At 37.5% G+C, this 115856-nt stretch overlaps 13 protein-coding genes, 3 long non-coding RNA genes, 1 other non-coding gene and 3 pseudogenes across 24 annotated transcripts; 6 read left to right on the forward strand and 14 right to left on the reverse strand.

Annotated features, from left to right (window-relative positions):
• The first annotated feature begins 1686 nt into the window (after nt 1-1686).
• On the forward strand, nt 1687-4570 carry LOC104750279 (uricase). 4 transcript variants are annotated; one of them, XM_010472054.3, is made up of 9 exons: nt 1687-1921; nt 2081-2289; nt 2571-2696; nt 2887-2962; nt 3042-3151; nt 3663-3754; nt 3834-4007; nt 4101-4194; nt 4309-4570. In XM_010472054.3, the coding sequence occupies exons 2-9, from the start codon at nt 2083-2085 to the stop codon at nt 4390-4392; spliced, it is 963 nt and encodes a 320-aa protein (XP_010470356.1). In that variant the 5' UTR covers nt 1687-1921; nt 2081-2082; the 3' UTR covers nt 4393-4570. The 4 variants fall into 4 exon arrangements, with proteins under 4 accessions (XP_010470356.1, XP_010470358.1, XP_010470357.1 ...); XM_010472056.3 differs by having other exon boundaries at nt 1698-1921; nt 2604-2696; XM_010472055.3 differs by having other exon boundaries at nt 1722-1921; nt 2068-2289.
• A 370-nt stretch (nt 4571-4940) lies between these two features.
• Nucleotides 4941-5522, reverse strand: LOC147925413 (uncharacterized). The gene is made up of 2 exons (XR_015584375.1): nt 5384-5522; nt 4941-5133 (listed from the first exon to the last, which is right to left on the reverse strand). It is a non-coding gene; the product is annotated as an uncharacterized LOC147925413 (long non-coding RNA).
• A 2090-nt stretch (nt 5523-7612) lies between these two features.
• LOC109129670 (kinesin-like protein KIN-14S) lies at nt 7613-8758 on the forward strand. The gene is made up of 5 exons (XM_087490488.1): nt 7613-7768; nt 7908-7991; nt 8165-8238; nt 8382-8478; nt 8578-8758. Exons 1-5 carry the CDS (start codon nt 7759-7761, stop codon nt 8604-8606), a joined length of 294 nt encoding a protein of 97 aa, XP_087346614.1. The 5' UTR covers nt 7613-7758; the 3' UTR covers nt 8607-8758.
• A 6282-nt stretch (nt 8759-15040) lies between these two features.
• Nucleotides 15041-24368, forward strand: LOC104750277 (myosin-11). The gene is made up of 37 exons (XM_087493309.1): nt 15041-15645; nt 16181-16309; nt 16397-16540; nt 16614-16759; nt 16843-16999; nt 17105-17163; nt 17251-17410; nt 17487-17636; nt 17716-17852; nt 17924-18070; nt 18149-18250; nt 18332-18389; nt 18480-18581; nt 18661-18698; nt 18769-18895; nt 18998-19168; nt 19261-19392; nt 19507-19616; nt 19709-19769; nt 19868-20045; nt 20200-20405; nt 20506-20625; nt 20786-20884; nt 20974-21195; nt 21424-21563; nt 21719-21830; nt 21929-21976; nt 22079-22333; nt 22456-22611; nt 22701-22895; nt 22982-23125; nt 23208-23278; nt 23374-23530; nt 23625-23681; nt 23759-23839; nt 23954-24036; nt 24123-24368. The coding sequence occupies exons 1-37, from the start codon at nt 15643-15645 to the stop codon at nt 24244-24246; spliced, it is 4581 nt and encodes a 1526-aa protein (XP_087349435.1). The 5' UTR covers nt 15041-15642; the 3' UTR covers nt 24247-24368.
• A 421-nt stretch (nt 24369-24789) lies between these two features.
• On the forward strand, nt 24790-25632 carry LOC104750275 (NDR1/HIN1-like protein 6 pseudogene; annotated as a pseudogene).
• A 16-nt stretch (nt 25633-25648) lies between these two features.
• Nucleotides 25649-26905, reverse strand: LOC104750276 (uncharacterized). 4 transcript variants are annotated; one of them, XM_019237592.2, is made up of 4 exons: nt 26650-26905; nt 26185-26319; nt 25932-26076; nt 25649-25835 (listed from the first exon to the last, which is right to left on the reverse strand). In XM_019237592.2, the coding sequence occupies exons 1-3, from the start codon at nt 26884-26886 to the stop codon at nt 25933-25935; spliced, it is 516 nt and encodes a 171-aa protein (XP_019093137.2). In that variant the 5' UTR covers nt 26887-26905; the 3' UTR covers nt 25649-25835; nt 25932. The 4 variants fall into 4 exon arrangements, with proteins under 4 accessions (XP_019093137.2, XP_010470349.1, XP_087349437.1 ...); XM_010472047.3 differs by having other exon boundaries at nt 26632-26880; XM_087493311.1 differs by having other exon boundaries at nt 25649-26076.
• Nucleotides 26906-44527: 17622 nt separating this feature from the next.
• On the reverse strand, nt 44528-45208 carry LOC147925414 (uncharacterized). Its single transcript, XR_015584008.1, has 2 exons — nt 45035-45208; nt 44528-44940 (listed from the first exon to the last, which is right to left on the reverse strand). It is a non-coding gene; the product is annotated as an uncharacterized LOC147925414 (long non-coding RNA).
• Nucleotides 45209-48049: 2841 nt separating this feature from the next.
• LOC104750274 (uncharacterized) lies at nt 48050-49496 on the reverse strand. The gene has a single exon (XM_010472045.3). The coding sequence runs from the start codon at nt 48641-48643 to the stop codon at nt 48254-48256; it is 390 nt and encodes a 129-aa protein (XP_010470347.2). The 5' UTR covers nt 48644-49496; the 3' UTR covers nt 48050-48253.
• A 357-nt stretch (nt 49497-49853) lies between these two features.
• Nucleotides 49854-53428, reverse strand: LOC104750273 (FLUCTUATING-LIGHT-ACCLIMATION protein 1, chloroplastic). Its single transcript, XM_010472044.3, has 6 exons — nt 51790-53428; nt 51346-51448; nt 50788-50843; nt 50455-50619; nt 50169-50282; nt 49854-50084 (listed from the first exon to the last, which is right to left on the reverse strand). Exons 1-6 carry the CDS (start codon nt 52420-52422, stop codon nt 49992-49994), a joined length of 1164 nt encoding a protein of 387 aa, XP_010470346.1. The 5' UTR covers nt 52423-53428; the 3' UTR covers nt 49854-49991.
• A 5818-nt stretch (nt 53429-59246) lies between these two features.
• On the reverse strand, nt 59247-59729 carry LOC109129476 (uncharacterized). Its single transcript, XM_019237741.2, has one exon. The coding sequence runs from the start codon at nt 59687-59689 to the stop codon at nt 59315-59317; it is 375 nt and encodes a 124-aa protein (XP_019093286.1). The 5' UTR covers nt 59690-59729; the 3' UTR covers nt 59247-59314.
• A 1103-nt stretch (nt 59730-60832) lies between these two features.
• On the reverse strand, nt 60833-61183 carry LOC109129475 (uncharacterized). The gene has a single exon (XM_019237739.2). It carries the CDS (start codon nt 61172-61174, stop codon nt 60833-60835), a length of 342 nt encoding a protein of 113 aa, XP_019093284.1. The 5' UTR covers nt 61175-61183.
• Nucleotides 61184-62512: 1329 nt separating this feature from the next.
• Nucleotides 62513-62624, reverse strand: LOC109129569 (uncharacterized; annotated as a pseudogene).
• A 2016-nt stretch (nt 62625-64640) lies between these two features.
• Nucleotides 64641-66009, reverse strand: LOC104750272 (uncharacterized). Of its 2 annotated transcripts, none has more exons than XR_015583830.1 (4): nt 65682-66009; nt 65381-65576; nt 64911-65089; nt 64641-64834 (listed from the first exon to the last, which is right to left on the reverse strand). It is a non-coding gene; the product is annotated as an uncharacterized LOC104750272 (long non-coding RNA). The 2 variants fall into 2 exon arrangements; XR_015583829.1 differs by having other exon boundaries at nt 65381-65508; nt 65682-65935.
• Nucleotides 66010-66972: 963 nt separating this feature from the next.
• On the reverse strand, nt 66973-67337 carry LOC109129568 (uncharacterized; annotated as a pseudogene).
• Nucleotides 67338-71896: 4559 nt separating this feature from the next.
• Nucleotides 71897-72413, reverse strand: LOC109129416 (uncharacterized). Its single transcript, XM_019237638.2, has one exon. The coding sequence runs from the start codon at nt 72369-72371 to the stop codon at nt 72030-72032; it is 342 nt and encodes a 113-aa protein (XP_019093183.2). The 5' UTR covers nt 72372-72413; the 3' UTR covers nt 71897-72029.
• Nucleotides 72414-73343: 930 nt separating this feature from the next.
• LOC104753540 (FLUCTUATING-LIGHT-ACCLIMATION protein 1, chloroplastic-like) lies at nt 73344-75753 on the reverse strand. Its single transcript, XM_087492619.1, has 7 exons — nt 75210-75753; nt 74880-74986; nt 74434-74532; nt 74129-74188; nt 73828-73992; nt 73526-73639; nt 73344-73436 (listed from the first exon to the last, which is right to left on the reverse strand). Exons 1-7 carry the CDS (start codon nt 75751-75753, stop codon nt 73344-73346), a joined length of 1182 nt encoding a protein of 393 aa, XP_087348745.1.
• Nucleotides 75754-83483: 7730 nt separating this feature from the next.
• LOC147925415 (uncharacterized) lies at nt 83484-84949 on the reverse strand. Its single transcript, XM_087492620.1, has 5 exons — nt 84681-84949; nt 84500-84606; nt 84214-84416; nt 83850-83987; nt 83484-83561 (listed from the first exon to the last, which is right to left on the reverse strand). The coding sequence occupies exons 1-5, from the start codon at nt 84947-84949 to the stop codon at nt 83484-83486; spliced, it is 795 nt and encodes a 264-aa protein (XP_087348746.1).
• Nucleotides 84950-87960: 3011 nt separating this feature from the next.
• On the forward strand, nt 87961-88918 carry LOC104750271 (uncharacterized). Its single transcript, XM_010472043.2, has one exon. It carries the CDS (start codon nt 88007-88009, stop codon nt 88832-88834), a length of 828 nt encoding a protein of 275 aa, XP_010470345.2. The 5' UTR covers nt 87961-88006; the 3' UTR covers nt 88835-88918.
• A 143-nt stretch (nt 88919-89061) lies between these two features.
• On the reverse strand, nt 89062-96098 carry LOC104750270 (5'-3' exoribonuclease 4). The gene is made up of 22 exons (XM_010472042.2): nt 95479-96098; nt 94693-94795; nt 94540-94616; nt 94263-94454; nt 93994-94113; nt 93815-93877; nt 93599-93733; nt 93319-93483; nt 93060-93137; nt 92769-92855; nt 92413-92493; nt 92211-92306; nt 91945-92015; nt 91590-91718; nt 91433-91509; nt 91300-91340; nt 91114-91188; nt 90725-90876; nt 90534-90638; nt 90370-90445; nt 90091-90173; nt 89062-90005 (listed from the first exon to the last, which is right to left on the reverse strand). Exons 1-22 carry the CDS (start codon nt 95689-95691, stop codon nt 89369-89371), a joined length of 2856 nt encoding a protein of 951 aa, XP_010470344.2. The 5' UTR covers nt 95692-96098; the 3' UTR covers nt 89062-89368.
• A 13432-nt stretch (nt 96099-109530) lies between these two features.
• On the forward strand, nt 109531-109637 carry LOC147925416 (small nucleolar RNA R71). The gene has a single exon (XR_015585522.1). It is a non-coding gene; the product is annotated as a small nucleolar RNA R71 (small nucleolar RNA).
• The last annotated feature ends 6219 nt before the right edge of the window (nt 109638-115856 follow it).

Consider the following 115856-nt stretch of genomic DNA (forward strand, 5'->3'; position numbering starts at 1 on the left):
AGTATAGACTAGATTTTGAATCTACACTATGCATAGGTTTATTAAATATATTTTGATGAAAATTATATATGATTGATGACAGTAATAAAATATTATTTTATAACAAATTAAATTAGTATTATCATTTTTATTGTTAAAAATGTGGTAATTTTCATTGTTACTTTTACCGCCTGGTTCTTTGTTATACTTTTTTTCTTCTTCTTTCTCGTCAACTTTTTACATTTTTCCACTGAAAAACATTTTTTTTAAGACTACCACACAATTTGTTAACCCATCAAACTCTAAGAACAAAATTATTTATTTTCTCATAAAATTTGTGAAATTCATGAAGAGCAGCATAGTCAACACATGCATACAATTATTGATAATTTTATCCATATGCTTATTTTGTTTTAGATCTACACGTTTAGAATCTTCTCCAACCAAAATCCTTATTTGGTTTATAATATTTTAAAAACATAATAAAATATACTAATAATAATTTATTTAATATGAATCATATGATATATAGAAATATGAGTACACTATAAGAACATATTAATTATAAATAAATAATATCAATTATATTATATCATCAAATAATATCAACTGTATCATATTCTCAAATAACCGTAATCGTATATAACCATAACCGCTTGAACCGGAACCGTATTTAAACGTAACGGTTTAACCGTTTATTAAACAGTTATAGTTAAGGTTAAACAAAATTTCTAACCACAACGATGGTTAATAAACCATAATCGTGACAACCATAACTCTGGTCATGCCTATGTATAGCTAATAAAACATGTGTGTTTGTCGTCCATCTTTCTTCTTTAAATTTCAAAACTTGACTCAAACATCAAATCAAGGTCTTGCGATGTCAATCTTTCTTCCTTAGACCCAAAAATAAAAAATTAATGAAAGAATATCAACTCATCTATAAAATCATACACAAAATATGTTTTATAACTCATAAGAAATAAAAAGCACAAACGTAGATAAATAAGATAATTTATGTTTTACATCAATATCTATAGTATCTTAAATTTTTAAAAGGTTTCGAAATATAAAATTTGAACCTTTTAAAAAGTTTCAATATTTATAATATTTTAAGCTTTTAAAATTTAAAATTATAATATTTAAAAACTTTTTAAAATCTAAGAACTTTTAAAAGTTTCAATATTTATAATATTAAAACTTTTTAAATTTTTAAATATTATAATATATTTTTTTGAAACTTTTTAAAGTTTTAATTTGATTAAATAAAAAATTGGATCAAACCGAATATACTTTTAAACTTGGACGCCTGATAAATCAAGCTTTCCTGCTCATTCGTTGTTGGAAGCATATTAATCTTATTTATATTGGTTCTTAACCATTGCCTAAAATTTTTCTAGCAGTTGTGGGATATTGTGCATAGTTCTTTTATTTTCATAAATTTAAAAAGTTTTGGAAATTTAAAAAATGTTAATGAATGACATGTCAAATCCTGATTGCTTGTTTAAATTAATTCTTAATATAAAAAATTCTGGAGATTTTAAAATATGTTAATTAGTGAAGTGTCTAATCAATTAGAGGTTTAAAATCGTATGTGGACGCCTTATAGCTCATGCTTTTTGTTTATTAGTATAGATAGGTGGAGTTAACCAAAAAAAGCCAAACCATCACAAAGTAATTAACGGATTAAGAAAACCAAATCAAACCGGAAATAAGTTGAATTAAAATTTGTAAACCGAGATGACCAAAACTAAACTCTCTCACGCAATCTTCTTCTTCGATCTAACGTCAATACTCAATCGAATCCGTCATCATCATCGATCTCACCTCTAACGCATCTCAGATCTCTCATCTTCGATCACTCACAGTCTCAAAGATAATCTCTCTCAGTCCTTTCTTCGTCGCGATCGACACTCAAGCTTCCACGGAAGAGTAAAGAGAGGTTAGAGAAACGATTTGGTTACTTTTCGTTTGAATCGGAAGTGATTTATAATTCGATTTCTGGGTTTTGAATCGTCTACTAAGTTAGATTAGTAAAGCTTTGATCCGCTTTGAAGAGTTGAAAAAAATGAATTCTTTTTGATGAAGCTTACTGTTACAGGAATGGCACAAGAAGCAGATGGGATCAGATTGGAGCAGAAACATGGGAAGGCTCGAGTGAGAGTTGGGAGAGTTTGGCGAGATGGTCATGATGGATCTCATCACTTTGTTGAGTGGAACGTTAGTATCAGTCTTCTCTCTCACTGTCTCTCTTCTTACTACCGTGATGATAACTCCGATATTGTCGCCACTGATACCATGAAAAACACTGTAAGTCTTAAAAAAAAGATTGAAACTTTTCAATTGTGGCTGTGCTTAGTATTGTATTGTAGATCATAGATTGATTTGTGAAATACAACTTTTGTTGGCTCTTGAGGATAAAGTGTTGTTCATGGTTCTGATGTTGTATTACATGTTATTTCCTATTTTAGTCACTAGTGAACTTTCTCTGGCTTGCTTAGTCTTGGATTGTTGGTTCTAGATTCTGGTGGTTAGGATTTGTTTCACTAACTTTGTTCTTATTCTGCTGATTTCTAAAATTCACGTCCAAGTGGTTTTGGCCAATCTTCTATGTTGGGATGAAGGTTTATGTGAAAGCCAAGGAATGTGAAGATCGACTCTCGGTGGAAGAATTTTCCATACTTATTGGTAAACACTTTTGCTCATTTTATCCACAGGTATGACAATATGTATCTGGATACACAACACTATCACCATATATTTTATTGGATATTTTCACCTTGCTGATTACCCTTAAAGATGTACTGCTTCTTATGCGTCTTGCAATACTGTAATTTTATGTTTTTTTTTTCATTTTGTTGTCTTTTTTCTTTTTATTGTTAACATCTTTCTTTGTTGCTTTACCAGGTTTATACTGCTATCGTAAATATCATTGAGAAACCCTGGGAGCGTGTATCCATCGGTGGTAAACCACATTTACATGGTGAGTTTTGTGATTTTTTTTTTCTGGAACCAATTTCGCTGTAGTTTGATGACTTTCTCAATCAATCAATTTGTTGAAGGTTTCAAGCTTGGATCAGAGACTCATACTGTGGAGGCACGAGTAGAAAAGTCTGGTGCACTAAACTTAAATTCTGGTATTGCAGGATTAGCTCTACTGAAGACAACCCAGGTATACAACATCTTTCTGCAGATATATGTTGTTAAAAAGGTGTAGAATTTTCTATGTTTTCACTGTTATATTTTTTGATAATGGCGAGTGTGTTCCATGGTATTTTGACCAGCATTTTCCAGTTTGATCTGTTGTCGCTAGGATACATCTGTGTCTCGGGGATTAAGTAGTTTGCAAAATATAATGTCAGTACTGGAGTTTTGGATAATACATGTGCTGTGCTTCTCTTCTATTCTATTAAAATATCTGCCAGTTAACATAAAAAGGGAAAATACTATGTTGAGTAGAAGTCTACTCCTCTAACTTAGGGACTTTATGCAGAGAAAATACAAAGAAGAATGATCTGAAAAATGAGTGAAATTCTAGAATTGATGTTATTATTGTCAGTCTATTTTGTAAGATACAAGCAAATTTTGCGCTTAAGACTAGTATGTTGACACTAATGGATGTCAATAAGTCTAGTCCTGATGATTTGATTGTTCACTAAAACCGCTTTAACGCATAATAACAGTCAGGATTTGAGAGGTTTGTCAGAGACAAATACACCATTCTGCCTGAAACACGAGAGAGAATGCTGGCGACAGAGGTGAATGCATCGTGGAGGTAGGAGTTAATTAGCGATGCAACATCTTTCTTATTTGTGATTGATTCTTGAAACCGACATACCTGTTAATGGTGGCAGGTACTCGTACGATTCAGTTGCAAGCATCCCAACAAAAGGACTCTACTTCAGCGAGAACTTCATGGATGTAAAGAAAGTTCTGATGGAGACATTCTTTGGTCCTCCAGAAACTGGTGTGTATAGCCCTTCTGTCCAACGCACTCTCTATCTTATGGGAAGCGCTGTACTCAGAAGGTATCAGCATATTCTGTGTATTTTCTCTTTGTTTTGTTTTCTGTTGTGATTATATGATTCTTACCATGATTAACTTCCTATTAACATGAACAGGTTCACTGATGTATCATCGATTCACCTGAAAATGCCAAATATACACTTTCTACCTGTAAACCTTTCAACCAAGGAAAACCCTTCAATGGTGAAGGTATGAATGTCTCTGTGATCTTACCTTTTATGATGAAACCATTGTAAATTACTCTCCATAATAATAAATTTATATGCCCAAACACATTTGGTTTCTAATAATTTATTTTTGCAGTTTAAAGATGATGTGTACCTGCCAACCGATGAACCTCATGGATCTATAGAAGCGACCGTAAGCCGCGTAACCTCGAAACTGTAAGGTTTAGGACAATACAAGGACAATCTAAAGACTATTTCACAAGTAAGAGAGGGCCACATTGTGTTGTATTTTGTAAAATTATGGTTTCAGCTAAGTTTTACTTGTGTGTGTTCGTACAACAGAACCTCTTCGTCTACTCTTTTTTTTTTTAATCGTTTTACAAAGGTTTTAATCGTTATATCTTATTTGGATTTTCGCGGAATCCGTTTTCTACTTAAAGGGATTTAAAAACGCGAACGTTAGTAACATTTCTACCATATTATAATCAATTTTCGAAGGTTTCTGTGACTTTGGGTGTGTTTCGCAAAACGATACATTACAAGACCCTCACGATTTTTAACGTTTTCAGCGAAGGCCTTCGATGGCCTTACCGTCGTCAACTAGGAAATTAATTTACCCTCTATAACACAATGAAGCGTTATTTACGGTTGATTTAAATCAGTAGAATAATAAAACAGTTTTTGTTTCATTGGATTTGTTAGTCAACAAAGTTGAAAAACAAACAACAATAGGAAATTCGTCTTATAAAGTTGAAAAAAAAAACACAGTTGAACGCGCAAACGCACAACGATAAGAGAGCATTTTATTTTTGTAATCACTTATTGCAACAACATTGAACATTATTAGGAGAAACAATAAAACATGCTCCATTTCTGAACCCTCTTGCTTGACAAGCAGGTTGACATTCATGACTTCCAAACTTGAACCGCACACATGGAATACCAATGCAGTTTCCAGGGTCTGCACGTATACAAACAACAAGTGATCACTGTAACTATATATATGCCATAAGCCATATACTGTATAAGTGTTCAATAAAATAACAAACTTTTTTTAAAAAAACATGCATATATTATACACACATGAATATGTATATGGCTAATGGCTATTCTATATATTTTTCCAAGAAATGTTACTCAACTATTGGTTTAAAATGATCAATCGTAGTTATATAAAAGCATAAATGCTATTTTTGTAAGAGAAAACATACCTCCGAAGGCAGAAACGTCATTTTTCGACATCGAAATTGCCAATATTACTACAAGAAAGTAGTATGAAACAATAGTTTTTGTGATACTCATTATTTTTTTTAGAAGAATTATTGGTATTTGAGAAATATATGTGTTATATGTTTTAGCTTTTTCACAGAAAGCTCTACTTATATGAGGAGTGAGGACTCTTTAGTTCTTTAAAAGTCTCAAAATAAACTAAAAAATATTAGACTAAATGTAAACTTAAATTAATTTTCCTAAACAAAACGATAGTGGTTAATCAAATATTTAAGGTGCCTCTAATTTAGGAACCTAACAAAATTAATGTGATTAGTAAATCAAATGACGCTTTAACTTTGGAAAACTATTATAGAATAATATCTGATTACCAAATTGTTCCTAAATTTTAGTCATGTATCGGAAATCTCATTAATTTCTATATGCTAAACTAACAAAATCCAAAAATATCATTTACTTATAAAGATATCATATATTTGTCAAATATCCTTTCGGAAGTTTTCACATAATTGTTAGTATTCTAATTGATTTCGAAAACAGAAATATCACTAATCACTAAAAAAAACTAACATAACCCAAAAATATTTCCTTATATAATTAGAATTCAATATTAATACAAGATCAGATTCAATAATTGATTGAAGTAATTACCATAAAATCCAAAATATGGTAGTAATTGATTGAAAATCCGAAATATGGTAGAAATCGTAGTATGATACAAAATCGAAATATGGTAATCCTAGTATGATACAATACAACATTGTTCTCTTTTAAGTTTTAACTAGGATTTATACCATATTTCGGATTTTATGGTAATTACTTATATTACCATAAAAGAGAAGAATGTTGTACTTTAAACTGAAATTTGGAATTAAAATAATTTCTCAAAAAAATTTATATTCTATATTCACGGAAATATTCAAATATTCAAATTCCTCTCATTTTGTAAACAGAATTATTTTTCCTCCAATTAATCTAAAGATATTTTGAAGATTTGGGTAAAATATTCTTATCTCATCTTTGTTTGATCAAAATTTTAAAACAATTTGAATCAATACCTAGTACATATAATAAATATATGGGTAAATTTCATACTTTAGCCATATAGTAAGTTTTTTAACCAGTTTAACCATATAGTTATTCAAGATTTAAACACTAACTAGGATTTAACTCGTGGTAAACCACAAGACAATTATTTAATTTTATTTATAATGATATTTGATTTTAGCGGTATTTAATTTAGTAATAAAATTATATAATTTTAATTTTAATATTTTTTATATTTAGTGATACAATCATTCTTAAAGTATTATAATTTTATCAGGATAAAACACAAAAATTATGAATTATAAATGTTTGTGTAATGTATAATTAATCAGAATAATTAACTGTTTTATTTATTTAAAATAATACTATTATTTTTTTGTTTGATATATAATTATTTAATTTAACTGATTATTTATTTTTCAGTGTATACAGTTTAATGATTGATTTTTCTATTTTTTTTATTTTGGAACACATATATAGAAAAGAAATTTGCTATTAATAAGAAATTTAAGTAGAATTAATTAGTTTCTATAAAAAAATTGATTTTGTCAATTTACCATATTTTACTTGTTGCTTTTAGTGCAATTTTGTAGGGACTAAAATTTTAAATAAGCAAAATTAAAAGGGTAGAACCCAAAATGTACTTCAAAATGTGTATATAGATTGAATTTTCAGTTTAGGAAATTTATTAATGTTAATATAATTATTGAGATTGTAAACTTTTGTTATAGAAAATCTATGGTATATCATTTAAATTTGAGAGATTTTAGCATCCATAAAAATAGTTTTGGAGATTTAATGAGTTAGAACTTTAATGGGTAGAGTTGTTTTTGGAAAAATCGGAATGTATAGATGTTGTTAAGATTTTAAGACAATAAATGCAACAAATGTTGGTCAATTTAAGAAAGTTTAGTATTTGAGTTTCTTTGCAATGTTATTTATGGAATTTCTTTAGGGTTTAATGTTGTAAAATAAAAAATTAAATAATTAAAATTTCAAGGGCATAAACCAAAATGTATTACAAAAATGTTAATATAGATGATTCTAATTTAATTATTTATATATTAGTTAAGGGAGTTTGCAATTTTTAGGGATGATGATTCATTCTATTCAGTTTTTCCTAATCATTCATTTTTTAGTGTAGATATGATTATAGACGTTAGAAAGCTTATTTAGATCCAACGCTCGCATTCATATAAATTCAAATTCTCCCCAATTTTACCTACACACTCTCCTTCTCTCTCTAATTCTTTCTCAATCTCTCTCTCTCTTTGATTCAGAATTTAGGGTTCTTTAGGGCTTATCCGCCATGGAAGGAGGTACTACAATTACTATGATGTATGTTTATGTAGTCGATCGTAATGGTGACTTATGCTTACAGATTCATGATTGATCTGTGTTTTTTGTTTGATTCGTTTTCTTTGATGGTTTCACTGATCAGTTTATGGTTTATTCCAGATCAACATCAAGAAATTGGCAACGATGGTGCTTTGTCATGTGAATCGAAGGAGTTTTCTACTAACAATCACAACTCTGACGCTGGTAACTTAGTTTTGTTGCGATTGCGAAATTGTGAATTAGGTTTTGGGGTCGCTGACTTATCCCGTGAATCTGCTGAAACTTTGTTTGCTACGTAGACTAAGTATATAGTATGTATCTTGAGATTCACGTGCGTCTTTGACTCTGATATGACGTTACTGATTTGGATGAAACAGTGGAAGAAAGTGAGAATTCAGTAGTGTCTCCTGCCAATCGACCAACGGTTATCGACTTCAGTGACAAAATTAAGGTACTCTACTTTCTTTCTCCTCTTCTTGAATAAACACTACGACAGACAGTTTATTGTGAATTTTGCATTAGTAAGATTGAAATATGATTTTGCTTCTGCTAGTGTTTTATGTTAACCTTTTTTTTTTTAATATCATGTCTTAGGTCTTGAAGGAGGAACATGCTTTGCTATTGAACCAAATGAAAGAGATCAAGAATTCCTTTTTTGAAAATGAAGTGTCTCGGGCTCTCCAGCTTTTGAGTCAGTACCTTATTGTCTTTATATACCTTGTTGTCTTAATGCAAAACTTGTTTGCTTTGGTTGTAACCTGATATGCGTTAACGTTTTTTATTATGGCAGTTGCTAAGGTTGGAACTCTGGAAAAATAGTACTTCGAAGAGTCATCAGAAAAGGAAGGAATTATACAATGAAGTGATTGAACTCAAGGGAAATATCAGTGACTTATAAAATAGTAATAAACAAGATGTTTGACCCCTAAACATATGGTATGGAGCAGATGTTTTGCTCCGAGAGCTTTTTCTTCAACTCATCATGTATAATTTTTTTCTTTTCATAATAATATTCATAATATGATGATTTCGTAATAATTTTTGGCGAGATATAAGAGGTATGTTACCGTTTTAATTTGGACCTTTAGGTACTAGGAAATACAAGCCTACAAGTTTCTATGTAATACACGCACATAATTTTGATAGAAATTTCAGATTATTTATCAACAAAAGCTATTTACAGAGAGGAATGAAAGAACATGATGAGCCTTGGAAGATTTGAATTAAGCTATTGCAGGAAGAAGAATTACCTTTTTTTTAACAAAAAAAAAAGACCTGTAAAACGATGCTAAAAGAGACCTATATGACTATATATATTAGTGGTCGGCCAAAGTAAACTAGAACAGAGAGATACAATTTATTAGAATTAATAGAATATGTGGCCTTTTAATTCAAAGTTAATTAGCACATGACACATGTTTTCTTGTATACCACTTTGAGATCTTGTCCAATTGTTTGATATACGTAAGTAGCATTCTTTGCTATGAATGATGTGCATTCGGGTACCCGTTCGGGTTCGGGTTGGATATTTCAGATTTTCGGTAAAGGGGTTCTAGACCCATTTAGGTATTTTTAGTATTCGGGTCGGGTTCGGGTAAACACCCATCGGGTTCGGATCGGGTTTGGGTACCCGAATTCAATCTGAAATTAAGTAAACCAATCTCAATTTCATTCAATAATCAGGAATTAGTGGCTTGATGAAACTGAAACATATTAATATATAAATACTAGAGGTTTTAGAATTAATTAAAGATATTAAAGTGGCAAAATGGTTAGAATGCACCCTTTAAATGCTTTAGGTCATGGGTTCAAATCTCACTAATTACTATTTTGCACTATATTTATACATGTTCGGATTAATTCGGGTACCCGTTCGGATATCAGATAATACCCGACTGGATTCGTGTACCCGATCTCAATAAATCCTAGACCCATTCAGGTATTTTAAAATTTCGGATACAGATTCGGATCGGGTTTTTCAGATCGGGTTTGGGGTCGGATTTTCGGGTTCGGATATTTTGCCGAAACATATGTATTGTATTGATAGCTTGGTAGAAGTATTTATACAAGAGAGATTCTGCACATAAGTAATATACGAAAAGCCTAAATACTAAGTATATTACAACAATATGTAGTGATCCCTATCTCTATAATTTCCAATACACCATTTCCAAATAATAACTCTTTTAAATTCTAACCATCAACTTCAATATGCTCAACCCTATAAAATAATAGACCAATTATTGGGACAGACTGATTATAAATCGGATTGAAGACATATAGAAATGAAAGAGATTCTGGTATCATATTAGAATATTATATTTTTTGGACAAAGATTTGTTTTCATTCATCAACCGAAAATGAGTTCATACAAACCATAGAAATAAAGGGAAAGTTGCTTAACACAAAGTAAGAGCAACAACAAGGGGAAAGCAAATACTACACAAAGGTAGCAAAGGTAACTCGACGAAGGATCCATGAAGACTTGGGAACCAAGACTAGAAAGCCAGATGGTGCAAGGGACAACACGGTTTGTCGAGAATTCATGCAGGCACAAAGCATTGGACAAAGTAATGGTCACTGTCAACAGGCTAAGTGACGTTGATGAGGGTTCCAAGGCCGAGATTTCTGCTAGCACGGGAAGCAAAGGGTTGATCTGCATAACGACAAGGAAGAGCCAAAGAGGGTGGATATGGTTCTACGATTTGGTAGGGTTTAGTTGAAGAGGTATCGGTAACCCCCACGCCATGGAGTAGGGATCATAATACTGTTACTCTTTAGTCTTTGAATTAAGCTCTCCCTGAGAAAGATAGTTTTTTCATGAAACAATTTGTTAGGCAGGGGAGATGGAGAGCGAGGGTTGAAGAAGCTTCGGTAATCGCCTTTCCTTGGTAAGGGGATCATAATGCCGATCTTTCTTAACCTGAGCTTCATGCTTATTGGCGATTGATGGTAGGTACCGTCCATAAAGATGCAAGTTAGAACTTGATTGGGTTTAGGGAACAGGTGAGTCGGAGCAGGGTACCTGAAAAAGTTTTGGTAACCCCAACGTCTATGAGATGGGGTCATAATGTCGTTATTTTTCAAGCTAATCCAACCATGATGAATAACCCTAGGTGAGTCTAAAGGCAAGGTTCTTATATAGTTTTTGTACCAACAAAGCAACAATGAGCGATCCTGTTCTATTTGGAGTCTTCGGACAATTAGAATCATGACTCGACACAAAGGGAAGCTAATGAAGGAGAACAAGTAAGAGTTTGGATCAAACCTGGGCTTTAAGAGAAGTAAAACTGTATCACACCTTTTATAAATGGGCCTCAATAGGGTTCTAACTGGGCCTAAATCCAGCTGGTGAGAGGAGGAGGTCAAACGGGGAACACCAATAGAGATTAGGTTTGTGCCGGCGTTAACCCTCATCGTTGTCGTGACCGGAGCAAGCATCGGTCGGAACCTCTTGGGTAAAAAGCTTTCCGAGAGCTCACAAATGAGTCCGGAGAGGTCTGATTGGAGCGCATTGAGAGGGGTGGGGACCAGAACCGGTGATAAGATCCAGAGAGGAAAGGCTTCAAGGAAGACCAAGAGGGAGCCAGTTTCTTTAGATCTGAGCAAAACGGGTAGATCTACGTCAAAAACGGAAGTTGAAGCACAGTTGGTTAAAGGGGGTTCTCTTGGTTTCAGGTTCGATGGAGAAAGGATGGGACGAGTTTGGAGCGAGGTAGAGTTCGTCGGGAAGCACCTCTCTCCTCTCGTCGAAGAGATTAAGCCGCCGTCAAACTTAGGTATACAAGTGATGGGACGAAACAATTGAGAAAATGGCCACGAACAAGATGAAACAAGAAGCTTTGGGAAACAGAAGACAGTAGAGAGGCAAGAGTCCCGACGCCGGCAAGCAAAGGCTTTGCGGCGTCGGAGAGGGTGATATTAGGAGGGGTCTCGATAGTCGGGACAAAGAGAGAACTATGTTTTTACAAAGAATGATTAAGGCTTAGGAGTTCATATTAGAATATAAGTTTCTAATTCATCTCTTCCAGCTCATACTGGTTGATAAATGGAGGAAACAATTCAGTTTTATTTTTTCCGTATTTCTTGGCCAAGTCGGCGAGATTTAGCGGTGTCGACGCTCTCAGAGCAATAACATATCTGCTCCAAGGCCAATCAACAACATTATTTATAGATAACGGAGCACAGAGAAAACAAAACAAGTAAATTGTATATATAAAAGAACATTATTAAAATGTATATTGACCGTGCTTAGCCGACATCAATATCAACTACATTATTAAATTTTGTAAAATTTAGGGTTTATTAGCATGTGTTTGAAAATTAATTGTCAAAAACATACATACACTATTTATAATAGAAAAAAGAGGTTGTTGTGAAATAGATGGTGGTAGAGATAAAATTCTGAATGGGACCCAAAAAAAGAAAGAACATTACTAAAAGGTCCTAGTGAATAGTTTTAAGAAAAAAAAGAGGGGAGAGTGAGAGGGAGAAAGCGGATAAATAGGAGAGAGAAGAAGTTGATTTGATTTTATTTTTTTATTTTTTATTTGAAAAATTTCTTCTTTCTTATATGCTCCTAACAATCTAAAACAAAAATGCTGGTTAATTAAAATTTATTTTTAAATTTTTTAAAGATAGATAAAAATCTATGTTTTGTTATTTGTAATTTGATATGCAGCTTGTTTGATGATTTTATTTGAAAATGTTAAATATGTTTTCCAAATTTTTTATCTCGTACACCTTATTAAGTGTACAGATGTCTGTACACATTATTAAGAGTACAGATGTGTGTACATTTTCTTAATAGTATAGATATTTGTACACATTATTAAGTGTACAAATGTAATTTGTTTAATTCTTTGGATTCTAGATGTCTATACAAATGTTTGTACTGCAATGGTTTTATAAAAATTACATATGTACACTTAATAATGTGTACAAACATCTTTACTTTTAATAATGTGTACACACATCTGTACTTTTAATAATGTGTACGGATACAAAAGATATATATAATATATTTAAAATTATTAAACAAAATTTATATCAAATTTTAAAGAAAAATATAGATTTTTTTGTATTTAAAAAGTTTTCTAAAAAATTACATTAACAATTATTTGAAAAAATCAAGAAATGAAGAGAAAAAGAGAAGTACAATGGCATAAATGTAATTAAGAAGATTGCTTAATGGCAAAAAAGACTGAAAAATAGACAAATAGTGATAAAAGTGGTTTTTTCTAATTATAAATAGTGAATGTATCTTATTCGTAATTATGTTTGAAAAATATATCATTTTGCCAAATATCTCTAAAATTTATGACAGAACTTTTGGATCAAATAAACATACCTTTTTTTATTCGCTTAATGGGAAAATTCCCAAAAAAAAACACCAACTATTTAATATTTGCCAGAAAAAAACATGATTTTTTTTTGGTTACCAAAAAAATACATAGAATATTTTTTAGTGATGAAAAATACACGAACTATTATCTTTTTCCAATTTCTCCTCGTCTCCGTTACGGCCGGTAACGACATTGTGACGACTTTACTATTTTTTAAAAAAAAATCCAGAAAAAAACACAAACTATTTATTTTTGCCAGAAAAATACATGAACTTTTTTTTCTTTGCCTGAAAAATACATAGTTTTCCATTTCTTATTTTTCCATTAACAATGTTATTAATCATAACTCATAATTTTCTCTACTCTCTTCAACTTCATACAAGTATGAAGTTTACACTACTATTTAGGATAAATAAATTCAAAAACAAAAATACACAATTAGATTAATCAACATTTAAACTATAAAATTTCATGAGATCTCCATCTTTGTAAATCAAATGAAAGACATTCCTCATCTTCACCTGCTGAAAACCATCCTATCTCAGGCACATATGGAGTAGGTGCCAACAACAATGATCAGATATTTGTTAACTTTATCTCAGACGCAGATAGAGTATGAAAGGTATACAAAGGTATACAAATGTGGAAATCTCAAAATTTTTAAAGTCCGTATAAATCCAAAAACAACACCAATTGAGAAATTTGGAGTCGATTAATTTAATTATGTATTTTTTTTTTTTGGATTTAGTTATCCTAAATAATAGTGAAAACTTGTATGAAGTTCAAGAGAACAGAGAAAATTATGAGTTTTAATCTCTAAAATTGTTAATGGAAAAATAAGAAATGGAAAATTATGTATTTTTTAGCAAAGAAAAAAAGTTCATGTATTTTTCTGGCAAAAATAAATAGTTTGTGTTTTTTTCTGGTTCGTATATTTTTTATCAACTAAATTGGAAAAATTGAAAAAATATAATAGTTCGTGTATTTTTTATCAACTAAAAAATATTCTCCGTATTTTTCTGGCAACGAAAAATGTTCATATTTTTTTCTAGCAAATATTAAATAGTTGGTGTTTTTTTTGGGAATTTGCGTAATTGGTGTTAAAAGTGATGTCTAGTACTAGTCGTTGTGAAGTCCAGAGTCCCAACTCCCAAGTAATAATTGAGTGGCATCATGTATCCAAAGTGATCCATATAATATATAAACGATGCCGCAGTATTCAAGTTTCTGTCTTTTCTCTTTCTAGTCCTTGTTCTATACATGTATCTAAGACTAATTAAGACTTAACTGATAAAATGAAAGATAGGGAGCAGCTCATAAAGAGATGATGAGCTGAAAAGTAAGAAGACGTATACTATACCTGAGGTTGAATGAAAATGCATCGATTGCTGTGTCATACCATATTCTCATTCTCAATCTCAATTTGCAATTTTATATGCCAAATTACTTGGATTTCTGGTATGACACAGTTGCTCACTGCTTTTTCTATACATGTATCTAAGCCTAATTAAGACTTAAATGAAAGATAGGGAGCAGCTCATAAAGAGATGAGCTGAAAAAGTAAGAAGATACTTGAGGTTGAATGAAGAGGTGATCATGTTTTTAGGTCTGAATTGGGGAGTGAGAGAAGACAGACCTAAGCTAGAGACAAATAATGAGAGATGGCAGAGAGCTGGAAACAGAGCTTAGATTGAAGAGGAAAGTTCAACATGCAAGATCAAGTTATATAAACTTGACCATCTCTAATAATTAGGCCCCCTATCTACGTGCAGACATTACAATCATCAATTAGAAGAAAAAAACCTCTCTCGCTTTTGGGCTCTTGGAACTGGGCTTTTCTCTCCACAGTCCAATAAGGTTGATACTTCCTTCTTCTTTTTTTCTCTTTTTTTTTTTTTTTTTAATAAAGATTTTGATTTATTTTCTTCTTTGTTAAATAATTATTGCAATTTTCATTTCTCATTTTCTGATTTAAAACTATATATTTTTATTTTTAATCAATAGATTTTCTCTTTCTAAAATATAAATTATGTTTAATTTCACTAACCAAGTTTTTAACTAAACAAAATCTTTTTTTGATTGAGATATTTTAGAAAAAACGTAGAGAAAGAAAAGGAGGAGAGAGAGAGAGAGAGAGAGAGAGAGTGTGAGAGAGAAGCGACTCGATTTCGGGCCACGAATTGGCGCGAATTCGTAGGGGAAGAAACACAGAACTCGGCGAAGAAGAAGAAGAAGAAGAAGACTATGGCACTCTCTGAATTTTTCATTCACTATTCTCTCTTCCCGTTTTTTCGTTTTTTCCCCTCTTTCGATTTTTTTACTGATTCGATTTCAGATTTTAGCTGATCCGATTGAGAGCGGTGTTGAGTTGTAATTTCGATGTGTTTCCCCTAGGGATTGTCAATAATTTGTTTAGCTTCCTTGTGTACCAAGTCACTTTCCCCAGATAATCTCCCTCATGGATTAGGGTTTTTTTTATTCAGCCGAGCATTGGATTCGAAGACTCCAAAATGGTACGTGGTTTGATTCTTTCTGTTTTATAGTCGTTTATTTTATGCAACATCCGTATTAATTACAAGGAATCAAAATCCAAGTTTTCAGTTTTTGATCACTAGCATCATAGGCTTGAACAATGAGATGAGACACCCAACACATGATTCACTGACCCTGGCCTTAGATTTTTCTGTTTTAACTTATTTTCAGATAGGTTATCATTGATATTCCATCCAACAGATCTAGACATTGATGTATCTATTAGTAGCATTTAGGCTTGAAATATGAAAGACATGGCAAAGTCGAGTGGAAGAAGAACAATGAGATGAAAAAACCAGTATAAACACACAGTTCACCGACCCTGACCTTAGATTTTGTGTTTCAGGAAACTTTAGATTTTCAGGTAGCGTGTACTCTTTAGCACTTTTCCCTGTTAACATACATTATAGGATGATACCTTACACCAAAAGCAGTGTACTGATCTTCGTAGTGGTTCAGTTACTTCATGTTGTGGATCAATTATCACAATGCTACTTTCTTCCTGGTATACTGCAGGGAACTCCAGTTAACATTATTGTAGGCTCTCATGTCTGGATTGAAGAGCCAGATGTGGCTTGGATTGATGGGCTGGTCGAAAAGATCAATGGACAAGATGTCGAGGTTCTGGCAACAAATGGAAAGAAGGCGAGTTTAAACATATTTGATTTTCCATTTAATTGAAGCCTATTGGTAGTAGACTGCAGCTGTGTTTCTAATTATTTGTATGTATAGATAACTGCAAAGTTGTCAAAGATATACCCAAAGGACATGGAAGCACCTGCAGGTGGAGTTGATGACATGACAAAGCTATCTTACCTGCATGAGCCTGGTGTTCTTCAGAACTTAAAGATCAGATATGAACTTAACGAGATTTATGTTAGTACCTATACTATTCTTTGCTTTTTGTACCATAAGGCTGTGCTTTTCTTGACAGTCATTTTCTTGACAGACATACACCGGAAATATCCTTATTGCTATTAATCCATTTCAACGGCTGCCGCACATTTATGATGCTCATATGATGCAACAATACAAAGGAGCTCCATTTGGAGAATTAAGTCCTCATGTTTTTGCAGTTGCTGATGTTGCATACAGGTTTTCTTAATTTTTCAGCTTTGAACCTTTATCATATACTTGTCATTTATGTTATCAGCTGAGACACGAATATATACATTCAGGGCAATGATCAACGAGGGCAAAAGCAATTCCATTCTGGTAAGTGGTGAGAGTGGAGCAGGAAAAACTGAAACCACGAAGATGCTTATGAGGTACCTTGCATATCTTGGAGGCCGTGCTGTTACAGAAGGACGGACAGTTGAACAACAAGTTCTTGAAGTATGGTTTTAAATTAGTGTGGACTGTTTTAGATTCTTCTTTTACCTACCTGAGTAAATTATCTTTCACACACCGTGATAATATGCCTGTAACTTCTATTTGCAGTCAAATCCTGTCCTTGAGGCCTTTGGTAACGCCAAAACTGTCAGGAACAACAATTCGAGGTGATGTAATGCATAATTGTGGGGTTTAACATAAGTTGCATGGCCTATCATAGTTTTTGAGCTGATATTTATTTTGTTTTCTCACAGTCGGTTTGGTAAATTTGTTGAAATCCAATTTGATAAGCAAGGAAGAATATCTGGAGCTGCTGTAAGGACGTATCTTCTAGAGAGGTCTCGTGTCTGTCAGATTTCTGATCCTGAGCGCAACTACCACTGTTTTTATCTTTTGTGTGCTGCACCACAGGAGGTAAATTCACCTGGAACTCTTTGTTAATTCTGAATTGTCATTAAAAACTCTTGGTATAACATAATAGAACTAGCAGGAGATCGAAAAGTACAAGTTGGGTCACCCAAAGACGTTTCATTACCTGAACCAGTCGAAATGCTTCGAACTTGTTGGTATAAGTGATGCTCATGATTATATTGCGACAAGAAGAGCAATGGATATTGTCGGGATGAGCGAAAAGGAACAGGTAGGCTTGTGTATGAAAGTGGTCTTCTGATGCATGTTTAAATGTATTTTGATTTGTCACCCTCTTTATAAATCAACAGGAAGCAATTTTCAGAGTGGTTGCTGCAATTCTTCACATTGGAAACATCGAATTTACCAAGGGAAAGGAAGTGGATTCATCAGTTCCCAAAGACGACAAGGCGAAGTTTCATCTTAACACAGTGGCAGAGCTTCTCATGTAAACCTTTCTTCCTGAGAAGATTTGGTGTGTGTTCTCCGTACATGCACTAACTAAAAGTCTCGTTTTAGGTGTGATGTAAAGGCACTTGAAGATGCACTGTGTAAACGTGTTATGGTCACACCTGAGGAAGTTATCAAGAGAAGTCTAGATCCACAGAGTGCGTTAATCAGCAGGGATGGTCTAGCTAAGACTATTTATTCTCGGTTGTTTGATTGGTAAGTGGCTGCTTTAACACTACAAGCATTGGTAATTTACAGGTTTGATTTTAAATGAATGTCTCTAGTTATTTGCAGGTTGGTAGAAAAGATCAATGTCTCAATTGGCCAAGATGCGAATTCTAGATCACTCATTGGGGTCCTTGATATTTATGGGTTCGAGAGCTTTAAAACAAATAGGTAAGGATTTTCTACGCAGGTTCAGAACTAGGTATTCCACTACATTTTTTGTGTTCCCCTGCTAATAGTGATCTGCTGCAGTTTCGAACAGTTCTGTATTAATTTCACAAATGAGAAGTTGCAGCAACATTTCAATCAGGTAATATCTTGATTATAGTTGGAAACCATTTCCCCTTGAGATTCACTGATTAGGCTTTTGAGTTTTACAAGTTTCTGTTGCTGTTTTCAGCACGTTTTCAAGATGGAACAAGAAGAATACACAAAAGAAGCAATAAATTGGAGCTACATTGAATTTGTGGACAATCAAGATGTTCTTGATCTTATTGAAAAGGTCATTGCTGATCCATATAACAATTTTGTGGACTCGGAAATAACAATGTAATCTAAATATCTTATTGATCTGTCTGCAGAAGCCTGGTGGAATTGTGGCACTCCTTGATGAAGCATGGTAATATTATCATCAACTTGAGTTATGTTCATTATATCATTTTCTAACAAAATGTCTCGTGGTCCTTCAGTATGTTTCCGAAATCAACCCATGAAACATTTGCGAACAAGCTTTATCAGACTTTTAAGACCCACAAGAGGTTCATCAAGCCAAAACTCTCTCGAACAGATTTTGCTGTTGCTCATTACGCTGGAGAAGTAGGTTCCTTTTCCTTAAAAGATAATTTAACGTTGTACAACAAAAGCTACTATCTTATACGTTTCTTATTAGTACTTCTCCTTTGTGTAATTTCATTTCAGGTCCAGTATCAGTCTGATCTATTTCTGGACAAAAACAAGGATTATGTGATCGCTGAACATCAAGAGTTGTTGGGTGCTTCGAAGTGTCCTTTTGTTGTGGGCCTCTTCCCTCCACTCCCGGAAGAAACATCTAAATCTTCAAAGTTTTCGTCCATTGGCTCTCGCTTTAAGGTAAATAGGCTTTATTCTCTGAGAGTACACTAGTGTCGAGGTTGTTTTCACACAAATGTAAGAAATAAGTTGTGATTTCCCAATTGATGCAGCTGCAACTCCAGCAACTGATGGAAACATTAAACTCTACCGAGCCTCACTACATCAGATGTGTGAAGCCCAATAACCTATTGAAGCCTGCCGTATTTGAGAATGTCAATATCATGCAGCAACTCCGGTGTGGTGTAAGTACAGATGGATAATATTTCCAACTGTGATGTTATTCTAGACATGTATAGTATTAGTGTATTACATATATATATTTACCACACATATATTGTTGGTTTGTATTCTTATAGGGTGTTTTGGAAGCAATCAGAATCAGTTGTGCGGGGTATCCCACTCGTAAACCTTTCTTTGAGTTCATTAACCGTTTTGGACTTCTATGTCCTGGAGCTCTAGAAGGGAAGTAAGTGAAACATTCCGCTCTGTCAATCCAATTGTAACAGTTATCTTGGAGCTTAAATCAATGTATACCATTCTGACTTGTCCTCTGTACAGCTACGATGAGAAGGCTGCATCAAAAAAGATCTTGGATAATATTGGACTCCAAGGATACCAGGTATTGATTCTGCAAGTGTCTTTACTTCGTTCAATAATTATCTAGAACTCCTGGTGCCATAGAATATTGTTAATGATTTTAAACGTTTGGTAATGCAGATTGGTAAAACTAAGATTTTTTTAAGGGCGGGGCAGATGGCTGAACTCGATGCTAGAAGAACTCTGGTTCTTAGTGCTGCTGCCAAAAAAATTCAAAGACGAATACGGACTCATCAGGCCCGAAAACGATTCATTTTACTAAGAGAAGCCACCATATCTCTCCAAGCTTTATGTAGAGGTAAACCATCTGATTCATCTTATACTCTCTTGTTCCTTATCTTGCGTACTTTGTCTCTTCTTCAGAATTTAGAAACGAAAAATCTTCTCATACTTCATGAATGGTATTCTAAATATAAGTTGACTTATAAGTTTTTTCTTTGCCAAAATTATAGGAAGGCTATCGTCCAAAGTTTACGAAAACTTGAGAAGACAAGCTGCTGCTGTGAAGATTCAGAAGAATGCTCGGAGATTACATACTAGAAAATCATACAAAAACCTCCATGTAGCAGCGCTTGCTGTACAGACAGGTCTAAGAGCAATGAGTGCTTATAACCAATTCCGATTCAGGAAGCAAACAAAGAACTCTACAACTATTCAGGTTTGTATTTTTGTGGGAATTATACATCGGTCAGCTTGTCTAATTGTCGAATTAGCTTGTATTGGCTGTTTTTTATTGACATCCTGTTATTAATTTGCAGGCTCAGTGGCGTTGTCACAGGGCAACCATGTACTACAAGAAGCTTAAGAAAGGAGTGATCCTGTCGCAGACACTATGGAGAGGCAAACTTGCAAGGAGAGAACTTCGAAAACTCAAAATGGTATGTGAATGTACTTTGTTCTTTTAGGGACTTTGAAGATGAAATAGATTTTTTGCATTTTTCTTTTTCTAATGGTTTGGGCTGTAGGTAAGCAGCTTATCATGTATGTGATCTTCTAGTTAATTATTCCAAACACACTCAACACTCTTTTTATCTTCAGGCTTCAAGGGAAACAGGCGCATTGAAAGAGGCAAAGGATATGCTTGAAAAGAAAGTCGAAGAACTCACATATCGTGCGCAGTTGGAGAAACGCTCAAGGGTATTTGATACAGAAAAGCAATCTATATCGTAAAATATATTTGTTTTCGGTAAGATGATTATAATGGAAATTGTGGAATGGTTTCGCAGGTTGACCTGGAAGAAGAAAAGAATCAGGAGATAAAGAAACTGCAGAGTTCATTAGAGGAAATGCGAAAGAAAGTGGAAGAAACAAATGTGCTTCTTGTAAAGGAACGTGAAGCTGCTAAAAAGGCCATTGAAGAAGCACCACCTGTTGTAACAGAAACGCAAGTCTTAGTTGAAGATACCCAGAAGATTGAAGCATTGACAGAAGAAGTAGAAGGTCTAAAGGTAATATATACTACCTCCTTGTCCTAACTTAAATTCCACTGGGCCAAATAATGAAGCTAGTTTGATAACTGAATTCTTTATATACTGCATGCAATGGCAATCAGATGGTTTATCCCTTCCCTTGGTTATGTTGTTGGTATTAACATGCCTGAAGTCGACTCCTAGTGTATTAGAAGCATAGTTACAGATGACTCTATTTAGCATCAGTAACTATTTGTGTTCCAACAGGCTAATCTTGAACAAGAGAAAGAAAGGGCCGATGATGCAGCAAGGAAATTTGATGAAGCTCAAGAGTCTAGTGAAGAAAGAAAGAAAAAATTGGAAGAAACAGAGAAAAAAGCTCAGCAGCTCCAAGAATCAGTGACAAGGTAAGACGATAAAATCATTATTCATAAATTTCTTCCCCCTATTAGTAGTAAGAACTAAATAAAAGTATAGATCTGGTCCCATATATTAACATAACCTATAGATTTATGTAAACTCATGACTCCGGTACACTGAAAGTTGTAATTATGATGATCAGGCTGGAGGAAAAATGCAACAATTTAGAATCAGAGAATAAAGTGTTACGACAACAAGCTGTGTCCATTGCACCAAATAAGTTTCTCTCTGGCCGGTCCAGGTCGATTTTACAGGTAGGGATAGTACATTAATAAAAACTATAGACCTTTATTTTTTCTTGTTTTTCTGTCTGAAGTTAATGGCTTCCCATCTGTTCATGATAACAAAACAGAGAGGTTCAGAGAGTGGTCATCTATCAGTTGATGCGAGGCCAAGTTTGGTAAGTACATCCATATGCCTGAGAAATAGAGACTTGGATGTTTTTGTGGGATTCTTTTAATCTTCTCATTCATCTACTTGGGTTTCATTTAATTTGAACCAGGATCTGCATAGCCATTCAATAAACCGTAGGGATCCCTCTGAAGTGGACGATAAGCCACAGAAATCACTAAACGAGAAGCAGCAAGAAAACCAAGAGCTACTTATCCGCTGCATCGTTCAACATTTGGGTTTCCAAGGGAACCGACCTGTTACAGCATGTATTATATACAAATGCTTATTGCAATGGCGGTCATTTGAAGTTGAAAGAACTAGTGTCTTTGATAGGATCATTCAGACAATAGGACAAGCTATTGAGGTTCGTTTGAGCTACTTTACTTTTTAGGGACACAAAAATAAAAGTTATGGATCTTGGATTCAGTTGACTTGGTAGTGATCGCAAATGTTTTGGAATAAATTTGCATTTTTTTTCTCATTCAGACGCAAGATAACAACAACGTACTAGCATATTGGTTATCCAATGCCTCGACATTGCTTTTACTCCTCCAACGCACACTTAAAGCTAGTGGGGCAGCAGGATTGGCTCCACAGCGCCGCCGCTCATCTTCTGCGACTCTCTTTGGAAGGATGACTCAGGTATATGTGTGTAGCCTACTAATATATATACTTCATCACATCAAGAATGCATCACAAGTTTTAACATGTCAATGTCAATCTTTCTCTAGAGCTTTCGTGGCACACCCCAAGGTGTGAATCTTGCCATGATAAACGGTGGAGTGGATACCTTAAGGCAAGTTGAGGCGAAATACCCAGCTCTACTCTTCAAGCAGCAGCTAACAGCTTATGTTGAAAAGATATACGGAATGATTCGTGATAACTTGAAGAAAGAGATCTCTCCACTCCTTGGATTGTGTATTCAGGTATATATGGCAATGTGGCTACAAATACAAGAAATGGTGTTTTCTTTTGCTGAATTTAAATATTTTCTGTCGCGTACATAAAATAGGCACCAAGAACATCGAGGGCGAGTTTGGTGAAAGGAGCATCTCGTTCCGTTGGCAACACTGCAGCTCAGCAAGCATTGATCGCCCACTGGCAAGGAATTGTAAAGAGCCTTACAAACTTCCTGAACACTCTGAAGTCGAACCATGTGAGTCTCTATCCTAGCCATTTCAAAATAAAGATCTGAGAGATTCCATGACTTAAACTCATGTCATGGACTCATTTTCCAGGTTCCTCCATTCTTGGTCCGAAAGGTGTTTACGCAGATATTCTCATTCATCAATGTTCAACTGTTTAACAGGTTTTGCTGTTGATTACCATCTCATTCTCATTTGATGTCTTACACATTACCCTTTTTTGTATATTAATAAAGAAATTCCCATATCGTCCTTGCAGCCTTTTGTTAAGACGGGAGTGTTGTTCATTTAGCAATGGGGAATACGTAAAAGCAGGATTGGCTGAATTGGAGCACTGGTGTTACAAGGCAACAGATGAGTATGCGGGTTCTTCTTGGGATGAGCTGAAGCATATCAGACAGGCCATCGGGTTTCTGGTACCTCTTTCATGATATGCTGTAAACTTTAGATCAGTCAGTCTCTGTGGGGGTAATCAAAAATGAAGTAATTAATGTTGTAATAAAAATGCAGGTCATACACCAAAAACCTAAGAAAACCTTGGACGAGATAAGTCATGATCTGTGTCCGGTAAGTGGATGAGTTGTTTGATATTAGGAAGAAATTAAGTACGGATGTTGAAGAAATAGAGTTAAAATTGCTTGCAGGTGCTCAGCATACAACAGCTATACCGAATAAGTACCATGTACTGGGACGACAAGTATGGAACTCATAGCGTATCACCAGACGTATGTTTTCAAATCTGCTTTGATCGATATATGTATATATATGTGATAGGTGATACCAAATTGTTTAGTAATCTTTTTGGTGTATATATATATATATATATATATATGTGATAGGTGATAGCAAATATGAGGGTACTAATGACAGAAGACTCAAACAATGCTGTTAGTAACTCTTTTCTATTGGATGACGATTCCAGGTGAGTAATCTCATTTATTCAACCAGAATATGTTAATCTGTTTGTATGAATATTAAATAATGGAATTTGTATTTGTTTGTTGGTAGTATTCCTTTCTCCGTTGATGATTTGTCGAAATCAATGGAGCGGATAGAGATCGGAGATGTAGAACCGCCACCGCTCATCCGGGAGAATTCTGGGTTTAGCTTTCTGTTGCCATGTTCTGAGTGATAAAATGAATTGGTTCAATAAGTTTACACCATCACTGTGTAGCTGTGATAATTCTTCTCTTTTGAATAGAGGTGTCAATAAGTTCAACTTTCAGATTATTTATATAATACAAACTTTTTAAAGGAGGTCTAACCTGGCCCTTGGACTACTGTACTCGTAGGTTTGTGCCAAACTAATTCTAAGATATATTGTTGTTAGAAAAAAACTAGTCGAATGCACCGCCACACAGTAATCTTTTGATGATCAGATTAGATCATACATGCATGTACAGTGTATATGTGTCATCATCATCATTCCTAACTAAACCAATATAGTATACCGAATACTTTTGGTTTTGTATTTATCGAATTAAATACTACAAGACTACCGTAACTGTTGAACAACCTCTAGTCTCTTTAAATATGTCGTCTCCAATAAAAATTCAACGTTATAGGTGAAGAAGGTAAGATGTTGGTAAAAGTCATGCATGGAAACAACTTCACAACACATAAATTTGAATATAAAATGGTATATTGGTGCATTAGTTTTACTAAATACAAAGAGTTGTAGAGCAATGGGAGATCAACAGAAAATTCATCCGGTTCTTCAAATGGAAGCTAACAAGACGACGAAGACAACAGCACCAGCAGCTCCAAGAAAGACAGAGCTGCTTCCGATTCAACGGCCTATTACGCCTCCTGCGGCTGCGATGCGTAGTAAGAAGGGAAATCTGTGCTGCAAAATATTCTGTTGGGTGTTAAGCCTTCTAGTCATTGCATTGATCGCGTTAGCAATAGCGGTTGCGGTTGTATACTTTGTCTTCCACCCTAAACTACCTCGTTACGGGGTAAACAGTTTACGAGTTACCAGCCTCGGGATCAACTTAGACCTCTCTCTCTCCGCGGAGTTTAGAGTCCAGATCACAGCTCGTAATCCCAACAAAAGAATCGGGATTTATTACGAAAAAGGAGGACATATCGGTGTGTGGTACGACAAGACAAAGCTCTGTGAGGGGCCTATACCGAGGTTTTATCAAGGGCATCGCAATGTGACTAAACTAAATGTGGCTCTAACAGGAAGAGCGCAAGCCGGGAACACTGTCTTGTCGGCATTGCAGCAGCAGCAACAGACAGGGCGTGTGCCGTTAGATCTTAAAGTGGATGCACCTGTTGCTGTAAAACTCGGGAAATTGAAGATGAAGAAGATTCGGATACTAGGGAATTGTAAGCTTGTTGTTGATAGTTTATCAACAAATAATAATATCAACATCAAGGCTAGTGATTGCAGTTTTAAAGTCAAACTTTGAGATGTTCTTAGTACTAGGCTTTTTTACTGTTTACTGGTGTCGCTGTATTCATCATTTTAGTTTGCATTTGATTAATATTTTGAATTTCTGGTTTTAAGCTATAATAAGATCCAAAAATAGTAAACGTTGTGTAAGATTATTAAACTCCCAAAATTATTTAAAATAACAAAACAAGTTAGTAACACAAAACAAACAGACGAAAAATACATAGCTTTTCTAATTGTCACGTACGGGTTTCTCGGGTCGGGTTTGGGTAAGAACCGTTCGGGCAGAGGAGTTTAGGATCCATGAGATAAATGTAACCCTATCATTGAAAACAGACATAACATATACGTATAATAACAGTGAAACACTTCAAGGGGTGTGTGTTATAGTGCCAAAAGAAAGATTCGATTTCGACCTCAGAGCTTACTAGCTTGCCTGCCAAACAAAGAATGACGACCTTCTGCTATAACCTCTCCGGTCCTCTGGTTTCTCACTACAACAAGTGTTCCTTTATAACGTCCTCTCTCGCCTAACAATCTCGACGTTACCTCCAACTCCTCCTGAACATATCTCATTTCCATTTCAAAATCATCCAATTCTAATCCAATTCTATGACACCTTTCAGAAACGGTCAAATAAACAAAAAAAAGGGAGTTGAGGAGACATACACCGAGCTTAGAAAGGAATGCAATAGACATGTCAACACAAACACAAGGAGGTAAGCCTTCGATTTGTACAAGCGCTCCACCAACTTCATCCACAAGATTCGCAGTCGCACCATTAGCTAGATTCCTGTCAGTATCCTGCCTTCATCAAAACTTTAAGTTGATCAACAATTGAGTTTCTCTGCCAATATACAATTACAAGGAGATCTTATTCTTCTCCTTGATTCTAAACAAAAATCTCCAAGAACACACAAATGGCTCAGCGGAGAAACAAACCAATATGGATCATCATACTCATACACTACTACTATAAAGAGTATAATAAACCCAATTCTCATCTTGAAACTTCAAATTATCCATTTCCTAAAACCCTATGACGCTATAACTTATCTTACAGCCATCGCACAAAAAAACGTAATGGATAGAGAGAGAGAGAGAGAGGAAGACGACCGTCAAACGAAGGGGGACCTTGAAAGAGCAGGAAATGAAACCTGGGTCGACCCGGTTGACTCGGATTCCTCTGAGACTAAAAACCTCGTAGAAGCTTCTTCCTTCCCGTGAGAACTCCTCTTCCAGTCGCTCTGCCTCACCGCCGTCGTTAACCTCATCGCTCGGTTGCAAATACTCGAGAATTTTTTTCTCCATCGTCGTCCTCGATTCTAATTTCTTCCACTTGCAATTTTCTTTTTTAACATAAAGAAACATATACTTTTGTTTGGGCCTTAGGCCCAATATATAATCACTTATACGACGTCCTTAATAGTGGTTTCGTTGTAAAGAAGAATTATGTACATACATTAATTCAGTTTCAAATATCGAATTAGGCTCACGTTCAGCTAATTCGTTGCTGGTGTCGATGGTTAAGGGCGGATCTAGATTAGCTTAAATAGTTTTAAGGAATTTATTTAACTGCCTCCAATAAAAAAAATATCTCTTGTCCCTTTTACATTGGTATTTTCCGATTAACTCACTCATCCACCTCAATCAAAATAAACAAATGAACATCACGAAAAAAGTTGATAACTTATTAGATTGACTTCTCGTTGACTTCTCTCTCTGGTTCGGTTCCCAATGCAGAATCACTGGTTTTCTAATGGCCGTGCTTCCGCTCTGAATCCGCCGCTTCCCACCGCTGGTGGTAACCTCAACCCCCCTTCTATTCCTCCGGACCCTCCGGACCCACCCTCCTCTTGTTTCCTGTCCCATTTCCCTTCCCTTTCCCCTTCTGTTACCCCCACTGCAAAACTCACGCCCCAAATTGCTCAATCTGTTGTGCCTGGTGTTAAGAGTGATGTTTGTGTTAATGGCACTGCCTCTAGTACTACTGATGTTGAGATGCATCAGGCTGAACCCCCTGCCTCAGATCTCAGTCCACCCTCTAGATCTGCAGCTACTATTCCTGTTACCACTACTGTTCCGGAAACCATTTCTGGTTCTGAAAACTTCACTGTATTACATCTTAAATCAACCTCACCCATCCTCACCAATAAAGCTTCCACCTCAAACCCCGTTAGATCTAATCTTTCCCCCCACTAAATCCGTTAACCCTCAACCCATAAACCCTCCCCCTTCCTCGACTCCTAACCCTAATTCGACTAATACTATGGCTCATGGACTCTATGCTCCTAGCAGGAATTCTACCACTACTAAAGTCACAAATAAGGACAATACGACGCTAGCTGAACGACTGAAGCAATCAACTAACAGATCTCTGAAAAGGCTTGCTCATGTTTCCATTGCAGACTCTGGTCGTCCATGTATTCACATCCCTAATGCAGTGTTCGAGAGAGGCGCCGCTTTGCATAAGGATTTTGTCATTTGCTTCTTCAATGGTAGCCCCCCTTCGTACCATTAGATCCAAAGTGTCCTGAATCACATATGGGGAAAAGGACAACGCCTTGAGATTCATGTGAACCATTTGTCTCGTTCAATGCTTGTTAGAATTCCAAATGACTATATTAGGCAGAAAGTACTCGAAAAATGTATTTGGTATATAGGGGATTCTATGTTTCATACCACTCCTTGGGCTCCTCATTACTCTTCTGCGTCTGCTACACTTGACTCCATCCCCATCTGGATCCATATGCTTGACATCCCTCTGGACCTGCGCTCTACAGAAGGAATTAGTCTTATAGCTGGACTAGTAGGTGACCCGAAAGAAACAGATGACTTCACACTAAATTTGGTCAGTTTAAAAGTCTCTCACGCAAAGGTTATTGTGGATCTCACGAAGCCTCTACCTGAAGTGGTGGAATATACAAAAGACAATGGTTTGGTGGTTGAAGTCAAGGTGATTTACCCATGGCTTCCTGATAACTCTCTAATTTACATGTTTTAAACATCCTTTTTGTCCATATTTTGCATTGTTTTTACCCTAACCTTAGAATTATTAGGTCATTTACTATAGGAATCCACATTTAGGGTGTTGCATTCTTGCATTTTCATATTTTGGATGAAAACAGGTGCTTAAGAGACGAAAATGGGGTGAAACAAGGTCAAATCCGAGCATGTGTCCGAAGGAGCTATGGAGCAGGAAGAACAGCCCGAACACTAACCCGATCAAGGAGGATCTAAAAACAAAATGAACAATCCGAGAGCCTACCTAAAGAGCAACCGAGCTCATCCTCGTGCACCCCATCGAGCAGACTCTCGGGCAGGACTGGGAAGCTAGGGTTAATGGGTTTCCATATATAAACCCCCCCTCTTCTTCCACTCGCCCTAGCACGTCGCAAATCCTCAGAACGGAGAGCGAGAGCTTCTGGGAGAGAAACTGAGCGACTCAAAACTCTTTCTACTCTTTGTTAGGATTTAATTTCATTTCTTTTTGCATTTTTGATTCTATACTCTTCTACTCTACTCTATTTTTAATATAATGCAATTTTCTTTTATCTATGCTTTTGTGTTCTCTGCAATGAGATTTGAGTAGTGAAACAATGTTTGATATAAGATTGGAATCACTCCAACTTAAGATCACACAAGGATCAAGAGATTCCAAGCTTATCTTGCGGAAGGTGGAATTCACGAGCTGGCTCTGAAGCACTCTCTCGTGAATCAAGGGGTGGTACGATGGATAGATGGGTGATTGACTCACTCAATCAGTGGGCTAATCGACTTGCTCGATCAATGAAGGAATGAAGGATGTTGAATCACTCAACAAACTTAATCCGCAGGATTCTGAAGCACTTAGTGAATCACTCACAAAAAACTAAAGAACAAAGCAATACAAAGACTCAAACTTTGTAAAGAAGAAAACGTTTCTATTACTTTTAAAATTATCAAGGGTAATTTACAATGAACGAACTAATGAGCATATATAGGCTCAGCTACACGTTCTAGTATTCTAAAACAAGAAATAAATCGCAACAATTAATGAAAATATGATCGTTGGACCATTAAGTGTAGAATCAGTCCAAATAAGGCAAGAAGATGTGCCTTGTATCTCGTTAACTTGGGGAGGAAGTGGTGACGTCTTGGAAGCTTCTTAGGCACTTGTGGAAACTCGAATATGCACAAAAATAAAATAGGAAGTAGTCGTTGTGCATTGATGACAATTGGGTCCGAAAAAGGCAAGTAATAATATAATTGAATCCGCTTGATCCAATGGCTATTATTGCGTGTGAATATCCTCCAAATATTCTCTAGTGGATGTAAAGGCTCTCCTGGGTCCCATATGTAGATTTGAGGGACGTCCAAGTAAAGGCAAATGGAAGTTTCCTTTTCTGGCTCCAAGTATATCAACGAACATGATTCAAAGAGTGGTTTGGACTTGGGTCTTCTCATGGGTTGTTCTCCATGGGCTGGGGACTTGTGGTGAATCAAATAGGGGTGTGGGCTTCCTCTAAAGCTGGTCCAAGTGTCAAAAGGCCGAAACTCTTCATAGCTTGCAATGATGTATGATTCATCTGCGAGTAGTTCAAGTCCATCAGCGAGTAGTTCAGCATGTCTGTCAGCGAGTAGTTCAGCAGGTCCAGCGAGTAGTCCAACAAGTACTTCAGCTATGACTTCTTGTGTCATCTTTGAATCATATGAATGGTAAATGATTCCTTCATGACTTGGTGCTGCCTCATTAAAAACCTTTCTAGGTAAACCCAATGGGAAAAACCCTAGACAAGGGAAAAGAGTGCAACATTCATATCCCAACAATGAGGTGATTTGACATGATGATGCTTGATCCCTCTTGAACCATTGGACTTCTTAGGGTTAATTTGATGATGAATAATTAACCCTTCTCTTTGTGCTTGATCAGAACTCCATTTGGAAAAAGATTCTCCAAGATGCTCTTCGTGGACCGGTTTGGTGTGTGGATCGGTTGTTTGCCATGCTCCCGGTTTGGTTTTGTTCTGATGTCCGCATCAAAGTTTCTAGGGATGGGATAGACGATTTTGTGTTCTTGATCGGTTGGGATGTCTTAGCTTGGTTGTTTATGTTTTATAAATTCCCTTCTAGATTGATGTTCTTAATGTTATCAACAGACCGAGAGGTTGATATTAGATCTAAGGCGTTTTACCACCGAGAGGTGTAGATGGAATGCTTGAATCAATCAATGCTAGAGATTTACTCACTTAACCTAAGAGATTAGATGAGTAAGGGGTTTATTGACAATAATGAATCGGTTTGTATTGTCTGCTTGGTCATGTTTCTCCAACGAGAGTTGGGTAGAGAAGTGATTAAGGTTGATTGTTTCTATCACGAGAGTGTTTTAACAAGATTTTAGAGATTCATTGTCTAGGGAATATTTGCTTGAGGCATGTAGGACATCCATATTGGTCAGGAACACTTAGGAGTCGATTACCCCATCCTTAGGAGCTTTCATATTTAGATTGTTTACATTTTTATTCATCACTCGATCCCTTACCCGAACAGGCACATGATCACCTGCATCGAGTATACCTTCGAGCTGTTCTTGTTTATCTTGTTTACTCGATCACCCCACCCGATCCTGTACTCGAATGCTTGCATCGAGTGCTTAGGTCGTGTGGTTCTTGTTCGTTTGCTTTCTTTTGTTTATTTTAGGATTGTTAGATCAAACCCAACTATTGCTTGGCTTGACTTGCATAGTTCTGATCATATCTTATCTGCTAGCATAACAACCATTTGGATTGATAACCCTTTGTACTAAAACTGCATAGGGAATTGATACCCTGGGTGAAAATCATGTTATCACTTCCCCCATCGTGTTCTCACTGTAAGGAACTGGGCCATATTGCAAAGAATTGTCTTCAGCTTCCTCCCCAGCAAGGAAACTGATGCGGACATCAGAACTAAACCAAACCGGGAGCATGGCGAACCAACCAATCCACACACCAAACCGGTCCACGAAGAGCATCTTGGAGAATCTTTTCCCAAATGGAGTTCTGATCAAGCACAAAGATAAGGGTTAATTATTCATCATCAAATTAACCCTAAGAAGTCCAATGGTTCAAGAGGGATCAAGCATCATCATTTCAAATCACCTCATTGTTGGGATATGACTGTTGCACTCTTTTTCCCTTGTCTAGGGTTTTTCCCACTGGGTTTACCTATAAAGGTTTTTAATGAGGCAACACCAAGTCATCAAGGAATCATTTACCATTCATCTGATTCAAAGATGACACAAGAAGTCATAGCAGAAGTACTTGTTGGACTACTCGCTGGACCTGCTGAACTACTCGCTAACAGACATGTTGAACTAATCGCTGATGGACTTGAACTACTCGCAGATGAATCAGACATCATTGCAAGCTATGAAGAGTTTCGGCCTTTTGACACTTGTACCAGCTTTAGAGGAAGCCCACACCCCTATTTGATTCACCACAAATCTCCAGCCCATGGAGAACAACCCATGAGAAGACCCAAGTCAAAACCACCCTTTGAATCATGTTCGTTGATATACTTGGAGCCAGATAAGGAACCTTCCATTTGCCTTTACTTGGACGTGCCTCAAATCTACATATGGGACCCAGGAGAGCCTTTACATCCACTAGAGAATATTTGGAGGATATTCACACGCAATAATAGCCATTGGATCAGGCGGATTCAATTCTAATATTACTTGCCTTTTTCGGACTCAATTGTCATCAATGCACAATGACTACTTCCTATTTTATTTTTGTGCATATTCGAGTTTCCACAAGTGCCTAAGAAGCTTCCAAGACGTCACCACTTCCTCTCCAAGTTAACGAGATACAAGGCACATCTTCTTGCCTTATTTGGACTGATTCTACACTTAATGGTCCAACGATCATATTTTCATTAATTGTTGCGATTTATTTCTTGTTTTAGAACACTAGAATGTGTAGCTGAGCCTATATATGCTCATTAGTTCGTTCATTGTAAATTACCCTTAATCATTTTAAAAGTAATAGAAACGTTTTCTTCTTTACAAAGTTTGAGTCATTGTATTGCTTTGTTCTTTAGTTCTTTGTGAGTGATTCACTTAGTGCTTCAGAATCCTGCGGATTAAGTTTGTTGAGTGATTCAACATCCTTCATTCGTTCATTGATCGAGCGAGTCGATTATCCCACTGATTGAGTGAGTCAATCACCCATCTATCCATCGTACCACCCCTTGATTCACGAGAGAGTGCTTCAGAGCCAGCTCGTGAATTCCACCTTCCGCAAGATAAGCTTGGAATCTCTTGATCCTTGTGTGATCTTAAGTTGGAGTGATTCCAATCTTATATCATCTGGTATCAGAGCTTCAAAAGTTCCTATCCCCAAGGTTGTATCTCTTCAACCTATATCATTTTAATTTTTATTATTTATTTATTTTTATAAAACCTAAAACCAAATAAAAATTTTGTTTCTTGCTTTGTTCTTGTTTATTTGCTTCAGTTTCATAAAAAAAAAAAACAATTATTTGCTTTAGTCAATTATTATTTTCCTATTTATTTAAAGAAAAAAAAGCCATAAAAAAAATTCATATCTTTGTTACCTTACTTAATTTTTGAATTATTCTATTATATAAAACCACAAAAAAAAATTGATTTTCATATTTGTTATTTGAATTTTTCGGATTTATTAAAAAAAAAAATTCTATTATTCCTTATTTGTTGATTTACTTTTGATACATCTTTCTTTTGTTTGTGCAAGATTCTTCTATCACGAACACCAGAGCCAACATGGAGTCTATTGAGTTTTATTCGGATGAAGAAATCGAAGGAGAAGAGCCCTATCAAGTCACATTGGATGAGGAAGACAACTATGAAGCTATCTTGTGGCAACGAGATAGTAGTTCAGCTTCTGATTCAAGGGATGAACCAGATCGTGAAGCACCAGACCCAGAACCACCCGAATCATACATCACTAATAAAGGCTATTCTAAATCATGGATCAAATTTAAAGATGATTTTTATAGAAATGGTTGAAAATCTCCACTGACCCCAATCATGTCTTTTTCAGGAAATGATAAACACTTCAAGAAGAGAGAAGACATGGAGTATGATAGAGGAACAACGAAGGGCTACCATTATCAATGTCCTAAAAGGCAAAAACAGAATTCCAACCATCACATCTTGTCATACCAAGTGCCTACATCCTCATGTCAAGTAAAACTGAGAGACAAGTACTTTCGTACAAACTCACAAGTGGTACAAGAAGTGACTCAAAGAGGATCAATTCGGCTTAAACCACCTCCAAGTGGTAGACGTGATCCCCTAGCTGAGAGAGATGCAAGGGCCAGTAAGCTAAGAGGAGCCGAGCTCGAACATGGCACTAGAAAAGACCCATTGCTATCAAATCCCAACCAGACCTACAAGACAAATTTCAGGTTATCTCTAAACAATGGTTATGAATATTTTGGACCTGAGAGTTTTGAGTTTGCAGGACACAAAAGAGATTATCCACAATTGGAACTTAACATGGACATGTACTTTAAGTACTATGCCATTCCCAAAGAAGAGAGGCTCAAATATTGTCTTGAACAATTCATGGGAAGCGCAAGACTTTGGTGGAACCAAGAAGAAAAATTTAGGCGAAGGTTTAAGGAGCCAATACTCAAAACATGGGGACAACTAAAGTTGCTTATTAGGGAGAGATATGTACCTCAAATTCTGTCCGAGCCTAGTCAAAACACTTAACCTTCAGAGGAACCAAGCCGAGAGAAAACTACACACCACCGTGTTAGTTCCAGTCAAAACGCAGATCAAAATTCCAACAAGGTAAGTTACACGAATACTGAGCTTAAATTTTATCAGAAACTAGACCACGTGATGCACTTGCTTTCATCCAAAAGGTATGAGAAAGGTGCAGGTGAAAAAGGAGAATCGAAACCCATACCTTCACTTGAACCGCGAGACAAACTTAAGCAAGGTAAGTCCTCTAATTTTTCAAAGTCAAGTGAATCGACATGCTATAGATGTCATAAGAGAGGTCATTTTGCTGCAACATGTCCTCAAAGACAAGTAGAATATGTCACATCGCTAGAATTAAAACTGAATGCATCTAGTTCAAATGATTGTTTATCAACATCAAATTTAGAAACTTCCAGTTCTAGATTAATACGCTTGTCTTTGCCAAGGGGTATTGATGCAGGTCAATGTCATAGCATGGATGACAGATCTAAAGAGGTAGACTACAAGGTATCAACTTCAAAGGCAGTTGATGATGACACAAGTCTTGAGACAGAACTTTCCGAAACAACATCAACACAAGTTTGCCAAAATAAGGTGCATGAGAAAGCAACTCCTAAAGCATGTGTGAAAGCACAACCATCTTCAACACCATTTGATCCTGCTTCAAAGATCACTCTCATTAAGTCAAAGTTGATGTCAAGCACTCTACATGGTACTCTAGTAAGTAAAACATACAATCTTATTCGATATTGGAATAATTTAACAATTGATTGTAGCTTCAAACACTTTGTCATAAATGATCCAACTTCAAGTATATTGTACTAGATTTTATCCTTAAGTGTCAAGCAAGATACAAGTACCATAGACGTGTATAATGGCGAGCGAGATACCACATCCAAAAGGGGCTTAAATGTGGAGCAAACGGAAAAACTAGCAAGGCGTGATAACATGCGACCAAACCAAGAGCTAAAAACGTGTCTACAAGCCGCTAAAGAAGATGAGGTTGACACCAACATCTTGTTGCAAGAAGAACCACCAGATCGATCATTAAATCAACCAACATTGTTGATTTTGAATGATACACTCATCGATGAACTATGTCAAGTAAGTAACCCATTATTTCAATTTATTTCTATTAATTTGAATGATGTGATTATAAACTTGTTAGGACCTAAATAGTGTGAGAAAAACATAGGTTATTTAAATAAACCTATGGAACCAATTTCTTGTACAATAATTGATACACTTTGCAATATACTTAGTGCTACACTTTGTAGAAAAGAAATGGTTCAAACGAAAAATATTTTACATGACTATATTGATCCCATGACTGTAAAACGCACTTGTTCTTCACCAAAAGTGTCAACAACATTGTAGGTACAAAAGAGGATCATAAAGGCGATTTACCGGAGATGAAGAGACCCATGAATATTCTAAATCAAAACCGGGGTAAACCAGCGCCATTGGTGGCCACACCATTCCTTAAGGAGACTAGAAGAGCCCAAAAATCTTTCTTAATTAAAGAAGAACCACCAGATCTCAAAGATCAAGCGCAGATCCAAGGAGGAGCTAAGCACGCTACACAATCAACCATGATACCAGATCAAAAATGTGGCATGATCCTATCTTTCCTGCTCAAAGGATAGCAACTTGATGCACCACGCATCACAAAACCAAAACCATACCAAGGTAAGACCCTAAACTCCCGAAATCGAATGAAAGCTAACTTGCTTTCTCTTAGTGCAGACAGTTTCGAGGACGAAACTTTTTCAAGGGAGAGGGTATGATGCGGACATCAGAACTAAACCAAACCGGGAGCATGGCGAACCAACCAGTCCACACACCAAACCGGTCCACAAAGAGCATCTTGGAGGATCTTTTCCCAAATGGAGTTCTGATCAAGCACAAAGAGAAGGGTTAATTATTCATCATCAAATTAACCATAAGAAGTCCAATGGTTCAAGAGGGATCAAGCATCATCATGTCAAATCACCTCATTGTTGGGATATGACTGTTGCACTCTTTTTCCCTTGTCTAGGGTTTTTCCCACTGGGTTTACCCAGAAAGGTTTTTAATGAGGCAACACCAAGTCATCAAGGAATCATTTACCATTCATCTGATTCAAAGATGACACAAGAAGTCATAGCTGAAGTACTTGTTGGACTACTCTCTGGACCTGCTGAACTACTCGCTGACAGACATGCTGAACTACTCGCAGATGAATCAGACATCATTGCAAGCTATGAAGAGTTTCGGCCTTTTGACACTTGGACCAACTTTAGAGGAAGCCCACACCCCTATTTGATTCACCACAAGTCCCCAGCCCATGGAGAACAACCCATGAGAAGACCCAAGTCCAAACCACCCTTTGAATCATGTTCGTTGATATACTTGGAGCCAGATAAGGAAACTTCCATTTGCCTTTACTTGGACGTGCCTCAAATCTACATATGGGACCCATGAGAGCATTACATCCACTAGAGAATATTTGGAGGATATTCACACGCAATAATAGCCATTGGATCAGGCGGATTCAATTCTATTATTACTTGCCTTTTTCGGACCCAATTGTCATCAATGCACAACGACTACTTCCTATTTTATTTTTGTGCATATTCGAGTTTTCACAAGTGCCTAAGAAGCTTCCAAAACGTCACCACTTCCTCCCCAAGTTAAAGAGATACATGGCACATCTTCTTGCCTTATTTGGACTGATTCTACACTTAATGATCCAATGATCATATTTTCATTAATTGTTGCAATTTATTTCTTATTTTAGAACACTAGAACGTGTAGCTGAGCCTATATATGCTCATTAGTTCGTACATTGCAAATTACCCTTGATCATTTTAAAAGTAATAGAAACGTTCACTTCTTTACAAAGTTTGAGTCTTTGTATTGCTTTGTTCTTTAGTTCTTTGTGAGTGATTCACTTAGTGCTTCAGAATCTTGCGGATTAAGTTTGTTGAGTGATTCAACATCCTTCATTCGTTCATTGATCGAGCGAGTCAATTATCCCACTGATTGAGTGAGTCAATCACCCATCTATCCATCGTACCACCCCTTGATTCACGAGAGAGTGCTTCAGAGCCAGCTCGTGAATTCCACCTTCCGCAAGATAAGCTTGGAATCTCTTGATCCTTGTGTGATCTTAAGTTGGAGTGATTCCAATCTTATATCAGAAACTCTGAGGAAACTGACCCTAGCTTGACAAGCAAAGCTGAGAAGAGTTCAGTTAGTGCAAAAATTAAAGGAAAAGGTAAGATGACTGACCCTCTTACCACTTCAAAAAGAGCTCTTTGGTGATAAATGAGGAAGGTAATACTGCTGGTGCCTTAAAACAGCAACCCACCAAGTTAATCCCCCCTTCTTCTTCTATTGTCCCCATCTCTAACCACTTCTCATCTCTTTCCCCTTAACTACCCGTCTCTCCCCCAACAATAAATGACCCGCCTTTACACCCTATCCCCACAAATTCCACCCACTCCTCCAACTCGAAAGCTACCCAACCTGTTCCACAAAAAGCTGCCCCACCTCCTTTGTCATCTTCTATAAAGTGCCATGAACATCTCACTACAAACTTAAATCTACAACCTTCTTTCCAGCCATATATTTTGGGCCTTCCTGCTAACATCACCCAAACTGGGCTCCCATATTCTTACTCTCCCCCATCAGAAAAATGCCAAACACATTCCTTGAAACGATCCCGGTCCCACCCCTCACTTCTCCAGTCCCCTCCTTCTCTAACTTGCCCCACCCCTGTTTTGTCACCTACCACTTCTGCTTCTCCCATTGCTGAGATGCTGCTGGACATCGCTTCTCCTTTTATGGGGGAGCTCCCTGCCCAAAATTAATGGATATAAAACAATTTTTTTGGAATATCCGAGGTCTAAATGATCCGGATAAGCATAGACCCTTTTGTAATTGGCTAAGTATTAATCAGCCTCTTTTTGGAGCAATTTTGGAAACTCATATTAAGGATCGTAACTTGAACCTACTAATGGCAAAGCTTTGCCCAGGATGGAAATTTACCTCGAATCACCTGTCGGATGATGATGGCCGTATAGTTCTATTTTGGAAGGACCCTGCTACTGTGAAAGTCCTGCATCAGTCAAAGCAAACACTCACATGTGAGGTTAATGTTGCAAGCAAGTTCAACTTTGTCTTCACAGCGGTTTATGCGTCAAATATCAGAGAAGATCGGACTAACCTGTGGGTGGAGTTAATACAAATTCAACAGTATTTCTCCTTATCCTCTTGTCCATGGCTTGTAGGTGGAGATTTCAACCAGATCACCCATTTTGCTGAGCACTCCTCTTCAAATGTCAACTCACTCTCCCCACCAATGACTGAATTCAAGGACTGTCTAACACATTTGGACCTCTTTGACATGCGGTTCCAGAGTCTTCTTTACACTTGGAGTAACAATCAGCCAGCCTCACCAGTAGCAAAGAAATTGGACCGTGTTCTTGTGAATGATCATTGGCTCAACTTGTTTCCGGATAGCATCTCTACTTTTCTCCCTCCTTTGCCCTCAGACCACTCCCCTAGGCTTGTCAACCTAGCATACACCCTTCACCGTGCTGGAACCAAGCCTTTCAAATTCTTTAACTAGCTTACTAAACATCCAAAGTTCCATCAGACAGTGGAGGAAGCGTGGATTCAGGCCGGAAGCTTTGCTTTCACCCTTACAGATTTTTGCTGGAAGCAAAAGGCCATTAAAGGAGAACTAAAGTCACTAAATCGAGAGAATTTTTCACAAATCCAAGAGAAAGTGAGTGAGACTAACCGTTTGTTACTAGATGTGCAGGTACAAGTGCTTCGGGACCCGTCTTCTTTGAACTTCCAGCTTGAAAAGGAGATTCATGCTAAGTGGACTTTCCTCAGAGGCATTGAAGAATCCTATTTCAAGCAAAAATCAAGGGTGAACTGGTTAAAGGAGGGTGACTTAAATACCTCTTATTTTCACAAAATGTGTCGGATGAGAGCAAGCTATAACATGATAAAGTCCTTCTACCTTGACTCAGGGGATATACTAACGGACCCTGTTGATATGAGCACTCATGCCATCGCTCATTTCCAGGCTATCTTAGCACCCACAACTCTGCCACCCTTCTCTCATCTCACTGCTCTAGCCTGGTTGCGATCGATAAACCCATTTAGATGTAATGAAGTGCAGACTCGCTCCATGCTTGTAATACCATCAGTGGATGAGATCATATCAGTGCTCTTTAAGCTAAATCCAAACAAAGCGCCTGGCCCTGATGGCCTAACTTCAGGATTCTATAAAGCAGCATGGGAGTCAATTGGTGCTGAAGTTACTATGTCTCTTAGTCACTTTTTCAGTTCCTCATTTTTACCGTCTTCGACGAATGCTACTATTCTTGCATTGGTTCCAAAACGGCGAGGAGCTTCGAAGATCATTGACTATCGTCCCATTTCTTGCCTGAATACTCTTTATAAAGTGATATCCAAGATTCTCGTCAAAAGACTCAAACCTCTTCTCCCAGAACTGATCCTCCCTAACCAAACAGCCTTTGTCCAGGATCGTCTTTTGTTGGAAAATACCATTCTTGCGGGTGAAATCGTAAACGGCTATCATAAGGCACAAGGACCAAAGTGAATTGTCCTAAAGGTAGACATAGCAAAGGCGTTTGATACCCTCTCATGGGACTTCCTTTTCACCTGCCTTCAAGGTCTGGATATATCTGATCAGTTTCTTCGGTGGCTTAAGGCATGTATCTGCACTACAAATTTCACGATAGGATACAATGGATCAGTTCATGGATATTTTAAAGGGAAAAGAGGACTCAGGCAAGGTGACCCACTCTCTCCTTACCTTTTTGTGATTGCAATGAACACACTTTCTCTAATGTTGAATGAAGCTGTTGAGTCTGGTAAGATTGGATATCATTATCTCTGTGATGTGGCCAAGCTTACACACCTTTGCTTTGCTGATGATCTGCTCATATTCCTGGATGGGTCGCTATCTTCAGTGCAAAATGTTCTGCAAGTATTGAAGGATTTTGAGGAGCTATCTGGTCTTGCAATTAGTGTCCAAAAATCATCCTTTTTTACTGGAGGAATGTCCGATACCGAAATCAACCTTATCGCCACCACTACTGGACTTAACCATGGTTGTCTCCCTGTGAGGTATCTTGGTGTTCCCCTGTGCACAAAGAAACTCTCTCTTCAGGATTGTGAACCTCTATTGCAATAGGTAAAAGGAAAAGTTAATAATTGGTCACTTGCTTCTTATCAACACTGTCATTGCTTGTCTATTTAACTTATGGTGCTCCACGTTTGTACTTCCAAAGGCCTGCGTTAGAAAGATAAATTCCATATGTAGTTCTTTTCTTTGGAAGGGTACACCAGAAGGTCACCACTCGGCTAGGGTATCATGGGATAAAGTCACTAAGCCGAAGAATCAAGGAGGACTAGGAGTAAGGGATCTAACTTACTGGAATAGAGCCTGCACGATCAGGCTGATTTGGTTACTCTTCTTTCAGTCGGGATCGGTTTGAGTAGTGTGGTTCAAGTCTCATTTCCTTCGTGGCTCACTGAACAACTTCTGGACTATCAAGCCAAGAGCTAGTTACTCTTGGCTGGCAAACAAGTTGGTAAAAATTAGAGAGGTAGCTTATGACTGGATAAAGTTAAGAGTTGGGAATGGTGTTACCTGCAGGTTCTGGTCGGATAATTGGTCACCTTTTGGACAAATGCAACGGTTTCTCTTGAACCCTTCACACTCATGATGTTCACATATTTTATCTTGGCTTACCTTAGTTTATTTACACATTTTGCATGTTTTACTAGCTTGTTAGGTCATCATTGAGTAGTTTTAGGGCTGTTTATGCATTAGAGTAGATTTGCACTGCATTTGCATTGTTTCTTGCACAAATAGATGATTTAGGACCCAATGGAGAATGGATAAGTGCTGAGGGAGATTGAAGCCATCAAGAGAAGCAAACAAAGGAGCTAGAGCAGAAGAGAATCAAGGTCCGAAAGTTCACTCGACCACCACACTCGACCAGACACTTGATCGTGTGCTGAGAGGGACTCGACCGACTGAAAGGAGCAGAAGAAGACCTGACTCGACCATGCACTCAACCGAGCACCTGGGCGAGTCAACCGAGCCGCCTCTCTATTTTGTCCTGTAGCCATTTTAGGGCTTCCCTACTTTTCTATTTATACCCTTTCTACTCTATGGCCGCTGACAAGCCACTTTACAGAGGAAAAATATCAGAAAACCTAGTTTAAGCTTTTTCTTTAGATTTCCATACCTTGTTGCTTCTGTAACTTTTTGTGTATTGAGAATCTAAGTTTATTTCTTTGCACAAAGTTGTAGATCTTCATCTTATCTTTCTAATCATGCAAGTTGCATTGATTTCTGGGTTTATGATTTTGTTCATCATGTGTTGTTCATCTGAGTACTGTGTTAGGATCTTAGGGATGGATTAGGCTGGATGAGAGTTATGGTAGTTTAGACTGATCAAGCTTGATTGTTTAAATATCTCTTCTAGATTAGGCATGCTCTATGCTGTTCTTATATCTGAGAGGGTAAGAACAGATCCTAGGTTGATTAGCATCATACCAATGTTTAAGCTTCTGGGTAATACTTATGTTGCTAGAGATTACCGTTCCTATCCCAAGAGATTGGTTGTGTAGGAAGGTTTTTGACATGTGATGATCTGGACTTTATGCCTGCGTTTATATGCAATAGCTAGTGAGAACTAGATCTAGGAGTATATAAGTTTGATTGTTATTGTCATGAGAATGGATTAATAAGTGTTGGAAGATCATTGTCTAGAGATAGCTCACTGTTGATTGAGGTTTGTTGGTCAGTTTAGATTAGTATAGCTCAAGTCCAGCCCATGAATTCATCCCTAGGACCTTCTGTGTTTATTGATTTCTCTATTTGATTACTGTTATCCTTTTTTTGTTTGATTTACTTGCAACCTGCTCTGTTTAATTGTTAAGTTTTGTTTCTGTTCTTCGTAGCTTCCCACTCGACCCAGTACTCGATTGAGTGCCTGCTCGAGTCCGTTTTCCAGTTCTTGCTTTATGTCCTGCATCTTTCTAGTTTCATTCCTATTTCATTGCATATCTTAGCTTCAATTATTATCTTGCATATAAACCGTCATCTTAGTAGTTTTACATTCTGCATTTACATTTCCGTCATCAAACTGTTACACCAAAACCATTTTCTTATTTGGCTTAACTTAGATAAGTGTTTACATCTTGACTGCTTGCATCATACTCATTATGGATTGACATCTCTTATACTGCAACTGCATAAGAGTAATTGAAACCTCTTGCATTCCACCTGATCATATATCTTTGGTTTTAGCTTGTGTATGTTGTCTGATTGCATCATTCATACATTCATAAGTATTCCAAACTCACAAAAAGATATGTTTCAACTCACGATTGGGAATCCCAAGGAATGCCACCCTTGCCCAACTCTTCTCGTCTAGTCAATGGGCCTTGCCTCATGCTAGATCTGATGAACAGGTTTCTCTTCAGGCGTACCTTACCACTGTTAACCTCACTAAAAACGAAGACACTTACGAATGGGAGATTGTCGGTGCCACTACAAAGCGTTTCTCCACTGGCCTTGTTTATGATCAACTGCGAGATCACTCACCCACTTTCCCTTGGTGTAAAGTGGTATGGATCTCAGGTGGTATCCCAAAGCACTGCTTTCTCACCTGGCTTCTACTACTTGATTGATGCCCTACTCGCGATAGATTACTAAACTGGGGTCTCCAAACTGATTCAAGTTGTCTCCTTTGTAACCTTTTCCCAGAAAGTCGTAACCATCTCTTTTACCACTACTCCTTCACTTGGACTGTATGGAGCTCGATTGCAACCAGATGTCAAATCTACCCACAACAAACTTGAGACTCAACCATTAATCAGATGCAAACCCCACGAGGCCCAAAGGAGCACCGTCGCTTGACTCTCCTTGCCTGGCAGTGCACTTCCTACTTGATTTGGACTGAGCGGAACAATCGTCTGCATCGACAGAACTTCAGAACCACCCACCAACTCCAGCGCCTTATTGATTCCACTATCCGGAATAGGATTGATTCCTTCAGGGATTCTAATCCTACTATGGCTGCCTTGATGCTCCAACACTGGTTCTCAACATCCTAGGGCGATTGAGTGACTCGTACTATTCCATCGACTAGGTTAAGCTACTTCTAGGTTCAAGTCTACGATCATTTGTTTATGTTGTTTTTTGCTTACTGGGCCTAGGCCTGTTAAAAAACACTAAAGTTAGCTGGACTTTTGTAATTTTTTCTTCTTTCAGTTTTTAAATAGAAAGCCATTTTACAAAAAAAAAAAAAAAAAAAAAAAATCACGTATTTTTTCTCCCTTTAATTTAGCTAAATTTGTTACAACTTTAAATCCAAATATAAATAATTAATACAGTAAAAACTAAATATCATATTTTATTATTATTATTATTATTATTTAAAGAGAGAAGTAAAGTGTGTGCTCTGATGGCCACAAAAAGTGCGATTAGAGCAGTTACTCAATTTCTTCTCCGATTTGTCCTCGCCACTCCGGCAACGGTTATTAATCCCCTTAAATATTTCACATGAGATGTGGGTTTCATGGTTCTCTTTCTTCGCGTTCCGGCAGTTATCTCCACGAAGCGATCCACAAACCTTTGTGCGCTAAAATCTCTTCTAACCCCCCAGATTTGGATCTATAAAGGTCTTGGGGGTCACCACAAAATCCATCACTAATTCCTTGCAATTTTTCTATTTTCTTTTTTTCAATTCGACCATACTTAATCCTTCTCATCATAGCGGATAACATTCGGCGCGCTTTTCAAGACATAAATTTGGGAGCTGAAGATGCCCCAATTGTTCTTTCTCTAGAAGTTGTTCTCCCTCAATTGTTTTATAATCTTTTATAATATATAAGAGATTATAAAAATAATTTTGACATTGGATTTTACTTATTTTGGTTTGTTTAATTTATTTATTCATTGCTAGGCATATAAAATAAATTTTATTTACTGATTTTTAAATCATTACGGGAAAAAGCATAAATGAATTTAGAAAATACCTTGTATTTAAAAAAAATCATTAATTATTTTAATTTTCTGAATTTGAATGTTAATGAAATTTTAATAAATAATTTTGAAATTAATCGTTAGATAATATTTTTTTATTTCTTAAAATTTTTATTTATTTATTTAATAAAAAATAGAAATTTTGTTGTTAATCCATCAGTAATAACGAAGATTTTTTAGAATCTCCGTTTCCGACGAATCCATCATTTTGTTGTCGGTTAAAGAAATTTCTTACGGCAAACCGACGGATATGCCTGTCAGTTTTGAGCTGTTTTTTTGGACCCTTTTAATAATTTCACCTTTACAAACATGAATACCTAAGATAATGTCTTCAAATGTAAAGGCAGAGTTAAAACTCAAAACCAACAAGGCAATGAATGAAGGGATAACACTTAGAGAGTATGATAGGGGATAAAACTCATAGAATGAGAGAGCCGCTTCTCTAAACCAATGAAATCAAAGAGGCAATCTCATATTCGCACCTTATAGCCACCCGCAAAAACCAACATACACAAGTATAGGTATGCTTCTTCAAATGGAACGGGCTCCGGAGAAAGAGCAAGCTATGCTCTTTTGCAACTTTGAAATTCTTATTACCTTCTGAAATCATGTCCAAAAACTATATCGAAAGCCATATATAAATTTTATATCAGCCCCAATAAAAATATTTAGAAGCAGACCAACATGCACAAGCGTTGGTGTTTGAACTTTACCTCCATATGTATTAGTGAAACTTCTTCCCTCTCAATAAGACTTCCACTGGTATTCTTTATAAAAATATATTCAACGAATGCTTCAAAGTAGTCAATTCGTCTTGGTGATGACAAAATACTCTCAGTAGCGAGCAACATTTCAATGAAAGGTTTAGACCATCTTTAGTGGGAGATTTTCTTCCAAATATTCTCATTAAAAAAAAAATAAAAAGAAGAGAGAAGAAAAAAGAAAAAGAATCGATACTTCAGGAAGAAACTTGAGAAACGGTATTTCTCACAACAAATGAGACAGATGTCATTTATTATGTAGTTTAAATATTAAAAAAATAAATAAAAAATTAAATTTGTTAAAAAAGTAATTTTTATTTATTTTTTTGAGAAATGATCACCGTTACTCGAGTACAGATGTCCTTAGACGGTTGGACGTCTTCAAACTCATTAAATACTACTCCAACAAAACAAAAAAAGAGGAGCAAATATGACGCAAAGTGACTCAAAAACTTTGTTATCTCACTTGTCCGTCTCAATCTTTGTGCACAACGTGTACAATCAGCCACTCTTTTAGCCTTTATACCAAAAAATAAAACTACAAGACTTGTTGGAATGCATCTTTATTTTGGTTTTTTTCTTTTCACTAACATGTGGTCTCAACTACTTACTTTCTATTTAAAGTTTAGATATAGAACTTTATTTTGTAACTAAGCAGACTAGGTATTTTACCTCCGTGATATCGTGAACCAATTCATTTTAATAAATTATTTATTCCAAGATTTTTTCAATATATATATTTATTAAGTTTTTTTTGACAACTATATTTATTAAGTTATTTAATAATAAATATTTTAAAAATTTCTTATATATTAATTGAGAAATGTATTTTTACATTTGATTAACAGAAATTTCATGTTGACCTGTCGTTTTCAATGAGCTTTTCAGTCCATTTAATTAGTGGGTTACCCTTTGACTACAATATTTACCGATTTTGTCATTGGTATAACTTACACATATCTCACTGAATTATTTTGAGAAAATTTACAATCAAAATATGCATAGATACAAATCTTTACGATTAAATAAATAATAATTAATGCTATAAACATATGATAGATATATGTACTTTTAAAACATTATTTAATGTACTTAAAACACATATTTTATGTAGTTCTGTTTTTTTATTTCAATATTATATAATTATTAGTTGCCTACAATTATACATTTGAAGCATTTTCTTATGTTTATTCCCACATAATTATATATTTAAATATATTTATTTCTGTAAATGTTTATATGATGACATATGACATCACCATATACTGTTAAGTGTTAATTTAAAAGAAATATAAAATTATTTATTTGATAATTTTAAACTCTATGTTTTGGTTTTAGATTTCATTGTTTTATCAATTTAAATTTCTTTCATTTTTGTTTTAAATGCTAAAAACATGAGTAAATATTATAAACATTATATATTTCAAAAATATTAAAAATAATAATTGAGGACCACTCTTAAAATGACATAATGCTAAATCATTCCAATTAAATATTTGAATTCATTTAATTATTATTATTTATTTTTTAACATAACTCAAACATATTTATATAAATGAACATGTTTACATATTTATATTTCCAAAATCAATAATAAATCAAAATTTATCAAAATAATAACCTTATTTCTTTTAGACATATTACTATTCAGTCAATCAATAAGAAGATTACCAATCAATCTCAAATTATATTATAACTAAATAGAAACTTATCACACATTTTATTTATAACTCACTTATAATATACATTAATAAAAATGAATATATCTAGTTTCATAGAGGGGGAATTGTTAATGAATATATAATACAAACTACTATTGTTTTATATAAAAAACATATTTTATATTAAAAAATCCTAAAGTCGTAAAACATTTTGACAATTATATATATAGTTAATCCATTCTTGAATGTACTTACTACTTTATTTTTCTCTGCACAAGATGATGGTTACTTATCTATTTTTTTGTAAAATAAAATATAATTATGAGTGGAAAAAATAAATAAATATTTATAATAAAGAGATGAGACAAACTAAATGACTTTATTAAAAATTTAAAACTTTAATTTTGGAAAAAATTCCATAAACCTTTAGTTCAATAATCCTTTACAAAAATTCATTCTTATAAAAATATATGTTTAGTAGTTTTTAAAAAATACTTGCAAATGGATCCATTGAAATATTAATATAAATAAATGAAAACAATGTTTTCTATTTAACTTAAACAAAAATAGATTGCAATTATGTAACATATGCGAATGTTTTCTATTTAACTTAAACAAAAATAGATTGCAATTATGTAACATATGCGAACCAACTTTGTGGTTTCGGTAAATTTTCGTCATTATTTGGTTAGAAACTTCCTTTGAAAGAGGTAAGTGCATGACCATAGCTTATCTAAGCTTGAGATTCTCTGATTTTGTGTTCTATGAATTGTGTGATAAATTTCTTTGCTTCTTTCCGTTATTTCGTGGTTCTTGTGGCCTTGTAAGACTTATGTGTGAACCTTGGTTGAGCTTGGTGCGGCTAGAGGAGGAGATTTGACTTGGAGCTTTGAGAAAATGATGCTTGGCGGGTGACAATCCACACCAATATGAGGACGGATTGAGGACTCTAGCGAATGTCGATCGACTTAAACTAGGGTTTTCATGATGCCTAAGTAGGTGTCAGTCACATTTTTTGGTTATATTGGCATTTTTCGTGTTAGAATATGGAATCAACAATTGACAAAGGAAAGCTGTCCTCAAATGTAATAAGACTTCGTTATGAAAGGTGACTATGACAAGTGTCTTGTTTCCACATGTAGTTTTGGTTTAAAAATGTGGTTTTAACCAAAATGAATCTAACACACTAATAGCCACATAGAAACTATTATTTTGATTCATTCCACTCGGTACCTGTGACGAAAACAAAAACCAATAATTTTGGAGATGGATTCAATAACAAGACCAACAAAAGATGCTAATCCAATTTAAAAAAAAAAAAACTCAGAAATGCAAAACGATTTTCCGAAGAAATTACAATGTTATCTTTAAACAATCAACAAATTGTTTAAAAGTTCGAATTAATTCAAAATCAAAAACACATTACATAAACCACCAAATTATATTTAATAAATAAAAAAAAAAAAATCAAATCAGGACCCAAATAAAATTCTCATCATCAACATCAACATCACTTGCCTTGTTGTTGTTCAGATTCATGATGAACAGCTTTCATAATCAACCCGTCGTTGTGCACAACCATAACTACCGGCGAGTTTCCGATTCCTCTCGCCATCGCCGTCAGTATCTCCGCAACCAAATCCCTAAACTTCTCCGGAACCAGATCTTCACCAAACCTCTCGAATATCGCGTTGTACACGTGATCCGTCTCTTCCCCGGACGCGACTTCGGATTCAACAGCCACCACGTGGTTCAGACCTTTCCGGAGCTCCGATGGAGACAATGTTCCGCTTTCGTCTAGATCTAGAATCCGGAAATAGTCGTCGGTGATTGATTCGAATGGTTTTGTATCGGAGATGAATCCGATGAGAGTTTTGCTCGTCAATACCGTTTCGATCATCCTTGCCTTGAGATCTGAATTTTGAAAAAAGTCTTTTTTTTTTTTTTTTTTTCTTTTGTTGTGAAATTTGAAGTTTTTTGTTTTTCCTTATTGGTTTGGGTTAAATGGTGGTCTTGGTTCGATAACGTAATAAATATGTTGCGTGCATGTTTCTTGCCTCGGAGAATATACATGTCCGGCTTGGTGCAAATATAAGCTACCTTTTTAGAAAGTACTTATCGAGTTTATTTAATTGTCTCCTTTTTTTTTTTTATGATTGGATATGTAAATGCTTTAGATGGTGTAATTACGACATGTCCTCACATTTACAGATTTGTTTGCATATCCCCTATTTGTTTTTGGAGATGATTTTGGCCAGGTTCTTTTCATGGTCGCTGCTTTGGCGATCAGCGACATAAAAATACACGTAACTAGATATGCAAGCTTGTGGAGACCAACAACAACAATTTTATAAAGTAGTCGCAGCTACTCTTTTTTATAAGTTTTACTGTCGTTCTATTTTTCAGCGACACCGGTAACACCGGAGAAAAGCCATGTTCGGGAGAGGGTCGCAGCAACAGCGACTGGAGACAGAATTTTTGTCTTTATTTCTCCTTCATCTGCTCTTCATCTGCTTTTAATCTCCCTTTAATTTCTGTCGCGCAATTTGATTTTGAAGATTTTGGAATCGCTGGAATAAACAGCGACACCGTCGCTAGATTTTAAAAGCCACCAAGAGATTTTCAGATCTGTAACTTATGTCTTTTTCTCCGGCGTAAAAGTCTTATATTTTTGTTGGTATTTTCTAAATTATAATTATAATCCTTAAAATACTCATAATTACAAAACTAGCATGTAAGGAAAAGAAAAAAAAAAAAAATTCAGTCGCCAGCTGCTGTCGCTGCGACATGCTTCCGAACAAGGCCAAAATAGTCGCTGCGACACCTTTTTTAATCTCCACCGTTTTTCTTGTTTGTTTTAACGTGTAATTTTGAGTCGCTTAAATGTATCGCAGCGACTACGAACCGAACATGACCTTTATATGTTGAGTATTATTATGAATTCTTTAAGACTTTAACCAATAGATTATGTGGGATGTATTTTGTTTCATCTCATTATAGTTAAAAATAGGAAAAATAGCAGTCTAAATGTGACAAATATATAGATTTGGCTTAGGTAGATTATAGTCTTTATACAAGATGTTTAGATTTGACTTTACAAAAGCCGAGAGTGATTATGAACTCTGTCGCTTAGATTCTTAATTGCCTTCATTGCCTGTTTCTGTAACCGGTCATAGATGGTGTGTTTACACTTTACAGAGAGTAACATCTAACAAGAGATTGGTTCTATTTGGTTTTACGAGGAAATTTTACAAAGGCCTCAAAAGTGGGTAATCTTCAAGTAGTTCCCTTTCTGACAAAGCGTCAGCCTCGTTCTGCGGTGTCCACAGTACTTCTACTGCCTGCAACATTTTGGTTTTACATCTTTCATTCATTACTAAACCTTTCCCATGAGTAAGACAACTTACGGATACAAAATCTCTTACCATCATTTTGTTTCTTGGTATCGACCCGAGTTTCTGTAAGGCTTCCTTCAGATCTATAGTTCCATTAATTGGCGGCAGTTTATGTATACCCTCTGCAGCCACCAAGATGGTTACCTGAACATGTTACAAAACTTCCGGTCAAACAATTACCAAACCAAAGTGCAACAACCTAAAATATTGTAAGAAAACACATGCACTATCTTTTTGGGGAATAGCCTTCTAGACTCGGTTTCACTGTGTTTCCCTATCCCACTAAATGTTCAACTCAGAGTTTGAATAAGTTTACCACAATATATTCATTGCTGAAACCGCTAGCTTTCCGAATCTTTGAGCTTTGTCTCTTTATGCTATTCACGTTTACAAGTGTCTCTTCATCAAATTTTCCCCGTTCTTCAATTGAGAGTTGATTAAATCGCTTTTCTCCCTTTTCTATACTCGGCTTCACATCCACCTGAAAGTACATGATACAGACAAAGTGGTTAGGACTTAGGTTCTCTTTTGAATCTATGACTGATCACTGAATGATCCTAGAATTACTAGCCCATGTAATGAATGAACCAGGATAATATGGTGAATACAAGAGCATGCACATCACTCCGGAAAGACTCAGTAGACTTACTGATGAATAACAGGAGATGCAATAGTCAGGGTGCCTCAGCAACGCCAGCGTTGCCTCTGTAAAACACAGAAAACCGAGTTGCATGAAATACAGCAGAACCACACAGATTACAAGTGAAAAGAGAAGCATCAATGATGCAAAACCAAGCAGGTTAGAACGATTCGTAATTCCTAAAACTATCTTAACTGAGAACACAATACTGAACCTGAATCCTGAAATAAAGGTTTCGCCGTTTTGGTATGCAAGCAATATGTTATTCAGGTCAGTATATCACAAAACCAAAAAATAATAAATTCCAAATATTTTGCTAAAGCCAAATTAGCTTTAAACGAGCTATTTCTAATTGATGAATCTATCTCCTAGGTTTTCATTTCATCAGAGTTCAAGAACAAATTCGGCAGCAATACACAAAAACAAGATAGCGCCACAAGTAAATAAGATTAAAGCTGCGAAAAAAACACCTACAAAATCTGCATTCTAGAAACAAAAGGAAACGTCTTAAACATTGTTCACATATAATGGAGTAAAACAGACAAGATAAATCGCAGAATAAGTTACCGGTTAAAACATAGCTCAGACCCTCTGGTGTGGATGTATCTGCACTTTCAGCAAGACGATTAAAATCTTGTTGTAGTGTCCTCCCCAAACCCAACAACCCCACCTAAGACAGAAGCAAATCCTCAATCTCATCTTCTTACCGTATGTGGCTATAGCAACAAATAACATTCATATATTTTATAACAAAGAAATTAAAACTTATAGTTCTATAGGAGCACATTCTCATTCTCATGATTTCTTACCATATGGTTAGCTATACCAATGAATAAATAGCATTCAGAGAATATAACAAAGGTATGGAGACATAGTAACTTCTATAGTTCTATAAGAGCACATTCTCAATCTACCTCATAGTTCAGCTATACCAACGAATAAATAGCATTCATAGAAGAATATACAAGAGCTATAGAGAGAAATCGTAACTTCTAAGGATAAATGATTCACCTGTAGCTTAATGACGCTAGTTTTCTGAGTATCAGTTAAAATGCTATCATCCTGTGACCGATCTGAGAGAAACCCAGAGACCAAAACAAACGCAGCGAAACCAACCAGAATCAAAGAAAAGCTCGAAAACCCACCAAACCCAAAACCAACCGCCGGACCCATAAAACCCCCACCGAACGGTGACGGACCATAGTACGGAGCGGTCCGAGCGGAATACGAAAAGCTCGGATTCGATGTTCTCGGCACAGAATACGATTGCGAAGAAGAGCTCCGAGACCTCGAGGAGAAAGAGTTACCACCAATTCTACCACCAGACGCAGCTAAAGCCGTATTAGGATCATAGAACAAAAGCAAACCAAGCAAAACCGCAGCTATAGCTGGTTTCTTCAAAGAATCTAAAGCTTTCTTGACCTGAACCACGATCTGTTCAAACGGATTCGAACCGGATCTCGAATCTGAGTCCGAACTCGTCGACTGTTTGTATTTGACGGAGATTTGGAAACGAATCGAGTTTGATCTCCGTTGAGGTTTGGAGTAGAGAAGAACACTGCTGCGATTACGAGGCTTTTGCATGTATGATGATGGAAGAGGTTGATTCCATTGAAGCGGAGTTAATTCAAGTAAGGTCGCCATGATCGAATTGAAGGATGATGGTGGAAATCGATCGCTAGGGTTTATGTGGTGAACATTTGGGGGAAGAAGACGATAAAAAAAAAAAAGACACTGTGGAGAAAATATATATTTGGAGGGAGATTTTTTTTCCTGTGATTGTTTAGGATAAAGTAGTAAATTAGAGATTATGGTTGTTTTTGCTTGGAGTCGGTTATGCCTCAAACCGGTTTACAAGTATCGACATTTGAAGTGAGTCAAATATATAATTTTCGTGTGGAAAGAAAAACAAATTTTGGACTTTGGCACTTATTTTGATAGAAAGAAAACAAAACTGAATCGGTGGTTACCAGTCGGATCATCAGTAACACCAAAAGTTTAATAATCGTAGCACTCCAACAGCAAATTTTAGATACTTTATTCTGACATGATAACTGGACAGGCTTAGGTCCACTAATTGAGGTTATTGGAGATGGTGGACCTCGAATTACCAGCATTGGTAACTTAGCACGAGTTTATAAGGCTGCATCGAATGGTCAGTGGCTTCTTCCAAGAGGCAGAAACTCTCGTGTTCAACTCCTGCGAAGCTGTCTAGAGGATCACACCTCACCATCAGCGGCAGAAGGAAATGACAACTTCAGTTGGAGACTTGCCTCAGACCAGTCGCAAGGTACTTTCTCTTCGTCGAGAACTTGGAATCATCTTCATCCTTCAGGCCCTAAAGTCAACTGGCACTCACATATTTGGTTCAAGGAAAGGATACCAAAAATGGCTTTTCTGATTTGGCTTACAGTGTCTGACAGACTCACTACAAGGGACCGCATGAGCCGTTGGAACTTGCAGGTACCGACTTCTTGCCTTCTCTGTCTTACAAGGGACGAGTCAAGGGGCCACCTGTTCTTCCAGTGCTCCTACTCCAAAGCTCTATGGCTTGATTTCTTTACTCACCTTGGCCACCGTCCTCAACAACTTTCTTAGGTTCTCTCACTTGGATTAAAAATCCTACCACAAATAGGAAACTTAATGTAATATGCAAGCTATTGTTCCAAGCCTTACTTTATACAATATGGATGGAAGAGGAATGCAAGGATACACAAGACAACAAGAACATCCTCTCATCGAATCACTGAAGGGATATTCAGGATACATATCTCCACCATTGGTTTACAAAATTCCAACCAGGCTAATCCAGCAATCTCTTTCTTTTGTACAATGTCGTACTTTACTTATTTCTGCAGCTCGGACTGATGTAATGATACTCTTCTTATATATACATATATATATATATATCAATGGTATCGATTTAAAAAAAAAAAATTAGAGAACTATAATTGTGATATTTTATGGTAAAAGATGGGTGCCCGAGAAAGATTAGAGTAATAATCTTTTACCGATAATGATTCAAGATCTGATAGATCTATTTAAATGTGTATTATAAATCTCAAGATTGGAAGAGTTTTTTTTTTTTTTTTTTTTTTGAACAAACGGATGATTTTATTCATTCAAATAAAAACATTACAAGGAGGGGATAAAGTATCCAAAATTTAAGAGGTTAGAAATATAGACTTTCCCCAAAGTCATAAGCATAAACAAAGATAAAGAAAGCATAAAGCAAGAATCCATGATAGTTATGAAACAAGTGCTAAAGAGCAGTTGAAGACATGCGGGATCAAGGTTGCAAAATTGGACATTGTCGATGAAGTCGAGAAATGACAAGTAGGTCAGGGTCAAAAGATATTGTGCTGTTGGTAGAAGAAACAAAGCCAAAGAACTCATCGGAGTGAGGAGCACTAGCAGAAGCAGTGCCATGGCAGGGATTTGGGGGGATAAGGTGGTGCTAGAAGTAGGTGGCTAGAATTGTCGTGGGGGGGGGGGGTGCTTGATGGTATAGAAAAATCTAAGACCATAATCACAGCCTCGGTAATTTGAATCAGAACTAAAACACCAAGGGACTTCAAAAACTTAGGAGATGAAAGGTTCACAATTGAAGCTAATACCAGGATACGCAAGTAAAAAGTGTGGAGCCGTAACATAATAGGTGGATCCTATCTGCCATGAAAATGGTGATCAAGAATTCAACACAGATTATATAGTCGATGAGACACTGATAGATAAAAAAAACAGACCTTGGCTTCGGACGAGAGGATGGTTGAAGGGTACTAGGAGCAGTAAGGCTCACCAATGAAGCTACTAACAGGTGGAAAACAAAAGTGTAACGCCGCAACAAAACAGGTGGATCCTCTCTGCCATGAATATCGTGATCAAGAATTCCACACAAAGTTTTTAATCGGCAAGACACGGACAAGGAAACAACAGACCTGAGCTTCAGAAAAGAGGATGGTTGTTGGGATTTAAGTAAACCTTGATAAATCCAGTTTTGGGATCCAGCAGACAATTTCACAAGCTGAGAAAATACCATAGTTCAAACAAACCCTTTTTACATCCAAAACAACTTAGCTAAATGGGTTCTCTGATGCAGTCTTTGAACATAGAGGATAGCCAAAGAAGCTAGGCAAAGTCGATAGAATAACAAGGGGTTAGAAAGAGAGAACTTGTGCTTTTGGAGGTTGGGCAAGATCTTTTGTAAAGCTATCAGGCCGATATCATATTTAGTGCTCATCCACCAAAGTGAGGTTGATGTGAATGACCGCGATAATTGATGCGCACAGCGGCTGACCGGGGAGATTGAAAAGAACTTCTGCCTCTCCGGTGAAAGCAAATACAGATCTGTCAAGCTCAGGGGGTGACTTGCATTCAAAGCGGTAGTCCAGTAACGGAGAAAAATCACTTCTCTGAAGGTTTTCTCACCAACCGCCGCCTCCGTCTCTGCCTGCCAAGGCTCGGGTGATGTTGGGATAGAAAGTATTGTAGAGACAATTACCATTCCAGATCGATAACTAGAAAGACAAGGGGACTTGATGTCCACTGGCAGTGAGGCTGAGTCGGGGTTACAGAGAGAGGAGTTTGTCAATCTCCTCTGACCTCTGTATTCGGTGTTGCGCGAGCCTATGACTGGATCTGATTGCTTAAAGCGGGTTTTCGTAGATTGAAAAAGGAGACTCAAAAGGGGAAAAATAGATTGAGCAAGAAAATTAAGGAAGCAAAGAAAGCAAAAAACGGAAGCTAAAGTCGAGATACCTCGACGCCGGCGAGCAAGAGCCCCACCGGCGTCGGAGAATTTTGGGGGTAGCGGCGCCTCGATATTCGAGCTTGGGAGAGAAAGTTTAGGGTTAATTGGCTGTTCTTCAATCTTGCCTCAAGACTGAAAGAGTAGGCGCAAAAAGCTTGTCATCTTTTGTCGTCTTCAAGGTCAGAATAGTGAGCAAAGGATATCAAAGAAGGTGGCTCAAGGAAATCACCTCCATGCTCTTTATTAGATTAAACAATGGAGATAAATTAAAAATGACATAAAAAGTCCCTTGTGTAGAACTATCTCAAAGAAGTAAGCAACAACTCTATCAGCATCGGAAAAAATGTTCACAATTGGTGCCTTCGTAATGGTGTACGAGAGAGTTTCTTCTAAGAGATGATCAAAATAAATTGAACAATATTTGGGTGAACCTCTTCATTCACCTCTTTAAAAATAAAAAAAAAATAAAATCTGTATACATTATTATAAAATTAAAAACTTAAACCGTTCTTTTATAAACTCAAACCGATATATTATTTCATTCTAATTATAAAACTTAAACCCTAACCATCTTATTTATAAACTCAAACTTATATATAATTTCATTCTAATTGTAAAATCTAAACCCTAACCATCTCATTTGCAAACCCAAACCGACATATAATTTCGTTCTAGTTATAAAAATCTAAACCCTAACCATCTCATTTGTGAACCCAAACCGACATATAATTTCATTCTAATTGTAAAATCTAAACCCTAACCATCTCATTTGTAAAACCAAACCGACATATAATTTCGTTCTAATTGTAGAGTCTAAACCCTAACCACCTCATTTGTAAACGCAAACCGACATATAATTTTGTTCTAATTGTAAAATCTAAACTCTAACCACCTCATTTGTAAACCCAAACCGACATACAGTTTCGTTTTAATTGTAAAACCTAAACCCTAATTCTCATTTATAAACTCAAACCGATATATAACCTTGTTTAACTATAATCTTTAAGCCAAACCAATATTTAATTTTCCTTAAATAAAAGTATACAGAATTTGTTTCCTTAATTTGTTTTGTTTTTTAATTTAATGACTTATTTTTTAAAATAAAATATTAGATAGAATATTCTGATTGGTTGAGAGGGAAGGGAGTGAACCTAAGTATTTTCTAAATAAATTAAATGGTACATTTTACAAGGAAATGTAAGAGAAAATACACACACACATATATATATATATATATATATATATATTATTGATATTTATCTCTTCTTTTTCCTCCACCTCATTACTACTTATTTTCATTTCTAACAAATTAATCTAAATCATCAAAGTAACATAAAATATAAAGTTAATAAATCAATTAATTAACTCATTTTTGTAATTTTTTATTATTATTAAAAACAATAATTTACAATAATTTAAACTAAAATATAAACCAAAAACAAAACGAAAAAAATAAATACAACCAAAAAAATATATCAAATTAAAATATGAATGGATATTACATAAATATAAAAGGACTAGATTTTTCATTTTTCTATCATAACATATGATAATTATGTAAATATTTGTAAAAGACTAAAAATAGGGGAAAAGTAGAGTTATCATATATTCAATGGAACAACTATTACTTTCAAAATTTACAATTATTAGGATAAAGAAAATAAAAAAATTTTAAAAAAACAAACACAAAAATTTAAAGGTTTTTAAATCAAGAGGTTATTCAATTCTTGGTGTTACATTATAATTTCATGTTTTAAAAGTTGAGGTATATTATTATGTTTAATTATATTATAATATAATTGAAACGACTTGTCCCGTTCTTTTTTAAATAATAAATAATAATAAAATAATAATAATAAATAAATAAACTACAACTAATGGTCTCATAGCCACTAGCCACCTAACCACAATCACAAACAATAGCGGAATAACAAATACCAATATCCAATAATACTCAATAATAGAATAACCAATATCCAACATAACCATTCCAATGTCAAACAACATGAAACAAAGAACCGGCAACCTAGCAAGTTCTAAAGACCCAACTCTAGCAACCTAACTATGCCAGACAACAACCAATCGAGTCCCTAGAACATCCTCCTCTTCATTGCCTTGATTCCACGATCACACTTTGCCTTTACCTGCACCACAAACACAAATTAAGATGCATGAGTATTTGATAAACACTCAGTGAGACAATCCTCTCATCTACTGGGCTATACACACAAGCAACAGTGATTCCAAAGTTCCAAACAATCAACAAGCAAGTCATACAAACAAGGAAAACAAACATCATCTCGCTGGAAGGGAGGTGTCGACCGACACCAGCCGAGTGTCGACCGACACTGGCCTTGGTGTCGACCGACACTACCCCACAGTGTCGATCGATGCCTGATTTGCTGGTGTCAACCGACACCACTTGGTGTCGATCGACACTCCCTCTGCAACCGCGATCCGCTCGAAGCCGAGAGTCGAATCTCGCTCCCAACCTCCTCCAAATCGCTCAATACTCAAAACCCAAGCCATATACGTCCATAGGAACCGGTAGCAACCCATTCCAGCAAGAAAAACACACAAAACAACAACAAACAAGCAAGAACAAGAAATCAAAGACTTAGACTAGCCATGGTCATGCACTCACCTCTTTGCAGGAAAATTTAGACCAACAACAACAAATCCTACACTCCCAGCAACCTTCTAACACGTTCCTAGCCCTGGATCTTCACTCCCACAACAAGATCTCACCAAAAACACCTTGAAATCTCACAAACCCTCACAAGAACCTTTAGAAACTGTTTTCTCCTCTTTCTCTCTCAAAAACAACAAACGGCGACACAAAATACTCTCAAAACCCTTATGTCATCGAAATCCCACTTAAGTAACCCGGTTCAATGGTTTCCCAAAACCAAACCAAACCAAATCGACGATTAAATCAATTGTGAAAATTAAAAAATTGTATAAAATAGATATCGCTTAATAAAATAAATGTAACATCTATATAGATTTATATTTTTAATATTGAATAAATATGATTATATTCAACAGTTTTCACATTAATAACAAAAAAATATAAATCTAGTAGAAGATTAAGGGTGTTGGTTTAATTCTAACATGACTTTATGTCTTTTTTTCATTTTGAAAGTTTTAATATAGTGTACATTTTCGTCCAACAGTAATAAGTCAAAATTCAGGTTGACGACCTATTTCTCTCATAACACTATACATTATCAAGTAATAAGTAATATAGAGCTCAAACTTTGACTCAAATTAGATGTCTCCGTAAGAATATTTTTTAACATGTATATCTCTTTTAATCCATAGTTCAAAATATATTTCTCCATAGAATAAGAATTTTCATCTAATTACCTACAAACATTGGTTTTGTAACTTTTGTTTAGTACTGTTCTGTTTTTAACTAACTAACAAAGCACTAAACTAAAGTAAACCTAATCTAAAACCGAATCAAATTAATTAAGTAATTAATTAAACATTTTAAAAAGGAAGCACTACGGTTTTCTTTTTCCGTCGGCTTTCTCTCTTTTGATGTGATGGGGAACAATGGTTGAGATCAAAGTTTGGGTTCTACGATAGTTTTCATAAGAAAATTGTTTGTGTATTCATGTCTACTAAAGGATAACTAAACAACTGTTAAAAAAAGATAAAACTTCTCAAATACTATTATAATATCATTGTATTTTTTTTTGGGAGTTGAACATGTTGAATTAGCTAAATTCTTATAAAAGTTTTGAAAAGTAAAAAGCTATAGATTATAAAATCTAAACTCTATTTTGGAGTAGGAGGAGATGCACCAGCACCCGCAATTCTTGAACATTTTTCTTTTAGCATAGGAGGAAAAAACGGATTAAATGGAATTTTTGGCATGCAATTGGCTTCCGCATCCAAGAATGCTTTGCAACAAGCAAGACCTATGTTACCAAATTTTCCAGTGAATATCGATTGAGCAATCTCTGTAACGCATCCAGGAATATCCATCACTACTGACCAACATTTTGTTATATCAAGTAATCCTGACACACCTGGAATTGGTTGAAATGGAAATGGAAAAGGAAACAGAGCTGGAAACTGTGGTAGTTGAGCATTTACCGAGACCACAACGCATATGGCTGCCAGAAGAAAAACAACATTTTTGATAGACATGATGAGATATTGCACTAGGGAACAAAAAATACCCTTCAGATATGTTTCTTTATCAAGCTTGGTTTTGATGGATGAACGATAATACAGCAGATGTTTATTTATATGGGAAGAAATAAAGTTACCGTATTAATTAGGTTGACGAAACGTCTTTGAATTTTAACTACAATTGATATTAGATTTAATTTAGCCGTTCATAGTGTACTTTTTTTTTTTTGTCAACCATTGGGCCACAACTGGCCGGCCCATTAGCCAAATTCCTACATTCGTAGGAAGCGGGACTCGATCCCTGGTGTGATTGTGCCTTCTACAAATGGACTTACCTCCTGCCACTGCACTAAAATCACTTCACTGGTGTGATAGTGTACTTAAGTTGATAAATTTTATGTTTTAACGTGTATCGCCAAATATATGTTTAATGTTTAATGCTCCATACGTTTTTCAATGATGAACGATCTTTGCTTATTATATGGAATGAAACGACTCATGTATTAGATCTTGCGTAGCCGTTTTCTAAATTTAGCAACCAATAAACCGCTTATTCAGATTTGGTTTCAAAAAGTTCCACACACTTGATGAACTTTTGGAAGTTTTCACTAGGGGGTGAGATTTTCTTGCCCATATGTTGTTAGCATTAGTATCAAAGGTGAACTATTAATTGATTCTAAGTCTAGTACACTGGGAAGTATAGCTTCCTATTGATAGAATCATAGAACAGACTCCTTCGTACCCATGTTTGCAACTGAAATTGTAAATGCCTTTACGGCTCAGCTTGGGTGGGCTTATGATACATTTCAGTTCAGCTAGACGGCTTTAACTATCTGGCTTGTTCCCTTACTTAAACCATTCACATTAAAACTAAGACCTGTTGGCAGTTTTAGTTGTGGCTGTGAATTGAGTTTTTTTTTTTTTAGAAGTGTTCTTTAGTGGCTTCAAAATAACTTTCACGCAGCTTAGATAATGAGGCTTGACAAAATCGTAGAGTATGATTTTGTACTCTTCATTCTTGAAGAGTGACTGAATATATCATTTAATAATTTAAAAAAAACATCGTTATATTGCATATAATATCATATAATCAATTTGATTGTTCAACTAAAACTAAAACGAATAAATGGTTTAAAACATAAAACTATTTTAATAATTCTACTTTGTGGTAGGAGGAACAGCGCCGACAATTCTTGAGCATTGTTCCTTCAATATAGGAGGGAAAAATGGATTAATCGGAAATTTTGGGATGCAATTGGCTTCGACTCCTAAAAATGTTTTGCAGCAAGCTGGACCTATGCTACCAAACTTTCCAGTAATTATCGATTGAGAAATCTCAGCAATGCATCCAGGAATATCCATCAACGTTGACCAACATTTTGTTCTATCAGAAAATCCTGGTATACCAGGACTCGGTTGGAATAGAAATGGTAGCTGAGCATTTACCGAAACAACAATGCATGCAACCGCTACAAGAAAAATCACGTTTTTGATAGCCATGATCAAGGAAATAGGAAGATTCAAATATAATATTGGTAAAAATGATTCTTTCTCGAGTATGTTTTTGAATGATGAACAATACTAACCTCCTTACTTATATTTATAGGGGAAGAAATGAGCATTGGTACTATGGTTTTGAAACGTTAGCGGGCTTTTATTAGGTAATTTAATTAGCATTTTCGTTTTTATCTCCAGTTTAATTAGCAGATTCTAAAACTTAAGTAGAGTCCAAATCCCCTCTACTATACGACATTATGACATTAATTAGAAAGTATTGAGAATTGACCATATATATGTGATTTGATTTGGGGAGATGAAATACAACCGAAGGCCCTTATTCAAACCGGAATAGCTAAGAATTAATCTATTAAAACCGGTTCATAATCTTTCATTTTGAACTTTAATTTGGTCGTGTTGGCTTTACCTTTAAGTTGGAGTACTGAATCCATGTTATTTGTTTCCAGGGTTTTATGCTTGTAAAGTTGGAGTCGTACAAAGAAAGTACTTTCTATCTTTTTCCTTCGAAAAAAGATTTTGAAGTTTATTATAATAAGTAAGAGTGTTTTCTTAATTTCCTTGCTTCGGTATTAATTCCTTTCAAGGTTTCAACGAATTACATGAATACAAGGGAGTTTTGCATCCTTCAAGGTGTCTCTCACGCTTCTTAACTAGTAGAAATTAAAGGCTTCAAAAGTGGGTAATCTTCAAGTAGTTCCTTTTCTGACAAAACATCATTCTCGTCTTGTGGTGTCCACAGTATTTCTACTGCCTGCAACGTTTATACATACAAAAATCATTCATATATTAACAAGACTAAACCGTTCCCACATGATTGATGCTAATTACAGATACAAAGTCTGTCTCTTACCATAATATTGCTACTCGGAATTGATCCGAGTTTCTCCAAGGCTTCCTTCAGATCAGCAATTCCCTTTATTGTCTGGAGTTCACGTGGATACTGTGCTGCCACCAAGATGGCAAGATGGTTACCTGAACATGTACAACGCTGAATGTTAAACAGTTATTTAAACTCTAAAGTACAATAACCTAATGTATGTACCCACCCACGAAAACACATACTTGTTAAACAAGTCAAAAGTCTGATCGAGCTTCATTATTAATATACTCATGCTTTTCAAGACCCGGTGAATAACTAAAATCACTACACTATCCCACTAAACGTTCTAACTTTGGTGTGTTTCTGTAAGTTTACCACTATTATGGATACAATATCCCACATTAGAAGTTGAGTATGATCTTAACTGGTATATATAAGATATGGCCTTTCCACTCATAGCCAATTGGTTTTGAGTTGGAAGCCCATAATCTAATATGGTATCAGAGCCCGGTCCGCACATGCTCAACCCAATCCACAATCGGCCCTGCCTAATAGTTGGCCCGCCGATTCATGCCCAAACATACCGAGATTGATGCTTAGAAGAACCATCATCTCGAGGGGGCATATTAGGGATACAATATCCCACATTGGAAGTTGAGTAGGATCTTAACTGGTATATATAAGATATGAGCCTCTCCACTTATAGTCAATTGGTTTTGAGTTGGAAGCCTTGAGTTGGAAGCCCACAATCTAATATATACCAGTTAAGATCCTACTCAACTTTCAATGTGGGATATTGAAACGACCCGACCCTTTTTTTTAAAAATACTATATATATAATTAAGCATCCATACTACTTAATTAAATCAACCCAAACTACAAAACATCATTTAAACCAGCCATAACCATTCTTACACAGCGGAAACGTACAAACTATACCAAACCAACATATCCTTAATACAATAACATTCCTAACCATTCTATCCAACAACCTATCATAACTCTCACCAAGGTTCCAACACATAACCATAAATAACCAACAACACACAAATGAGACCCTACATCATCCTCCTCCTCATCGCCTTGATTCCACGTTCACACTTGCCTTTACCTGCACCGCAAACACAAATTGAGATGCATGAGTATTTAATAAACACTCAGTGAGGCCATCCTCCCATCTACTGGGCTATACACACAAGCAACTGAGATTCTATTATTAAAGCCAACAACCAAAACACAAACAACACAACAAACCAGGAAAACAAGACTCGGTCAAGTCTGGTGTGGACCGACACTAAGTCGGTGTCGACCGACGCTAACGCGTCACTGGTGTCGACCGACACTAGGTTGGTGTCGACCAACACTCAACCAACATGGTGTCGATCGACATTTCTAAAGGATTTATGAAAACAATTTCAAATTCTAAATCATTGCAAGATAAAATTTATACTAAACTCCATGTTCGATGAGATATGGTACACTTGAACGGTGCTATTCATGTCAACTGAAGGATAACTGAAACAACGGTTAAAAAAAAAACTTCTCAAATGCTATAATAGTATCGTTGTATATTTTTTTTTTTGGAGTTGAACATGTTGAATTAGCTTAACTATTAAATTTTTTTTTTGTAAAATAAAAAAATTGACAGATTATAAAATTCTAAACCATGGTGGGAGGAAGCCCAAATAGCCGTAAGGGTTGGGCCCGGTTTGACGGAACCTTTGCATACTCCGGAAATGATAATTCGTTGTCAAGTTGATGGTTCGTGGAAATCTACAGAACCATGTTTAGGTTTAGGTTGGTGGTGTGGTGATGGTGAGAATCAAACTTTAGTTTTGGGTGCCAGATGTCAACGCCGCAGTGCGTCCCCACTTCATTCGGAGTTGGAAGTATTATTATGGGCGATGGAGTGTATCATTTCCAGAGGCATTGATTGTCAGAGGTTCGAGACGGATTCTGCAGAGTTATTATCAATGGTGCAAGCCCCGTAGGAGTGGCCGACCTTCTCTACACTTCTTGACGAGTTCCGGGTGCTTAGTGCTTCCTTGCCTTTTTTCACCCTCTCCAAAATCCCACGAACGTCCAATGCGAAGGCTGGTTGTTTAGCTCGTTCTTCTAGATTGCTATTGTCGGAAACGAATTATGTAAACATCTTCCCTCCAGTTTGGGCAACAATTCTAGGAGCACTACAAGAAAACATGCAAATAACGATTGCACTATTAGTCACTATTTAGTCGCTAATCGGTGTGTTACGACTAAATAGCGACCAAAACCAGTAGTCGTAAATCGAGAGTCGCTAAAATAAATAGTCGTAAAATTAGTCGCCAAATAGCGACTACATTACGACTATTTTGCATAGTCGTAAAATTAGTCACCAAATAGCGACTACATTACGACTATTTTGCATAGTCGTAAACGTAGTCTTAATATAGTCACTAAATTTAACGACTGAGCTACGACTATTTTACGACTACGCAAAATAGTCATAATGTAGTGACTAATTAACGAGTGATTGACAATTATGTATTTAAACAATATTGTATTTATACAGCATTATATATATACTATTTTAATATATATATATATATATATATTAAAATAACTGTTTGTTTTTGGAATGAATTGATATTAAAAATAAAAAATACTATATTTATTATTATGAAACCATGATATAACAAAAAAATGTATTACAAAATCAAACTAAAAACATAATTAAAAATATCAAGGGTTAATGGCTGAGCTTGAAACGAGGGAAATGGAGCTTGCTTTGCTTTCCCCATATAGGAAGTCTTTTGCTTTTGTGATGAATGTTAAAGATTGACCTGAAGCAAACAAACGGCAGAGTCTCCTTTAATTACTTAATTACTTCCAAAACCAACAAAAGCATGTCTCTTTTACCTTCTCAGCGTACTCTTTGGCATACTGCTCAGCTCTCTTGAAGATAAGCTTACGGGTCTCAACACTCTTCTTCTTGGCAGCAACAGTTTCCTCTTTCTTGGCCAGAGCCCATTCCTCTTGCCTCTTGATCTTTTTCAAGACAGACTCTGGAACCACTACCTTGGTTTCAGCCATTTCTCCTACAAATACAAGGCAAATAAAACTAAACAAAACAATACATAAAAAAAAGAGGCACCTTTGAGCAATACAGGTGGAAATTGAAGCAAGGCAGGAACATCTATGACAAATGATTGAAAACCAACGGAAGAGAAGATCATGAAACTCAACGATATCATACAATAGGTTAGATTTCATCGACAAAATCAAAGTGAGTTTCTACAAACTACAATAGAACTGGGAAACGATTGGGTTTAACACGATCTCACAAACATCAGAACAAAGAAATGTATAATGAACCAAAGAAGACTTACAATTAGAAACGAAAGAAAACGAAACGAAGAGAGAACGAGAATAAGAACAACAACCCAACAACACCTCCATTAGAAATCTTCACATCACCAACCAACTCACACAGCTCCCCATCGTTTCTCACCGCAAGCTGAAAGTGAAGTGATACAATCATAGTCTTCTTATTATCCATCTCTGTGTTTCTTGTCAATTCCATAACTTACACAGATATAATTTACAAACAAAAAAAAAAAAAAAACCCCGTTCAAATTAGGGTTTTATGAATTTGAAAATCAAAATAACTGTGAGAGAAGGGCTAATTACCTCGGCGGCTAACTAAATCCAAGCAACGACACCAACACGTTCGGCGTACTCGTCCTTCTTACGAAATCGAGCTAATCGGCCAATGGGGAACAGGAGACCAGCTGTACTGCTTTTCAGTTGTCGCCTTCTTAGAAAGGCCAGATCCAATCATCGCCAATCTCGAACCCACCAGCAACATGCTCGCTCATAGTCGGAATTTCAAAGTGTGAATTTCAAAGAGAGAGAGAGATGAATTACGGCAGAAGAAGAAGCACAAATCTTTATAAATCTTTGAAGAGGGAAAGAGTAAGGCTTTGAAGAATTGTAGGCCCATATTTCATTTTCCTCCAATTGGCCTCAAATTTCATTTCCCCTCTATATTATAAATCTTTCAATGTAAATTTTAGATTATTTAATTCTGAAGTATGAGTATAAAGTTCAAGATTTAGAGTTTATAATGGTTTGGGATTTAAGTTTTAGAAATATGGAACTAGAAAATTTAGTTTTAATATATATATATATAATTTAAATTTATAAGTTAGTAGGTTTTTTTAAAATTACTTTTCGTAAAAAAATATGTAAACGGTTTTAAATATTGGTTTTATGGTTTATAGATTAATTTTTATGATCCAGAATTCAAAATTCAAGATTTAGAGTTTATGATTTAGGTTTTGGAGTTTGGTTAATGCTTTGGGGTATAGGGTTTAGGGTTAAGATTTAAGATTTGGGATATATTTTCTTATAAGTTCTAAAGTTTGGTTTACGTATATATAATAATGTTTATGTTTTGGTTGTATGGTTTATGAATTAATATCTAAGATTAAAAATTCAAAGTTTAAAATTTAGAGTTTATGATTTAAGTTTTGGAGTTTGGTTAAGGGTTTGAGGCTAAATTTTAATTTTTTTAAATTTTCCTAAATAGCGACTGATATGCGACTTTTTAGCGATCTTTACCCTGAATCACATATTAGTCACTAAATTGACGACTATTTAGTGACTACTTGTTCCGGTATGCGATATAGTCATAAAATAGTTGCTAAACTGGTGACTATTTTTTCTGATATGCAATATAGTCATAAAATAGTCGCTAAATTACGACTAATATACCGACTACTATATGTAGTCATAAAAAGGCGACTAATGTACGACCAAATATTTATGGTCGTAAAATAGTCGCCCAATAGTCGTTAGATATTCGCCAAAAATAACGACTACATATGTAGTCGCCAACTTTAGTCGTAAAAACCATGTTTTTTTGTAGTGGAGTTCTATTTTAATTAATGTTAGGTTGAAAAAAAAAAAATTCTAAACTCTATTTTGGAGTAGGAGGGGCTGCACCATCACTAGCAGTTCTTAAACATTGTTCTTTTAGCATAGGAGGAAAAACTGATTAAATGGAATTTTCGGCATGCAATTGGCTTCCGCATCCAAAAATGCTTTGCAACAAGCAGGACCTATGTTACTGAACTTTCCAGTGAATATCGATTGAGCAATCTCTGTAGCGCATCCAGGAATATCCATCACTACTGACCAACATTTTGTTATATAAGGTAATCCTGGAATTGGTTGAAATGGAAATGGGAAAGGAAACGGAGCCGGAAACTGTGGTATTTGAGCATTTACGGAGACCACAACGCATATGGCTGCAAGAAGAAAAACAACATTTTTGATAGACATGATGAGATATTGCACTAGGGAATAAAACTTCTAATATGTATCTTTATCAAGCTTGGTTTTGATGGATGAACGATAGTACAGCCGTTGTTTATTTATATGGGAGAAAATATAGCTATGGTATCAATTATGTTGAAGAAACGTCTTTAAACTTCAATTATTGTTGATATTAGATTTAATTTACCCGTTCATAGTATACTTATTAAGTTGATTACGTTTAACATGTATAGCCAAATAAATGTTTAACTAGGAAAAATAAATGAAAAAATAAACTGACACGAAAAACAAGGATGTTGTTTTATATTCACAGTAGCTAGATGATATAAGAAACATTAAAAGTTAAAACAAAGCAAAATAAATCCCTAAACGTTGAGATAATGAGACTTGTCCTCCTCCTCCGAGGGTTTGAGATGATGATCAAGACGAAGAATTCCTTGGAAAAGAAGAGTATTGAGAAGGATCGAGGCCGCTACGAAAACACAAGCGATCCAAAAAGGTCGCTGGTAACTTAAATACACAACCAAAAATAATACAAAATCGGCGTAGATAACCTGTTGAACATGGACACCAACTGGCGGACAAGAGAGTAGCACGGCGGCCAATAACCCAGCCACCAACGAGAATTCATAGATACACAATTCTATGGTGTGACCGTAGTATGACATGCCGCACACTGATACCATCCCAATTCCGACTAAGTGAGACCAATCACCCGAGTTCTGTGTTTTCGGATCTGGAACTGGAACGTAAAAGACCTCACCACGATACATGCTGAATACAAAAACGGTGCTGCAAAGATTATAATCACCAGCTCCAGTTCTTCTTTCCATGAAGACCACGATGAACACAACAACGGCCACAAGAGTTCGATGGCGAGCTTAACCAAACCACAAATGCTAACGTTGCTATCGACGATATATCCATCGCTTTTTCGGACAGTTCATTCCTTCTATTATCATGATCGACTCACTCATCTTTTTAAAAACTTAAACGCCTTAGATTTTGCTCAACTCTGGATCCAAAAAACTCCGAATTATTTAAGCGACTAGGGCATGTTCTTTGTTTGATCGCTATCCCAGCGACTGTGACTAAAAATTAAAGCAGGAAGAGCTGAACGGACAACATAATTTTATAAGAAATCAATCGCTGATAGTTTTAGAGATTATAAACATGTATTAATTTTGTTATCGCTGGTTATTGTGGCGACTCCTCCGTCGCTGCATCACGCCTGTACTTTTTATAGCGAGAACTCCATATTTTCCAGTGACACCTTCATTAATGTCCTTTGTTTTCAACAAACTGATATCATGGAGTCTGGTTTGCGAATGCTTCGCCTAAATTTGCTTTCTTAACTTGGTTGGCAGTTCAAAATAGATTATCGACAGGGGACCGCCGGCAGAAATGAACCCATCACACCATCCTAACTACCTTTTCTATGGTGAAGAGGAGACAAGGATCCATCTTTTCTTCACCTGCCACTACGCTGCAGAAGTCTGGTTCACTCTTACGGTAAGACTGCTTGGAGCAGATTTCTCTCTGAAATAGTCTCACCTCCTCGCTGTCATCAACAACACCCGTTGTGACTGTATCCGTCTCTTCACCATACGGTACACTTTCCAAGCCACTATCTATCAGCTATGGCATGAACGTAACAAACAGAGTCATTGAGAACCTCCCCTCCCAGCTCTACGTTTGGTCAAGCTCATAGATACAAATGTCTACAATCGATTTACATCCATAAAAAAAAAAGTCAATTTTACATATGATAAGGGGTTTCCTGTAACGAGCGTCTTTGGGTAACCTGATGGTACCGGGGCATCGGACACGCTATGCACGCGGTACGTGCGGCGGTCCAAGAATAGTACGTCTACGAGGGATGATTGTACCGTTCACAGGGAACGATGGTCCCGATGAACGATGTACCGTCCACGAAGAACGACAGACTAGTTAGTCCATGGGAATCCAAATGTACCAAGAAATAGAAATGGAAAGTTCGAGACTACTGAAATGACAGTTGTGAACAGATGTTTGAATTGGAGAAAAGGAATCCAAATGAAAAGGAAATAGTGAAGTGACCAGTGAGAGTAGACACTGAAGTAAGATTTGGACAAGGACTGTCGGAACCACGGACTGTTGGATGGTACAAAAGTTATTGGTGAACGATGGACCAGGCTGATAGGCCAACAATAATGCGGTTATGACTATGGGCCGATGGATGGCCCTGAACTCGGAATCCTTGTGAAGGAATTAGACCGACTCACGATTATGGAAGCTCGAGAAAAATGGAAACTTGCGGAAAAGGCAATCCATGTGGGATAAGGATAGTTGAGAAAGAATAAGGAACTTAGGGCGTGATAAGGCTTATCATTGTGGGGAAGTCCAAGGCGGTGTAGTCGACCCTCTAAAAAGATTGACAACCCTAAGGCTCTTGAGAGAGCACCACATTAGAAATCCGTTAGCCGCCGCTAGAGAGAGAGAGATCCATCGAGCATAGACCAAGTTTCCTAAGAGCCATGGTCGATAATCCGAGAGTCATAGTCGAGATAGAGATTGGTAAGTGACCCTCCAACCTATTCCATCGATAGTATTAACGGTTTATCATCGGATGGTAACGATGACCAATGTGTCTGTGTGGTATCACGGGTTCAGATTAGGGATTGAACGAGTGGGATGAGAGATAGCTGAGAATTAGCACCAAGGATCGAAAAACAAAGGTGAGTGTGTGAATGTGGCTGAGTTCTATGGTCGTTCTCTTGACCTGCGGTTTCTTTAGTCTTGTTTGCTTGCTTGTCATGGTTAATGGTTTTTATTGCAATAATTTGATGGTTGGTCTCAGCGATTTGGACCACTATTCTATGTGTTTATTTTACTTGCATGACTTGATTGGAATATACCCTATTTCAGATTTGAGATTATTGAACTGAGCCTAGTGAGACGGGATGACCGCTCCACTAAGCAAATTAGTTTTCCTACGCCTCCTTTTTGGATGGAGGAAAGGAAAGATCCAAGGATCTAAACCTATGTGGCTGACTAGCGTGCGTGACAAAGGCAAAAGAAGGAAAAGGATGATGGTTTTGGGTAGTTTGATTTCTAGTCTAGTATTTTAAAACGATGTAATAGCTTATTGGCATGAATTTCGTTGTACTAGAACCTCATCTTGAAATTTGAATTGCACATTTATGCTTATTTGTGGCATGCTTTACTTAACCAAATGCGCATAGTGTCGAATGAACAAGTGAAAAATTAATTGCCTTAAGTTAGGACAAAGTTTAATTTGGTAAGGTATTTTAGGGTCGGGGCGTTACACTGCCCCTTTGGTTTGCCACACGACAACCTTATGTCTTATCGGATAAATATCTGCTCAAGTAGCTCTACGTATTTCTATAACAGTCCGCAGCAATTGTAAAACAGTCATTTGAGTTTGAATTAATTTTACATTCAATTTCAAAAAATACTGTCCTTAGTTGTCGTATTGTTTTGACAGCTCCTACGTCTATTGTCGTTTTGCACAATGGTTGTCGCTAACCGAGCGATCAACAAAAGAACATGCCATCTATATATGAAAGACAGGATTTACATTTTTCCTTTCTTATTTCCCTTTCTTTAAAAGTATTTACATTTCTTTTTCATTGTTATTTTCTTTTTCCTTTAAAATGAAAAATTATAAATTTTGAAAACTACACCATATTTTTGTGTTTGTGAAAACTACATTAAATATAAGTAAAATGACTAAATTAACTGAATTACAAATAATTAATACTTTGATATATAAATTATATTTTTTAATAATTATACAAAGATAAATAAACACGCAAAAAAACTTCTCGGCAAGAACATAAATCTTTCTCATATAATATTGTTTTTGTTGTCAAATCTTGAAAAGAATGAGAGATATATATTGGTTAACATGATTCTTGGCCATTATGCATGTAATCACGTAACTGGTATCCTCATGAATCAAACCTAAATAACTGGTAGAACTCTGGAAGTACTTTCAAAAGCACCCTTATCAACTAATGCTAAGATGGTGCATCAATGCCTATGTGTAAAGTCAATAGAGACTTGTATGCATCAACGCTGAGTTTAAACTTCTCTTGCGCTGCCGCCTGCGATTTCAACCACATTACCGAAAAAACAATTTTGTCAAGAACGCATAAAAAACAATTTTTTTAAACTACGATCAGTTTAAAAGAAAAGTTGAATTATATTATACCAATAATAAAAAATTTCCAGTATTGTTTTTTCTTATTTTAATATTTTATTTATTATTATTTATTATTTAATCTTTCTATTAATTATAAGTAACATAAATACTGTATGCACTAAATAAGTATTTTAAAGTAAAAAAAATGTGTTTAGGTGAATATTTAGGTGGCAGAATAAGAAGAGAAAAAAACTAACTTTATAGATATAGCTCTTCGATGTTTTTGATATTGATGAACAATCTTTGCTTATTGTATGGAATGAAACGGATCTCATGTGGTATTAGATCTTGTGTAGCTGTCTCGAGCATACAACATTAGGGAAAAAAAGTAACTAAAATATGATTGCTCCCCTCGTAGTAGAGTATGATTTTGTAGTCTTGAAGAGTGACTAAAATATCGTTATATTGCATACAAAATCATAACATCCAACTTTATTGATCAACTAAAACTAAAACGAACAAATGGTTTAAAGCATAACTATTTTAAAATTCTACTTTGTGGTAGGAGGAACTGCACCAGCAATTCTTGAGCATTGTTCCTTCAACATAGGAGGGAAAAATGGCTTAACCGGAATTTTTGGGATGCAATTAGCTTCGACTTCCAAAAATGCCTTGCAGCAAGCTGGACCTATGCTACCAAACTTTCCGGTGATTATGGATAGAGAAATCTCAGCAATGCATCCAGGAATATCCATCAACGTTGACCAACATTTTGTTATATCAGGAAATCCTGGTATACGAGAACTCGGTTGGAATGGAAATGGTAGCTGAGCATTTACCGAAACCACAATACATACAGTCGCTACAGCAAAAATCACGTTTTTGATAGCCATGATGAAGGAAATAGGAAGATTGAAATATAATATTGGTACAAATGACTCTTTCTCGAGTATGTTTCTGAATGATCAATACTAACCTCCTTTAGTTATATTTATATGGGAAGAAACGAGCATTGGTATTAGTTATCGTCTTGAAACGTTTGCGGACTTTTTATTAGGTAATTTAATTAACAGTTTCGTTTTTATCTCAAGTTTAATTAGCAGATTCTAAAACTGAAATAGAGTCCAAATCCCCTCTCTATGATACGACATTAATTTTTCACCAAAAAAAAAAATGATACGACATTAATTAATATTGAGTATTGACCATATGTATGTGATTTGATTTGAATGAGGGAGATGAAATATAACCGAAGTCCTTGAGTCTATCCGGATTAGGAGTAATCTTTCTTGTATTTTGAGCTTTAACTCGTGTTGGCTTTTACCTTTAAGTAGGAGTCGTGATCTCCATGTTATCTGTTTCCAGGGGGTTCTATGCTTGTAAGTTGGAGTTGTATAAAATACCGTCTTTCTTTTTCTTTGAAAAAAGATTTTGAAGAAGTTTATTAAACCGGTTTTGCTATCAGTGATGGATCGAAACCGGTTGATAATAATGTGGAGACAAATTAAAATGCAAAACTCGAAAGAAAAAACGAAAAGAAAAGAGGTACTCTATGGATTTTGATAAAATAAAAAATAAAAACTAACCGAAACTACACAAACGCAATAAAATAAGATTGAAATTGGATAACTAGAAAAATAAACTGATTTAAACTTCAAAATTCAAATTCCATTCATACCAATAATAGGATCAAACCAATCCGGTTTATTAGTTGAATTGAACAAAATCCGGTATTAAGTAAATAAATGTTGGTTTAATCATATTTAAACCGGTTTTGGCCGTGAATAATAAGGAATCAAAGTATCAACCCAATTAAGCTCTAGATATATCGCACGGTTTGCTGATGATACTAAACCGGTTCGGATTTAGAAAGGCCGTAAAAGTGGGTAATCTTCAAGTAGTTCTCTTTCTGACAAAACGTCCTTGTCGTTCTGTGGTGTCCAAAGTACTTCTACTGCCTGCAGCATTTTGTTTCACATCTTTAATTTACAAGACTAAACCATTCTCATGATTAAGCAAGTTACGGATACAAGTATGATTCTCTTACCAATATTTTGTTACTCGGTATCAACCCGAGTTTATGTAAGGCTTCCTTCAAATCTCCACTTCCCTTTATTGTCTCCAGTTTAAGTGTACCCTCTGTAGCGACCAATATGGTTACCTGATCATGAAACAAAACACTTCCTGTTAAAGAATTATTAAACACATAAAAGCACAATAACCTAATATTACTTTGGAGCGAGTGTGTTTTGCAAATTATATAACTGCTTTCGCCATTTTTACGAGGTTTAATTATAACTGTCTTGCTACCCTGTCCCACTAGACTTTGGAGTTTTTGTATAAGTTTACCACAATATATTCATTGTTCAAACCGCTAGCTCTATGAATCTTTGAGCTTCGTATCTTTTTGCTATTCACGTTAACAAGCGTTTCCTCGTCGAATTTTCCCCGTTCTTCAACGGAGAGTTGATTAAATTGCTTCTCTCCTTCTTCTATACACGGCTTCACATCCACCTGAAAAGTACATGATACAGATCAAAGAGTGGTTAGGTTCTGCTACCATATAATTACTAGACCAGGTGATGGAACCAGGCTAGAATATGTTAAATGTTGCAACTCGTTCATGATCAGAGAGAACCTCTGGACTTACTGATGAATAACAAGAGATGCAATAGTCCGGGTGCCTCAACAAAGCCAATGTTGCCTCTGTACGTAATACACAGAAAAATCAAGTAGCTAGAAATGATATGTAGTTTTTATACAGGTCACTATAGTTTTCATTAACACCTGCAACTTATTTTAGCAATTTACATCATTTAAGTCAAATTAACATTTTTTTCACCAAATAACGTCTCATTCTAAACACAAAAGAAAAAGGTCATTTAACATTTTTCACATATGATAGGGTAAAAAAAGATTTAAGTATATGTATATCAAGGAATATGTTATCCCGGTTAAAACATAGCTTAGACCCTCCGGTGTGGATGTATCTGCAGTTTCAGCAAGGCTATTGAAATCTTGTTGTAAGGTCCTCGCTGAGCCAAGCAACCCCACCTGACACAGATATACATATCGGAATAAGAAACTCATCTAAGTGTAAGTGCAACCGAAGCATAATCCAATGAAGCTGTATAGCTAAATGATTTGGTCATGCATTTTGAAGGTTTACTAAATACTTTGTCATCTACTTTTTCCTAGTTTTTTTTTTCTTTGGAAGTGTCTTATGAATACAATGAGAAAACTTTATTCAGCTCAAGTGTTTCAGCTATTATTTGACTATTCTAGTAATTCATCTAACGTACCACTCAAACCTACAGGTATGACAATATATATTCCTTGTGAGCAGAGCAGCTAAGAGAATATTATCGAATTAAGGTTTCAAAACTAAAGAGAGAGACCACCTGTAGTCTAAGGACGCTAGTTGTCTTAGCATTGGTTAGAATGTGGTTCTGTGACTTTTCTGCAATGATATTACCGACCCAAGCAATGGCTACAACCGCTGCTATAACTGTCGTAACAAGAGACCTCGGATCTCGAAGCCGATTCCGAGGAGCTCGGAGCTGAGTCCATGGAGCTTGGAGCCGATACCCATAATCTTGGTTCCAAGTAACAGGAGTTTTCCGAGTGTGTAGACGAGTAGCTCGAAGCTGATGACGATGGCGACGAGTAGCTCGAAGCTGATGACGATGGCGACGAGTAGCTCGAAGCTGATGACGATGGCGACGAGTAGCTCGAAGCTGATGACGATGGCGACGAGTAGCTCGAACCTGATGAAGATGGCGACGAGTAGCTCGAGCCTGATGACGATGGCGACGAGTAGCTCGAACCTGATGACGATGACGACTTAGAAAACGTTGTAGAAGAGGAAGAAGAGCTCTTAGAACTCTGAGACCTAGACGAGAAGGCGCTACCGCCAATTCTACCACCAGACGCAGCCAAGGCCCAATTATTATCACATAACAAAAGTAGACCAAGCATAAATACCGCAGCTATAGCAGGTTTTTTCAGAGAATCTAATGTTTTCTTGATCTGAATCTCGATTTTGTAAAGTGAATTCTTCCGTAATTGAGCATGATTCGATTCAGATCTCCCATCTGCATCAAAACACGTTGGTTGTTTGTATTTGACGGCGATTTGTAGACGACCAAGATTTGATCTGCTTTGTGGTTTGGAGTAGAAATGAACATAAGGATGATGATGTCGATGTTGCTTGTATGAAAAAGATGGGTTCCATTGAAGCGGAGTTAATTTCAGAAAGGCAGAAGTAGCCACCATGGTCAAATTTCTCAATGGAGGAAATGGTGTAATGATGACTGATGGCTAGGGTTTTGTTTTCTTTTTCTTTCTTCAGGTCGCTAGGGTTTTATAAGGGCAAATGCGTGAGACTGATTGGAAAACATTTGGAGGGAGTTTTTTTTTTTTTTTTTTTGGTTTTAAAAAAAAAGAGAAAAACCGGTTTGGCAATTGGTAAGGTGGATTATTAGACTAAACTGAACCAATGTGTTCATGTTATTGATAAATTACAAAAAAAATATTCTTTGGTTCACTCTCTTATTCACACCCTCTTATTTAGCCAATCAAAATACAGCAATATTTCATGTAATATTATCTATAAAAAATAAATTAAAATTAAAATCAGAAAACAAAACACAGAAGAAAAAATATTTGTAGACATTTTATTAAATGAATTTAAATATTGAGTTGAATTTATATAATAAGTTTAGGATTTCAATGTTTCAAATAAATAAAACTATACCTTGGTTTGAGTTTAGAAATGAGGATTCAGAGTTTACATTTTGCAATTAAATGAGAAGATATGTCTGTTTAAATTTATAAATGAAGATTTAGGGTTTAATCTTACAATTAAACAAAATTATATGTAAGTTTGAGTTTATAAAGAAAGATTAGAGTCTATAGTTGAACAAGATTATGTGTCAATTTGAGTTTATAAAGGAAGATTATGGTTTGAATTCATATAAGAGGATAAATGTTTATAAATAAGAACCAAACAAATTATATGTCGGTTTGGTTTTATGAAAGAGAAATAAAGTTTAGATTTTATAATATTAAACGAGATTATATGTCGATTTGAGTTTATAAAAGAGAATTAGAGGTTAAATTTTACAATTAAACGAGACTATGTGTCTGTTTAGATTCAACTAAATTAATATTTTTGTTAAAGATTTACATTTTAATCTATTTTATTTATTTAGTTTTCAAATTTTATTTAGATAAAATATGACATGGTGCATTTTTATTTGTTAAAACAAAAATGGATGAACCCAAGTATTGCTCGGGAAAGATTAGAGTGATGACATCCTCAAATTATTTATATTGTTTTACAGAGAGTAAAATGGACGGAGAAAAAATAAAAATTGCTAAAAAATTCCAGTTTGTGGATATTTTTTGAAATCTCACTTGAAAACTGAGTTTTTTTTAGCCGAATTAATATGAAAGTAAAAAATATTGATAATATACTGAGATTTATGTAGTAAACAATATGAAATATTGAAAAGTTAAAAAAAATTAAAATATTTCTTTGGGAGTAACTAGAATGAGTAAAAAACCACTTAGCATTTAAACAAAAAAAAACAATAGAAGAAAATAGTAATGTAGTGTTTTGTAATAACATTAAAAATTATAAAAAGGAAAAATAACTAAATCATTGATACTTTTGGAAATTTAATTAGAAATCTTTTTCGTGTTTTTTTTTAAATATTCGGGTTTGTTTTCTTCTCCTATTCCAAAAGAAAGTTCGTAATGAAAAAAAAAAAGAATAATTATATACTTTTTTTTTGTGTGTGTGTTTGGTAAGAATGCATGTAAGAAATCATTTTACTATTTTAGTACTGTAAAAGTGTCTTCTATATATTTAACTAAAACAATACGTTTGTAAAAGTCTTGTTGTAAATATATAATCATAATAGATTATGATCCACGGTATACCGCGGGACAAGTTTTTATTTTAAACTTTTGTTAATATATTAGTTTAGTATTTATTTTGCTAATGTACTATTTTATTAATTCTAGTGATTAATTATATAACCTGCGGTATAACACACAATATTTTTGTTTAATACAATCTTAACTAAATCAGTTTGATTCTATACATTTTATACTGGTGTTGTTAAAATAGTAAAATGAGGATTTAACCATATGTAAGTACCATATTAATGATGTTTTATTTTTTAGTATTATTAATTTACTCTATCATGTCATATAATCGTCCTGCAATATTTGTGTTATTTTGAAAATTTATTATGTTTAAATATTCATAATTTTAAACTTTTATTAAGTTTAGATATATCAATTGTAATATTTTAAACTTCTTAAAAGTTTTAAATTTACTATATACGATTAAATTTAACATTTCATCTAAAAACTCGTGATATACCGTGAAACTATATTTGTTTAACGGGAAAATCACATTTTAAACCTTCAAAGTGTCATTGAGTAGCACTTTAAACTTTGAGATATTTTCACTAACACTATAAACCTTTAAAATGATTTCACTAACACAATTTTTTTTATCTGTTTATTTATTTATAAAAACTAAAACTAATTAAAATTTATATTAAACCAACATATTTTAACTATTTCGCGTTGACAAATTTTATTATTCCGTTAGTTTTTATGGCGGTACAAAAATGAAAGTTAGTTTTAATGTTTAAAATGTTAGTAAAATCAATTTAAATGTTCAAAGTATTAGTAAAATCATTTTAAAGGTTCAAAGTGTTAGTAAAATCATTTTAAAGGTTTATAGTGTTAATGAAATTTTATCGAGTTTTAAAGTGCTACCCAATGACTATTGGAAGGTTAAAACATGATTTATTTTTTTAAACCGTACATTGGTGTTGGTGTTGTTAAGTTTAATGATATTTTAATTTATTATTATTATTGATTCAAAATCATCCCGTCATATATATAACTCATCCTGCAATATATCTAGTCAGTGTTATTAAAAAAATTTAATATTTAAATTTATATATTTTACACTTCTTAAAAATTTAAAAGTTACTATGTATGTGTAAATACAGTTTTTATATTAAAAAAAAAGAAAAATGAAATATCTAATTATGATGTCACAGAAAAGCCACCGTTAACTGAATATAAACATACCTAGATAGGAACAAAACCAAAGTCCTTTGTGGAGACGGCTAGGGTTTGTGGAGACGAGAGTCAAGATGCGAGCATGGAGGATGTGGGGCGTCCACCTGGGGACGTACCGAGGCCGGTGTTGTCCTATGTGGACACGGTACAGAGTAGTAACGGTGGTGGTAGGTCGGTTCCGGAGCAGGTTTTGGATGATGAGTTTGTGGACTCGAGGGTGAGTATGGAGTTTCCGGATGGGGAGGATGGTGAGCTAACATTTGTCCGGCGTGTGGAATTTATGGGCATTCCGTGAGTATGTGTTCTCAAAAATTGTCAGAGGATATGGTCCAGATGCGGGTGCAGAATGAAGCTTCGCATTTGGGACAGGGGGAGACGGATAAGGATGGGTTTATAGCTGTCCGCTGTTCGGGTCGGAAAGCTTTAGCTCCGACGAAAAGTCTGGTTTTCGCGGCGGGTGGATCAGGAGTGAATCAAGCGGAGAAAATGGTGGAGATTGCATCCAACTGTGGTTCGGGAAATGTTGCCATATCTAACAAATTTGGTGGGTTGATTGAGGATTCGGTGGATGGATTAAGGGAAACTAGAGAATCTAGGGAGGCGAATAAGGAAAATGTGAACACTGAGAATATGCCGGGAGTAGTTATGCGAATCGATCAAGATAAGGAAATTTTGAGTCGAGGGAAAGAGGCTCGCAGTGCTGGCGGGAACAGAGGAGGTGGGTTGAGTAAGAAGATGAGTGGGTCTAAGAATTAAAAAAACATTGGGCCGAAGAGTACAGGCCCCAAAATCAATAAGCCCACTATGGGGTTGGTATTTGGACCGTAAGCAGGGAGTCCAATTTGGCAGTCTCGGGTAAACGGTTGCGGTTGAGGTGGAGAATCAGGGTCGAGCAGGCAGAGTGTTCACTGTCGGTGGGATGAAGGATGATGGGGTCCGGCCGCCGTCGACATCCGGTGGAGTTGTGACATTAGCAGATGTGGAGGAAGCCATGGAGAAGGTGGGGAAGGTCTCGGCATCAAGTGGAGAGGAGTACTCGATGGCGCTTGGGGATCAAGTTGGTGCGCAATGACGGGGTTCCCTGGTGGTTCTACGTTTAATTAAAGCATTCATGATGAATTGTCTCTTATGGAATTGCCGGGAGGCGAATAAACCCAATTTTCGTCGATCTCTTATGGAATTTCCGGGTGGATTTCCTCCGGTGTAGCCAAGTTGTGACAAGTATGACGTTGTACATAATTGGTTTGTCAACAATAGCATCGTTCCATCGACATAAACTGGTAGCATGATCGTTCCTACCGTCACGACCGTATCACCGTCGAATCCGGTGAGCGGTTGAACATCGTGCTCGGCCGTCCGTAAGTCGACCTCCATCTGAATGAACAGATCTTTAAAAATATCAATGAGCGTTGCGATCAGCTGAATCCGGTTAAATGTATCTTCCTAGCTGAAATGTGCTCGGCCGATCGCAACGCTCATTGATGTTAAGAATTGTTAGGATCGGTCAGCCCGTTATAATGAGTGAACTTAAATTTGTTGACTTAATGAACGCAGACCCTTGAGATTCTCGCCGTGAAGGGCAAGCATTGGGCTTCCTCGAGCACCCGGTCGAGATTGGGAGCTGAGCTCGTTGCTCGGTGGACCTTTGATGATAGGCCCTTTACCATCGTTTCTAGGCGTCGTATGGTTTCGTCCTTGAGATCTTCATCCGACCGATGGTTCGGCTGTGTTGGAGTTGGTGGACTTCCGCTCTGTTGGCCTTGGCCATGCGTCCTGTTTTGGTCGTCGGATGGCCCTTCTCCGATGTGTTCGTCAACGGAACCTACGTTAATAGATGCAAGTCGGCGCCTATGGCTTTCGTAGCACTCCTCTACAGATATCGGCGCTACTGGAAGTGGATTCGCGTTCTGGTCAGCAGGAGCACTCTCGTATTGACGCTCACTCCTTCGTCGTTGGAGCATGCTGATCTGATTTTGCGAAGCTTCCTGTGCTGCCACGATTGCTTCGAGCCGTTCAATAGTCCGTGTTTCCTGGCTGTCGAGTCGACCAAGGATGGTTTGCATCAGGTCGTCAATAGTCCGTGTTTCCTGGTAGGCTGGCATCGTTGACGGCAGTCTGGTCCGTAGCAGGTCCATGCTCGGCATGTATGGCAGTGACAGGTTCTAAGGGCGCATCGGACGCTGGTACAGAGGTTATGTTGTTTGGTGCAGCACCCTCGACTGTGGTCGTCTTGGAAGGTGGAGGCGGGAGAGCGCGTGCTCTTGTTCGCCCCCATCATTGTTCCGAAGGCGCTGGTTACTGGGTCATGGTGTTGAATTCTTTACTGGAGTTTCCTAAGTTCGCCATGTCTCGATCTGGAATCTTCGTAGAAATGGCGACCGTCGAATTTGATTGTCAAAATGTAGCGCTCTAATCTGGCTCCACGAGTCCGTCTTAACGAGATGTCAAGTTCTTACATCGTCCCTTTGACCACGGAAACGATTTAAAACACGTTCCTCATGGATGCAGCAATGAAATAACCCACCCAAATAAGCCGACCCAGCTTCGCAATCAGCTAGCAGGCGGTCAAGTTTGTATAAGCCAAGTCCTTACTTCCATTCTTTTTCCGACCTCGTGGCAAACACAGGGTAAGGTGACGACCAGAGCTGCACCTAAACAGTACGACGAGCTCATCTCGACTACCACCCTAAAACTTGGTATTCGATTAACGTAACAGTATAAGCCGAGAGACGTCTCGCTCCGTAAAATACATTTCGATACCAAGGAGAGGAAAGAAAACCAACGGAAAACACAATAAAACGTTTATTCCAAAGTAACATTACATAAAACCCATAACAACGAAAAAACAGCAAGTGACGACTTCGAAGCTCAGGCTTCAATACCCAGGTTGGCATTGGAAGGCTCATTGACTTCCAGCTCGCCGAGCTTTATATGCCAAAATCAGCATTCTCCCCGCAACTCTTCTAGCGTGTCCATCAGAACGTCAGCACCCCTAGCGGCCATTTTATCAAGATCCCTTCAGCACAGCTGCTCTCGCAGAACATTTGGTCCGTACTTTCCATGTGAATGATGTAGCGACGTAATTTCTCAATGCAAGCTCGACAAGCGGCGATCTCCATATGATCCTTGAAGGGTCTCCTTGTCAGGGGCTCAAGATCGCCCTCTAAGAGATCAGTAACCTCCACCTCATCCATTAACGCCCTGCAACGCGAGCACTCTTCTAGCATCCGATCCATCCTCCACTTCGTAATGAAAAGTTCATCAGCGATCATATGCTCAAGATAGTCCACAGTCCCGTCTACCCGACAAAACTGGAAAACACGTTCGAACTGACGACGAAGAGCTATGATGTACGCCCTCAGCGTCTGGATCCAAGCATGATACGATTCAATCTCTGCACAAATTACATCATCTGGAGAGCGAATGTACCTCGCAACAAGCCGCTCTCGAGCCTTCCTCAACCACGCCGACCTTGTCGTTACAGGCATAGGAGCGACGTCAATTATCTAACAAACAGAATTTATGTTCTTAAAAGGGGAATGGAATGGTGAGAAGTTAATAAAATGAAGGCGAATTTATAGAGCAAAGGGCGCAATTTCCCGAGGCAAAATGACCAATCCAACAGCCCCTCAAAAATCACGCCCATAGAATGATGAGCACAAGTCATAAAACCGAACAATAAAATCCAACCATAATGCAAAAGTCCAAAAAAAATAATAATAATACAATGCCTACACGGCTCAACATCCGCTACAAAATGGAAATAAAGTTCAAGCTAAGGAATGTAAAGCACAAATTACTGGTCGGCAGCGGCCTGAGTCTCGGAGACCACGAGTGCCCCCACCACAACAATCGTCACACACTCTGCGCTCTTTCTGGTAGTCGTAGGAACTTCTGCACCCCTCAGCAGGAGTCACAGGAACGATCACGCCCTCCACGGCGGCCATAGTCTCTGGGAAAGGCCCCACGTCGCTGTCTAGAACATCTGTGATATCAAAGCTGCAGACCTTGTCCTACCACACCTTCACGTCGGATTCCAAACCAAGCATCGTCGCCGTAGGAATGACGGTACCACTTTTCACCAACTCCTCGAGACACTCATATGTGCCTATCACCTGGCTCAACGTCAGAACAGACTCGTTTGCCGCCCTATTATCAAGGATGTGTCTCCTCATCCTCTCAATACTAGACCTGTAGCCAGCAAACTTGACATTAACGCCCAGCCGCTCTGCCAATAGCCACCCGTCAAACGACTGCTGCATCCTTGCCCTCTGAGACGCCTGGTCGTAGCCCTGGGCATATTATCCGAACCCGAAACCCGAACACGAACCCGACCCGAAATAGGTGGTTTGGTTTGGGTTCGGGTTCAGTACCTCTGAGGTTCGGATACCCGATCCGGTTCGGGTAATATCCGAACCCGAAATAAAACCCGAACTAGTCCAAAATAAATGTAAAAATGCATCTAGGGGGATCAAACTCAATACCTTGGACATTTAATGGTGCATATTAAACCATCTTGCTATCTTAGTTTCTTTGTTTTAATGTGAAATATTTAATATTTATATATATACATATGTTCTAAAATTTATAAAAAGATTAAAAAAAAAACAAAAATTTCTTTTTTCGTGATTTGTTTGAGTTCAGGTATACCCGAAAAACCCGAACCCGAATGGGTAATACCAAACCCGATCCGAAAGTACAAAAAACCCAAACGGGTTCTATATGCCTAAACCCGAAAACCCAAAAATCCGAAAACCTGAACCCGATCGGGTTCGGGAACCCGAATGCCCAGGGCTAGGCCTCCTGAAGCTCAAGATGAGATCGGGAAGCATCAAGAGAAGCCTTGAGCTCGGCCACCTGTTTCGTGAGGGCGGCAGAAATTTCTCTCTCCTTGTCTAGCTCCCTGCGATGATACTCCGACAACCTCCTGGACGACTCAGATCCACGATGGTCGGCCAAGCGCTTCTCCAACTCTGCAATGAGAACAATGTGCATGGAACAAGTGAGTAGGGATGTCGTGGACCGCTCGTCGGGCCTGATAGGTGGTGGGGTGGTATCACACCCTTTTCAAAGAAACCGTATGTGACACTCTCGCGTCATAAGGCTCCGCCCCAGAATCATTTTATACCTCATCTTTTAGTCGAGTTTGTTTTACAACCTCTCCCCAACATGCGGTTTACAGTTCCAGCCTCCTAAAAACATGAGTGAGAAAACCATGCAATAATCGAAAAGATAACGCAAAATCTAAGAGAAGTACCAACCTGGAAGTGCTTCCGAGCCCAGGATTTGTAGATCTCAGGATCGAAGAGAGAACCCACAGAAGGAAGGAAGTCAAAGGAGCCGTGAATCTTGCTAGCAAGCTCGCCGCAAGCAACACCGTTGCTAAAAAACAACTCATCCTTTGTTTATAAGAGAAGGAGAACAAATCATCAATCCTAGTGGTATCGCGAGGCATGTCGTCCCTCCTAGACCTCTTAGACGATTCGGGCTCAGGGACAACCACCTCAACGTGAGAAGATCACTTCCGCGCAGGATTGGGACGCACGGACGAATCCGCAACTATCGCTAAGGCGTCAGAAGTTTCACACGCGACGAATTTTTCTACATGCAAGGAGCGGTAGGAACCGTGAAAGCCCTCTTGTTGGCGCGAGCAGAAGCCACCTCCGTCGACCTAGCATCACCTGCAGCTCGCTCCTCAGCACCGTCACCTACCGAAGGATCAACTACCTCGGCGGCACAAGAAGACCCTGGATCAACAGCTTTCTCGAACTGATGGACATATCGAGGAAGACGAGCGTTGACTTTTCCCATCCTTAAGCGCGGTAGACCTAAGAAGAACATCCAAGAATGACAACCTAATAATCATCAAGCATAGTGGCAATCAACAACACAAAGAGAGCAGGAAACTTACGAAATCTCTGAGTAACCTGTGGCCAATTTAGCGCCCCTCTCTCCCTCACCTTCTTGAGATTGTCAAAAAAACCTACAAGAGAAGAGCACGCAAATGGACGACAGGCTCTGCAAACATCAGCAAGAACAAATAAAGGTTAAAGACCAACCAAAAGGAAAACTAGCATGTATGAATCAAAAACAACAAATCGAGATTATCAACTGAAAACTCATTCAACTTGATGAAGAAGAAACGGCGCTGCCATTGACGAACTTTCCTATCGGCCCCGATAACAATTTTGTGGCCCGACCTAGTGCTGGTATAATAATGGCCCGGGCTGTCTCTTAATTTCGTAAGCCTGGTAGCCTCCTCAAAAAAGTGAACATCAACTTCTACACCGCACTCCGTCGCGAGTGTTGCCAAACCAGCTGCGTTACGGATGCCTCCCACAGTAAGCTGTGAGATAGCCATCCTACGTCTCGCAAAATAACGCGTCAGAAACTCTGGAAGAGGAAGCCAAAGACCGCACTCAGTGAAATACTGGTCATGAAGGCCAATGAAGCCTTATGGGGCCACCAAGGGCACTGGTGAGGTTTAGGGACCCAAAAAATTAATCCCTCAGGCTTTTTACACCACCGTGCAATCTCAGCAATAATATCTAATTTACACAGCGAGGGACCATGATCAATCGGATCGACAATGACTACAAGATCGTCATCGGAACCTACCGGGGAAGCACCAAGGCCCAGAACGGCCAGACCTGGGCAGGGACGAGCAATAGTTCCGCATCCTAAACCAAGGCAACCTCTATAGGATTACCACCTGAATCACTCTCGTACTCCTCCTTGGATGCAAGAAGGTCGTCAAAATCACGATCGCCAACTAATTCATCCATGCCGACACCATACTCAACCCTAACGTCAATTTCTATACTATCAAAAGCATCTTTCCAGCTATCAACCCTATCATTAATATCAATAGCAGAGCTGGGCCTCAATGCCTCGAAGTCTTTACCAAAGTCCTGCTCCATGTTAGCAAGATTTTTGCCACTACCATGAGAGGACACGGAACGCGAGCTCACAACTCGAGTGCCGACCTCCATCAGCCGACCTCCATCCTCGCTTGAGATACCTGTCTTGATTCCGCCTGCTCGATCTAACGCGAGAGAGCCGACCTCCACTGGCCGACCTGAATTCTCGCTCGCCACACCAATCTCAATCTCGCCATCTCCACTCGAGGAACTGGCGCCGACCTCGACCTCCATACCCAACTTTTTCGATCTCTACTCATAGTACAAATCTCCATTTGCCGACCTGCCTTACCACTCGACTCACCCGCAGGAACGCCGACCTCAATTCGCCGACCTCTGATCTCACCGATAGTTTCGTCATCGTCGAGATCGACACCATCTTTGGCAAGGTCATGCCGCCCTAAAGTCCCAGCTACGAGATTGCCGTCTGCGACCTCAAGAGGGACCGACGCCTCCCTCCAACCTTCGCTAACATAAACGTTGTCATCACCAGCCGCATAGAGCCCAACTCGCCAAATTGTTCTCCATCTGCTTCACGCAACGATGAATCCGGAGGAGAAAAGTCAGAGATACCGACATCCATATTCATGCCGCTTCACAACCAAAGAATCGTGACACAACTATCTCCGATCTCAAATGGCAACCACAAGGGCGGCGGCTTATTAGAGTTTTCGATCGGTCGGTCAAAACTATAAAAAAAGAGAGAGGAGAAATAAAACAAAATAAGTAAAAAAAGAGAAGAGAAAGAGAAAATTACCTTCTTATGGAGTGGAGGAAGGGAAGAAAAAGAGAAGAAAAGAGGAGACATAAATAAGAAATAAAAATGGAAATTTCACTTCAAAAATCTTTCACCTCTATTCCAAGTGCTTCTCGAAACGTGAGACTGGCACACTGCCAAGATCACTGCTTCAAATTCATTTCCCGAGGAAATCTAGAGCGTTCTGTGCCGAGCAAGCATATTAATAGACAATTCGAGCATATCCGCTGATCACAAAAAGACTGCCTCTATCCGGACTAAGGGGGGACTATTGTTGGATATGGGCTTTTCCCAATAAGCCACGCGGCCCAACAAGATTTACTAAGCCATGATTTCGGCCCGACAAATTTAGGAGAAAATCCACTAACTTCCGCGGAGAGCAATCTCGGGAATTCACGACGAAAGCCCTAGGTAGCTCAAGGTTAACTGCCTCCTATAAAAGTAGAGGGCATTTACTGGGATCATCATCCTGACCCCCATACATTACCGAGAGAGCAAAACTTTGCATCGATTACTTAGTTATTTGCCTTTTGTGTAATTCTTATCCACTTCTTAGCATACAATCCAACTATTGGGATCTTGCAGAAAGTGAAGTCTCAAGAATATTCCATTAATGAGCCACAAGTTGATAAGATTGGTATTTTTCCGTTAGCTCCATATGAACAGGAAATCTTCTTCTCCCATGCAAAGGAAAACATCGTCCAAAAGATCATCTGTCTCAGACCGCTCGATAACAAAAGACAAATGCACAATTGAAACGTGTAAATCAGGATCTGATAACATCACAAGATGGCAGGGTATCCAAGACAACATGTTAGAATACATAAGTGACGGGTCATCATGAGTGCAAGTGTGGGTGCATCAAGCCAGACCACATCATCTAACACAAAAAGATGTCGATTTGACCCATCGTCGTATCGTCAACGAGCTGATGCTTTGGAGGGATTGCGCGAGTTTAGTGCCAGATTGTTACAAGAAGGGAGATATGATGAACTCAACGTGTTGCTTAAGCCTTTTGGCCCAGGTAAGGTGTCTCCAAGAGAAACCGCTATATGGATCGCAAAGAGCTTGAAGGAGAATCAAGACAAGGCAAAAACGGCAGATCTAAAATGTTAATAGAGAGATACCACCTGTGGGTCTCCCCTGACAGGCTTCACTTTGTCTTAATGTTCGGTTTAGCTAGTTATGCTTATGTAGAGTTTGTTTAGGTATGGTGGCTGACACTTGTAAAAGATGAGTAACAGAATTAGTAGGTTGCATTCTTAACTCTTTGCTTGAGCCGAACTGCTAGCTTTGCATTTTTAATTTGTAGACCTTGATAGGACTAACACTTTTTACGTCTTCTGTTAATTCAGGCTTCAAAAAGGTTTCCAATCTCTACATTTTTTTGCATGTTATTGGTAACCCATTCTTGGTGCGAAATCACAGTTTATTTGATGATTTTTTTTTTTTGGTTTGAAGTATTTTCATACTTTTTTAGAATTTTTTTGCGTTTTTAGTTTGTTATTAATTAAAAAAGGTAATAAGTATTTTGCGGAAAAAACTTCCCAAGTTAAATAATCTTAAAGGCATCGATGACCCAAGATTGATTACGAGGAGATAAATTTCTCTGGTATGGACGTTTATATTCTTGATGAGTCTAAGTAGTGAAGATCACGAAAAAAAAATCTAAATAAAACTCTTGAGAAGGAATTTGAAGATTTTTAGTCTTAATTGACATGTATGTTTTACTTTACCAATAATGCTACAGTGGGATTTAGGGGGGGAAATGGAAACGGAAAGGCTGAGGGACATTTTGGGGGTTAGTAAAGAAATAAGATGGATTGAAAGAAGGCCACGTGGTTGTCACAATACTCTTCAAAAATCTTATCCGGGGGGCGCAGCATATGCCTTTCTCCCTCTCCAATGGGATCTATCTTTCGACATTTTCATCATCTCTAACAATGAACAAACCCAAAAAATTATAAGTAAACAGGAACCAATGGCGAGTGCTACCTTCTCCTTCTGCCCTCACTCCCAATCCCAATCCCATTCCCATTCTTCCCTCATCAAACCCACGCCGTTTCTCAGATATGGCAAGAAACTACACCACCACATCTTCATCACCATCTCTTATCCAACTCACCATCATCCTCGTTACTTAGCCGTTTCCAGAGACGATGCCGCGACGCCTCTTCCTTCTTCCGACCAAACCCAAGAAACAGAGACCAAAGAAGTCGAAGACACCATAGAGAAACGAAGGATGGAGGAGAAGTTTGCTGTTCTAAACACTGGCATCTACGAGTGTAGATCATGTGGGTACAAGTACGATGAATCAGCGGGTGACCCATCGTACCCGATCCCACCGGGTTTTCAGTTTGATAAGTTGCCTGAAGATTGGAGATGTCCAACGTGTGGAGCTGCTCAGAGTTTCTTTGAGAGCAAAATGGTTGAGATTGCTGGTTTTGCTCAGAATCAGCAATATGGACTTGGTGGCAATGCTCTTACTGGTGGTCAGAAGACTGGTTTAATCTTTGGCTCTCTTTTACTCTTCTTTATGCTTTTTCTGAGCGGCTATTTCATCCAATGATTTATATATATTTTCTCGACTTTCATGTTATTACAGCATGTCACCAATTTTACTTATGTTTCAATACACCATTATTCTCATCAATATGACACTACCATCATTTCTACTGGAGAGCCTGGTCCTTAATCTACCAATGTTAGTCCAGGGCTCGGATCTTTAAACTCGGATTTATGTTGGTTAGTAGTTGGGTTGCCTATCATGTAAAGATGATGTAGAACACGAATCAATAAGCAAACTGAAATAGATTAAGGAAACCAATGGACAAATGCTGTAGAAGGAGGAACAACGAAAGTTGAATAACCAATTGCCAAAAGCTGTCTAAAGACTCTAAACAAGTTTAATGCAATAAATATATATAACAAAAGAAATGTCCAAAGGTACATTGTACATTTGCCTTTAGCTTAAGCCAGAAATTTAAGATATAATTCATGGCAGAAGATGAAGCGGGGACGTTGTTACCATACAAAAGGCCATTGCAGCAAAAGAAAGGGACTCACCTGTACAGAAACCTCCCTAGCGCCTCAACTAACAATCTCACATGTTTGCGCCTCGATGACTTGGTTGTGTCTTGGCCTGATAAATTACTTTCTTTACCGGCTTTCCATTTGTTTCACCATACCCAACTCCTTCCCTGTAGTATCCACCGACGAAATTACCACCTGGCTGTGTACCGATCCATTGGGTGGGTGGTGAGGGTAACGGGTTCAAATTTGCATTAGCAGCTTCTGTATAACTTGAATACAACTGTTTGCTTCTGCTTCCGTTATCTTCTATCGATAAACCAGACATTCCAGCTCTAAGTCTACCACGGTTTTGCTGCTCTACTACTACCTTGGAGTTGTAGTTTCGGTTATAGTCTTGTGATCCATTTGATGGACCAGTATATCTTGGACCGTTGCTAAACGTTCCCTGTGAGCTATTGTTATACTTTCCATAGTAGTAATAGCTCGAGTCATCATCATAAGCTCTCCTGTGAGAAGAGGGACCCGGTGCTCTTGGTCTATTGACTCCACCATAATAATGATTACCCGGTACATTTCGGTAGTATCCATTTGGGTCAATTAATCCTGAAGCCGAACCAGTAGAGGATTTCATGTTAAGGGTGTTTTTGATCAAACGATGAGCTGCTTCTCCCAGCGAAGGTCCGGCTATAGCTCCAGCCACTTGAGGCCTGCACAGTAGATATATCATATGGTTCCTTTAACCTACTTCACACTATGATCTTCAAATATCAGTCTGTAGTATAATCTCCTTACCTATCTCGGGCTTGTCGGCGTCGGTTGCTATTGTCTTCATGCCATAAAGGGGGAAATGGCTTTATATCTGCTGACGTCAAGATCTGCAAATTGAACTTCAATAATGAATATTTTTTTGCAACGAATATTTAGCAGATAAATAGACTGGCAAGAAGACATTGACATTTGAGATTCAAGCAAATAGATTCTCCTAAACGCTAATAAGAAAACGTAAGTTTCTATATCTTTTAATGCAGACAGGACTACTGTTTATTGACGAACTCCTTTGTGGAACCATACCTTGTCCGGAATGATCGCTCCTCTTGGTGGTTCTGAGATATGAGAGTGTTTGGCAGGACACAGGTACGTAACATTTCTGGAAAATTTAGAGGAAAATCTAAGTGAGTAAAGCAAGACTTCACCCATTTCATATAACACTAACTTGTGAAGCACAAGAAACGCACAAGGCTCGGTTCTGCTCAAGCCATGGCAAACCATTGACAGGGGAATCCACTCTAATTTGGAAACCATTCCTTTCACTAATCCAGAGAAAACCGTTCATTCCTTGGCTGAACAAATACAAAAGAATTGAGGATTAAAAACAAGCTTGATATCCAGATTATACACAGCTTGTTAATTATCAATTTTAGCCAACCTAGAATTCGGGTCAATCATCCATGGAAGACGTTCATGTGGAGGCATGTGCTGGTAGAAATGGTAGTACTGCAGGATCCGTTGGCCCAGTGGATGAGCGGGGTGTACGTATAACAAGTCAAGCATCACGCTGTTGCGTTGCCGTTCTTCCACCTGCCAGATGGATCCATACTAATCAATCATTCTAGTCATCATTCTAGTCAACACAGACACTGCAATAAAAGCTGATGGCTAGAGCAATCTAAGCTGTAAACCTACTTTATAACTAACAAAAAAACCATTTTGAAGGTTCAAGAATCATCTTTCAAAAAGAATTATAGTTTCCTTTGAGAGAATGAAGTTTTGACCAAACAATATGCTAATATATTTTGATAAAGCTTCAGTACAAACCGTTAGCGTTTCTTCAAGCTTCCTTGTAGCAGTTAACAATAATTTCTCCTCAATGAAAGGAAGTTTTGCAATACCCTGGATCACATCAAGTTCAAAACACACAACATCAATAGCTGAAGAACAAGATATACAGTCTCAGTATGATAACACTATCACTTTATCCACTGAACACAGAAAAGCATGAACCTGCCAGGCGAAGCGCTTTCCATTCATGTCAATCTCAAAATCTATTAACAGAATAAGAGCTTATGAGTGTCCACTACCCATCATAAATATATAGGAAAACAACAATAAATATATATTCAGTATCAACAATTACCGGCAGGGTAAAATTTCAGGATCGGGGATGAAGGATCAGTCATCAACTTCCGGTATTCTCCAGGCAGCGCATTTGAACTGCGGCAACCAAGAAACACAATTTACATCACCACAGGTGCCCAAATATTTATATTAAAGTTACCAAAAAAGGAACGAACCTTGCAGCCGGCAATGTCCCCATTAACTGGTCAAAAGGTTTAAAGGGCTCTCCAATGAAAAATGTGATCTCCAAATCAGATAGATTCTTAAGATCTGAAGCAAATGGAGCATAATGGTATGGGTAAAACCTGAAACAATTAGAAGAAAGGGTTAGCAATCAAAAACTTGCATTTCAAATTTGCTTTCAATTTTGCAACTTAATATATCTCAGCAACTGACACCTATATCAAAGTCTTTCTCCAGAAGAGACCCATCAGTCTATTATAAAATAAGATATTCTAGTAATTGTTAGAATACATGGCTCTCATGGGAATAACATGACATTTGTAAACTTTTTGTAAAAGTCAGACTGACCATTGCCAAGAGCATACACCTTGGTAGTAGTACCGGCAAACCCAGCACAAACCTTCAACATATTTTAGTACCTACAAGGAAAACAGGTTATCAGACTTAATTATAAGTTTATGTTCATCCAGACTGTCTCAAGAGTCATTTGAAGAAAGTAGTTCATTTCGCGCTATAAGCCTCCCAAAGAGCTAGAAAGAACTGTGCAGATATCAAGTGTTATCTGCACAGTAGGAAACTTTCAACATGAGAGAGTTAATTGACGTAAACCTCACCATGTCTTGTTTAATTTGCTCAGTTTCCTCTGGATTGGTCGTACTAAACTTCTCTGCATAATACCTCTCCTTGTAGCCTGGTTCTCCTAGCTTAATCTACCCAAAATAAAAGAGAAACTATAGTTAAAGCTCCTATACAATTTTCCGTGTCAATCAATATACATCTCACAGGTGAGAAAACATTTGCACTACACTATTTTACCTTATCGTCTATCGGTTCAGGTGGTACCTCAGATGGATCTCTTCTTGATCGTTGTTTCATTTCTTCATTGTTCTCCATTGACTGATACCAGAATCAGCACACCATTAGCCATAACTTATGCAGACTGAACATAGCGGAAGAATATGATACAAATAACAAACCCATTGATTACAAGTGGAACTAGTTATTGCCTTATAAGGAGTATCATTCACTCAAAAGCGAGCTTTCAGGTAGTGCCAATAAGGGTATGAGCATTCCACTTGTAATCAATAAGGGTATGAGCACCCTCCTTCCCTAAAGCCTCCAAAGTTTTTTTTTATTTGTGTAAGGGGAAATAGAGTATAGGTCACAAATACCTGTTTTATCCGTGTTCTTTTCTGAAATATTTTATCTTCATTAACAGCAACAGCTTGAATGAAATGCTCTACCCTATCTAGTAAAACCTATTTAGTGCAGAAGAAAAGAAAATTGTCAATGGGTTAATGTATAAAACGAACTTAATGCAGTTCAGGATTTCATTGGTAATCATATAGCCAGACAAAATAGAAGCAACGCAATTTAATGGAAAACTTTACACAGCTCATACAAAATAGCAATGTGAAGCGAGAATGAAATGTGGGAGAAGATAAAAACAACGAATAACGTACCTCACCAGAATCTGTTAAATAGCCTCCCATAACTGAAAACTCCTTTCTGTAAACATGCATCAGCAAGTTTATAGCTCCCTGAAGTAACAAAGAAACGGAGTATAAAGATATAAAACAATCGAGTATCATTTCCCCAATGGTATTATAAAACAGGATATTGATTCTTCACAGGGCTTTTACTGTATTTTACAATCTACACTACCATCATATTATGTATAACAGGTAATTAAGTAATGAAAAGCTTTCATCATGTACATACCTCTCGAATTTCCAATGTAGGCATATGAGGAAGGAAGTCATTGCCAACAAAAAAGCAAAGGAATACAAAGTCATCTATAATTCTCTCAAAATTGATCACAAAAGGAGGATCTGGAATTGCCAATTCATATTGCAGATATTCTCGCAACACCCAAATGTTCAGGAACTATAAAAAAATATTATATTAGAAAGATATGAGAAAGCTCCCAAAGAAAAAAAGAATGGCATGTTGTTCAACTGCAGCAACATCTTTTGGAGAAGATAAAGAAAACTACTTAAACCTGATATTTTTTCTTGTGGATTGGAATATCAGATGCTGCATTTGTGCTACCTGATTTTCCAGGGCAATCTGCCGCAAAGTGACCAGTTTGTCCACACACAAAGCATTTCTCTTGTTGGCCAGGGTAAGTGATAACCTGGAATGAGTAAGATGACTCATAATTTGACAGACCGAATATTACAGAAAATATAGAGCCTATGGGTGGAAAACAAGCTACCTCTCTTAAGATTGAAAAGTGAACTTCATGTGTGGCTAGAGAGAGCATTATCAAATCTGCATCCTGCAAAACAATATACAGTTCTTAGCAAGAAGCAATATGCAATTTGTTGGAAGAAGCACCAACGCCTTACCAAGTAAATAGGAAGTAAAACAACTACATTGTGAATTAACACTAACCAGACCGTATAGACAATGCCGTGTATTTGGATCAAAACCAGGAAGATTACGTTGGAGACGGATGTATGACATTATCTTGTGTTCTCCTTCGCCCGGAACATTTGAATCAGAAAGTATTACCTTCAAATAATAATCCACAAATTCTTAGGAAGACAAATTACCTTGACAACCATATGTAAAGAGGCAACGTTAACTAAACAGAAAGTGGAAAGAATGCAAGTCTTGGACAGTTCGGAAATATCAGCTAAGTTAGATGAACAGTATCACACCTTAACATATCTCCAGCCAGGGTTACGGTTTAACCTAGATTGGATGTAATACTGAAGAGCTACTGAAAGTATAGCCATAAAAGGGGTCCCAGGAGTAATGACATTTGAATCTGCGGTTTCTGCTTTTTCTTTAGCAGACAAGATTTGGCCCTCGGTCTCAAATTCTTTTCTCAACCTATCTTCCTCAGCTTCCTATGAAACCAGATATAGTGTAAGCAACAGTGACACCCATGCAAAGCCAAAAGTAAATGTAAAAAGAAATACAAAGAGAACATACAGCCTCTGCTGCATCCTTTGCAGCCCTGAAACGTCGAGAACGCTGCTGATTCATCTTTGCTCTGGGTGCAACACCATCTGCAACATCATACATAATCAGAACCAATCTCATAAAGCAAAACAGACAGGGGAGAAGAAGAAAGCGCAAGATCACCTATAGCCAAATAAAGAATCTTCCTCGGACGTATTAAAGTAAAAAGATGATCAATGTACTCAAACATCGATTTAAATACATCATCGTACGTGGCTGGTGCAGGCTGCATCGTAATCAAAATAGGATTAGCTAGTGAAATCTTAAGGGAAATCAAGTATAGACATATTGCTACACAAACTCATTCCCCTGGATAATAATAATACCTCCTCAACACTAATGATAAACTAAGAACATCGCTGTCTCTTTTTTCTCTAGTCGAAACCTTTTTAAAAAAACAAACCGACTCTAGACTCGCATACGTGATACATGAACAAAATAGACACAGCCATTTGCATCCAATTTCCCAAATAAAACATGGAAGTCAGTTTCGGAAATGAACTTTAGATCCCAAAATCTAGTATCAACAAGTTGGCCATTGATTCTATTGACATTCAGTAAGCAACAACTAGTACACAAACAATAATCATCTTCTCATCAAAATACCAAACTTAGTGATTTCATTTCGCATACAACAAAACAAATACATGTTTACTTGTGATTGCCTAATACGATAAACTCAAATTCCAATCCCCTAACTCTAGTATCACCAATGTTGGCCATTGCTTCCATTGACTTTTTTGCTTCCCATAACTGGTACTAAATCAAGATTAATCTTCTCCAACAATCTGCTAAACTCAATGATTTCATGTTCTCAATAAAAACAAACAAATCCATATATACTGAGTACTACCCCCTAATACAATCAGCTCAAACCCTGGAACCAAAGCTATATATAAAATTACATACCTTTCCTTCAGGGTGGAAACAAGGATGAATGATACCATTCATGTCGAGATACAAATTATCAAATTCAAAGCCGTTAGGGTTAGGTCTGGTGATATCAACAGGGATTAGGTCACCACCGCGACCACCTCCATCGGTAGGTTCTTCCTCAACGACGTCGCTAATTGACTTGGGGTATCGGTCGGCGAGCCATCTGTAAAACGCCGGGACTCCCATGGCGGCGACTTAGAGAGATCCGAGTGATGCCTTTTTGTTCGCGATTTCTTTCAGGCTCACACTTTTTTTTTTAGTTTAAAACAAGAAAGATACTAAATTTCAACTTATTTACTCCCTTAGCTGTCTGTCACCACCAATGTTGAATATGAGCTCTTCTTTAAGACATGACAAGAGAAGAAGCTTTTAACCCCAACCAACTACTTTGGATTAACGGCATGATTGGTTCCGCCGTTGCGGCGTAGAGATGTTAAGCTTTTAACCTTTGAGTTCCCGATCTCTCGAGATTAATGAAGAAGACTGCGCCCCCTAATTTATTATTATTGTGTTGGAGATAGACCGAGACTTCAATGGGCCGGATTTTACTTTACCCGCATCCGCAAACGGGTTTATTTGTGGTCTCAAGACTCGATTCTAGAATTTATGATCAGAATCCATTCTAATAACTAGATTTTAACTCGCGATAAATATAAAAAAGAACTCAATTTTAAAAAATCATTTATTTGTTTTTTTTTCACAAAAAAATCATATTTATTTGTTAATTTTGTTTTTTTGGTTTAGTGTTCAAGATTATATAATTGTATTTTAATTATTATTACAAAAATTTGACTAGTTGTATATCGCAAAAACGATAGGACAAAAATTTAGTTTTATTTATAATAACGTTACATTTTCCGTATTGAATATTTTATAGTTATAAAAATTTAAGTTTTTAGTGTTTTTTTTAGATTTAATCCGTGAAAGAATTATTCTTATATTATTATATTTTTAAATTTTTTGTGTTTTTAAATTTAACACATAAGTTTAATATTTTTTAGATTTAACCGGTGAAATAATTATATCCGTAAAAGTTATTATGCAGTATAGCACATATTATATTATATTATAAATACTCCAATTTATTAGATTTAAATCGTGAAATAATTATTTTTACATTTTTTTATCATCATATTAATAATCATTAGTGATTTTAATTTTTCATATCAAACAATATAATTCTTATTGAATATTAGAGTTTTTAAAGGGAAAAAATATTGTATAGATATTTTTGGCATAGGAAATTAAGTGTAATAAATTTCTAAATATACAAATTGTTTTAAGAAATTATAAACCAAATTGGTACAAACATTTTAGGAATCTAATTGATTTTGTTTTTTTTTTGTGCAATTTTTTAAGAATTAACTTTCTAAATAAGTATAACTTAAAGGGTAAAACATCAAATGTACTTAAAAAATGTTAATATAGATTTTGGATTTTATTTTGGGGATAAATTTTTGGTATTTTGAAAATTCCATCTAACAAATAATTTAGTTTTTACTCTGCACAATGTTTTTCTCTCTTAGATGACACCAAAAGTTTAATAAAATAAAATTTGCACTTAGATGAGAAGAAGCTTAACCCTAAATGTTTTTGATTGGTCGCGGCTAGAGACCCAATTTTTTTTTTTTACAACAAAGTACAAGATCAACTCAAACGACCCAATTGGTTGGAATAACGTTTATATAGGTAATTTGATGCGATTTGATTCTAGCACGATGCGCCAGCTTGTCCGCATTACCATTCTGTGATCGGGGGATTAAGACTAAAGAAAATGATAGGAATTCTTCCTTATCCACTTCAATCTTGTCCAAATATGTCTTGAATGCAAGCACTCAGAAGGCGAAAACACCATCTTCACCAAGTCAGAACAGTCGGTGAGTAAAACAACATTCTCATTATCCGCGCTAATCATACACTTCATTGCCCAAATTAGAGCTTCCACTTCTGCATGGAGGGATGACAAGTTACAACGAAAATTGGATGCACCCATAGTGGGAGATTCTCCCTTAGGGGAAATGCAATACCATCCTCTGCCAGTATATTGGTCAGTCACCTTCCAAGATCCATCCACAAAACAACGATAACTGGTTATATGTCTACTTACCACAACAATATCATTAACTGTAGTACCAGAATTCGGCCGAGTGCAACCCTGTGGAGAGATTCCCAAAGTCTCCTCCAGTGCCTAAAACCAAAGCTTAGCTTCCTCCTCTGCTAAACGTAATATCGCTAGTGGGTTAGAATCCAAATTGCTAAAAAAAAATTATCATTCCTAGCATTCTAAATATACCAAAGGATCCATGGGAAAACATCCGCCGAAGGAATCTGCTGAAATCTCCAGAATAAAGAATCCATGTTTGCATAGATAGATTTTGAAGGAAAACAACCCGAAGATGCCAGAAATGGGGAAAAAGCCCAAACCTGTCTAGCTGGGGGACATAAAAATAGAGCATGATTGATTGTCTCCTCCGACCCGCCACAAAGGGCACATTCAAAATCACAGCCCATTCCACGTCGCCGCAGATTAGTTGTTGTCGCCACACAACCCGTAATTGCTTGCCACAAAAAATGTCGAATTTTTGGTAGACACCGTATTTGCCAAACAAAGGCCTGCAGAGGTATAATATTGGGGTCAGAAACAGGTAAAAAAACCGCATGATTCTGCTGCAAAGCTTTATACCCAGATTTAACTGTGTACATGCCAGTTTTCGTCAAATGCCAACCCAACCTATTTGGTGAATTTGGATTACCGAGAGGTAAAGCAGAAATAAGGGAAACATCCTTCGGCTCAAAAGAGGCCGAAAGCAACGCCAAATTCTAGGAATGAGAGTTTCTGTCAATGAAAGTTTCAACTCTAAACGTAAGATCGATCCCGAATACATTGCTGGTCTCGGGAATTGAGCAGGGATCCAGGGATCCGACCATACTAAAATGGAATCACCAAATTCTACCCGTTTTATAAGTCCTTTGTTTACCAGAGAGCGAGCAGACACCATAGTTCACCATCCATAAGACGGTGAGTAAGATTTAATTGGATCCAACAGGTTGGAATGCCTATAGTAGCAACCTTTGAATACCTTAGCAAATAAAGAATCTGGAACTGTGATCAACTGTCAGAGTTGTTTAGCCAACAATGCAGTGTTAAAGTCATCCAAACACCGAAAACCCAACCCTCCATCTATCTTTTCAACACAAAACTTTCCCAAGCGACCCAATGTAACCCTTGTGATTCTCCAAGTGAACTCCACCAAAAATTAGAAATCGCACTAGTAAGTTTCCGTGTAACCATTTTCGGAAGTCGAAAGTAATACATAACAAAGGTAGGTACGGCGGTCGCTACCGATTTGATCATCACCTCTTTCCCTTCCTTGGACAACAAATTGGCAGGCCAGCCACCTGTCCATTTTTGTAATCGATCCTGAACAAAGGAGAAGATTTTTGTTTTTGAACCACCAATACTTTTAGGAATGCCCAAGTAGGAACTCATACCACCCTAAGTGGTGATTCCCAAGATGCCTTTTAATTCCTCAGGCAAATTCGAATCCATTGTATGCCCAAATTGAACCAAATACTTCTGAAAGTTAATCTGCTATCCAGAATCCCGTTCATACTGCCGAAGAAATCCTAAAACAACTTCATATTGTTCCTTCGTGGGCCGAAAGAAAAAAAGGTTGTCATCTTCAAACAATAAGTGAGAGATCGCGGGACAAGTAGTTGACACCTTAATACCCATGATAAGCGTAGACCGTTCCGCCTTGCAGAGATTTGCAATGAGGACCTATGTACAGGGGATCCCCTGCCGAAGCCCTCTAGAAGGAAGTATGGACCCATGTGGTTGACCATTTAACAAAACTGTATTCTGAACAGACGTGACACACCACATGAGCAAGAAATCTATTTCTCATAAAAACCAAATTTCCGCAGCAAATGTTCAATGAAGGACCATACTACACGATCGTAGGCCTTACTAATGTTTGTTTTAATGGCTAAAAACTTTCCCTTGCAAGAAGGATTAGTGCAAAGGCCATGAAACATCTCTTGAGCAATCAAAATATTATCTGTAATCAAACGCCCCTCCACAAAGGCCGATTGCGTCTTAGAGATCAATGCCGACAAAATGGTACGCAGCTGCTGACATAAAATCTTCGAGATAATCTTGTACCCAACATTGCATAGGCTGATAGGCCTCCATTCAGTCTTCCGAGTCGGCTTATCCACCTTAGGAATAAGACATATATTTGTCATATTTAATCTTTTATCAAAAACACCTCTCTGAAAAGGGCTGTCAGCCTTAACCGTATCCCATGCCCGCTGGTAGAAAAGAGCCGCCATACCATCCGGCCGAGGGGCTTTATCAAGATGCATCATAAACAAAGCCTCTTTAATTTCCTGTTTTTTATGATCAATCACGTCAATAAATTAATTTCACTCGTGATGGACGTGCAAACTTCACCCAGTGTTTCCTCAAAATCTGAGGGGTCCGTGGATGTGAATAGCCCATGGAAATAAGAGGCAGCTATGCATTGTACCTTAGTCTCCTCCGTAACCTATTGTCCAACCTGATGATGAAGACCCACAATACGATTCTTAGCTCGTCGTTGTTTTGTCTGGGCATGAAAATAACTAGTATGTTGATCCCCAAGATGCATCCAACGGCTCCTTCTCTTCTAATACCAGTAAACCTCTTCATCCCAATAAGCCTCTCGCAATTTCCAAGTCAGTTCCAAAATAGCCTTAACAGACACAGTATCATCCGCCTGAGCGGTCGCCAAATGGGTCTTTAATTCCTCAATCGTTTCCCAACGATACGGGACCTGCGCTTTCAGCCACCGAGAGATTGCCTGATGACAATTAGTAATATTTTCAATGAAGTTGCCAGTTGGCACCGCTACCCCAGAATCCCAACCTTCTGAGATGGCGCCAAATAAACTCTCTTTATCAAGCCACCGTCTGCCAGAACGAAAACTACTCCTACCTCGCCGGACTTTGTCCTCAAGAGAGGCTAATACCGATTTATGATCATGGAGCTTCTCATTGGCTAAAGCCCGATTAAGACGACATCAAATTGGTTTTTTTTCTCGCCAACTATGCCAAGACAGGCTATCTCCAATCCCGGGAAACTCTAATAAACAAAAGTGACAAATCATTGTATTAAAGCCCACAAAAGAAGACGCATGATGGAGTTTCCCGCCCCGCTTTTCATGATTACCTTTTAGTTCATTAAAGTCTCCAATAATTAACCAAGGAGAGTCTCTTGATAGACCAATATGCGTTAACCGCTCCCAAACTAAATCTTGGTTCTTTGGAACCGGGTCACCATAAACAAAAGTAAAATAAATAATATCCTTTATAAATAAATTCCACATCAATTAACCTATTAGACTTAATAAAATTGAAACATCATAACTCTTATTATAAAATAAGGCTAAACCGCCACAACCACCGATAGGTTCAACCATTATTAAGGTTGAATAAACAAAATGAGCAACAAAAGGTTCCAAAAAAAATAAAGACGGACTAGTTTCAGATAAAAATAAAAAGTCAGGCCGATGCTTCCCCCACAAATCCCTGAGATATCCAATAGTTGCTTTTTTTCCAAGCCCTTGACAATTTCAGCTTAAAATCCACAAATCCCTGAGATACCCACCAGTTGTTCCCTTCTCCTGCACCAGGTTCCTCTGGTTTGTACCCTCTTCAGCTAAGTCATTAGCTTTAGGAGCAAGGCGTTTCCTTGGTGTTGTGCACATATACACATTCAACTTCTTAGAAGCTATTCCTTTGAGAGCCAAAGGGGACTTAGCCTTGCTAACCTTATCCACCGGCGGAACAGAGGCAGACTCATCACCTACATCAACATTCATATCCGTAGAATCCGCCTCTGTATCAGCGACCTCCACCCCAAGAGTTGCAGAAACCGAACATAAATCCAAAGTAGGACCATCCAAAGAGTCTTCCAAACCTCCATCATTCTTCTGATCTGAATCAAGTACCTCTGAACATAAATCCCCAATCCCAACCTGAACCATCATCTGATCAACAATCTCTCCCTGCCACAATCTGATCCTCTTAAGCCAATGTCGGACCTATCTCATTTGCAACCGCTAAATTAACGTTAGGGTTCTCTTCTGTGATTCAGTCTGCATTGCATCCGAAACAGCTGACCTTGTACCTGTCAATCCAACGTCTGAATCAGTTAAACCTGCACCTGTCAACCCCACGTCCCTACCTAGGAAAACACCTCTCCCTGAACAGAATTTGTAGCCAAACCTGAGTCCTAGAAAAGTGGCCTCTGAAACCTCTTTAAAGGTGCAAAGCCAATAGTCAAAGCCCTATGCAGTTGTAGTACAAAGGGTTATCAATCCAAATGGTTGTGATGCTAGCAGATAAGATATGATCATAACTTTGCAGGTCAAGCCAAGCAATAGTTGGGTTTGATCTAACAATCCTAAAATAAACAAAAGAAAGCAAAAGAACAAGAACCACACGACCTAAGCACTCGATGCAAGCATTCGAGTACATGATTGGGTGGGGTGATCGAGTATACAAGATAAACAAGAACAACTCGAAGGTATACTCGAAGCAGGTATCGAGTGATGAATAAAAATGTAAACAATCTAAATGAGAAAGCTCCTAAGGATGGGGTAATCGACTCCTAAGTGTTCCTGACCAATTTGGATGTCCTACATGGCTCAAGAAAATATTCCCTAGACAATGAATATCTAAAATCTTGTTAAAACACTCTCGTGATAGAAACAATCAACCTTAATCACTTCCCTACCCAACTCTCGTTGGAGAAACATGACCAAGCAGACAATACAAACCGATCCATTATTGTCAATAAAACCCTTACTCATCTAATCTCTTAGGCTAAGTGAGTAAGTCTCTAGCATTGATTGATTTAAGCATTTCATCTACACCTCTCGGTGGTAAAACGCCTTAGATCTAATCTCAACCTCTCGGTCTGTTGATAGCATTAAGAACACCAATCTAGAAGGAAATTTATATAACATAAACAACCAAGCTAAGACATCCTAACCGATCAAGAACACAAAATCGTCTATCCCATCCCTAGAAACTTTACTACAATACTCAGATCTCATTGCAGAAAACATAAAAGCATAGATAAACGAAAATTGCATTGTATTAAAAGATAAAGTAGAAGAGAAGAGTACATAATAGAAATCTAAAAGAATAGCAAAAAGAAGTAAAATAAATCCTAACAAAGATAGAAAAAATGTTTGAGTTGCTCAAGATCTCTCTCAGAAGCTCTCGCTCTCTGGTTTGAGGGTCTGCGGCGTGCTAGAGCGAGTGGAAGAAGAGAGGGGTTTATATATGGAAACCCATTAATCCTAGCTTCTCAGTCCTGCCCGAGGGTCTGCTCGATGGGGTGCACGAGGATGTGCTCAGGTTGCTCTTTGGGTAGGCTCTCGGATTGTTCTTTCTGTTCTTAGATCCTCCTCGATCGGGTTGGTGTTTGGGCTGTTCTTCCTGTTCCATAGCTCCTTTGGGTACATGCTCGGGTTCGACCTTGTTTCTCCCCATTTTCGGCTCTTAAGCACCTGTTTTCATCCAAAATATGCAAATGCAAGAATGCAACACCCTAAATGGCCTAAATGTGGATTCCTACAGTAAATGACCTAAAAATGTTAAGGTTAAGGTGAAAAAAAAAAAGATGCTTAAAACATGTAAATTAGAGAGTTATCAGACTTTCAAACTTAAATCTTGCTAGTCCTCTAGCAAGGAAGTAGGAGGGTGCGATTATAAAATGGGACTCATAACCTTTTTGAGCTAAGCGAAGGATTCAAGCTATAGTCCTTAAAGATAGTTTAATGGTGCTAAGATCAATCAACATACTTACAAATATTTTTCTATGCTCATCACCATGCATCAATCTAGTTCATCCTCCAACATAAAGTAAAGAATTGCAATTCCAATGAACATCTCTTTCACATTCATTAAAGTGTTTTGCGAATTCTTGCAAATGGAAGGTGAATCAAGCTCAATCGGTTTCAAGGGTAAGACTTTTGGTAGAGTGGTATTAAACAATTTCTTTGGGTGGCTTACTCTCAAAAGTGGGAATGCTAGATAGTTGTGAAAACTATCTAAGATCGAGAACAATTATGGCATACAAAGATTAACTCTTGATAATCTACCCCTTTTCTCATTAACCCCTTTTTTTGTTATTTTTTTTTTGTTTTTTTATCAAAACTTTATATATTTAGCTCTTTTTTATCAAAACTTTATATATTTAGCTCTTTCTCTCTCTCTTTTCTTTTTCTTTCTTTGCTAAGCTCTTAACAATATTCTCATTTTTTTTCTTTCTTTTCTAGGAGACTATATCAAGATTTTTTTAGTTTAACCTTTTTTTTTTACTTAGAGACTTAGAGCTATTTGAATCGAACCTTAGGGACTTCCTTCTTTAATTTCTCTTTTATTCCTCAACCCAACCCCAAATAATCATGCTAACCACCTATCTTTCTAAACCGATCCTAATAGCTAAATCAAGAGCCAGTTCTTTGTCGTTCTCAATACTCTCAAGGTTTCAAAACCTATAGCACAATGAAAAGGCCTCACTCAACGATTCAATACATGGTTTGAAAGAAAGGTTTGGGTTCAAGGGTAGGGAAAACGAATCAGGTTAAACGAAAAGATTGGTAAAAATGGTGTGTTGACCCGATTTTAGAGTCACCATGAGCAAGTATTCAAATTCCATGAGCAAGACAATTTAAGTTCAGGTTAGGTCCACTAATATAGAGATGATGCAATGTTCAAGCAAGTGGAGAAAGCTTTCAAAAGATGCAAGGCTTTAAACAAAGATTTTTCATTTTTTTTCAAAGATTAATCTAGCAACAATGAACTGTGATTAAGGGCTATAGCTTCAATACTAATGTTTGGCATTAAACAAGGTGGTATTAATCATTGTCCCCTAAGATGCATATGCAAAAATCCTATATGAAGCAATCTAGACTCAATCCTAATATGAAAATGCCACTACATGAACACCTTTTTTTTTTTTTTTTCAAATTTTTCAAAATTTTTGGGTTTTTTATGCAAATAGATGCAGACTCAAATGAATAAAACTAGTATGCAAAAATTTGAAATAAGAAAATAAAACACAATGTTATATACATCCTAGGACCCTCTCCCAAACTTAAATTACACAGTCCCTGTGGAAATAAAAGTTTGAAAAAGGTATCAAGAATCACACAAAATGAAATAAAACTAAATGCAATGTTATTTGCAAAGGTTGGATGAATGTGGTACCTCATGGGTTGGTGAAGAAGGAGGTTGTAGCAGCCTCCAAACTCGCCAACGTGTAGCCAGGGTCGTCACCGGCTTCAGCAGGCGATGGGATTCGTTCATCAGAGAGCTCGGTTATGCGCACGGACGACCTGCTCGGACCAACATCCGAGGGGTTGATCGGGTAAGGCATCGCGTAGGTCATCGGGTATGGCACCGGGTAGTACAACGGGTATGGTGGGAGAGGTCCGGAATGATCACCCGTATAGCCGATTGCAGGGTGCATCGAGTAGGGCATCTGATACGACATCTGGTAAGGCAGAGGGAAAGTACCTGAGTGGTCACCCGAATGGGTGCTCGATGGGTGCATCAGATAAGGCATCATGTACCCCATCGTGTCGGGCATTGGATAGGCGTCTGAGTGGCTTCTTCGCGATCTTTCAGGTCTCATGACACCCTCCTCTACTTGGGGCTCGTAAGAGGATGCCCTGTGGGACTCTGGAGGTTCTAATCCTCGCATTCCTCCTTAAGGTCCGCTCCTCCCCATCCATGTGGGTGCATAAGCTGAAGTGGGAGCTGAGGCACATCTTGCCTTGTCTTGCAGCTCTTTGATCTGTCTTCCCATTACCTTCACTGAGCTAGTGAGGTCTTTTACCTTCTTGGCTAGGAACTTGTTCATCCTCTTCAGCCAGCCGATCCTCTTGTGAGCTTCCCTCACCCCAACAGGTTGCTTTTGAGAGCACACATACTCCTCAAAATCATACTCATCCGAGTTGTCTCCCTGTTCTTGCCCAGTCATCTCTCTCTCTCCTGCCTCGGACTCCTCCTCCGGATTGTACAGCTCCTCCAAAGGTGGTGTGAAACCTATGTTATCCCCTAGCCGGATTTTGGTGCACACGACGCTGGGCAGGATCATTTGGGTGGCTCCGGCAGTTGGATGGACAAACTTGAAGAGCAGCATGTTGTTCGGCTTTTCATAAGCCAGGAACCTCACCAATGTGAGGTAGTCTACGTCTAGCCATCTCGGCTCATGAACCACTCCCTTTAGGGGCACATCGCAAGCTACCAAAATTGGTGTGACCAATCCTCCTATGGAGATCTCTCCAGCTCCATCTCTCCTCTCAGTTTTCATTGCCCAAGACTTAAGGTAGAGGAACTGATCGAGCAGCACAAAGACCATGCTGGTGTCCACAGCATCTCCTACTAGTGGTGTACCATCCCTAGCATTGTCTAAGACTCCACACAAGGCAACATCTAGCAGCTGGAGCTCGTGATCATTCACATTCCCAGTCTCCTTTCTAGCAAAAAGAGTGCAGGCGAGGGAATTGTGAAAATACCTCAAAACAGGGCTCCTTATTTGAGCAGACTTGGAGCTTGTGGACTTGTAAGGAAGCTTGTCGCCTATTGTCAGCCATAGGGACTTCATCTCTTCCTTGCTCACCTCCATGTTCTCTCCACTCCCAGCCTTGAAACCATATAGCTTCTCCATCTTCTTGTAGGTGAGTCGGTATTCCTTGTTGCGCACGGAGAAGATGATGAACCCGATCCTCCCATCGGGTAGTAGGCTCGGGTGGTCCTCAAAGAAGTGTAACCGCAGCGTGGATAGAAAGTGTACCGTCTCTTCCTCATAAGCTTGGAGGTTGGTTCACATCATCTGGCCCAGGTGGCACATATCGAACAGGAACTCGACGTCTCTTGCGATTCCCAACTGCTTCATTGTTTCACGGTGAGGGAAATGGGTACCAACGAAGTTCATCTTGCAAAGGACCTTGAAGAGCTTGGCCGGAGTCTCCACATCTTTCTGCTTCAGCCTCCGCGAGGCCTGGTGTGTGCGTTCTCTCTGCTCCTCTTCTTGGTCACGGCTCTCCTCCTCTGAATCTCGATCCTCTTCCTCAGCTGTTCTCTCGGCTACCTTATCAACCTTTTCAGAGGCTGGTCTCTTCCCTCTTGCAACCGCAGCTCTGCTTCTCAACCTAGAGGATTGGATCTCCTCCACCAGCATCAGAATCAACCTCCATAGGATCAGTAACAGTTCTCTCGGACGTAGACAGGTCCCTACGTCGAGGAGACCGGCGCACTGCGACAGCTACAAGATCGGGACAAAGAACACGGGTATCTACACGATCGATTGCTCAAGCATCCTCTTGAGTGGCAGATCGGGTTGAGCATCGGGTTAGGGATGCGAAACGTCCAGCTAACGGTTCGGAATGTGGAACGTCTCCCCTTCCTTGTGAATCTGGAGCTTCGGCGGCATCACCTCCGGTTCTAGCAGCGGCGGAGGTTGATCTGCTCCCCTTCTTTTGGTATGTCTTCATCTTTGGAGTCATTGTGGAACCCTTGAAAAGAAAGAAAAGCTAGACTCGAGATCAATAGGGTTAGTTCCCGAAAATTTTAGAACACTTGAGTTTCAGAGAGAGAAGAAGTAAAAAGGAAGAAGTTTAAAAGTTTTTAGCACTTATTGGTTTTGGCTTGGGGAAGAGAGAGTCTTGTTTAAATAGAAGTGGCTGCAGATAGAGTTTTCAACTTGGGTTTGCCGAGAGTGGACTTTGGCTGTGGAATTCGGACTCCACTCGCCACTCGATGGGGTACACTACCAGGCGCGTCGGGTACGGATTCGGGTATAGCCTCGGGTTCCCCAAAATTTCTCTTTCTTCTTTTTTTTTTAATTTTTATTTATGATAAATATGTATAAATCGAGAATAATGCAAAGTAAACAAATAAATAAATCAAAAGAAAAATAAAAAGATACATTTGGGACTTTCTCCCAAGTGAGCTTGTTTAAAGTCACTAAGCTTGACTCTTCATGCTCTTTAAGCATGAGATTTAGGAGGGAGAGGTTCTGGAATCCTCTCCACTGTAGCAGGCTGATTCAATGGATTCTCCAAATCTTGTCCGGGTTCCACAACAAATGTAGTTTTTACTTCTTCAAGATGCTTAACTTTTCTCTGCTTTGTCTTAGTGGAAAAAACTTGAGCATCAATGGTTGGCCTTTTAATCCCTTTCTTGACATCAAATTCCATTTTGAAATGCTCTCCATGCTCAATTATGTTCTTGCCTTGTTTCACCTCAATCACTGCACCTACTGTTGCCAAGAATGGTCTGCCTAGGATCAGTGGATCATCTGGTTCCTTATCCATATCAAGGATCATAAAATCAGTAGGGACTTCCACTCTTCCTATCCTGAGAGGCAAATTTTCCAGGATCCCAATCGGATGTCTGATTGTTCTATCATCTAGAACCAAATACAGACTACTCGGTTTAAAACTGCTGAAACCCATCTTGTTGACAACTGACAGCGGCATGATGCTGACTGAAGCTCCCATATCGCACAAGCAATTCTTGAAAATCCGAAGTCCTATCGAGCATGGCAAAGTAAAAGAGCCAGGATCCTCCAATTTATCTTCGATTCGCAGCTCAGGGTCTAAGCACACTCCACTCATGAGAATTTCATACGCAATCTCCTTAACAGCTTCCTTGATCTCAATCTCCAGTTGAGCTGCCTCCTTGATGATTTCCTCTCGAATTTCGTGTGGTGGCAAAAGCTTAGGAGGTGGAGCCTTTCACTTGCCCATACGCTCTGCAAGCGCCTCTAATTGGATGTCAAGAGCAGCATTGAACATTTCCTCTAGTTCTCCTTCTGCTGCTTCAAGCAATTGAGGTTGGTCTGCCATCTGAACATCTACTCGATGTATCATCCGATTACCACCATCAGGTGTGTCATCTGATACAGCCTCAGGTAGTTCTCCAGATTGTGATTCTTGAACTAGTGCTCGATCATCAAAACGATCACTCTCCTCGGGTGAAGGCTTGGGTTCATACTCGGACATCTAGTACTGATATTCATTCATCCTATAATGATCCATAGCGTCCCCATCTTGAACATTGCTGTCCTTAGTGAGGTAGTCCTCATAATCATCATCAAGGAAAATGGCTTGAGCAGTGGCATAATCCTTTGGGTTCTGAACAGCTTTACCTGGAAGCTGGTTGATCTTTGGAGGTGGTTTGTTGTTGTGGTGGCCCTCGAGGTATCTCAGCTTGGTGTTGAGAGATTCATACTTAGCAGTCAAGTCGTTGTATCCAGAATCGATCTTGTTGCTCATCTCGGCAAAACGTTTGGCATTGTCTATTGCAGTCGATGCTTAACTTTGGATCATTTGTTGAATCAGTCCGCGTAAATCAGCTTCTTGGGATTGGTTCTGCGGGCCTTGCTGTGGTTTGAATCCAGGTTGTGCAATTGGTTGGTAGTTGCCAGAGTACTGCTGCTTAGGAGCATAGCCTTGATTGTATTGAACAAAAGGCTTTTGCTGACCTTGGTTCCCTTGGACTCCGGATGGGTAGACTTGGTCTTGAGGATTAGCAACGTTGGGGTTGCGGTAGGACAGGTTTGGGTTTGGTTTGTAGTTGTTGTACCCTTTGTTATACCCTCATTGGTTGTTGATGTAGTTCACATCTTATAGCTGAGCATTCTACCCATCTTGTTGTAGAAACTGTTCTTCCTCTGAGATGGCATGGACATGCTGCTGCTGGCTTAGGAGCTTATCCAACTTGTCATTTAGGGGTTTCATGTCCCTCTTGTACTTGGCATCTTCCTCTCAAGTAGATCGCACAATGCGATCGTACAGCTCATTGTAATGGCCATCAGATTGAGCTAAGTTCTCAACGAGATCCCAGCCTTCATCGGCATCCTTGTTGAGGAAGTTTCCATTGCTTGCGGTGTCCAGCAACACCCGTATCTTTGGGACCACTCCTTGGTATAGTGTACTTAGCAATGAAGCATTGTTGAAACCATGATGAGGGCATCAAGTAGTGTATCCCTTGAAACGTTCCCAAGCTTCGCTCAACGTCTCATTGTTCTACTGAACAAAACTGGAGATATAGTTTCTTAGCCTTGCAGTTCTGGAGTTGGAGAAGAACTTGGCTAGAAACGCCTTCTTGCATGCTTCCCAGGTGGTGATGGACTCCTTGGGGAGTGATTTCTCCCAGATGTGTGCTTTGTCTCCCTAAGAGAATGGGAAAAGCCAGAGCTTGAACCCATCTTCACTTACTCCATTTATCTTGGTTAGGCTTTAGAGCCTATCAAACTCATCCAAATGGTCCAATGGGTCCTCCATTGGTAATCCATGAAACTTTTTGCTTTGTATCATCTGGATGAGACTACTCTTGATCTCAAAGTTGTTGTTCTGGACAGCAGGTGGCACAATGCCATGTCTTTGAGTGTGAGTAGATGGAGCATCTCCTGCTCCTATGTGGGTCCTCTCTTGAGGAGCTGGTGGACCATTCTGATTATTCATCTTCTCCTCAATTGTTGTTGGTTGTGGTTGCTGGACTTGTTTTTGACGCAGTAGCCTAGGTCTGTCGATGTTGTCGATGAAAGGACTCAAGTGTTGGCTACCTTTGGATCGTGTTTCCATGCACAAACAGTTGACCGAGTGAGTACAAGAGGGTAAACTCGATCCAGGTGATCAAGTGACGGGTCGGGTGGGTACTCGGGTTGTACTTGAAATGCAAGACAAGCAAATGTAAACAAGTCAGTACCAAACCAAAATGGTAGATAGAACTTGATCTAGCAAGTGCTGAAATCCTAAACGTAGCAAAGTAAATTCAACCAAATGGCAACGACGCCAAATTGATAGTAGGATTTTCACCTAGGGTATCAATTCCCTATGTAGTTGTAGTACAAAGGGTTATCAATCCAAATGGTTGTTATGCTAGCAGATAAGATATGATCAGAACATTGCAAGTCAAGCCAAGCAATAGTTGGGTTTGATCTAACAATCCTAAAATAAACAAAAGAAAGCAAAAGAACAAGAACCACACGACCTAAGCACTCGATGCAAACATTTGAGTACAGGATCGGGTGGGGTGATCGAGTAAACAAGATAAACAAGAACAGCTCGAAGGTATACTCGAAGCAGGTGATCGTGTACCTGTTCGGGTAAGGGATCGAGTGATGAATAAAAATGTAAACAATCTAAATACGAAAGCTCCTAAAGATGGGGTAATTGACTCCTAAGTGTTCCTGAACAATTTGGATGTCCTACATGCCTCAAGCAAATATTCCCTAGAAAATGAATCTCTAAAATCTTGTTAAAACACTCTCGTGATAGAAACAATTAACCTTAATCACTTCCCTACCCAACTCTCGTTGGAGAAATATGACCAAGCATGCAATACAAACCGATCCATTATTGTCAATAAACCCCCTACTCATCTAATCTCTTAGGCTAAGTGAGTAAATATCTAGCATTGATTGATTCAAGCATTTCATCTACACCTCTCGATGGTAAAAGGCCTTAGATCTAATCTCAACCTCTCGGTCTGTTGATAGCATTAAGAACACCAATCTAGAAGGGAATTTATAAAACATAAACAACCAAGCTAAGACATCCTAACCGATCAAGAACACAAAATCGTCTATTGCGTCCCTAGAAACTTTACTACACTACTCAGATCTCATTGCAGAAAACATAAAAGCATAGATAAATGAAAATTGCTTTGTATTAAAATATAAAGTAGTAGAGAAGAGTACATAGTAGAAATCTAAAAGAATAGCAAAAAGAAGTAAAATAAATCCTAACAAAGATAGAAAAAATGTTTGAGTTGCACAAGATCTCTCTCAGAAGCTCTCGCTCTCTGGTTTGAGGGGCTGCGGCGTGCTAGGGCGAGTGGAAGAAGAGAGGGGGTTATATATGGAAACCCATTAACCCTAGCTTTCCAGTCCTGCCTGAGGGTCTGCTCGATGGGGTGCACGAGGATGTGCTCGGGTTGCTCTTCGGGTAGGCTCTCGGATTGTTCTTTCTTTTCTTAGATCCTCCTCGATCGGGTTGGTGTTCAGGCTGTTCTTCCTGTTCCATAGCTCTTTCGGGTACATGCTCGGGTTCGACCTTGTTTCTCCCCATTTTCGGCCCTTAAGCACCTGTTTTCATCCAAAATATTCAAATGCAAGAATGCAACACCCTAAATGGCCTAAATGTGGATTCCTATAGTAAATGACCTAAAAATGCTAAGGTTAGAGTGAAAACAATGCAAGATATGGACAAAAAATGATGCTTAAAACATGTAAATTATAGACTTATCACAACACCTTTGTAGCTCTGCAGAGAACGAACCGTATCTTCCTCCATAGGTGATCCGAGAAGATACCCACAACGGACAGTGGTCCACGTCATGGCAAAGGCTGAAACACTTCTTGCAAAAACCATGAAGCCGCTTAAATAGCAGATTAACAATGGTCTCCTCACTATTATAGAATTCGATCATCGTTTCAAAGCACAAAGGCTTAAACCCATTTACTGTAACTTTTACCCTTCCACCATCAATATCAACCGCCTCAACTCGACCAAGCTCTAAACCAATGTTGTGAAAGGTTTGCTCGGACCAAAATTGAAAAGGAACATCCAGGACCCTAATCCAAAAGGTTAAATCTAAGGGATAAGCCAGATCAACCGTTGGACTCCAACGCACCATTGACGCCATCCAGCTATCGAAATGAAATGGAGCCATCTGGAGGACCTCCGTGATATCATCTTCATTTTCGAAGTCAAACTGGAACTTCCCAAGCTCTAAATCAGCTCCCACGACCTTCCCTTCCAAATGCCAGATCTTGGGGAGCATGAACAAAAGAGCTTTCATGTCCTGCATCCGAGGATTCATACATCGACCCACACTCGGCTTTGAGTACCCCGCAATCAGAGCCGAGTTATCAAAGTACAGAATTTTGATTCTCCGCTTAGGTACCATCCCCTCTTCACTCTTACCCGACACATTCTTCCCCTAAAGATCACTCTGAGAAGGTCAACCTCACCAGAAAAGCCCAAGCACACAAGAGAGTCAAAAAAAAAGAGACCAAATGAATACTGAAAACCTGAAAGTAGTAGAATTGTGATGAGGACTGAATACTGCGGAAGGATCCTTTTTATACACCCAAACTTGCCAAAGCCATCGTAACATAAATCCCAGCGATATGTCAAAATAATGGCAAACCTTGATACACATAGACCAAAAGTTATCCGATATCACTATTAGATCTTCCAAAAAAAGAAACTCGAATCCTAGCCATTCGCAATTGAGAATCAATCAGTCCTGATCTGATTCAAAAAAGCATCATACCTCTGTCCCGAATCATACATTCGCAATCACCGGTGATAGAAAATCTTACAGACCAATCAAAGCTCAGAGGGAGGGAGATCTGGGATGCCGTAACCGCAATCCCCATCGAATCCGACCGAATCTTCCATTCTTGACACCACTTGGCCAGAAAGATCCAAGTTTCCCAGTTAAAACCAAATCTCCATGAGGATAGTGGGGCGTCCTTGCAAAAACACCCAACCCTCTTCCTTTCTTTCCGACCAAACCAAAGACCTAGAGAATAGCCCAAGGAACAAAGCGCCTCAAGAACCCGAGACCAACCCGAATACAGACCACTCGAAACCATTCAGAAACCTAGATCCGCCGTCGCCTTTTCCATCGTTTCTTTGAGAGGTTTTTTTTCTTCTTCTTAGACCCAATAATTTTTAATTATATAATTTGGACAATTCTAGTAAATACCAATAAAATGAGTTTTTTTCCATAAATATCATTATTAGTTTTATTTTGCAAATATATTAGAGAATTTGTTAGAAATACCTCTTGTGGAATAACCATTTTTAAAAATATATTTTTTTGAATATTTTCATTATTACTCTTTTTACACAATTACAATATGTTAAATTAATTTTTATTTTTTTTAGGTTTGGTTTCTCTATTTTATATTTAGAGTACAGTTTTGAGGCGGTAGGGTTTAGTATTTGCTGTTTAGGACTTAGAATTTAATTATCTTATATATAGAAAGGGGTATTTTTGAAAATTGACAACATAAAAGGGTATTTTTGAAAAGTAACATAGGAAAAGAGGTATTTTTGAAAATCCTGCAATATATTATTAAAACATATTTCTTTATTCAAAATATAAAAAGGCTTAAACTAAACTTTCAACATTAAAAGGTAAAACCTAAATAGTAAATACAAAATCTTACCCCCTAAAACTATACCCTAAACCCAAAAAAAAAAATTATACACCCTTGAAAATCAGTTTTTGTGTTTGTGGTACGTTTGTAAAATAATTTGTAATATTTTTGAAAAATGATTTTTTGGTATTTTTAGAAAAATAAATTAATAATAATATTTTTGAAGAAAAAATAAATGTAAACTTTGTATCCTGAGGAATTACTCTATATTTTTGTGTAGGAAATATAATGACTTCAATGGGCCGGATTTTCTTTCACCCGCATTTTTAAACATGTTTATTTATTTATTTTGGTAGAATTCTCAAACATGTTTATTTGTGGTCTCAAGGTTCATTCACAAGTCTTTTTTTATATTGGGAGAAATTCAACAAATATTTTTCAGTGTTATCCAGTTTTGGTTTTCGCTAGAATATACATGTCCTTCTTGGTGTGTTCGCCTTATTAGAATGAGACTCCAAGATTGGTAGTGTTAATAGTAGATTTTTCAACCAATGTATCAATTCCCTATACAGTTATAGTAAAAAAGGTTATCAATCCAAATGATTGTTTTGTTAGCAGATAAGATGCAATATGAAACAAGCAAATGAAGCCAAGCAAAATAGGGGTATATGCTAACAACCTAAGGGGAACAGAAAACATAGAAAGTACAAAATTCAAGAACAACTCAAAGGACCACACGATGATGGTTATCGAGTACCAGGTCGGGTTGGTGGTTGAGTTGATGTAAAAACTGTAAACAATCAAGATACGAAAGCTCCTAAGGATGGGGTAATCGGGTCATAAGAATTACTAATCAACCTAGAATGGTTTACAAGTCTCAAGCAATCTATTTCCTAGAAAATGAATTTCTAATCTTTGCTAATCCACTCTCGTGGTAGAAACAATCAACCCTAATTACTTTCTTACCCAACTCTCGTTGGAGAAACATGACCATGAAAACATTAAAATCCAATTCATTATTGTCAATAAACTCCATACACATCTAATCTCTTAGAGTAAGTGAGTAAATCTCTGGCATTAGTTGATTCATGCATTTCCTTGAACACCTCTCGGTGTGGAAATGTCTAAAATCTAATCTCAACCTCTCGGTTCAAAACTAGCATTAAGATCACTAATCCAGAAGGGAAATTTCATAAAAATAGTCAAACTAAAACATCCTAATCGATTAAGAACACCTACTAGCCTATCCCATCCCTAAAAAATTTGGTTAACTACTCATATCTCATGGCAAAGAACATAAACCCAGAAATAAATAAAAATTACGTAATCAGAAAGATGAAAAAGAGATAAACGTTTTATTAGAAAGAAGCAATATCAAAATGTAAACAGAATTCAAGTTGAAAGAATAACAAAAGATGGAAAAGTAAAGGCTAAGTTCTAAAAATCGCTCAAAGAAAATGTTAAAATCGGCTCTCTCTGCTTGTCCCCGAAAAATGGGTTAAGAGGGGGTTTATATATGGAAACCACTTGACCTAACCGCATCAGATGGTATTTGAAGCCCAACCCGAGGAGGTGCTCTACCCTAGCCTAGAGCTCCACTTCGGGTGCATGGTTGGATAGGCGATCGGGTGGTTCAATTCTTCGATCTAGATGTATGTACGTTCACTAAAACAGGTATAACGCTTGAACCACACCTTGGATTGCCTGAAGTGACAACACCATTATCCCAAACCTGAATTGGAGTCAAATGCTTTCCAAGAGCTATCTTTCTGACAACATGATACATAACGTTTGATTACCAAAGGTACCAAAGAATCCGAAGGACCTTAGGTACCCGAGGAATCATTTGGTCGAGAATGCGCTTCCTCCCATATTATTATTTTTTACTTACAGTCTGATTAATAATATTATCTGGCTCGGGCTGTGTACCTTGAAAAACCTTTTTATTTCTATCATTTTAGATCGACCATAAGATCCAGGGTAACTATTGATGATTATCTTGTTCTCCTGATAGAGGTGACCCTCTCCAATAGATAAAATCCAAATTCAAATACACGGGTTGATGCGCACATTAAACCAAACAACGAAGACATCTCTGAACCAAATGACCTTGCTCCAGAGATACCTACGGGTAGTCCACAGATCTATGACACGATCCCACATT

The sequence above is a fragment of the Camelina sativa genome, chromosome 16 (assembly GCF_030686135.1).
Source record: "Camelina sativa cultivar CO46 ecotype springtype chromosome 16, ASM3068613v1".
In the NCBI taxonomy this organism is placed as follows: Eukaryota; Viridiplantae; Streptophyta; class Magnoliopsida; order Brassicales; family Brassicaceae; genus Camelina; species Camelina sativa.

What these genes read in the sequence shown, in the direction of transcription:
- LOC109129475 (XM_019237739.2), bottom strand. Translation starts at nt 61,174, where the DNA reads ATGGCTATCAAAAACGTGATTTTTCTTGTAGCGGTTGCATGCATTGTT.
- LOC104753540 (XM_087492619.1), bottom strand. Translation starts at nt 75,753, where the DNA reads ATGGTGGCTACTTCTGCCTTTCTGAAATTAACTCCGCTTCAATGGAAC. An exon ending in GCCATCGTCATCAGCTTCGA is followed by an intron (nt 74,987 to 75,209) that starts GCTACTCGTCGC and finishes TTGTTACGACAG; the next exon opens with TTATAGCAGCGGTTGTAGCC. An exon ending in GCATCTCTTGTTATTCATCA is followed by an intron (nt 73,993 to 74,128) that starts GTAAGTCCAGAG and finishes TGTACTTTTCAG; the next exon opens with GTGGATGTGAAGCCGTGTAT.
- LOC104750273 (XM_010472044.3), bottom strand. Translation starts at nt 52,422, where the DNA reads ATGGCGACCTTACTTGAATTAACTCCGCTTCAATGGAATCAACCTCTT. An exon ending in CTAGCGTCATTAAGCTACAG is followed by an intron (nt 51,449 to 51,789) that starts GTGAATCATTTA and finishes CTTCTGTCTTAG; the next exon opens with GTGGGGTTGTTGGGTTTGGG. An exon ending in TCAGCAATGAATATATTGTG is followed by an intron (nt 50,283 to 50,454) that starts GTAAACTTATTC and finishes TAACATGTTCAG; the next exon opens with GTAACCATCTTGGTGGCTGC.
- LOC104750277 (XM_087493309.1), top strand. An exon ending in TCTCCAAGCTTTATGTAGAG is followed by an intron (nt 20,046 to 20,199) that starts GTAAACCATCTG and finishes CCAAAATTATAG; the next exon opens with GAAGGCTATCGTCCAAAGTT. An exon ending in CTATTGGATGACGATTCCAG is followed by an intron (nt 24,037 to 24,122) that starts GTGAGTAATCTC and finishes GTTTGTTGGTAG; the next exon opens with TATTCCTTTCTCCGTTGATG.
- LOC147925415 (XM_087492620.1), bottom strand. Translation starts at nt 84,949, where the DNA reads ATGGCTATCTCACAGCTTACTGTGGGAGGCATCCGTAACGCAGCTGGT. An exon ending in ACAGGTTACTCAGAGATTTC is followed by an intron (nt 84,417 to 84,499) that starts GTAAGTTTCCTG and finishes TGTTCTTCTTAG; the next exon opens with GTCTACCGCGCTTAAGGATG. An exon ending in CCAACAAGAGGGCTTTCACG is followed by an intron (nt 83,988 to 84,213) that starts GTTCCTACCGCT and finishes TTATAAACAAAG; the next exon opens with GATGAGTTGTTTTTTAGCAA.
- LOC104750274 (XM_010472045.3), bottom strand. Translation starts at nt 48,643, where the DNA reads ATGATCGAAACGGTATTGACGAGCAAAACTCTCATCGGATTCATCTCC.
- LOC104750270 (XM_010472042.2), bottom strand. Translation starts at nt 95,691, where the DNA reads ATGGGAGTCCCGGCGTTTTACAGATGGCTCGCCGACCGATACCCCAAG. An exon ending in CTGAACCGATAGACGATAAG is followed by an intron (nt 92,307 to 92,412) that starts GTAAAATAGTGT and finishes TATTTTGGGTAG; the next exon opens with ATTAAGCTAGGAGAACCAGG. An exon ending in CCTGAAATTTTACCCTGCCG is followed by an intron (nt 91,341 to 91,432) that starts GTAATTGTTGAT and finishes TTCTGTTAATAG; the next exon opens with ATTTTGAGATTGACATGAAT.
- LOC104750279 (XM_010472054.3), top strand. Translation starts at nt 2,083, where the DNA reads ATGGCACAAGAAGCAGATGGGATCAGATTGGAGCAGAAACATGGGAAG. An exon ending in CTCTACTGAAGACAACCCAG is followed by an intron (nt 3,152 to 3,662) that starts GTATACAACATC and finishes GCATAATAACAG; the next exon opens with TCAGGATTTGAGAGGTTTGT. An exon ending in AAAACCCTTCAATGGTGAAG is followed by an intron (nt 4,195 to 4,308) that starts GTATGAATGTCT and finishes TTATTTTTGCAG; the next exon opens with TTTAAAGATGATGTGTACCT.
- LOC104750271 (XM_010472043.2), top strand. Translation starts at nt 88,007, where the DNA reads ATGCTACAGTGGGATTTAGGGGGGGAAATGGAAACGGAAAGGCTGAGG.
- LOC109129416 (XM_019237638.2), bottom strand. Translation starts at nt 72,371, where the DNA reads ATGGCTATCAAAAACGTGATTTTTGCTGTAGCGACTGTATGTATTGTG.
- LOC109129476 (XM_019237741.2), bottom strand. Translation starts at nt 59,689, where the DNA reads ATGTCTATCAAAAATGTTGTTTTTCTTCTGGCAGCCATATGCGTTGTG.
- LOC104750276 (XM_087493310.1), bottom strand. Translation starts at nt 26,886, where the DNA reads ATGTTTCTTTATGTTAAAAAAGAAAATTGCAAGTGGAAGAAATTAGAA. An exon ending in AGGTCCCCCTTCGTTTGACG is followed by an intron (nt 26,320 to 26,631) that starts GTCGTCTTCCTC and finishes TGATGAAGGCAG; the next exon opens with GATACTGACAGGAATCTAGC. An exon ending in CATTCCTTTCTAAGCTCGGT is followed by an intron (nt 26,077 to 26,184) that starts GTATGTCTCCTC and finishes AGATATGTTCAG; the next exon opens with GAGGAGTTGGAGGTAACGTC.
- LOC109129670 (XM_087490488.1), top strand. An exon ending in ACTTCAGTGACAAAATTAAG is followed by an intron (nt 8,239 to 8,381) that starts GTACTCTACTTT and finishes ATCATGTCTTAG; the next exon opens with GTCTTGAAGGAGGAACATGC. An exon ending in TCGGGCTCTCCAGCTTTTGA is followed by an intron (nt 8,479 to 8,577) that starts GTCAGTACCTTA and finishes TTATTATGGCAG; the next exon opens with TTGCTAAGGTTGGAACTCTG.